The following is a 139576-nucleotide window of genomic DNA, read 5'->3' as shown; positions in this document are numbered from 1 at the left end:
TCGTTTCAAACCAGTCAGAGTCATGAGCATATAAGCTGACCGCCACAAGTTTGTTTACATGTTTGAAACCAATAAGAAAAAATAAACCGCGGGTCAGAGAGTAGAGTCTTCCAGTCCTGTGTCATCAGCTTCATGTGAGTCTGGGGGCCAGCTCGATGCCGTTGATCCTTAGCACCGTCTGCGGCTGGATAATGATCCTTTTGCGCTGGAACCGGTGTCTCTTCCAGAAACGCATGTGGACTTTGGGCCAGGACTCGGTCTTTTCGATTACGGTGGCCTCGACTCTGACCAGCTCCTTCCCCAGAAGAGGCCTACCAATTAGGGTGAAGTCCTCAGCTCCAACCAAAAGCACCTTCTCCATGCGGATACGCTCCCCGCACTCCGCCTCGATGTGGTTCTCGATCAGGATCAAGTCTTCACCGGTGACCTTCCACTGGCGTCCGGCGAAGTGCACCACCGCGAAGAGCCGGCCGAAGTCCCGAAGGTTGATCCGCTGGTTTACGGTGCTCACCACAGCAGCGTGTCGGCTCTGCTCTTCTTCCGCCGAGTACGGGCTCGGCTGCTCCGGCCACGGAGGCCTGGAGAGCGAGGTCCAGGGCATCAAGTCTCCACTAGCAGAGCTCTGTGTTCGGATGGCAGCGGGGGACAGGACATGGTGTCTGGGTAGTAACATTCTGCATGTCCTCCACAATCCGGCGTACGCCATGCTCGCCGACATCTTGACAGGAAGTCGTCTGGTTCCAACTGCGCAAGCGTCACGTTACAGTCACCTGACACTTCTGCCTTCAAAAGCATCCTTTAAAAACTGGAAAAAGCAAACTTTTCTGGCCCAGAGTCAAACATAGCTTAACGCTATATTTTTCATATTATTAATTTAATTTGATAATCACTTTAAACAATTTTCAGATGGACGCTAATTAATTCTATTATAGAAAGATTTGGTTTCCGCGTACCTCGTATTTTACCAAACAGACCCCTCAAGACAGTTAATTCATTGTCTTGCCCTTTTATGCATCATGTTTTAGAAAGATTACACGTTTATTTGTTTCTCTGTTCTCACCTTTCCCACATATTTCATAATAAGAAAATAAGAATAAGAAATAAGAAAAAAAAGACTCCACATCACCGTTTATAATTTTTAACTGCTGTTAACTGCTTAGACTAGAGGGAAACTCTAAATATATGAAAAAGTAACCGTTTACCTCAACTTCTAGCACCAAAGGAACCATAACAATTATTTCATACAGTGAAAGAAAATTTTCATCAAACACGAAATGTATCCAATGCTCTACATCTTACGAAATATGAAAATTAGATCAACTGAACTGAAAATGTAAATCGTGACATTGACGTAGTCTAAACATTACACGTCCCATTAAATCAAACACGTTTCAGGACTGAGTTTTGTTAGTACACATATGACCTTGTTAAAGCTGGAATTTACGGCAGCGCTTTAATGCACCGCTGTTGTGCTCCATTTTGTGTCGCTCTGCTTGTTTCCGGGTTTCCGAGAAGAGAGCGATAAAACGGTGTCAGCAGGGAGTATGGCTCTGCTGGCAGGTCAGGAGGGCAGGTAAAGTTTTCTATAGCTACCCAAAACTGATAAAAAGTGGTTCTCAGACGCGCCCAGCACTTTGTTTAATGCACTATTTATCTCAAAGACCTCTTGCGGACAGAGTTTGCAGGCAGCCGGACTGCGCTGACATTGACAGCTGGAAAGTAAACAGCTCGGTGCAAAGCAGCTAACTGCGGCTAGCTCCAGTGAACCCGCCGCTAGCCGATCTGTTGAAACCATCGACAGCTAGCTAGCTAACCTGCTAGTGTCGCTGGTAACTTACGCCAGCACAGCTCACCAGCACCCTCCCATCATTTTTTTGGAAGGGGGGTTAGACTCTCCCCTACGAAGGATTTCTACATCGACACTTCCCATTCATGTTGTTTAGGAGGACGAGACTAGCAAACATCCGCTTGTTCGAGCCAGGGTGAGTAAATTCGTAATGCTAACCAAGTTTAAGTTAGCCTCTGCCAGGTATGTATGCTCACTCTCCCTTTACCTGGGAGCGGCTACACAACCTGCCTAGGCCTTTGGATCATGTGTGTGACGAACGTTTATGTCACTGTTTTCATGTTTCTCTTAGCTGGAGGTCTGTCCAACAAAAACTATGTTCATGCAGTGGTGTGCAGAGGTATAAGGAATTATGTACATATGCGAAGGCATCAAATGTCACACTATAAAAAAAATCATCACTATATCGGTATTTAAATAGACGACTTTTGTCATTTCATACCCAAGTAGGGTAAACATCTCTCAAACACTGTAAGTAATGGAACTATCCGGTACACGGAAATATAAATGGTTATTTGCAAACCAAAATAGATGCCAGTTTTCGACTAATCGATTATTAGTTTCTGCCTCGTGTATTCATTAAGCTCAACGCAATAAAAATTTAAATTTCTACATAGTGTACAAATGTGTCTTCCATCCCTGGTTTCATGGTAGTTATCTGGTCTCTACATGTTGAAAAAAGCTGACAGTAGAAAATGTTGTTTTTTATTCTAAAGAATGTCTTGAGCACACAATTGAGGTTCTGTTTTAGTTATATGGGGCCATCTCCACCCCCCTAAAGCCTAGAAACACACACAGTGTTACAGGCCTGTAAGCTCAGCGTACTTCCTTAACCACAAAAGCATCCTACTTCCTCATACAGCCCTCCCTCTCTGGCTCTGTTTCTCTGTACATCGCCAGACTGTTGATGTGGGGAAACTTCTTGCCATCAAATGGCTGTTTACCAACTGTTTGGGTGAACAGTTTAATGGTGAGCAAATCTCAGCCTCATGACCTACTTAAGAGCTCATTTTTACTTGGATCTTGAATGGACAGGATTAGTTAGATTATGGGGTCAAAGGTCAGGACCTGTTGCTTTTGCCAGGGCATGACTGCCAACCATATGAGCATTTTTACTGCCTGGGTAATATTTGATTATCATATCTTATTTAAACCACAGCCTTTTTAGTATTTCTGAAGTCTTATACCAACAATCTGAGGTCTTCTTGGCTCTATACAGTGGGTTGTCACTTAAAGAACTGCAAAGAATTGTTAAAAGCATAAACAACAGTTACTAGTTCCAGTTTCTTAAATCAGAGATTTAAGATATAAAGATTAAATCAGAGATTTTGTGATATCTCATAATAAAGTAAATATGATGTGACGATGGATCCTTGAGTTGTGTAATAGCCATTTGCACACCTTTCTTGCTGGTTTAATTAAATCACTGTCACTGAAATAGGTCTATTTGAGACTACAGTTACTCTACACACCAGACAGGTCTTGAAATATTTGCTGACCCCCTACTCTCAGTTTTCGTAAATCTGCTGCTGTGCGGTTCGCTTTAACCCACGTCACTGCCTGACTAGCGAGCTTGCTAGGTAAGATTCCTTTGGTTTCCCTCGGTGAAAACCTGTCTCAGCTCTAAACCATGCTGCCCAAGGACTGGAGCATAAAAGAGGTGAGGGCGGGGCGAGGAGCCAACTGCCTGCATGAGGCAACAATGAGCCCAGACAGCTAACTGGTTTGGGGAGATCCAATGACCTCAGACACTCTTTGTGTGAAAAGCTTTGACATTTAGAGCAGTTTCAGTACAGGTGTATTATATGCAGGATGGACACAGTTTAATATAATATAATTAGCTATAATGTAAATTCAGTACAAATATTTTGGTAGTCTTTTCAAATCAAAACTTTCCAATACTGGAAAATGATGTCCATCATATAAATTCATGTGTGATTACAGGATTTAAAAAAAAAAAATTATATAAATGAACAGGGGTCAAACAGAGCTGTACTTATCTCGCTAAACTGACTGTATAACAAGTTTTATATTTAGTGCACCTTCTCGCAAAGATGGGCAAAGTGCTATTCTAATTTCATAGTGGATGAAAACGCACTGTCCTGTATTTCTTCAGGTCATTATTGATCAATAATGCCTTGAATAACCTCGAAACGGCTAAATTATTAAGTAATCAACCTTTTTACTCTAAAACGGCCCCAGATTACAAGACTTGTGTCAGGAGTCAGTCTAATTCAAACAAATGTCAAGTGACCAATGTGATTTAAGTTAGTGGCCAGAGCTTATTGTATAGATAAAAACTCCAGTGTATTCCATTGTGTTACAGACTTGCGTCACCCTGTATTTACACCAACTAGTTCCTAGTTGGATTTCAGTGCCACTGTATTGGGAGATGAGACTGAACAGATGTTGAAGTTGGAGCCACTAAACATTGAACAACTTTTATTTCAGCTGAAATTACTGCAATAGAAAATAGAGGGAAGACTTTGAAACCAACTGAGTCTGTGCACTAACGGGAAGTGGCAGTGGTTAAACTGGCTATTTCATTAGCATTTGAGACACCTAGATACACTTATTACTTGTTAGATTTTGTTTCACAGGGGTATTGTCTATGACCAAATCAATAACTTAGTCATTGTCTGCATTATAGCTACCTGAAGCCATGTTTCTGGAGACGGACAAGTCCAAGAAAAAAATATGTGAAATTTATCAGTCATCTGTCATGGCTGATCAGCTAAAAACCCAAACGGGCCTATTCCAGTCAGCCGTTGACATCTCTAGTTCCCTCTGCAGGAAATCTGTGCAGGGAACAGGACGTTTTGATTAACTTGATTCTCTTACCCTTTTTCCACCAAAGGGACATAGTTCCAAATTAAGTTCAGGGGAGATCATTAGATTTCACAAAAGTACCCAAGTCATGCTGAGGTTGCAACGCAGCCATTTGGTTCATGTTACAGAGCTCATGACTGAATAAACATGGTGCAATGAAAGTTATTTTAGAAGTACATATTTCCAAACATTTACCTTTACTTGCATTACTTGCACTTATTCTCATGTATATATCTCATGTATATCTCATGCACATATCTTTCCACGTAGCACTTTTAATTCTTATCCCTACTTTTATTTTTTTCCATGTCTATTTAAGTGCTATTTATGACAGCATGTTTGCACTGAAGCACCGCAGCAATTTCCTAATGTTGTAAACCTGCTCAACATTTGGCAATAAACCCCTTTCTGATTCTGATTCTGATCTGATTTATTTAAAATTACTTGAGTAGGGTTGGGGGTTGCCACCTCAGCATGCAGTCAAGTTCTATAGAGTCTTGCTAATGACCTACTAATTTTATACAGGTGTGTTGCAGCAGGGACACATTTGAGTTTTAGGACACCAGCCCTCGAGGTCTGGAGTTTGACACCCCTACTTTAGACCCACAGCTGAAAACCTTTTTGGTCTGTGGGTGGAGTAAGCCCTGAGATGAGATTTTTTTTGTTTTTGTTTTTTAGGGTAATATTCAGAGTAAAGTTGAGGCGTTGGATTCTTTCTGTAGAGACGCGTCTAAAGCGAGTCTACCTACCGAGTTCGAGGGACCCTCTTAGGAAACTGCCTACTGAGCATCATCCCTAAGAGCAACTAGCTTCAGGGGCTTTTATCTATTCGCAGTAACACAACACAATCACCAGCTGCTTGTTGGCATAACATCAACTACAGTCATGACAACAAGACGGAAGATGCTTTGTTCAGTGATGCCGTTTGCTGTGTCTTGGCTTTCTTCATCCTAACTATAGAATTGGAAACGCAGAAATTGTCCAGTCTACACTAATAGAAAGTTGTGTATTACCAACATGAGAAGTTCTGTTTCGTTACAATTAGGGGTGTGTGTGTGTGTGTGTGTGTGTGTGTGTGTGTGTGTGTGTGTGTGTGTGTGTGTGTGTGTGTGTGTGTGTGTGTGTGTGTGTCATATAATCAGAAAAATCCTACAACTGGTTCAGTTCTGTCCTACAAATAGGTGGAGTCAGTTTCATCACCTTAAGCCTTATAAAACTGATGACGCTTTAAAATGAGTAATCATCATGTTGTGACACTTCATATTGGATTTACCCGAGGGCACCCTCCATTGTTGCACAGTTAAGGATTTACAAAAGATTGCAAGTGAAATTTGAAAGACAGAACAACTCTTGTCATTTCATCCTTTATCTCAAGCATCATGCTTCATAACAGTCTCGTCAACTGTACTGTGCAAACTGTCCCAATTCCCATGGGAGTAATCCAGGTCGCAGTTGCATTTAACAGTGACACAGGCACAAAGTGTACAACATTGAAAGAAAACCATATGAAAACACTCAGCTCTTCACATTAAAATGAACATTCTCCTGTTGTTAGCTCTGCCTGGATGCTGGTTAAATGCATTGTTCTTATTTTGGATGTGAAACAAGTAGCTGATCAGTAGAAGGAAAAACAAAAACACAGGATTGATTAAATGTTTAATTATTCTTTGGATTAAAGATTGTTCTGAGGATCTGGTGCTTGCGCTTCTCTCCTTTTTGATATTTGATTAGCTTTCAGTTTTGAACTGAAAGAAACACATTCAGCACCACTTAGCCAAACCCGTTAAGAGTTGCTGCAGCTATTGAGAGGATTTTAGTGAAACTTTGGGGTTTACAAACTGTAAACTTGTTTTAAAGTCTGGTTCATTGTTCAGATAGAGGAACCAAAATGCCTGGAAGGGTTGTGGGTTGGCAGGCTGTCGTTGTTTAGCAGAGCTTTTCATACAGACATCTACATAATGTAGTTGTTTAGTGTCATCGGGAGCAGTGTCGAAATGTAACAGCCAGTAATGTGGGCTGCTCTTGTTTGTGTTTGTGCTGTTCTTGGTCCACTAGCATAGCTCCTGCTGTGCTAAGAACATAGGATGTTTAACATACAACGAACTAAAATGCAGTGGTGTTCAAAACAGGTAAAATTATCCACTGCAATCATGGTGAGTGTTCCTTGTGGCTTTTTTTATTTTATTTTATTAAGCACATATTCTTTGATTTAAAAGTTGGTTTGAGTTAAAGTCTGTGGGATCATTACACCCGCTGTGCAGTGCCTCATGAACGGCATAACATTAACATTACACCTGCTGTTGCTAGCCGCCATTTCTGCCGGTTACGCACCTCTAGATTTTTGTAGCCTACAACATGTGCCGGATCTGCTACAGGTGGGTTGAAGATATTTGTATATGATTGCATTGGTTTTAGAGCCATTTAATGATATATCAGTAAAGTAATGAACAGATTATACAGAGGGAAATGTTGCAACAGTTTGTGGAAGAAACTTTTGGGGGAAAAGTTATAATTTCTTTGCTTCGGCTGTTTCTCCTCCCCTAACAGCGCTGATATACCAACAAATTTACATTTTCATCATTTGTCTCCTCCTCATCTACATCTGCCTCCTATGCCATTAGACATGCAAGCCTCTTGTCTCCAGACAGCTCACAGTCACTTACTTCAAAAAACAAAATTCACTAGCACTGAACAAAACCGGCAGTTTTTACTCACAGGCAAGTTCGGGGTATCCTCAACAACTCGTCTCATAAGTGAGCTTTGCTGGCCCATATTGGACTTTATTTGAAAAGACAAGCAGACAAGGACACTTCATACACAATGAAGTTTTAACATTTTATAAAATATTAGACATATTTTTAATTCCTAATTTATTTTTAAGTGTTAATATTAATTAAATGCATAAAAATACAATGTATATACAACAATATCTTATATACACGGACAGCAGTAGAAGGTTTCCAGTAATCCATGGCTGTTATGGGGAAATACGGCATATCCAGCTGTTGCTGTTAAAGGGTACAGAAGGTTAAAAGGTTCTTGGTCCATGGGAAAGCTCCTGTGTGTGTGTGTGTGTGTCTGTGTGTGTGTGTGCGCTCTTAATTTCTTGAAACTAGGGTTACATCATATTCTAGACTGGACCTTTTTTTTTTTCTTTTTTTTTACTACTACTACACTGGTACAACAGTATGTGCAGTTTTACCCTTACTGCTAGTAAACCTTTGCTTCATCAGACAAAACTACACAGCTGTGGCTAGTATAATGTGAACACAGTGAAGCTGGAGGATGAACGCAAATTTTTCCACTCAATAAAAGTTAATGTAAGGGTTCCTGACAGTTAGGGTCAAAGGATGCTGTAAATGGACCAAATTTCAGTCAGGAGAACAACTGAGATAATCCATCCACCATACCAAGTTAGTCTGCTGGGCTGGGCTGCAGTTACACCGTGAGCTTTAAAACGTTGTGCTGATGAGTAGTGGTAATAAAAACCGAGAGAGACCGACAGTGATCACTGACTTTTTTTAGGGGCGTGTTCAGATTAAATAGAACAAGATACAAAACGTGTGTTTTAAAACAGAAAAGCCTTAATAAATGCAGAGTAGAAGCAGGGCTCATACATCATCACTTAACAACCGAATTTGGCTTTCAGTTTTATCAGTTGAGATATTCTGTCATTTTCAGGAGCCAGCGTATTGTTCCAGAGACGGTGAAGTCACCGGCCTTTACCCCACACAGAACGGTGCCAACGCAGAGTCAGGATGCCTATTCCTCCCCCTCCTCCTCCTCCAGGACCCCCACCCCCTCCAACCTTCCATGAGGTCAGTGACCCGATCAAATATTCATCACAACACACTGCACTGAAAACTGACAAGTTATACACTTCCTTGTAGCAGATCTCTAATTTGACCTGAGATGTTTATATGTGCTGTGAGAAATTTGTTTATATTAAAACATGGTGCAAATGTGCACAAGACGTGCTTGTCCCTGAAACGTTTTTGAATTGTTAAGCCATGGGCAAAGTCAGATATAGAAGCTAAATTACCAAAAGCTGCTACTAAACTATATCTTTGTTTTAAGTCTGCATTGCGAGCTCAAACTTTTTTGTTCTAACTAAAGGAGCCGGAAGTTTGCTTGTAAAGTTTTTAACTGTCTCCACAGGCAAACACAGCTCCTCCCAAACTGAGCTCATCTGAGGCAAAAGGCAGAGGAGCACTGCTGTCAGACATCCACAAAGGCGCCAAGCTAAAGAAGGTCGGCCAGGTCAATGACCGGAGTGCTCCTGTTATAGAGAGTAAGTTTGTTTTATACACAAACTCAAATCCCAACTGATGTACTCCCTGTGAGTTGATTCAAAATCCTGACACCAGGGTGGATGTCCTACAATAGTCACCTCGGGGTGCTTAATATTGTACCAAACACTCGCTGACAGTGGGCAGAAAAAACTCAGTGACAGGAAGAAAACTCTGCCATCTGCTACAATAAGGTGGGGTGGTGGGGGTGGGGGGCACAGGACAAAAGACACATTGTGGAAATGCAAAGTAGGGTATAAACAAATAGATGTTGGGGGGAAAAGGTGAATGACAGCGCATGTTTGTTTTCAATAAGTCGTCTTGCTGTATGTCAGTAATGATGTGTGGTTTAAGAGTTCCCTTTAATTTTTTCCATTGTTGAGCGGTATATGTTTCAGAAATTTATGTAAAATATGTTTAAGTGGAAAAAGGAAACTGAACTTGACCTTTAAAATGTTAAATTAAAGAACAGTTTTTTTTCTTACTCTGCAGTGGAACAGCTTATTCCCATCAGTTTTCCATGATAAAGTCCCAGGTTCTCTAAATATTTGAATATTAAAATGTATTTCTGTTTGCCCCCCCAGAATCTGGAGGAGGTGGAGGAGGTGGTGGAGGTGGCGGTTTTGGAGGTGGAGCCCCAAAGGGAATGGGCGGCCTTTTCCAAGGAGGTGTGCCAAAGTTACGACCAATTGGAGGTAAAACATTTATGCTATTTAGCACATACGTGTTTGCCCCAGTTTACTGTATTTGGATCATTTTGTCAAAGAGCCGTTATCATTAGTGTGAGTAAATAACAAGGAGAAGAGAGGACACCTGAAGTCAGTCCTCTCGTACACATAACATCTGTCAGCAGATGATTCCAGAATAAGAAACGGCACATAAAGAGAGAGAATAAAGCTCCTTTGGCCTTTCTCCCGAGCTTGTACTTTTTATTTTTCTGTCCATCATTTTGTGGTTATAGAAATAAATAATTTACACTGCTACAAATTCACAATGCTTGGACCATTAATAATGAATGAAAGTCTAAAACGTACTATTTTAGTTGAATGTTAAATTATTGAACTGTTACACTTCATATGCAGCAAATAGCTTCAACCTTTAACTTCTCCTGCTGCTTGTTTGATATTTTTATAATGGAAGATCTTAGCAGTCAAAGGTGTAGCTCCGTGGAGAAACGAAAGTTTCCAACTAGTGTTAATGTAACCATAAGCTGGTCAAACTTGGTTACACACCCCTTCACTAATTAAGCAATAATATACAGCAACAACACCACAAGACTGTACTGTACAGTTTAGCAAGAGGTTGGTATATAAAGAATATTATCGACGAATCAGTCAGCAACAGGTCTGACATGTGACTGATTTGTGCAAAAATCATCTGATTGTAGTATTTAACTCGTCCACTTAGGGCTCGGCGATATATCAAATATATTCAATGTATCGTGAGATTTTCCCACGCATGTTGGTTAAAATGGCTTTATTGTAACCATCAAGTATAAGTTACCATGGAAATATTAAGCTGTCTGCGTGTAATTCACTCAGTTATTTTTTTCCCACATGCTGCGAATGCATCATTAATCCCCAACCAGGAAAAATTTCTAGCTGGCACACTGCATGGAGCGTGCGTGTTTATATATTACCTGATAGAGAAAAATATGGTGACAGCGCGAGTTTCAGAGCGAGAGTATGAGACTCACTGGGAGTGTTAAGTCATTCCCAATTCCTTATTATTTTGCTTCCAAAACAATAATACTTGCTTCCAAGAAACCAGAGTTGGTTTTTGTTGTATTTTTTTCCCAGTGCACTTAAACACTGCCTCTCTGTCTTCCACACAGACGGTCATGCTGGTGGTTCACTGGGCAGATCTGCGCTACGGCCCCCGGGGTCCCGGTCAGCGGCTCCTCGTCCTCCCACAGGCCGGTCCACCTCACCGTCACCCCCCAACAAGCCCTCTCCACCAGAACATTCACGCTCACACCGCCCCTCGCTGCCTGACATATCCCACTCCTCCAGCGGTAGCAGTGGGATGAAGCACAGCACCTCTGCACCACCGCCTCCACCACCCTTTAACAGAGGTGGCCGTGGAAATGCCCCACCTACCCCAAGCCAGAAAGCATCTCTTGCACCTTCCTCATCCTCTTACAGCAGAGAGAAACCCCTTCCACCAACACCTGGAAGAGGCCCAGCCCCGCCCAGCAACGTAAAACCTCTGTCCTCCAGCAGACCACCTACTGGAGGCTCTTCTGCTCCTCCTCCTCCCCCGCCATACAGACCACACACATCTGGTGGTGTCTCTAATGGGCCATCCCACGGCGATGGAGGTGGAGCTCCAGAGCTTCCCCAGAGGAATAACTCCCTTCATAAAAAACACACATCAGGAGGCAGCAACCAAGGACGCAGCCATGCCCCACCACCACCTCCATCATTATCATCGTCATCCTCCTCTCAGCAGTCTAACAGACCACCTCCACCTGTCAGAGATCCACCTGGACGCAGAACAGGTACGTCCCAGAAATCTGTCAGTGCAATATTGCCACTCACCACAATTTTTTCTTTATTTTTATCCTGTGATTGAAATTCTCTCGTTCATTCTCAATCATCTCTAATTTGACCTTCATGAAACCTAACCTCCATTGTTAACCTAATCCCTTAATCAGCTCATCGTTTGAATGCCCAGATTTACTTCATATATACAATAAAGATATGGCTGAGTGCAAACTCCTGATTGTGAACGTTGAAGAAGACCTCATTATTCTTTATTTTGAGGAGAAATGTTTATAATGAAGGCAAAGCAAGCCTTGGCTCATTATCTCTGAACCTTTAAGGTACAATCCAGGATAACGCTGCAACGTTTTCTACACATGACGGGCTTCTATCCTCTGAATCTGAGAGTAGTGCAGAACGATACAAAAAATGTGCTTCGTCTTGTTCTGTGTGATGTATAAATCTTTCTTTTGGCTGCAGCATTTCATCAAGTTCCTGCATCGATTCTTGACAGTAGTATAATATTTCTTATAATTACAGCTGCTTTTGCATTTGGGAGAATGACCTTTTTTCCCCCCTTATTTTGTCAACAAGTGACGACATGAGGATATTTTAATATGCGGAGCAGATTTGCTGTTTTTTGGTATTTGTAAGTATGCTAAGTTGGGTGGATGCCATGTGGATGACACATCTTAGATGCTTCTGATGTTTAAAAAACAAAACTTAAAAAAACTGGGGGATTTAGGACAGCCACACCTACAAAGTGCCCTAGTTACAGATGAAGTTCTCCACGTCTGACGTGTCAAATGATGATTTTGTTTCCGCTTCAGAAAAGATTTATGGCACACTGGGAACAGTCATAATTTGAATTCAAAGCAAATACACGAAACAGGAAGGCACTTGTTAGCTTGAGTTCTGTCTTGTGATTGAACGGTGAAACGATTTGCTACAAGGTCTCCTGGTTTCTCTGCATTCCTGTAGCCCTGTGGAATATTCCAGCATTCCTGCTCACCTTGTTTTCCCCCACACACACTCTTAATATTAAGTTGCACAGACTTGTTTCAATCTCACTGTTCGCTGGTACTGAAGTCTCTATATTTTAAAAGTCAGTATGAGAACAGATGTTTGGGGGTTTTTTTTCCACTGATGCAGTGACAGGAACTCGAAATGTGTCATGTGGCATATTCTAAGTTGCTTTGTTACAAACAGTAGCATTTTTAAGAAACTATATCATATCTGGTTTCATGATTGGTTATGAAACCAGCTGGAAGAAAGATGCTTGTAACGTGATGTTTCGCTCTGTTCTGCACAACATGCATGCACGTTTTTACTGACTGCTGAGTAACACTTGACTATATAAGTCTGTACTAAATGTAAAACAGTCATGGTCAGTACTTTCATTTCATATTTCTGTTTTAGCCCGTGTGTACAAACTTTGTACCCTTACAAGTTTTATCATGGTGGGGGGACCCCGGCAACTGATACATTAGACACACACAGACTTGACCAGATTCATTAAGATCACTGCCGTTCATCTGACCCTCAGTATGAATTCGTGATCACTTGTTTGTGTGTGTATGTTGTCCATGCAGCTCCCCAGGCGCCCACCCCTGGGTCTCGTAATGGCAATCGGGATGCCCCTCCTCCCCCACCCCCTTACCGTGGCCATAGCTCAGACTCCAGAGGCAATAAACCACCACCTCCTCCTTCCTCTTCCTCCATCTCATCTTCCTCCTCACGAACCCCAGCTGGACCCCCTCCTCCACCCCCGCCAGTCCGGAATGGTTACTCCTCCAGCTCCTCCTCCAAGTCCATCATAGGTGAGTGCGAAAAGACTGCTTCGGCAACATCTCCTTCATATTCCACTGTTGACAACTGCTAAATAACATCAGTTTTTAAAATCCTACTGAATCTAGTTCAATTAGATCAAATGGTGCCACAGTTCACAGCAGGCAGAAACAAAGGGATACAGGATTTCACCATTTATCAAGTTAAAATATTTATAATGAACTTAGCAAAATGATAAGAAAAGGATAACATCCCTAAAATTGTGACTTCAAAACTGTTATGTATAAATGTCTCTCTCCAGACATTGTTTAAATCCTAAAAAGATGAGCTATAACCATCGTAGTGTTACGTGTGAGATCTTATTTACATGACTTTGCTCACAGGTTAGACCTAAAATGGCTTAAATGTAGCTCATTACCTTTTTGCCTGGTTTTGTATGTGTGGAGGTATTCAAATTGGACCCTGACACCTCCATCCACACCCACCCTCTCTCTTTGAATTTTCTGCTACAGTCTCTTTGCATAGCAGCACTGGTGCACACAGACAATGTGTGTGTTCTGTTAGGCAGGAGTGGAAAACCCAGTGCTCCATTTGTAAATCAGCTAAGAACACAGAGAGGGTGCTGTACATGCTTCAGAAAATCAACCATAACTGGAGCACAGTGGACAACAGCCCACTGCTGTTTAAACCAAACTGTGATCACAAAGAAAGAGTTTACATGAATCCACACTTGCCACTACTGCAGACCCACACAAACACAGGAAATGGCCAATGAAGGCTAGTGCAACAAAATGCACTGTGAGATAAGCAGAAATGAAGATGGATGAACAGGAGGCTGAACCAGATTATCATACTGCTGATAATCTAGTACTAATCTTGGATAAACAAGCCCAACCTGTTATAAGTAAATTGGTTATCCATGGTGTTACGACAATGTTGGTAGGAATACATTGTGATTAAGAGAGCATAACTACAAAGCCAGTTTATGTTTATCTCACGGTCTTACGTGGCTGCCGCAACACAAAATGTGGCCTTGTAAGGGATTGTGAAGTTGGTTTTTCCAATAAAAACTTAAGGCTGGAAGTCTGAAACTCACCAGAGTCACTAGAAGAAAAGATTTTGTGAGGCCTAGTAAAATAAAAGTGTTCATATCCTTATGGGGTTGGAAGGACAGTTTTGCCACATGCACTCAAAAACTCATTTATAATCAACAGTATGGTTGAAATGTTGAACACCTGGTGACGGGGTTGGTAGGGTTAGTAACCTGCTAACTAGATCTTACTTCCAGGGGATTTGTGCCAAAGACTCTTTTTGCCAGGAGGACGAATGGCAGCCGCTAGTGTTTTATGCCTGTGTAAATGTGTCTGGCCTACTGCTATAGTGTTGAACTAGGACGGTGGTTTCTGTTAAAGTTAAGTATAAAGTGAATGATAACTTTTTGGTAATTAAATTTAAATGATACTTAATTACAGTAACTGTGTAACTCCCATTTCATCCCCATTCTGTTTTAATGGAACGGTTGATAGTGAGGCAGATGAGGACCAAAGTTCCTTATCTGAGGCACTGTATGGTTTTTGTCGAGGGAGCTGCCGATGATTTCTCTTGAGATGGTGTCCTTATGCAGGCAGTCGGAGAGGAAGAGGAGAGAATGTTAAATTGTCTTATTGCTCCATAAATGGCTTTTAAGTGGACTTTGGATGTTTACCCTTTCCTTTGATCCCTGAAAAGCTCGGATAATGTTTGAAAAAACATCTCTCTTAATTTCAGTAACTTTGGGCACCACCAGTACAACTTGAGCTATATCTCTGAGTGTCAACACTACATCCCCAAGTGTAGGTACCTATCTGAATGTGGGGTTCGATCTGACTGCTCTTTTAAACAGGAGATGAAATGCTGAGGCTTATATAAATAGCTACCACTTTTTCTGCTGCTTAACTACTCAAATTTGTTTATGATCTTGATGCGATGGAGGTGACGGTGACGAATCGCCGTTGATAGTCAAATCTCCACTGACACTATGCAAACTACCTTTTTGGGTTCCTGATTTGTCCACACATCAGGAAACCAAAAAGGTAGTTATGGGTGGTTCCTAGATTACTACTGAGGCTTTGTGTACTTACTGTGTCAAACTTAAGAATTAAAAATGATGATAAAACCAAATCACTATTTATGTGGTTTGTATAAAGGGAGACTTGAGGCTGCAGACCATGGGATTTATAGCCTAAGATAGTTTGTCATCCTGTCCCTCAGCAACTCTTTCAAACTGAGTAATAAATGTCATAAGAGAGCATAAACAGTCATTGCTTGCATGTCAGGTGATTAGGGAATAAATGTAAATTCTCGACATGCCAACCACTACAAGAAGTAAATCATCAACCTGTAGGAAAGACTTTTTTTTTTGTGCACAGGTTGACAGAACTGGGGGCTGAGACAAAGTAAGCAACCTGTACGACTTATTTTATTATTTGACAAACCAAAGAATACCATTTATTTTTGTTGTCTAGGCTTGATGGTTGGAGTTTGTGGCTGTAGGGAAGGCAAAGATGTTGTACGGGTGATCTGTAGTGGCTGGAATCTAAAAACTGAGCTGTGACTGAGCTCTGTTCATAATACAAAGGCAGGGACCAGTGACTACAGACTGAGAAGAAGGAATAGGGTAAAAACTTTCATGCTCATCAGCTAATTGTTTGAAAGAGGGGTTGAAAGATTTTTTTGGTTTTGTTTTTATTTATTTTTTGATATTAAAAAAACAAAAGCAAACTTCTGCCTGGTGGTTTAAAGTACTCCCTCTGTCAATGTATGTAGTGGTAATCTGTTCCTTAGCAGAGCTTAATATGATGTGAATATAACCTCAAAGGTTACATAATGTCATTATTTATGTAACAAAAACTAAGCCATATTGCAGAAGCAGTGTTTTGTTTTTTTTTTGTCTGTTTTTTTTAAACTAAGTGTACCCCTAATAATTCTGTAGGAATGAAAAGGGTAAGGCTTATCAAATGTACTTCATTAACTGATCACCAGCCAGTGTGAGCTCACCAGTAGAAGCAAATGTTTTGCAGCTTGCTTGCCTGCAGCATTCAGGTATGTGGTGACACAAGGCCAAGGAGGAAAGACGTAAATAATGATTGAGGAACAAATGTTGCTGCCTCGAAATGTCTGGCAATGGTTATAAATCATTTGAAGTCCATAATTCTACAGTGAACAAGGTTGGGATACATTCAACACCAGTACCAGTCTTCCCAGGAGTGGACATGAGTGGACAAAATTGCAACAAATCCGAGAGCGACACGTCAGACGCTACAAGCCTCAGAGCTACAAAATGTTAAAGTTCATGAACATGCAGTTAGAAAAAGACAACAAGTGTGAGTGGTCTAGAAGGCATAATAAAGCCCCTTCTTTAAAATAACATGGCATGGGTTTTTCTAGGAGAAACATAACAATAATTTCAATAGTTTAGACACAAATTATTGTATTATCCTGTTAAATGAACACTGTATATTAACAGTAAAAACAAGCAGGACTGATGATCTTTGCTGCCTAGTGCCAGCATTAATGATAGAGTTAGTGGCTTTGGCTAATTAATGTTAACTTTTAAAAGAGAGAAAAGACGGTACATAGATTTAGAAACGCTCTTATATAGGCAAGGCAAGGCAAGTTTATTTGTATAGCACAATTCAACAACAAGGTGATTCAAAGTGCTTTACAGAGACATTAGAAACAAGAACAAATAAAAAGCATGATTTAAAATTGATTAAAACAAGCAAATAAACTAACTAATTAACAAACAAACAAACAAACAAACAAACAAACAACAGTATATAAAATCAAAACAGATAAAATCAGAACAGTAGATAAAATCAGTAGTTAAATGTAAGTTTTGAAATTTAAGCTTAAAGTGTGGATTTGGTGCTTTATTCAAATGCAGCTGAGAACAGGTGAGTCTTCAACCTGGATTTAAATAAACTGAGTGTTTCAGCTGATCTGAGGCTTTCTGGGAGTTTGTTCCAGATATAAGGAGCATAAAAGCTGAATGCAGCTTCTCCGTGTCTGGTTCTGACTCTGGGAACTGATAAAAGACCGGATCCAGATGACCTGAGGGATCTGGAAGGTTCATACTGGGTCAGGAGGTCATTGATGTATTTTGGTCCTAAACCATTCAGAGCTTTATAGGCCAGCATCAGAACTTTAAAGTCTATCCTCTGACGGACAGGCAGCCAGTGTAAAGACCTCAGAGCTGGACTGATGTGGTCCACTTTTTTGGTCTTAGTGAGGACTCGAGCAGCAGAGTTCTGAATGAGCTGTAGTTGTCTGACTGATTTTTTAGGTAGACCTGTAAAGATGCTGTTACAGTAATCAAGCCTACTAAAGATGAATGCATGGACTAGTTTTTCCAGGTCCTGTTGAGACATCAGATCTTTTATCCTTGATATATTCTTGAGGTGATAGTAAGCTGACTTTGTTATTGTCTTAATGTGTTTTTCTAAGTTTAGGTCTGCATCCATCACTACACCCAAATTTCTCGCCTGGTTTGTGGTTTTTAGATGTATAGATTGAAGTTCTCTGGTGACCTGTAATCGTTTTTCTTTGGCGCCAAAGACTATTACCTCAGTTTTGTTTTTGTTTAGCTGGAGAAAATTGTGGCACAACCAGTCATTGATTTCCTCAATGCATTTACCAAGAGCCTGTACAGGGCCTCGGTCTCCTGGTGACATTGTGATATATATTTGTGTGTCATCTGCATAGCTGTGATAGTTTATTTTGTTGTTGTTTATAATCTGTGCCAGTGGGAGCATGTAGATGTTAAACAGAAGGGGTCCCAAGATGGAACCTTGGGGAACTCCACATGTGATACTTGTCTGCTCAGATGTGAAGTTACCTATTGATACAAAGTATTTCCTGTTTTCTACGTATGTTTTGAACCAGTTTAGTACAGTTCCTGAAAGACCTGTCCAGTTCTCCAGTCGTTTGAGTAATATGTTGTGGTCAACTGTATCAAATGCTGCACTGAGATCCAGTAAAACTAAGACTGACATTTTTCCACTGTCTGTATTCAGACATATGTCATTAAACACTTTGGTCAGAGCGGTTTCAGTGCTGTGGTTCTGTCTAAAACCTGACTGGAAGGCATCGTAGCAATTATTCTGTTTTAAGAAGTAACTGAGCTGTTGAGAAACTGCTTTTTCAATGATCTTACTTAAAAACGGGAGATTTGAGATCGGCCTGTAGTTTTTCATTTGTGTCTTGTCAAGATTGTCCTTTTTCAGTATAGGTTTGATTACAGCAGTTTTTAGTGATTCTGGAAACACACCTGATAATAAAGAAAAGTTGACGATCTGTAACAGGTCTGACTCTAAAGTCTTTGAGACCTTTTTGAAAAAACTTGTTGGCAGGACATCTAAACAGCAGGAGGAGGAGTTCAGTTGACCTAAGATGTCCTCCAGGTCTTTGCTGTTAATAGGTTGAAACTGTTTCATGGTGTTTAAACAGTTTTTTGGTGGACACAGTACATATCCTGGATCTGCTGTTGATGTACCAATTGCTTGTCTAATTTTTTGGATTTTTTCAGTGAAGAATTTGGCAAAGTCATTGCAGGCCATGGTCGAATGAAGTTCAGCTGCCACTGACACAGGAGGGTTTGTTAGCCTGTCAACTGTAGAAAATAAGACCCGAGCATTATGGCTGTTTTTAGTGATGATGTCAGAGAAGTAGGACCTCCTTGCATTCCTCAGTTGTAAATTATAATTGTGAAGTTTCTCTTTATAGATGTCATAATGAACCTGGAGGTTTGTTTTTCTCCATCTGCGCTCAGCTTTCCTACACTCTCTTTTTTCATTTTTCACCAGTGTGGAGTTTCTCCATGGAGACTTTTTCCTTCCAGAGATAACCTTCACCTTAATGGGAGCAATAGTGTCCATTACATTTAACATGTTAGCATTGAAGCTATTGACGAGCTCATTGACTGACCCTCTGGACAGGTCAGGTGTTAATGGGAAGACCTGGTTAAAGATCTCACTACTGTGTTCAGTTATACACCGTTTTGTGATCACTGTTGTTGATATATTTGTGTGGGCTGAGATTTTACTTTCAAAGAAAACACAGTAATGATCAGACAGGCCCACATCAGACACAGTAACCTTTGAAATGCTCAGGCCTTTGGAGATCAGTAGGTCAAGAGTGTGTCCTCTATTATGTGTGGCCTCTGTTACATGCCGAGTCAGCCCAAAGTTGCCCAGAGTGTTACTCAGGTCTTTAGTCCCTTTGTCCTGAGGGTTGTCCACATGAATGTTAAAATCCCCAGCAATAATTACACAGTCAAAATCAACACAGATCACAGACAGCAGTTCACTGAGGTCATTAAAAAAGTCTGTGCAGTATTTGGGAGGCCTGTAAACATTAAGAAACACAACTTTGGATGGGGCCTTCAGCTGTAAAGCCACATATTCAAAAGACTGAAAACTTCCAGGAGATAGCTGCTTACATTGAAATGATTCATTAAATAAGACAGCAACAACATATAGATGAAACTCACGTGAAAAACATGCTTGTCTTTTATTCTTTTGCACTGTGCTTATCTCTGTTTCAGTGCTATGTTTTGCTGTTTCACATGTTTAAAGGTTTAAAAAACATAGCTGCCGTCTGTGGGTAATTGCTAAGAATGAAATAATCTTAATTCATTAACAATAACGTTTATGATGATCAGGTTAAAATTTCATGATGATGGCTGTTTAATACCTCAGTATTTTTAATATAAGAGCTTTACTGACCTCGCAAAAGTTCTCATAAACACCGGGGTGTCAGCCTTTAACATGTTCACTAAGTCTGTTATGCTGTTATTCACATCTGTTATGTTGTGTGTCAGCTGAAGGAGAAGATGATGTTACTCTGGGTGTATCAGTACTGTTGCAAATGAGTATGCAAGCAGTAAAAAAATCCATTAAAGCATTTGTTACTACACTTTGGTTAGGACATGATCTCTTAGCCACAGAAGTTTGAGATTTAACTTTTTCATTTTGCGTTTGTAGTAGTCATAAGTTATTAAGCAATTTAAACTGTCCACTGCCTTTTCTTTGTAAAACAAATGCAATTAATATTTAAAACTTGTGACTTGATGTGTCTGCACATTTTAAAACGTTTATGTTTATTCTCCTTCCTCCTACAGATGATTTTGAATCCAAGTTCAACTTCCACCCTATTGAAGACCTTCCACCTCCAGAGGAGTACAGGCCTATCAACAAGGTCTACCCCAGCAAGACCAACACGGGTATGAGTAACACTATGAAGCACATTGCTCTCTCCCTCCACTTGACTTGTTTTGTCAGGAATAATAAGACACTGCATTCTCATGGAGAATATAGTGTTATTGTCAGACACGGTCACTTTATTTACCCAGATCTCATGTGCTAAACACTTAGAACAGCAGTAAAACAACAAGGAATAAACAAGAAGAAAAGGTTATGATCTGTGTGGTATGACTGAAGCATGACCCACAGTGTAAATGTAACACAATGCCAGCTCCCCTTAAGATTCAGTTAAGTCGTGGACAATTGTTTTATTGCCATATAAACTGCTCTGTTTGTGTTATGTGTCAGGATGCAGCCATAGGGGAAGCTGGGTTTCATGAAAAATTACCCTGAGCTGCTGTGTGTGTGTTGTTTAGACACTATCCTAACAGTTTGGTTTACATGCGTCTTTTAGAGCTGTTGGCACGTGCTCCACATGCTATGGAGTTGCTCTGGAAAGTGTCTTCCCTATAAATTCAGTGTTATTATAGCAGCATTAACATAATTAATAATTACTAGAAACTAGTTCTTCTTCTCTGCCTATAAAATAAGTATATATTATGCACACACCTAAGTGTAAAAGCACTAATTAACAGGCAATGGTAATTTGCAGTGTAGGAAACAAATTGTCTTCTTAAAATATTGATGTGATATCTTTATGATGGTAGTATCCTGCCACAAATAGAAATGCTAACATTATATTATACACATATTCAGTGACTCACACAAGCTGCAAACATATTCTTCTGTTTTTTTTACAACATGCCAAAAGAGAAAGGTATAACACAACGTTGACCTTTGTTTCACAGTAAAGGTTTACCACCAACTTAATCACAGCTTACCTACTTCCTTATAATGACTACTTGAGTTTTGTGAAACTAAATATTAACCTGTTGAGTTGGTGAGGGGGGAGTTTAAGTCTTAGGAGCCATGATGTTTCCAGGTTGAATCAAACGCAGGATTATCATCTCAGCTAAGAGATTTATTGGAGACAGTCTTTGCATTTCTAAAGTTATCAACGCTGAATTCACAAATCAATTTCATGAAAATGGAAACGAGGGCAACAGTTTTAGCTTCTTCAGTGACCTACCAGTGTATAATAAACATTAGCAAACTGCTGTTGATAACGCCATGCAGTTCAGTTAGTAACACAAGGATGTCATTTGTAAAACCATGTCAAAAGTACAGCTGTAGATGATGCCTTCCACCTTTGGCTTCTGGGTAACAAGGAAAAGAAGTACCTTCACAGAGCTCCCTGGTTGACAGCGCTAACTTAAGATTTTGATCTCGAAAATTACAGCTTATTAACTCAAAATTTTGAAATTTCTAGTCTACTGTGGTTGAAAATGGTTCTCTGTGAGTTGTAAAATAATAGCGGACCTTCTGTCAGGGCTTAAGGTTTTAAAGATTTATTCATTGAACTGTTTTTTGGTTTTGAACTTCTGTCACTTTTCCAGCTTTCTTCTCAAAATGTACAATTTATGCCCTTTAGACCAGTGTGAGGACTGAGCTGTAGTTAACTTTGTCTCTCCACCTTCTTTCCTCAGCCGTAAGAGGAGCTCCTCCAGCGCCGCCAGTGGGCAGGTGAACAGACCTCAGTTCGGGACTTGAACTGTGTCGTTGAGGAGGAAGCGGTGAAGCACTCGAATCATAAACACACTACATCACAAACATACACTAACATTGAGCCACCAGCTGGAAGCATCAAGGTGAACACAAAGGAAACACTACTACACCACGCAGGTTTGACACTACTCAGCGGTCACTTTCAGTCTTTGCACGAGAGAACAAAAACCACTGCCTGGGACCACTTTGATGACGACTCTGCTGACTGAATGCAGAGGCTTCTGTTTGACATATCGGGACCAAACTCCGAACACTTCCAAATCTCTGCATTCCATCTTTTTTTATGCTTATTCAGAATAATAATAAGAATAGTTGTGATTTTTCAGAATAACATATTTTCTTTTTTCTGTTATGTTATTGCTTTTTGGTGTCAGCATTAATTTGTAGGGAATATGAGCAGATAAACTCAGGTTTTTCCCTAAAAATTTGTACTGCCACACATGTGGGGCTTATTGTCGGTTTGTTAATTAGTATTTGTCTTGAATAGCCATTCCATCAGTGCCAGGTAAAGGTGTGCTTGAGTCGGTGTGCCAAATGCAGGTGGAGTCTCACGAACGGTTCACCATGACAGCAGTCGCCACACACTTGTTCTGACATTTAGAATTCTTTGATTGTAGTCTTGCCTGTTTTTGTAACTCTATCCTGTATCTGGGGTTGTTCATATGTGCATCTTCAGATGATGTTGCACAGCAGCTAAACTGCTTAACCGAGACACTGTGCATGACCCTGACATACGCACCTTCAACATCAGGACTACATCATGTTGATGCAACATAAAACTGATTTGCCCCTGATGGTTCTGACAGGTTTCCTTCACATAGCCAGCATATTTCTTCAGGCTCACTGTGGGTTCTGTGTGGGCCACATTTTAGTCCAACACTAATTATTTGTTTACTGGACCAAGGTTTGCAGACCATTTTTGGAGGAGTTTACAAGGGATCATCTCTGTTTTCGCAGGAATCTTCTTCAAGGGAAGTTGGTCTGAAAGCTCAGCTCTGCTCTGATTCATGATTTGCTGCTGGTGGCCCTTTCGAAGAAGGACCTCATAGCCAGAGAAAGATAATGTGTTGTTGAATTGCTATGCAAGCAGCAGTTTGTAGAGATTGTAGATGGTAGCAGCTAACCAAAAACAAAAATCTTAAAAAAAAAAAAATGCAGGAACACTTAAGTGCCAGAGAATTGTTGGAATATATATGGAGGTCCTCTCTTTTCTCCCTTTGAAAGCATCAAGCTTCACTTAAAACACTAATGACATCATTTTCTACAGTGCACAGCACAAAAAGTGAACAAAAAGATCCTGGCTCAGGTCAGACTGTCCATTCTCAGTGATGCAGCGCCTCCTGCTGGTATTTGCCTTACACAAATCTGTTGTCACTCATCGGTACCAGTGATTAGTTTTTTGATGATGATGACGACGACATATATTGGGGGAAGATGATGACAACGGAGTAAATAAGAAACAAGTCTATTTGAAAATGCAATAAATATTGTATATTTACTTTAAGGAATATGGTAATCATAGTTATTGATCTATTTTTATGTTGTAAAAAGCTTGTACTATAGGAAAAGACATGATTAAGAGTTCTAACAATGTTCCAGTGGGTGAGCTTTGGTCTGACAGACTGGATTCTTGTTGCACTTCTCTGGACATTTGGCCATAAAGGTGAATGAGCTGAATTGATGTATGCGAGGTTTTACCAATGAGCCAACATTTTTGGGGTCTGGTTTTCAAAAAATCAGATCGGCAGGTAATTTAGTGAAGGTGATAAGTGATGCACCTCTGCTTCTTTTTCTGGATCATGTTCACCTTGATACACAGATGACCCCTCTACTTATCTCATGTTCTCACCTTGTCCACTCTGAAAAGCAAAAACCCTGTGGTCATTCACGTTATCAGCCATGTTTTTATCATTTGAAATAATTTCAAATAAATATATTCCTGTTGGGAAAGGGTACCTGATTCATTGTCTGTTTCTTTATGCTCAGTTTCTGTATTTGTAGCTTTTCTTCCACTTGCACAATGTTTTACTAAATTAGCTGTCAGTACCGAGTTCTGCCATTTCATGTAGTGGATGCTTGGCTGGTATCGTTTCTCTAAACATTAACACAGCTTAAATCTCATTTAGATAGATTTCTAGATTTCAAGAGCAATATTTAGCTGTGCAGTTATTAAGCGTATGGTTTTGTGAAGAGTAACTTTGCCACCACGAACCTACTAAGGCTTATGAAGAACGTGTAACATTAAACTGTTTGAGACTTGAAAGTGGAATATTTGTTGTGAACATAGTTGTAGTTAGTCCTTGACGTTACACTGCCACCTTCTGAGGTCCTCCAATGTCTATGAGACTTTGTCCTAAAGTCCTGTTGTTCTCCAGAGTATTTATGTGTTCTTAGAGCCTGTCAAAATCTGAGTATACTCCGCTTGCACTTGCTTCCACTCTAACTCAGACCTAATGTGACGCCCGCGTCCTCGCAATGGCGGGAAACCTGGTATAACGTGATCTGTTAGTCCCACCCACTTTAGCGAACGGCGCGAAGGTAAGACGTGCAGAGGCAGCTAAGAGGATGAATATGAGGACTGTTTTAAGCTGACATTTTCATTCCAGGTAAGTCTTTATTGTCAGTGATTTGTTTTCGTTAAAAACAAATTTGGGTTGAATCTTATGAGTAAACCTTGAGGTGTCTGGGATACTTTAATGTGCCTTTCTATTCATATCTAGATCTTAACTGTCAGTGCAGCTGGGCTCGACCTACCAAAGCCTGAATGTGCAGATATTTTGTAGCGTGTCATACAACAGCTCAAGTTTCTTGTAGTGCAGCTATCCCATCTGTTGGGTAAACTGTGGCTTCAAGAAACAAAATCAGTCAGGTGAAGGTTTGAAGATATTTTTTTCTTATTATCAAAATATCCCACATAATAGAGCTGTGTGAGGAAATATAAAATACCTTAAACTTTTACCTTAAATTCTTTAATGAGACTTCACTTGCAACTAACATGGACAGTATACTGTGTGGGAATCATGTCATACAAACGATTAAAGAGAGTAGCTGCTAATGGCGTTTGTAATGTGGACTGTATGGAACCGCCTTTCGCAGAGGAACAGGCTACTCTAATAACATTGGACCAGTAATTCTTACGGATTGCGTTACAATTATACCAATATTCACGGCAACAGTGACACGTGATGATTGTTTCCCGAGAGGACGAACCGCCACCCAAAAAAGTATAAACATGTGTCCTAGCACTTCAAAGCGACTGCAGAAAGGACTTCCTACTAGAAGGTGTTTGATATCATAAACCAGAATGTGCTCAAGACACAGTGGCACTCACTCTGTATATTCGCAACGAAGATATACACATGAAACGTCACTGCGTTCTTACGCATGCGTAGCAAACACACACTTCCCTGTCAACCATTGCCGCCCATTGGTCCTCTCAACTAACCCGCCTCCATTAGATGTAAATGTTTAGCGGGAATATTGGAAGACGTGAAATAACCTAATCTGTTCTCGTGAGAAGGTTCTGGATATCACTCCAACTGAGCCCGTATTGAAGTAAAGTTTTCGTATCCTGGTTGAACAAATTTAACTATGTTCGAAAAAACGCTCTTTTTGGCTTTAACTTTCGCGTTGCTTCACACCGGTAAGTGCATTTAAGAGTACGCCACTTTGGAAGCTACACGGACACGGTTATTTTTCTGCTTTGAGCCCAATGTGGCAACACTACTTTGGGTTTCACGAACCCTTTAAAAGAGGTTACTGCGTTTTAATTGATCTGTGTGCTATTCAAACTCTCCCACCTCACTCGACTCGTTGAAAGCTAAGGCTAACAGAGCAACAGGTACCTGTGCTCTGTTTAGCTAACTGCTTTTACAGTTTTGAACTTAGTTTTTCTTTTGAACTGAGACCTGATGTGTATATACAGTGTAGTAAACCCAGCATAACGCCACAAATGTCAATTTTAAGGCGCTAAGCAATTGTTTAGCAAACGCTAAACGATTGTTGTTATTGTGTTGTGGCTACCTAGGTTGCTTGTATTAGCAGTTTAGGATTTAGAAACTCTTCTTTCCAAATTTGGTGAAATCTTTATGTCTAGCTTCTTAACTTGGAAGATTTTATACTAATTGTATATTTGATGTGGTACACAGTGCAATAAATACCCAAGTAAGCAAGTTCTTGATTGTTTTGCATTCCTCACATTTCATGAGTGAACTGCCGCAGGTTTGTCATTTGTATGGTTTACTCACAAGTGTGTGAAATAATCGTGATATAAAGAGTCTGGCACAAAACAAACAAAAGTCTCTGAAAAGATCCTCGTTTAGAAAAGAAAAAGATTATGAGGAACGTGCTGTGTACAATGATAGAAAACTGTTAGGAAGTTTGTAAACTCTGTCAACAAAAAAGCTATTTGAGGTCTTGGGCTGTGATTCAAAATATTGCTTTTGACAACTTGTATAATCAAATAACACACAGGTGTCAAACTCGGGCCCACGCGCCAATTTAGCCCGCAGCCTAATAGACCCTCTGCACGAGAAAATGCTGACTTCCTGGTTTGAGATGGGATGTGGGGTTGTACATTTTCGGTAGCTTTACTTTGCGGTCAATCACTACTGCGAAGATATATCCTCCAAAATCATGTCCAGAACTCGAAAACTTAAAGATGGCGTTAAGTTACAAAGAGCAGAAGGTGGGAACACTCACCACTGTTGTGTCATAAAAAATCTAATGATCAACTTTGACGTTTAAAGAGTTTAGATCGATCAGTTGTTTACATCACTCAACACAAGCAGAACTGCATCACTGCAGAAGACGCATCGTCCACATTCAGAAGCACATCTCTGTGTAGTGACTGGTCTCATGATTTAAACAGGCAAATGTTCAGCATTCAAACTACAGGTGAAGAATAGTCAAACCAGATGTTTCCCCCGTTATGTCGTTATCAGCTAGTCAAGTACACACCTACACAGCATGTTAACAAACCCTGAAAAAAAGCCACAAAAAAAATAGTCTATTACATTTGGCCCGCGAAGCCATACCAAATTCCTATCAGAGCTGGCCTACTGGTATTATACAGCTAATATATATATTGTTTAGTATTAAGCTTTGCTTGTTCCATATTCAGTTTTTCAGCCAAACTTGTTTGAGTCCATAAGAAAAGATTCATTCTTATATCTGGAGGAAGATTTTTTTTTTTTTTTTTTTAAATAATAATTATTAACATTAGCCCGCGACTTTGTTCCAGTTTTGAATTTTGGCCCACTGTGTATTTGAGTTTGACACCCCTGCAATAATGCAATAATCAAATGAACTAATGGTGAAAGCTGTCACAATGTGCAGCCCTGACTTCGGTTAGCTTACTGAAAATGCCAGAATCTCTTTTTCCCCCCTTTTTTTAAAAGGGAAAAGTTACATTTTTACAGTCCCTATTCTTATAGTTTGCATGACTTCCTGAACGAATCCAATAGTGTGTTTAAATGAAATGCTTGGTATGTACAACTTGCACTGTCTGGGTAAACAGATTAACAGATAGCTGTATATTTCTTGTTTAGCTTGGTGACCCCCGCTTTAACCATATGTACCTGCATGAACTTGAAAGTGGAGACAATGTATGTGCAGTCTTTGTTCATGTTAAAACTGTTTGTTTCTCCAGGAAAACTTCAAACTTCGAGCTCTACTCAGAAAATCGAAGTATCAAACGGTGATGATCTCACTTTTCCGTGTGGAATCCCCCCGAGAACCAACTTGAAGTGCCCCTCTCTGGTTCTGAAACGAGTCGATGGAAATACAAGTGTCATCTACACCTGTCGAAATGGAAAGGAAGATCTTGATTCACAGCCGGAACAATACAGAAACCGGGTGAAGTTCATCAATGAGGACATGAGGAGAGGATTGATGACTGTACGGATCCGATCAGTCCAGCAGTCTGATAGCGGAAAGTACAAATGGTTTATCCCAAATTCAAAATACGCCTGTTTTTTTGATGTTGTTGGTAAGTTGGTTCATGAGCTTGTTCATTATTTGATATTACTGGCATTACTTAATAAATGTTGGAATTGTATATGGTTAGGTAAGTAAGAAACAGAATTAAAACAACTTGATGGTTTTTACCTCATTTGAAACAGTGACAGAGAAGCAAAACCTTACTAAGGAGAATGACACCAGCACAACAGCAACAGAGGAAATGCCAGATACAGGTAAGACTGGCACAATGAGGTCATCGGTTTGTTTGAAAAAAAACAGAAAATCAAGACGTATACCTTACAAACACTTTGCTTTTCCCTTTAGATCCTGCACCAGAGAACCGTCATCATTATTATGTCCTCATTCCCATCTTTGCTCTTCTCATAGCTCCTGTTTTCCTGATGCTCTTCAAGAACAGTGAGTTAAACAGCATTACATTTTTAATTTAGCCATCACCGACTTTTGCATTCAGGCTTTTGAATTGGTACGCTCAGTCAAGTTGATTCATAGATCTGGTTTCTCAGCTGAAGTCCATTGATCAAACGAGGACCACAGGAGGATTCATTATTTGTTTTTCAGCACAGGCTGTACAGGCTGAGCTCCGTTATGGTGCAAAGCTATTTTAAACAACCAGCACTCGTTTGTTTCCGCTAATAAATGCACCCCTAACAAACAGCTACTGAACGACAAGTCACAAAAAGTGATGTAAAGGTGTGGAATGATATTTACGTCATAACAAATGCACAAGCGCATTTAAATTCCACGCATGTAAATTCAACAAACCGTGCAGACAGTCTGCATTGCACACACTGCTATAGTTTCACACTCAGCCAGTAGCTCCCTGCACTCAGAGGCAAATCCTGCTCAAACGAATAAATGTACTTTTACCGTCTGGAGGCGGAGACCAATGTAGCACACAGTGCTAATGTGATTGGTCACTTTGATGCACACTTCAGGTTACTGTGTTAAACTGAGGTACGCTGTGGCAGCGACAGAAACGCTGTTTTAAACCGTACTTGTTAACATTTTGAAAACATAGCAGTGGCAAAACTGTCACTGTATTACTTTAATGCTGAAGAAAGCAGAGGATTCAAAAGTAAGTTCTCTTGTACAGTATTACATAGCTTAAAACTTATAACGAGGACCAGGAAAGAAAGTGTGCATCAGAATGTGGCAACTATAAGTTTGGCTAAAATAAAGATGTTTAAACCAATCAACATAAAGTTGCTCAGTCTGCAGGAAACACATGTAACGGCACGTTTCAAAACGTGCCCTTGAAGTCTTTAATAAGTCTTTAAGATGAGTTTCAGCATTAAAGTGAAGCCCGTCATAAATCAGTACAACAGAAGTAACTGCTGTAGCTAAACTAGCAAACTGCGCTTTCAAAACATCAACACATCCTCACAACTGATATGTAGCACAGATCAACTCTTTGCTTTATTCAAAAAATATAACTATAAAAATTCAAATACTTCTCTAATCATATGTCGCAGAATTAGATTCATATAAAATATACATCAACTAATTAATTGTGGTGTGATTTTTAGCTTCAGTGAATTAGTCCCATCAGTGGTGTACACTTTAATGACTGAACACTTATATGGAGTTTGAAGTATATTTTAATGCAGAATATTTGTACTTCAGTAAAAATGTATTTTTACAGACTACACATGTACTGTAGTATTACTTTTTCATATAAGTATAGGATTTAGGATGGGTACTTCTTCCACAGCTGTAAACAGCAGATAACACCTGGCATGCAGCAGCTGCAAGCATAGTGTGTTATAGTTATATGACCTTTTAGATTCATACAGCATGATGGCAACAACCTGAACTGTTCATCAGACACTAGTTCAGCCCAATGAGCTACTTACCAAAGACAGTGTGTCACATCCTGCTCTGCTGTCCACCCCACAGACTGTCTGTGGTCACGGTGTGTGGAGCTCTGGAGCCAGATGTGTACAGCTGTTTCACTGAGTGAAGTACACTCACTGGCAGCAACATAAACACATTTTATAAAATTCGTTTACTCGACTTTTTCCTGTTGTTGTTGTTTTTTTTAATAGCAATGATGTGCTTCTCATTGTGATTTTTAAAAGCTGTGTAATACTGTACAACAGATTAATGGGGCAGCAGTGCAGAGGCTTCAGAACTAACCTTAGAATTAAATTAACATTAAATAATCCAGTGACAGTTGTCAGTGTTTCCACTGATGTACAACAAACAGTAACTGCTGATGATTAATTCAGCAGCCTTTATTTTTCAACTTCTAAACAAATGCAGTTTAAAACAGCTTTTCTGTCCCTGTCACAGTGTAACTCAGTTTAACGCAGTAACCTCAAGTGTCGATCAAAGTGACCAATCACATTAGAACCCCGTCTACCTTTGTCTGCCTCCAGACAGCAAAAGTAAGTTTAAAAGCATAAGCAGGATTTCTCTCCGAGCGCAGGAAGCTCTCTGCGCTGTGAAACTGTAGCAGCACATTCAAACCAGACGCTCTTGCGTGTACGATGGCTTCTTTGTGAGTTCTGCGCATGATGAGATAAATATCATTCATATTAAGGTTGTACCCCCTCACTGATACCATTTCTAATTTCCATCTCTTATAAAATTATAGTATGCTAAATTGTGCTCATTTTCTGAGTGCTCATAGTTTACTTTCATTTTGTTTAAAATTAATTAGATTTTTTTAATCTCTTTGAAGTTCCAAATTTCGCACTGTACCTTTAATCAAACACTATTGCTATCCATAATAAGCATATACTGTTAAACATTAGACGACATGGATATAAAACAGATGGGAGCTAGTGTTTTCTAAATTGCACATTCAGTTCAACACATAAATGGCACTTTGGCCATCAGCCGGGCTTTCTGAAAATCCACCCATGTGAAGTGTTGTTGGTCTCCAGGTGGGTGCGTCTGGTTAACTTTCCAGATGGTTCGGCTGGTTATGTTGCAGCTTCCGTTTAAAGTGACTCTACAAAGTCTTGAATCACTCATATTTATTTGTACGTTAGTTCCAATGAGACAGACTTTCTTGCCTTCTTACTTATGTGTTTAGTTAATTTTATTATCTTTTTTTTTATTTATTTTTTTTGTGGTCTTGAGCACCAGTTCTTTACTTTTTTGTCTGATCATTGGCTGCTTTTTCACTCATTTTTCAGGCCTGTCCCTATACCTGACCATCTTCAGATAAACTGTTTGTTTGTTTTTTGGTTAAATATAATATACCACGTTCTGACTGAGAGATTTCTGAAAAATTCAAACGTGCACCTCTGCTGTCACTTCCCACACAAATAAAGATAAAAAGCTAAACAGCAGTGTGACGTTTGTAGGGTTACTGAAGTTGAGCTAGCTGGTATGTAATGATGTGCTTGGTGGTGCCAGCTACACAGCTATGGTTAGTATAATATAAACATTAGCACAGTAAAGGTGAAGGATGAACACTAACTTCTCCAATCGATTAGATTAGATAAAACTTTATTAATCCCTCGGGTTGGTTCCTCCGGGAAATTCGGTTTCCAATAGCACAGCACCGACAGAAGTTACAGAATGTGAGCAGAAATATACCATATATATAAATACAGAGTATACACAAGGGATAAATAGAATAAATAGGAATAAGAATACAAGGGATTTGCACATTTCAAGTATTGTGAGTCTATTGCTCCGTTGGATATTAAGTATTGCACAGTGAAGAGGCACTACAGCTGTTCCCTCCTCCTTTGTCCTCCTGTTTCCCCTCCCTCTCCCCTCCAGAGAGGAGTTAAACAGTTTGATGGCGTGTGGAACAAGGAGTTTTTTAAGTCTGTTGGTCTTTGGGAGAAGCAACCTGTCACTGAACAGGCTCCTCTGGTTGTTTATGGCCGTGTGCAGAGGATGCCCAGCATTGTCCATAATGTCCAGCAGTTTCTTTAATGTCCTTTTCTCTGCCACTGTCACCAGAGTGTCCAGTTTCATGCCGACCACAGAGCTAGCCTTCCTGATCAGTTCTTCCAGCCTGGATGTGTCCTTCTTTGCTGTGCTGCTCCCCCAGCACACCACAGCTTAGAACAGTATTCCAGCAACCACCGAACATTAGCATTCACATTGTAGGATCCTGTAAACTAGGGGTGGGGAACTGCAGGCCTCAAGGGCCAGTGTCCTGCAGATTTAAGATATCACCCTGGGTCAACACCTGAATCAAATGATTAGTTGATTCCCAGGCCTCCAGAGAACTTGAAGACATGTTGAGGAGGCAATTTAGCCATTTGAATGAGCTGTGTTGGATCAAGGATGCATCTAAAACCTGCAGGACACCGGCTCTCGAGGCCTGGAGTTTCTCCCAGTGACCTTGACTTGACCTTGAAGTCAGAGGTCAAGTTTTCTGCACGTACAGTTTGGATGTTTTAGAACCACATGTTTTAGAACCACATGTTTTAGAACCACATGTTAATGCTTGTAGAACAATGAAATTATTTGCTGCCGACTGAAATGGTGAAGCTATTTTTTACCTGGATAAGACGAAACCTTGCTTTTTAATTCAGCCCTCGGTTTAGTGCCTTTTGGATAGTACAGCATTATTTCAGTTTCTAACTGGTTTTCTTGTTCTCACAGGGATTTGGAAGACTGAAGAGAACGACTCTGAGCTGGAAACCCAAGGTAACAGAGCAAAGAAAGGAGATGAAGAGGAACAGCTCAAGAAACCATCAGCAAGAGGAACTGACGGACTGAAAGGATAATCTCATCATCACGGCCAGAGAAAAGAAGCTTTTTTGAATATCCACCATTTGGGCCATTCATCTGATCCTTCTGTCAGTTGCTCAGGTGCAGCTAAATATTTCCTGGAAACGTAGAAAAAAGTAAGATTGTTTTATGAATTATTTGGAAAATCAAATTACTTAATAGTAGGGCTGCCACGATCAGTCGACTAGTCACGATTACGTCGACTATCAAAATCATCGACGGCTGATTTAATAGTCGACACGTCGTTTGAAGCTTTGTAAGATTCCAAAATACGCAGGAATAAGTTGCAGGATTTAAAAGTGTAATAACGGACTGAAACAGAAGATGGCAGCACTGCATGTACAAGGATGCCAGCTGCCATTAAACCCCGAAGAAGAAGCTGTTTCCAAATTCAGGAACTGCATCCTCCTGTGCCCGCATTTGTAGGCCGATTACGTTACAGCCACACGACGAAGACTGTCCAAACTCGAACACTCCGACAAATGCGGCCCAGAAATGCGTCCTTCATTTCCCCAGATTTGAAGGATGGGTCGGGATGGGTCGTGGCCCAACCTATCCCAGAATTCATAGCGCGGCCCTGCTCAGTTTCCAACAATGGCGGCAGCTAGTTAGTTTTAATGTTACTCTTATTATTCTTTCTGGGTCACAAAATAAACGTTTAACATATTTTCAGGTGAGAATGTAGCTGTGCAAACCTCAAATATCTGCTCAGTTTATCAAGACACCACATATTTTCAAAAGCACTCCGACCAGCTCGATAGCTAGCCGGGGTTCAAGGCTCAGTAGAGCCGTGAGAACACCGGACTCCCGGCAAATCGTTTTCAAACCCACCGCAGTCTTTCGCTACTCAGGTTAAACATGATATATGAGTCACTTAAAAATGTTATTGTTTGGCTTTTTTTTAGTATTTTATTTGTTCCTGAGTAAATCGGTTTGGCTGAGATTAAAGTTATAGTTTTTACACAGCTGAATAAACGTCAAGCAGACAGCTGATTATCAGAAGTGTGAGAATTTACTCCGGTGTCCTGTTATATCTTAGATAGCAAGGAGTTTATTAAACTTCACCAAAACAATCTGCAAACTTCATTAACATTTAATAAACTATCATCTTGTCTTTATTGTTAGTTAGCACAAAGCTTAAACACTTAAAGCTGTAAGCTAATGATAGTTATAGCATTAGCTGGTGCAATAAGCTGGATCCATGATCTGATTAGTCGACTAATCGCAAAGATAATCGGTGACTAGTCGACTATCAGAATAATCATTTGTGGCAGCCCTACTTAATAGCAATTTGTAGCAGGGATTTAAAAGCCTTCTAAGCCCATGAAAGTGTTCACGATCCCATTAACTATTTTAAAATCCTGGTGGAAGTGCAACCAAATAAGCTAGAGCAATAATTTTTTGCATATTAAAACAGAGGAGTTGTACTTCCATATCAGTATTTAACTTGTCCCAGGTTGCAGTTTCCTTCCACTAATGGCTTTGCAAAAAGTGCAAGAAACAACAAAAAATGTATTATTATCCAGACAAATTTTGCTGATCTGATCAGCTGTTCACAGCACTTCCTGCGTTTGAATAAACTTTATCATGTTGTCAGCAGGAACTATCACCTCATTTTGTGGGAAATGTAGTTTTTTGTTTTGTTTTGTTTTTTTTTCAGAAAGTTCATCTTTGACTTTCTGTATAGTCTCTGTGACACAGTTGGAAATAGTTTATTTTTGAGGCACATGCTGTTGCAGATTGTGCACAAGATCGATTTTTGTTTTTGCAGCAGTTTATAAAAATTAGTGTTTGTTAGAAATGAAATTCTGAGGATACAAAATAAATTTCCTGTGGTTCGGAACTATTTTGCAACAGTTTTCACCTCTGAAATCTCTTTTATTAGAAAAATGTGTTAAAAAAATATAATTTTTAATTTATTTGTAGTTTTTTGCACCTTTTTAGCAATTTAAGTCGTTACTATGGACTTAATGCATACAGATTATTAAAATTTGCGATACAGTGATTGTAATGTATGTATTGTATGTTTAGCAACTTGAAATCCTCCAAAAACTGACACTATAGCATCGAAAAATGTAAAGACTTGTTCTATGATGGGCTTACAAGGTTAAGCAAAACTTACCTTTCACTAATTTTGTCATTCTAGCTAGCAAACAATCCCCAAGTGGCTAATTTTGCAGTTGCATTTGAAACCCCTGTCACGTGTTTGCACATTAAACGATTTTATCTTACCATAATTTATTTATATAGCACTTTAAAAACAACACATGGCCGACCAAAGGCGAGTAAATAAAAATGAGTTTTTAATCTGGATTTAAAAACCAGCACTGATGTAGAGTTCCTGATGTGAAGAGGAAGATCGTTCCAAAGCTTTGGGGCCACAATATAGAACGCTCCGTCTCCTCCAACTTTCATCCATCATTTAGGGACTCTGAGCAACACCTGCTCAGCTGACCGGAGTGAATGAGGGGCAGCATATATATTCAGGTACCAGACCATTTAAGGATTTAAAAACCAGTAAAAGGATTTTAAAATTGATCCTAAATTTAATTGGAAGCCAGTGTAAGGAGGCCAGAACCGGAGTAATATGCTTAAATGTTCTTTTACCAGTTAAAAACCGTGCCGCAACATTCTGCACCAGTTCCAGACGTGCTCTGGCCAAACCCTATTACTCCAAGCATGAGGTTATGATCGTCTCAAAGAGTATACTTATACACTTATACTGACACTCATTAAGCTTTCACAAGCTCTGAATCACGAGGCTCCTGCCCACATCTCTGATCTTTTACAGCCGCACGCTCCCTCTCGCAGCCTGAGATCCTCTAATCAAAAGCTGTTGGTCGTTTTAAGACCAGAGGAGATGTTTTAGAGCGGTGGCCCCCAGGTTGTGGAGTGCTTTGCCTCCATCTTTACATTGCCTTGATTGCATTCATTCTTTTAAACAGCAGCTTAAGACTCTTTCATTTAGATTGGCTTTTAACTAGAATTGTGCAGTTTGTTCGATTGTGCTGTTTTATGTATGTTTTATATTATTGTGAAGCACTTTGTGGTTCTTATTCTGTTAAGAGTGCTATATAAATAAAGTATCTACAATTAATTGTGTTGAATGTTTGCTCCGTTGTGTTGAAATGTTATTTTGCTACAATTGTGCTACGTGTGCTCTCTAAATTGTTTCTTTCTTTCTAAATTTATTACATTTTTAAGGAGAAAAACGTAATTTTCTGTGTGTGTGTGTGTGTGTGTGTGTGTGTGTGTGTGTGTGTGTGTGTGTGTGTTAAGTATTATGTGAGACCCTCCCAGTTTGACCTACCTTACCTTAATTTCAAGTCAGTCTGACTGGATTTCAAAGTAAAAGCCCTTGGAAATGTCTTTGGTGCTCCAAAATCTCATCAGGTTTGTTTAATTATTTTATTTATCTTTCTTAATTCTGAATGACGACATAGGGAAACATGGAGGCACTATCAACTTCAGCTTCATAGTATCTCACCCTACAGTTACTCGGCCACTCTAAATTAACTCTTGCATTGTGAAATATAAAATCAGCCTTTCGAAATGCACAGTGGGAGAAGTGATCTACTTCTGAATAAGAACAAGACCAGAGAAAGTGAGTTCAGTTTGAGGACGATGCCTATAAGACGGTCCATCCTGGGACAGCATGTTGAGCTGGTGGAGCACAGGTACCTGGATGTGCACACTGACAATTAGCTGAAGCAGAAGACCAACAAAGAGCCTCTACACACAAAAGGGGCTGAGCAGCCTCTATTTTGTGGAAAAAGTGGAGACCCTGTAATGTGCAGCAAAATTATAGAGATGTTCTTTCCCTCAGTTCAAATGAGTACGGTGCTGAGGTCTGCTGGTGACACCAGAAACGATGAATAATCCAACCAGGACGGCTCCTCTGTGGAGGATTCTGAAGCTGGATTGGTGAGAACACACTGAACATGGTTTGTTTGTTTTTTTCAACTTTACTACTAGAAGAATATAATCTATCATATGAGTAATCATTCTAGCTGAGATTTGTACCTTTAGCTAAAAGCTTTTGAGTAGGATTTCCGGATGGTAAGTCTGCTATGAGCCGTCCAGCCTAGTGTACTACTAGTAGTATACTACTTTTCCAGAATCGCTCTGACACAGGATATTGCGAGTTTTGAGAGTACTGTGTTTCTAGAGATTTGTTGGATGCTGAAGAACTCCGATAGAAAAATGCCCACAACATTCCAGACAGTGATATTAGGGGCCAATGTAATGCTCTCCAGAGGACTTATCCGGTCAGACACCCTGTTTCTGACGTCTTATTCCAGGAACTTCATTTAGTTTCAATTTAGAAGCAGACTGTATGTTATAGTGACTCTTGCAGTTTAACTGAACTTTGTTGGACTGTTGCCTAATAGTAAGAAGGTTATTGGATACCCTCCCCTGACCCGCTATCACTATTTAGACAGATATCAGAGTTGATATTGACAGAGTGCCACTGTGAGGGTGTATACTGTACCTAGACCATGGAAATATGAAGTATCCTTTTATACCATTAGGAAAATTATTTGAATCGTGGTTCTTATGCTTGGCAATACTTGATATCCACACACGACGTAAAACCATGTGGGAGTTTGCACAGTGAGTCAGAGTTGGAAGAAAACCGTGTGCGATCAGCGTCTAAATGCGGCAGTGCAACTGTACATTTTGGCTGCTTTATCCTGAGGTTTGTAGCTGATATAAAAAGGAGAATTTCAGAGCATTTAAAACAATTTCTTTTGAGCAGTGCAATCAGGGAATTTCTGATGATTCATTACATTCCCTATAAACGGACATTCTTCCTATAAAGAACATGTAATCTGAAAAAACAAAAACGTGCCTAAACTTGTGCTAACAGCGGCATTTAGTGACATTTACAGTGTAGACGGGTAAACGATGTCTGCGGACGGGAGGAGGTGGTTCGTCGTTAAAGCGCCAGCTCGTTTACAGCTAGCTTAAACGAACCTGCGCTTAACTGGCCGCGTAAATGTTTTGGCTCCCCTGATGGACACACCCGCTCCGATCATCGCGCTGTGCTTTCTTGGGGTTTTTTCTTCAGCAGGTAACTCGAACTTATTTAAATGGCACGTTTGTACTTTTACATCACCAGGAGAACTACAGGCTGTTCGTGTATTTGTAAGCCTGTATGATTTTACCGGTGTTAAAAACCTAATGGCTTCTGTTGTGTGATGCAATTCTGTGGCTTCTCAACTCTTGAAGTTTACAGCGGAAACACTAAATCAATTTTTGGCGCAACACTGATAAGAAAGCAGGGAGAGGAAGATTTCCAAAGCCGTTAATGGCATGATGATACTTTTAATCAGTCAACGAACAGGTTATCGGCAGTAGAGCATTTGTAGTGCTCTGCCGCCAGAGTCGGCACCGGCTTTTTCTTTGGCTGCGAACAGTAATCGTGATCATCAGCTTATTTTGTCGGAGTGGTTTTTGTTTGCATCATTGTTGGCTTTATGGCGAACCGATGCGGTTAATAAGAGTGCAGTTATGGTTACACTTTAGATGGAAGGTGGTATTTCCATCTGAGCAGATGGTCTATAAACTTCCTGCTCTGGGTCCTTTGGAATTTCTTAGGGTAAAAAATATCTGACTGTGGGCTCAGAATGCTTGAAGTCCTGCTACTGAACAATAAACTAACACATTTCGTTGAGAATTCAAATGTAATTTGGAGACTGTCAAATTATATAAATGTTGCTTTTTTTCCCTCCCCAGAAACTCCTCAAAGCTATTGCCCATCCCCACTGATTCAGGCAGAAGAAGGTCGTAATGTCTCATTACCATGTTATGTGGATCCCTCAGTTGACCTGTCTGCTTATACCGTGGACTGGAAACACACTGACTTGAATGATGTAGTCTTCTCGTGGCGACACGGGCAGGAAAATCATGGTGCACAGGCGGCGAGCTATAGAAGCAGAGCACGTATCGACTCTGGAGACCTTAGCAGAGGAAATCTAACCCTGCAGATCTTCTCAGCACGCCTGTCTGATAGCGGGCGTTACAGGTGTTTTGTGCCAAAACTGAAAGCCTTTTGCATCGTTCATCTTAATGGTAAACACTCTAAATAACCAAGTTTAGTTTGATACTAAGTTTTGTCAAACGTACCTTTATATTTGGTTTTGGAATTTGGTTAAAGAAAGAGCAGAAAAGTGACTTTCCCTTTAAATGTAAACCGTCCCAAATAATATGCAAAAGATGTGAGGGCTTTATTTCATGTTAACAGTTATAGCTTTGATAACACCGAGTGAACCATTGTGTCCTTGTATATTTTGATTTTGTCACAAAGGAAGCTTGAACGGCATGAATGTGACTGAATCTGGCTGATGTTGTGCTGTGTTGTTTAGTACTTTTCTGTGTTGATGTTCAGTTTCACAGCAATCTAGCTTTCCACTTATCATTATAACTTTCCCACAGGTGTGAATGTGAGTGTGGTCTTTATTTGTTAGTCCTGTGTCAGACTGGGCACCTGCCCACGGTGCACCTGCCCACGGTGCACCTGCCCACGGTGCACCATGTCCAGGGTGCGCCCTGCCGGTTGCCCTATGGTAGCTGGGATAGGTTCCAGCTCCTCCTTGTAACCCTAACAAGGATAAGCGGAAGAGAAGTGGAACACAATAAAATTAAAATAGCACTTTATTCTGTTTTGTTTTATCCAAAGTAATTTAACATGGACTTGGAGGACACTATCAGACATGCTATCTTTTAAAAAAAATAAAAATTTTCTTTTGTTTAGACAGTCTCATATATTTCAAATTCTGAGAATTTATTTATTTTTACAGTAACCAAAGAGATTAATGTCAGGTCCAGCACAACCACATCTCCAAATCTCCACAGCACAACCACAACACTGAAGCCAAATGATCCAGGCAAGTGACTTTGAACTTTTCTTCTTTTCGCTTAATTAAGTTCAATTTAGTTTTATTTATAGTGTGAAATCACAACAGCATTCAGCTCAGGCTGCTTTGTATTACCAGTAGAGACCTTAATGTGGACCTCACCACAACACAGAGAAAAGATGTTGAATGACCTATTTTTTTTCTTCACAGCAGACATTTTGAGCTGATGACGAATCGTTTCTTTTTAAGTGTCCCATTAAGTCATGAAAGTGACGCATCAAGCGTAATAGCAGAGTCCACTGCAGCCATCCCCAGTGTTTTACTAGGAATCAGCTTTCTGCAATGATAAACATCTTTAAAAATAAAAGAACTCTTCATTCATACTGCAAACTTGTGGTTTGATTTTTATATTCTGAAAAATGACTCACTTTTGCATTGTTGGCTGCACGCAGTTCCTGTGAAAACTCGTGTATGAGCTAGAGAAGTGGGTTACACGTGAAGTCATGTAGAGGGCTAGCTTCCTCTTTGTGAAGTCAAGGTTTGAAAGTACCTAAGTTTTAAAGGTTGCGTTAAAATTCACAAAAACTGCTGTTGTCAGCATGCCACCAGTCACCAGACTGCACAACTCATCTTCTGTCAGTCACATTGTTGCAATACTTTTTCCATTACTTATCAGAGTTCAACACAATGAAAGTGAAAGGAACTGGCTTCAACACTGATACATGATATTTGAAAAATTCCTCACCAGCAGATTTTTTGGTGTCCTGTTCCAACTGCTTTACTTATTTATTTTATTTATTTTTAATTTCTTTGCATATCTGTTAGTTCTGTTAGTGTGCAGGCAGTAATATTGGGAAGAGAAGTCTCAGATCCTGACACAGCCGTCTGTGCTTGACCCATTTCAGCTTCCCTCCAGCCAACAATGTGCTAAATTTGTAATTACAAGGTTTTATAAAATAAATTTGAATTAAAAATGATCTAAATGTAATAATAATTCATGAATGGCATCACATTAATTTGCCTTTTAATTTCTGATTCTTTCAGATAAACTTCTTGCCGTTCTCCTTCCTGTTGGTATCGTCTTTCTCCTGGCTGTCGTTGGATTTTGTCTGAAGAAACGCGTAAAGATCCGTAAGTTGATCAACTTTAGTGCAAGAATGTGTGCTTTAATAGTTAAACCTTTGATTAGAGATTACTGGCAAGTCTGGTGTTTGATTAGGATGAAAATCTGTCATGGATACCAGAGGAAAACGCACTGAAACAGGAAGCAGAGAATAACAGCAAAATTATACATTACACTGGTATTAAATGTAAATAAAACACATAAGCCAAACGCATAAACTTTTATTGTTCAACTTGAAATGTCTGAAGACAACTTAAGTTTCTTTTATGCTTTTTTTTTTCCTCATTTTTACTCCATTTTGCATAAATTATTACAAGTGCGTCTTTCCAGAAGAGTCTGTTCAGTGACAGGTTGCTTCTCCCAAAGACAAGAACTAACAGACTTAAAAACTCCTTTGTCCCACACGCCATCAGACTGTTTAACTCCTCTCTGGAGGGGGAGGGGAGACAGGGGGACAAAGGAGGGGGGAACAACTAAGCTGTAGTGCCTCTTCACCTCACTGTGCAATACCTTTTGTGCAATACTTTTGTAAATAGTCAACAGTGCAATAGACTCAATACTTGAAATGTGCAATTCACTTGTATTTTTATTTTTTATTCCTATTTATTCTATTTATCCCCTTTGTATATTTTATTTATATTTGTCTCTGTATTTATATATGTGTGTGTGTGTGTGTGTGTGTGTGTGTGTGTGTGTGTGTGTATATATATATATATATATATATATATATATATATATATATATATATATATATATATATATAACAGTTCTGTAACTGTAACTTCGGTCGTTGCTGTGCTTTTTTTGGAAGTCGAATTTCCCAGAGGAACCCACCCGAGGGATTAATAAAGTTCTATCTTATCTTATCTTATCTGTCTCTATCTTTCCATGTTTGCGTGTTTATCAAGGGCAATGCGTGGGGAAGCTGACAGGGCAGAAACGAGGAGTGGACCGTTCAAGCCACGTTGAACTTCAGTCTTTGGAGAATTCAACAACGAAATACGACAAGAACAAGGCTTCTTGAGAAATGAGTGAAGTACAATGTTGTGCTTGTCTTTGATTGGCTGAGTGATCAAAATGATTTTAGATTCTCAAGCTGCTCTCATTACGTTACAGCTGATTTAAGTACAACTTAATTCAAATTAATTACGTTGGATCGTTTTAAGCGTTTCTAAAAGCTCATCCTTGTTCCCATTTAGAGACTCGTATTTGATCTGTGTTATTGTATTTCATATTGGAATAGTGTGTGCTTTTGTTTAGTGTATGTAGCACTTTGCAGTGTGTGTGTGTCTGTCTGTCTGTTGCACATATATGCTTGTATAGCCATTTATGTATATAAGTATATGCATAAACTGTGCCCCCCCCCCCCCCTTCCTTCTACATGTTTGCACTGAGTAGATGCTCTGTATCTCATTGTACATCTGTATAGTGACAACAAAGGCATTCTATTCTATATAAGCGTATGCTTACTTTATATATGGATGTCTTGTAACATTTTAACTCATTTTATTCCTTCTTTTGTTTTAACTACATTGTCTCTCTGTTCAACAATTTGGCCTTGATGTCTTTTAAGTAAATTAATGGTCACAGATCTGGGAACAATCACTGAGTGACTTACTGGTTATGTTTTAAATTCCAAAAATGAATTGGGACTCTGAGAGGCAGAACAAACAATCTGCTAAAAATCCTGATGTGCTGGTTGAATATACAGCGTCCTCCATAATGTTTTTAAGATTGTATTTTTTCTCTGTACACGAGCACGGTGGATTTACGTAATGTTTTTTTTCCGTGAACGGGAAACTTCTTAAAGAAGCAGTTTGTCCAATCGTGTTTTAAATAAAGTTCTTTGAAAAAAAATTCCGCCAAAAAGTACGTCCACGACGTAAGTACGCGCCACAGTCAGCCAATAAGCGTTCGGAGTCTTTCTAAAAGGCGCGAAATTCAGCTAGGACGAGGAAGTCGGGGGAGGAGCGTTGTCATGTGTTCGTGTAACATGGAGGGAGAGTTGTTCTTCTGCGTGCACTGGGTAACGTGTTTTAAATTGTTTTCCACCTAAATGTGTGAGTTATCTTTGTAAATGTAAGTCTGCAATGTTCCTGCATGCTTGTGTTTAATTGGTTGCATGTATTGCTTGAATTTTTTTGTTCAAAACATATTTTGATGGCGAGGAGACAAATAAATATTTGCGAGGAAATCAGAGTTTCTTAATTTGTGAACTTTTGCGGTCAACATTTGAAACTGTTATCAAAGCCTCGTGTGGTAGCTTCCCAGTAATGATGACAGTGAAGACTCCAGGTTATTCAGTAAGTATTCTCTAAAGGTTTGGGATATCGAGTGGATCGGGTCAGAAGATAATATTGGTCTTTTGAATATACTTTACTCAGCTGAGAACAGATTGTTTGGTTTTTGCACTGTTGTATAGCATTGTGCAGAAAGTCACGAACCACTCCACAAGTTTTGGATTCTTTTGCCCCTAAGTATCTGGATGTTGTTGTAAATGTATTAAGTCATCTTGAGCAATAGTTTTATTTTAAGGTCTTTCAAAAAACATTTTGGACGCTGGATTCTTTACCAGGCGTGATTGTACCGACGAGGCCATTCTCAGAGACTTATTAGACCAAGACCAGTGCCATCATCTCATCATGCTGTGCAGTGTGTCCTTGCAACTGGACAAATGAAGAACAAAAGAAGTGGCAGAAAGGCGCTGACTGATTGGGATCCATCTGACTTCAGCATGGCAGTGATCCCAGACACACGAGCAGTGCAGGACAACCACACGATCGGCAGCTGACGTTCAAAACAGAAATGATCGGTGGCTCGAGACTTTTGTACAGTAGGGTGTGTACTTTCTGAAAGACTCCTACACACCGGACCAAAAGCGGGGTGTTGGAAGTAAGCGGCTGAGGCGGGGGTCAGTTATTGGTCCGGTTATCTTTTAGGAGAGGGCTGATGGGTCAGTGTGAAAACGGCACGTCGTGGAAGACTGACGTAGGTTTCGCCGGCTGCTGGCGTAACTTCCCTTTCAGGCTGCGCGATCTTGAATGAAGTCGCGCGCGCTAAACCGGTTTGTGAAACAAGATGAGATCGTCTGTTCGTCTTTGTGCCCCACGCGACCTCCTACTCATGTCATGCATAGCTGTGTGTTTTCCGTCATCTGATGGAGCTCTGAAGGGTAACTTGACTTGCACTTTGCTGGCTGTTTAGCTCGTGGGTACCAATACGGCATTAGCAGGGCGGGCTCTTCACTTGTTGTTTTTAGGAAAAGCCGTTTGGCGTGTGTGACCTGAGCAAACTCGCTGATTATTCTCGGGGGACAGCACATAACTTCTATGTTCAAGTATAAAACGGGTCCAGGAGCAGTGTTCAGCTGAAACAGCTGCTGTTTTAAGGTATGAGATCGTGACCTTAATTCAAAGGTACTCAAGTTGTTGTTCCTCTCCAGAAGAACCTCGAGCCATTTGCCCGGTTACGGAAATTGAAGCAAAGGAAGGTGATGATGTCATCCTCCCGTTTTATGTGGTTCCCCCTGTCAACCTGTCTGCGTTCACCGTGGACTGGTCAAGAACCAACCCGAGTGTGGTCGTCTACTCCTATCGACACCAACAGGAGTCGCATGATGCAGAGATGGATGCAACAGTCAGACGTGAAGACCTGAACAGAGGAAGTCTGACACTGTGGATCCCCTCAGTGCAGATGTCCCACAGTGGAGAATACACAGGCTTCGTTATGGACCTCGGGATCAAGTGTAGTGTTCAACTTAATGGTAAGGACCTGAGTAATAGTTTGTTGTCTGATGTACTTGATATGAATGTAATGAAGAAATCTACTTAATGATATAAAATGATCTTCCACTTGGGGAAACGCAAACATAGAATAACATGATTTAAAACTGAAAATGATTTGTATCCTGTGTGTGTGTGTGTGTGTGTGTGTGTGTGTAAAAATGAAAGTAGTCTAATTGTGGATTTGTCTGTAATGCAAACCTGTTGAGGCTAGCCTGAGGCTAGAGTACATGTTAGTAATGGGATGCATCCAAATCTCACAAAAGGGGTGCATGTCTAAAATGGGACAGCAGGCAGTGAGTGACCATGCAGGTCATAGACAGGCCTGAACAAGTTGTTTCATGCCCGACCCCAACATATAAGACTTGAACCTGGACACAGCACAGCACCAGATGTGTGACTGTGGTTATTTCTTAGTGGTGTGAATCCTAATGACCAGCGGTCAACAATCACAGACCAGTACTCGTCCGTGACTCGTTTGGTCTGTGAGAGTTGAGGCTTGGTGTGGGTGGGTTTTTTGTTTTTTAACTTAACTGGGTCTTTTCCCGTGTGTTATGAATAAATCGTCCTTTTTTTGGTACTGGTTTTATTTTTGTTGTATTTCTCTGCAACACCTTAAAGGCCGGACATAAACCGGTCCATGACGCACAAAAGGTTGGAGACCACTGCTAACGAGAACGTCTCTCTCTCTCTTTTTTTATTTATTTATTTATTTATTTATTTATTTATTTTAAACAGTAACCAAAGACAAACTGAAAAAGCAAAAGGGGCAGGATGGTTTCAGCACAACTGGAGCTCCTCTCAACACGACGGTGGAGAAAGTCGGTCCACGTAAGTTACTCTGAGCTCTTCTCCAGAGGATTTTGGTTGAGACACAACCTTCAAAACCTTTGAATGACTGCTCACTTCTTTTAAGTATCCATTAAATCATGACAGTGAAACAGTATGCATAATAGCAGGCTCTGCATCCACACATCAGTGATGAAGCTGTTCTTTTTCCTCATGTGATTTCACAAAATGTGAGCTTGCTTGAGTGCATTAAGGAAATCAATGACTGGTTGTGCCACAATTTTCTCCAGCTAAACAAAAACAAAACTGAGGTAATAGTCTTTGGCGCCAAAGAAAAACGATTACAGGTCACCAGAGAACTTCAATCTATACATCTAAAAACCACAAACCAGGCGAGAAATTTGGGTGTAGTGATGGATGCAGACCTAAACTTAGAAAAACACATTAAGACAATAACAAAGTCAGCTTACTATCACCTCAAGAATATATCAAGGATAAAAGATCTGATGTCTCAACAGGACCTGGAAAAACTAGTCCATGCATTCATCTTTAGTAGGCTTGATTACTGTAACAGCATCTTTACAGGTCTACCTAAAAAATCAGTCAGACAACTACAGCTCATTCAGAACTCTGCTGCTCGAGTCCTCACTAAGACCAAAAAAGTGGACCACATCAGTCCAGCTCTGAGGTCCTTACACTGGCTGCCTGTCCGTCAGAGGATAGACTTTAAAGTCCTGATGCTGGTCTATAAAGCTCTGAATGGTTTAGGACCAAAATACATCAATGACCTCCTGACCCAGTATGAACCATCCAGATCCCTCAGGTCATCTGGATCCGGTCTTTTATCAGTTCCCAGAGTCAGAACCAGACACGGAGAAGCTGCATTCAGCTTTTATGCTCCTTATATCTGGAACAAACTCCCAGAAAGCCTCAGATCAGCTGAAACACTCAGTTTATTTAAATCCAGGTTGAAGACTCACCTGTTCTCAGCTGCATTTGAATAAAGCACCAAATCCACACTTTAAGCTTAAATTTCAAAACTTACACTAACTACTGATTTTATCTTCTGTTTTTCATTTTAAATCGTGCTTTTTATTTGTTTTTGTTTTTTAACGTCTTTATAAAGCACTTTGGATCACCTTGCTGTTGAATTGTGCTATATAAATAAACTTGCCTTGCTTAGTGTGAATATTTGTGTTACTGATATTTTTGCCCAGCAAGGCCATGAAGTTCAGGTTCATTCACGCCTGATCTGTGGGGTATCCTTAAAATGACCTGTTCTGTTTAGATTTTAGGCTGCTGTGCATTATGTCAGTTTGTAACTTATCTGGACTGCCTGAGGTTTGAAAACAAGTATTCACTTAGATTTCTGTGGTCTAGGCAATCCAGTACTGGGTGAAAATGAACAACGCTCTTAGGTTTTCTCACTTTTTGCTCTAAACCAGGGGTGGGGACCTTCTGGCCTCATGCAGGTTTGAGATCACCCTGGGTCAACACACCTGAATCAAACGATTAGTTCATTCCCAGGCCTCTAGAGAACGTGAAGACATGTTGAGGAGGCATTTTGGCCATTTGAATCCACTGTGATGGATCAAGGACGCATCTAAAACCTGCAGGACAGGCCTGGAGTTCCCACCCTTGCTGTAAACACAAGCATTATAACTTGTGGCTGATTTTTCAGATGGTTAGAAAAATACCGAAGCCCAGGATCAGTACATGAAATTCGTGTGGTTGATTAAACCAGGTCCAAAATGCAGCATAATTGAGTTAAGTGCATAAAAAAAACTGCTGCGTTAGTTGCTGCATTTGATAGTCGGTTAAAAATGACCTCATTTAAATTGAGGTGTCCACATCCCGCGTGGTAATCTGAACTCTTAGAGTCAAGGCAGAAGTGACAGAAATCTCAAATCCTGACCAATGAGAGCATCTGTGGTTTGACCTTCCCTTCACCGCAGGACTTGTGTGACTTGTGTGTCATGTGGATATATTAAAGAATGATGTTGGAATAAACTGACCCTTGTTTTCAATCTCTGACTTCTAGGTGGTGACATGATGCTTATCATTGGGATTGCTCTTTCTTGCGGCGTCGCTCTTCTCTTTGTTCTGGGATTGCTTGGAAAGCTCGGTAAGTTGGTGGTCAGTCTAACGGTTAACCTCTCAGTTAGGCATTGCTTTTGTCAGCAAGCTGGATGATGATGAAACTTGATGCATCTCTTAAATCAAAGGTCATATAAATGTTCCTGCTTGCTTGTTTTTGGATCCAGACTTTATCTCTGCCGTCTTTTTCAGTGTAGGATCCTCACATCCTACATTCTCATCAATGTAAAAATGTAGACTGTGTTATAATCATTACTGTATATTTACATTTTCACCATGAAAGTAATTGATGTAGTGTTTTGTTTTTCTGTCTAGTAAAACTTTTGTTTAGGTTTCTTAATTCATACAAACAAACAAACTTTGTCTTGATGCATTCTCAATATTCCAGGAAAGTAAATCTCCAAAAGTTGATTGTGTTCATCTGGACGTAGCGTTTTCAGTGGGAGAAACGGTCTCAGCTGACTGCAGGTTTCCCCAATCTCATAAACAGTACGTGGAAAGACCATCTCTGAATCGAGGAGGGTTTATCTGTCACCATCTCACAATGCTGTGATTGCAGCCATTCCCCAACTCTCTGTGATGGTACCCATGGCCATTGATCAGTGGGTTCTGGTCAGTGGTTGTTGATCAGTGGTCATGAGAATTTGCATAATTAAGATTAAGGACCTGACCTCCCAGCCCATTGTTCCCTCAGTGGGCTGGTTTCAGTCATTATGCAAATGTGCTGTTGATAAGATTTGTGGAAACCTGCAGTCAGCTGAGACTGAAGACGTCACTCGCATGAGTGACGAAACGTTTCTCCCACAAAACACTACGTCCAGATGAACAGAATCAAGTTTTGGAGAAAAAAACCCTCAATCAGCTTCATATTCTACCATAAAAAGTATTTGTTTTTTGCAGAGGGCTTTGTGAGACGGTGCAGAGGATGGATCCAGCCACCAAATGATGATCGCACTGAAAATTAAACCATCTTATGAAATTTAGCAGAATGCAGTGATTAACAAATCTCATGTGCTGTCCATAAGATGTGGGTTTATTATAGAATGTGTGTCAAATGTTTAAACTTTAAAAAATTGTTTTATATGTGTAAAGAAAACACAAGCTCTTAGCTGTAAATGAGGTTTTACATGTGAACACAATGAGTCTAGAACACGACGACAAAGTGATGCCAGAGGTGCCTCTCAGATGAGTTTGAATCTCTGACCTTGTCCTTAACCTCCTAAGACCCAAACTCTCATTTCATGAATTTGTAATTTGTCTTTATTATTTGGACTGAGACCTGGTGAATGTAAAAACAAACCTGATGTAGTTTCTGAGAATCTGATATCAGGCTTTGTACAGCAAAATTGAGGAACTGTAGCCTAGACGACCCAAAATAATCATGTTCACATATGTGGGAGGTTAAGGTCAGAGTTCAAATTTTCTGAAAACTTGAACTCGCATGTCACCTATGATTTTCATATTGCTATCACATCTATCTGTCCTACATTTTGCTGCTTCCATCAAAGTCAAAATGAGCTAACGTTGTTCTGAAAATGACACTTTCTCAGTTTAAACTCATGTTTGTGTTCTGCTGTGAATGTAATGTGGGTTCATTGGATTTGCACATATATTTTGTACATTGAAACTTTGCGAGGCTGGCCGTGTGTGTGTGTGTGTGTGTGTGTGTGTGTGTGTGTGTGTGTGTGTGTGTGTGTGTGTAATGACCTTTCCTAGAGCAATAATGTGAATAAATAAGTTTGTATTTATGAATGTTTTATAAATGTTACCTTTCATCGCTCTGTAAAACATTAACACAGAAACATATGGATGATAGTTTGTGTGTGAGTGAGAGAGAGAGAGGTGACTGTGATGATTAAATCAATAAACATGATACTGAATGTGACACAACTTGACTTGCTGATGAAATCTCCTGAACGTCACTTCACTCGCTCAAGATTGGGGAAAATCAATGAAGCTACTCACACATTTATGTCTGGTTATTTTCAGTATAGGCACTGCTCGCTGCATTTACATGTATGACTTTTTATTGAATGAGGGGCCCCGAGTCTTTTGATGAGTAAGCATGCTAAATGTTTGGCATGGGTGCAGTTATCTTTTGTTGACAAGACTGAAAGCAAAACAGTTCTGTTGCCCAATTACTGGAGTTGTTCACTGATGGCTAAAAGCTGCGGTAAAACCAGGCAGTTTCCATCAGTCCTACAGTCTGTAGTGTAGCTCTTATAGAGCTGTTTGTAGCTTCATGTTGTATTCATTTTATCGGGCTTTTCTATTTGGTGGTTTTTTTGTTTTTAATTTCACAACAAAAGCTGCTTTGGGGTTTGTTTTACTGTGAGGTAAAGAGTCCAGTTGAGGGAAAATGACAATCGGAAGTTATTTGGCATCCAGCAAAACCAGACTCGGGGATGATTTTATCTGCCATAACCAGTTAAGAGTGAAGGCAAAGACATAAAAAAGGGGCGAGCAGGGATGATAAAGTAGCAATGGGAGAGAGAAGACAAAATCGAACAACATATTCCAGAGGTATATAAACACACGGGCAGTAAAAAGAGGTGAGTGTATTTAAAAAAACACAAAAAACCTGCAGACACAGGGACAACATGCCAACTCCACAAAGAAAGGCCCCTGCTTGGATTCAAACCCAACCTTGTAAGAAAATAGTGCTAACCACCATTCCCCACTTTAACGAAAGGATATAAGATAATCAACACTTATCTTCAGTTCTGAATAAGGCAACAATAAAATGCCCATGGCAAATCGGGAGCAAAATGTGTCTTTGTAGTAATGTCCCAAAAATATTTTATGTATTAAATATATATATTTATATGCTTTATATATTATTAATGCTTTGTGTCATTGTTTTAGTGCAGTGACATGGTAGTTAAAATAGTTTACTCTGATTATTTCCATAACGGAAATTATTTTGGAGAAACAGGTAAATATGCCAGCATTTGGACACGTATAAGTTCCCGGGAACTTTGCGCCAAAAAAGTACTCTGTGTTCAAACTCCCGCCACCGACTGGGGCACGTAACATTGACGTAACATTCTCCGTAACGCTTTAGCCAATGAGCTTCACTCAGCTAAGCCAATCAGAGGGCAGCGGCGGGAAAGACAGCTGATCTAGAAAGAGTTGCGGGAGATTCGGCGCAACTTTGGTTTCGGGCGGCCAGAGAGAAAAGAAAACACGTTTTGCGTTGTACCGAGAGGACTTCTATCAACTTAATTTAAGAGGTACGTTTGTTACCAACACGCTCATTTAACTCGTAAAAGAAAAATACATTTGATACTGGACGGGCGGAAGAGAGCTGACTTACTGTAGTCTACTCTTCAGCGTAGGTTTGCCACTACTCTTAAAAATATCTGTTAACTTGACACGCTTGCTTGTATTTGCAAACAAATGCATTCGGAGTCATTTTTAGTCTTCCAGATATATTTTAGATTAAAAAACCTGTCCGGTCAAAGTGGAAACTCGGCTATTTAAAGGCCGAGGCCTTTGTTTGGCGCCAATAGTGGAGCACACTGTATTATTTCCTGTTTATAGGTAACTGTTAGCTCAGGAATCACGCGATATAACAAATGTAATTTGCGCTGTTAGTGTAGTACTAGGCGCAGTGCTACGATTTTATTTGCGATTTTGAATTTTAACATGAAGTTACGCGATTAATGGCTCGTGTTTGAGTAGCATGTTGGAGCAACTGAGCTAAACGACTTTGATAGGACAGCAGATCGTGGAGGGATGCGAAAAGATTTGTACAACCAATGAACGCAAGGTTTATTTGGGGGCACGATTGTTTCTGAAATGCCTTTGCCCGTTTTTCAAGACCCACAGCAGACATTTCCACTCAAAAACTACAGTCGTGAAATTTGGGCTTAGTAATAATTTGCCTGTGAATCAGTCGAAAGTCTTCTTGTTTTTTAGTGGTCCTTACACAAAAGTGCATGTTTATGTATTTCCAAATAGGAACACGCACTTCATCGTAAATCCCATCAGTGTTTAATCTTCACATATATTTCTGATCATATTATTCTGGCTACGGCTCTGTTCATACATATATAAATATATAAAAAAGCCAAACAAAACATTGGTTCTTATTATTTTTTAATAATTAAATGATGTCTGAATCATGTGTCATATTTAGGTGCTTAAACATGTTGTCTTCGTTTAGGTTAATCCAAAATGCCCAGCACACGCTCCCAGGGACGAGCTCAGCCCACACTTCAGTTCCCTCGACGTAAATCCTGCAGAGTTTCCTCCCGCTCCAAGAAGCCGGAGCCCCAGAAGTCCCCAGCTGTGTCACCAATCAAGCCTGAACCTCAGGCCCCGGGGCTGATGCGGATCGGACCCCTCTCCCCGAGACGTCCCATTAACTTGTCCACCCCACTGTCCCCCAGACGCTACACAGACCAGCCCACTCCTCTCTCCCCAACGCGGCCAGTCGCCCTCTCGTCCCCTCTTTCACCCAGACGCACATCAGCCCAGCCGCCAGCACCTTCCTCCCCTCGTCTCCAAAGCCGGATCCCCCTCAGCCCTCGAAAGCGCACAGGTATTGAACGGTGAATTCAAAAGCTTCAGTTGTTCCACTACTTCATGCAGCTCTGTGTACTAATAACCTTCAGTGCCTCTAGACTAAAAAAAAAGTGAATTGAATTTAAATGGCGAATCTTCAGGATTAAAATTTCAGCTCCTAAAAAGCCAGCCTCGAGTCATAACAAATAACAGCACTTCTCATTTTTCTCCATCAAGGTGATGACAATGTCTGCAACCTTGGCACCTCCCTGCAGTGCTCACCTACAAAACAGAGGAAGCTGAGCCTGGCCTCACCACGAAAACTCGGCTTTGATGAGAACTCACCGGTGCAGGCTCGTCGTCAGCTGATCCCATCCTCGGGGCAACAGACGCCCCCTTCCACCGCCAAATCATCTCCGAAACGAGAAGAAACGCCTACAGGGAGCCCCATCCATAAAAATCTGAACAAGAAGCCACCCGTTGCTCGACTGTTTGGAGAAAGTAAGAACTCTAGTTTTTTTTCTTCTTCTTTTTTTGTTCCCCACTTACATTATATTACATTATCTTATATTACACTACATTATATTATATTACACTACATTATATTATATTATATTACACTACATTATATTATATTACACTACATTATCACCATTTCTTCTCCAGAGATGAGGCTTCAGAGTGTGAAGCAGGCGCTCCACACTGCCATCCCCGAGCGCCTTATGTCCAGAGAGGCCGAGCGGGCGTCCATCCGGTCCTTCCTGGAGGACAAAGTGCTTCAGCATGTTCCCGGCAGCCTCTACATCTCTGGAGCTCCGGGAACAGGCAAGACAGCCTGCCTCAACTGTGTGCTGCAGGAGATGAAGGTGAGCGAAGGAGTCTGTAGCCTGTCATGTTTAGTGCTTTGGGACACCTGCTGGCGACTTTCAGTTACTGCAGTAAGATTCGAGTTTGAGCAGCACCCCACAGGCTTCATTTCCAGAGTTTGAGGGTCTTAAAGTGCAAGTTTAAAGTCTGAGTGCAGGCTAATAACCTGTTCCCTGATTGTCTATGTAACAGCCAGGGTTGAAGTTTTGTCAGTAACTGGTTGCGTTTTGTGTGCCTTCAGGCTGAGCTGTCGTCAGTACAGACGGTGATGGTGAACTGCATGAGTCTGAGGAGCTCCCATGCAGTCTTCCCACTGCTGGCTGACAAACTGAAGGCATCTGGTGGCCAGAACGGACTGCAGAGGTTCCTGACAGCCCCGGGGCCCACTGTGTGAGTCAACAAATCCTCAATCCTTTGGGGCGATCATGGCTCAGTTGGCAGCTTGTCTTGTAACTGGAAGGTTGCCGGTTCGAGCCCCGGCTCGGACAGTCTCGGTCGTTGTGTCCTTGGGCAAGACACTTCACCTGCCACCTACTGGTGACGGCCAGAGGGGCCGATATGGCAGCCTCGCCTCTGTCAGTCTGCCCCAGGGCAGCTGTGGCTACAACTGTAGCTGCTTCCACCAGTGTGTGACTGTACAGTGGAATTGTAAAGCGCTTTGAGGGCCCTGAAAAGCGCTATATAGATGAAATCAATTATCATTATCTTATCACACATTTACTTGAAAAAGGAAGTATATGATAGATGACTAAAGGGTGTGGCTTTTTAGAACTTTCGAGCAAACTATCCACTAAAGGTATTCTTTTAAAAAAGTTGCTGGTTGAAAGTCCTTTTTGGGATGTTTTGAAAGTATAGCTGTGATTACTGCCTGCTGAGATACTGATTGGGTCTGTTTGTTTGTTTTTCCCCTTTAAGGCTTCTTGTTCTGGATGAGATGGATCAGCTGGACAGCAAAGCCCAGGATGTCCTCTACACAATCTTTGAATGGCCGTACCTGCCAAAGTCTCGCCTCTGTCTCATCGGTAAGTACTCGACTCAACAAATATCCCAAATTCACCAGATCTCACATCTTTGTGTCCTGTAGACAGAAAGCAGAGTGTTCTGACAAAAATAATATCTGTTCTACATGCTGACCACTGATGTCTTTGCAGGTATTGCAAACGCTCTGGATCTGACTGACCGGATCCTGCCCAGACTGCAGGCTCGTCCCCAGTGTCGCCCTCTGCTGCTGCACTTCCCTCCCTACAGCCGGGAGGAGCTCACGGCCATTGTACAGGACAGGCTTGTACAGGTAAATGTGGTCTGTGTGACTCAGAGCTTAAGCTGGAACCTTACAGATCACTTTTATTTAATCAGTGCCGCGTCTTCTTCTCCTCAGGCCTCGGCTGAAGGGCTCCTCGACGCTTCTGCAGTTCAGTTCTGTGCCAGGAAAGTTTCAGCTGTGTCGGGAGACGCCAGGAAAGCTTTGGACATCTGCAGGTGAATGCTTGGACTTGTTTTTTCTTTAACCTTTTAGGGAATCATGTCTCTGTGTTTGCATTTAGATTCTGCACTCGTTTAGGCATTTTAGTTGTTTCTGCTCTCGGGAGACCTCGTGCAGATTCTTTGAGTTGATGTTTCTGTGAAATGTCATTCAAACGATTTTCTGGTTGCTGATTTCAGGAGAGCAGTTGAGATTGTAGAGTCTGATGAGAGGAAAAAAGCAAGTGATCCAAAGGGTGAAAGTAAAGGTGAGTTGTGAAATGTTTTCTTGAGTTAAAACTGATGATGGTGGAAGTCACACGGCAGCTGATTGGTGGAAACTTCCTGTACTGTGTGTTCTGCAGCGTCCCGGGTCAGCCTGCCGCAGGTTGCGAGAGTGCTGTCGGAGGTCTACGGCGACCGCATGGCGTCTCAGAGCAGCGGTTCAGAGGGAGAGAGTTTCCCCCTGCAGCAGAAGCTGCTGGTGTGCTGCCTGCTGCTGCTCATCCGCAATGGGAAGAGCAAAGAGATCGGCTTGGGAAAGGTGAGGTGCTGATATTAGTTTGCTAAAGGATTTTAGCGGCGTGTTGTCGTGGCAAATCAGGAAACTTGTTGCATGAATGCGTAATTATTCCGTGTTTCAGCTCCATGAGGTTTACAGCCGCCTGTGCGCTCAGAGGCAGGTGTCTGGAGTGGGTCAGGGCGAGTGTTTGTCGCTCTGCAGTCTGCTGGAGAGTCGAGGGATCGTTGCCCTGAAGAAGGCCAAAGAGGCTCGTCTCACTAAGGTACCCGACGCTTCACGAGGAAATGCTCTGCAGTGCAGTGTTCGACCTCTGTTGCTTAAAAATGAAACTCGAGGGGTTATCAGGGAACAAGACACCGAGTGGAACGTGGCTGATTAAAGCGTCTGTTTCTGCAGGTGTTCCTGAAGATCGAGGAGAAAGATGTTGAAAACGCTCTGAAGGATCGAACGCTGCTGGGCAGCATCCTCGCTGCAGGACTCCCCTCGTGATCTTGTGATCGTTCCTCTTTTAAAGACTCATTTTTAAGGTTGCACAATGAGCCAATGTTCTGTGGGGGTTTTTTGTTTTGTTTTTTCTTCAAAGACATTTTTTGGTTCTCATTTTTGCTGGGAATTTGTAGTTTTAATGACGCTCAGTTGAGTTCAGAATGTTGAGCTTGCATCAAATGAATCGTTTCAGTTTTGAAACCTCTTTAAGCTTTGAATAAAAGTGAAGCTGTTTTAGCTGCTGTTGCTTGTGTCACCGGTGCATTGAAATGCTCGCGCTATATTCGAGCTGATAACTGAGGACAAATGTTCATTCACTGAAATCAGCTGAGTCTGTAGATGTTGTTCCAAAGGCACTTTGAAAGGTTTTAGGTAAAGTTACTCAGCTCGGGTGTAAGAAGTTAAATAATGTGATGTGTAGAATCTGCAGAACAAGATTTTATTGATTTCATACTTCCATTTATATCGTGGAATATTGCATATACTTCCAGCGTAAACATGAAGAACGGGATTCTGATTCTGTCTGCACAGATTTCCTTAACGATGCTGTTAGTTTTCACTGAGACTTTACATCTTTGTCCACCAATCAGCAGAATAAAGCTCAAAGCTGTGGAGCCCCTGAAACACCGATGCTTAAAAGATATGTGTAATTTTACTCAGCGAATATTAAGTTGTAAAACAAGTGAAATCAAAGATAAGCAGCGTTTTCAGCCGTGCGACCTGGAGAAATGCAGGTGAAATTACAAGACATGGTTAACAAAGCACGAAGGCTCAAAGATCAACTCTTCAAATCAGGTTTTGTTCAAATAATTTATTCACAGCAATGCATTAAAGTGAATGAAAATATAGCCTGTGCATGTTTTTAAGTACAAATACAGTGGGCGAAATATGTCGACAGCATTAAATACTCAGACATGTGATGCACATTCCTTCTCATCTGTTGCTGGTAAACCAGACAAAGCAACATTTTCTCCACCCACGTCCACTCTGTTCCACAGCTTATCTTAAGTGTTACATATTTCGTTTTTTCCACTTTCAAATCATTTCTAGTGATTGTCTCGACATTCATACGTTTAAAATGCGTTATGAAGATAAATAACCAAAGCAGGACCTTTGCATCCACAGCAGCTCTACAGGTACGTTTACCCACTCTCACTCCGAGGTCTTTAACAGCTGTGTTTGCACTCACTCGGTTTCTGAGGGCCCTCAGTTATAACAACATCACGTTATGCCTCGGGTTATACTTGATAGCTGCTGTTGTCAGTGATGTTGACTGTTCACGCTGACCGACAGTGAGAACACATTCAGGTTGAAGCAACGCAGAAACAAACGCTCGTGCACTTTAGATACAACATGTTTTGAGCACATGGATGAAGCTTTACAACTTTCTGAACCCTGAGCACTCACAGCTCTAACAGAGTTAGTCAATAGGCAAACATATTAATTGCGAAACCATACTTGCTACTCTTACACAACAAAACATTTGGTCACGACTGAGTCTTTTTTTTAACCATTAGTGCTTTTACTTCAGTAAAGCGTGCGGACATCTCCGTCGCCACCTACAGCACAAACACTGGTTTTTAAAGTTCCTGTGGTGTCAGGACAAACACGAAGGGCTGTGAACATTCAGAGTGAAGAGGTTCGGTTGGTGTGTAAACGACAAACATTCTTTGAGTGCAAAGCTGTAAACTTGGTACATAATGACGATTAGCCCTCAGTTTGAGTCACGAGACGCAGCCATGACCTCACAGTGTGTTTACAATCTTCAGTTAAAATCAACAAATAACAGACGCCACAAACTCAGAACGCTTTAACACGTGTGCTTTTCTTCACGCTGATGGAAACATGTAGGTCTGTTTCAGGCCTGGTGGACCAGGACGCTGCAGAAACTTTAAACTGGAATTCTGATACGTTCTGGCTGTCTTTAAAAAAATAAGAGCGACAGCAGTACGGCGATGATGGCTGCTCCTCATTTCACGTAAAAGTTTTAGAAGCATCTAGTTTTGCGTAATTACCCTAAAAGCTTTTTTCCTGTGGAGCATTCACTACACTCACTACACTCAGGTTATTTCTGATTAAAAATCAATTTAAAAAAAAGAAGCTGCCCCAGGTGAAAACACACCAACTACACTCTGCAATAAATATACTGTATGCTTAACAGTTACCTGATCTAAATAATTACAATGATTACAATTTAATAAACTAACCTTTTCTGTAAAAATACCTTCGATTTGAGCTTTATTTGACATATCATGTGTTTCTAACTTCTTTTAATCTAAGCGCGAGTCCTCATATCCAAAATACACAGATATCAAAAGTTCCAGTTTGGGCCTTTCTCCGATCAAACTCTGAGGTGTAAACACACAGCTGGCTTCATGAGAGAGAGCTGAAAACAGAATGTGTGTTTAACATGAGCTCTAAATGAAAGAAGAGCAGAAACTAAATACATTCAAAAGAGACGTGGGTGTGTTTTTTTGTAGATACATGTATAGAAAATCTAAGAACGAGTCATTTTATTGTTCATTCTCATACAAAAAACAACACCAGAGAAACACAGTTCAGCCAATTTCATCTGAAAGTGTTCAGAAAGAGAAATCTGAACTGTTCCTGCAGAGCCGATCGTTACTGTCGTAGGGAAAACAACAACAAAAGGTGATGGTTAACAACTTTTGCATGAATGGTCTTTAGTCTGAACTCTAAGGACAGTATTTTTCTTTCTCTCTCGACAGCAGCGATTCGCTCTGACAGGATGCTGCAGCAAAACAACACTGTTCCTGTTGTCTCGTTAGTTCGTCATAAATAATCCCGTGTAATGTGGCATCAAGTGAAGACGTGGGAAAGGCTATAGCATACCATCACAAGTCATAATAAATGTTCTGTACACCTATTGCATAGATGAAATTAACTACAAAGAGCATCGGTGGACCTGCCCTGGCAAACTTTTGGGAGGTTTTCTGCACTTTGAACAAGGCTGCCGGCCTGAAACTAGCTCTCAACCCCTACTTGCTCTCTGTGGTAAAGCGGGAGAGGATGATAAGTATATTCCCAGAGCAAAGCGCAGGGTGCTGTCCTTTGGTTCCCTCTTGGCTAGGCGTGCTATTTTGATGTGTGCTGATCTCATGTCGTGTCTCAGTCTGGAAAAGATCCACTGCTCCACCCAGAACCAAAAGGGCACATTTGATCAAATTTGGGGTCTCTTTCTGGAAAACTTCTCTAAACTTCAACTTAAGGATGTTCCAGCTGACTAACGGATTTGCTTCTCCAGAGTGGTCGGATGTCTTAACGGGAACGTGAAGCTCATAATCCCTCCCGGGTTGTGGCTTTTGTTATTTTGTTATTTTTTATTTTTCTGTTTCTGGTTTTTTTTTTGCTTGTTTGGTAAATAATAAGAGAGGAAAACAATGTTCCAACATGTCTGTTTTGTATTCATTGTAAACAGTTTGTGTTTTCCGCCTTCTTTGTTTTCTTTGTAAACTATATCCACAAATACTCAATAAAAATATCTTGAATTAAAAAAAGAGCGTTGGAGCATTTTAGCGCTTAAAGCTGCAGCTTCTGACCACTTGGGGGCGCCATAAACAGCTGCGAGCTGTGTCCGTCCTCTGCTACAGCTGCTTTTAAGAGCTTTTTGTCTCCATCAGGAAGCCAAAGCAGCAAGGTCGTGAATGCAGATAAACGCTGATGTAAGGGCACATCTTACATCAAACATCTTCCAAAGGACGCTGCAGTCTAGCTGATAACTCCGCTGCTCAGTGATCAGACACACTCGTGTAACACTGTCCCTTTCTCATATGAGCAGTGACACCCTCCTGGCTCAAGCGCTAATTCACCCAGTAACTGAGAGAAGTTATCTAAGATCCCAGAGAGAAGCGAATTAAATGAATTTTAAGTTAATTCGATTTGTTTCGTGTCATTTCGTTACTGAAATCCCAAAGATATACGTAAAATAGTCCCAAATCTGTTAAAAGAATCTAATCTCTGATCTTTATTATAAAAAAGGTACTTTTTGTAACGACCCATGTACAGAAAGGTAAAATTGTAAACTTGATGTTCATAAACTATTTAGAACTTTATCAACTGGATCGAAAACAGTAGCTCGTCCCACTTCTTCACTTTATTTCTTATTTCTTTGTCAACTAAGGAGACAACGCAGCGAGCGGTGTTGTCTTGTGGCAACACGGTTCTCTCTCTGGATTGTTAATTAAAATGAGAAATGATTTCCTCCTGATATTTGCACGTAAGGAAACTTGGTATTTAGGGATTCTAGGTGGATCCCATCTCTACCTAAGCCGGGCGGAGAAACAGCGCATGTACTCTGTCATCCAGCGGTCGTCCACCACCATCAGCTGCGAGCGTCTTATCTTCTCCAGGTCAGCCGATCGAGCCCGCCGGCGGTCCAGCCTGGAGCTCCGCTTGTCAGACTCCCTGCGGGTCTGAACGCAGGCATCAGAAGTGTGACTCTGTGAGGAGAAACCAGAGAGAGGAGTCATTTCCCAAAGCTACACCGGTGTTTTATTATTCATGTTTGCTGCGTGTTCGGTGACACGTTTCACTTCTCTGCTGTCCTGTGAATGAGGTCGAGCTGCAGGACCCCTGCACTACCAAGGACGGGCCGAGAAAGAAAAAGGCTGGTAATGTGCTACGTGTTTTTTTCTAGTTAGCAAGTCTGTCTCTTGAGATATAATGGTGTTTAAAATCTGAACGTATAACTTAAAAACAGTCAAATTATTGATTGTAATTCTGAAAAGTTGCTAGTGGTCATAAGAGTAAAGTATATTTGTTGTTGCCATGAGCCCTGAGCTTTAAAGGCTCTAAAAGTGCTGCAGTATCCCAACTGAGATCAGCGCTCACATCATTGGTTGTCCTCTTGACCTCCATTTGTCTCTCGCTCCAGTCCAGCCGGCTGGACGGTCTGTGGTTCTCCTTCTCCTTGGTGCTGATCACCGGCGTGCTCTTTGCTCTCGGCGGTTTACGGATCACGGCTGGTTTGTCATCCTGGGAACTGTCTCGGTGCGGCTGCTCAGAGCGTGGCATGTGGCGGCGGCGTTGCCGTCGGGATACTGGCTTTACTGGCTCCGCATCAGAAGACGCCGAGTCGGCTGGCCCGTTGTCTGTCGGTGTGTCGTCTGAGGGTGCGCTGTTTGTTGGAGCCACCGCCACAGAACTGCCACCGGCCTCATTCACACCATTTTCTACAACTGCTGCTTCACAAGAACACAGGAAACAGTGAAATCGTTTAAATATCCACTGAGCTCTGCTGACTGAACAAACAGATTAACTAACTAAACCAATACACCAATCAACCACTCGATGGAGCTGGATGGCTCCACAGTGACCCTGCAGAGCGCTGCTGTGTCTCAATCTATATGAAATTATTTGTGACTGTGAAATTCAGAGATAAGCAGGCTTCCTGGCACTCTCCTGTCTGAAATGCAGACATCACAAATGTCAAAGGCACACAATGGATCCTTTATCTTTAAGCTCAGTGTCTCAGCAACAACAGTCCCATCTGACTGCTGAACTTTCAGTCCAAACGTTTATAGCACTGCTGTCTCCTGAGGTAAACCAGCCTCTGTGCCTCGTACTGTCAGAGTGACGCTTACAAAGGGTTCACAAAAAACACCATCTGTTAGATCTTTACAAACTGTTTCTGAAGACTAAAAAAGAAAAGGTGAAATTGAAGCACAAATGCAAACATGGTCACTTTCTTCTCCTACAGTTAGTTTTGTACATTTCAGGACAAAATACACTGCATTTGAGTTAATGTAGTATCATCATCATCGTCAACTGTCAGAAGAGTAAAACAAGGTTAGCTCTGTGAGGCTGCACTGAGCAGGGCTTTGACCCACATGTCAACATCCTTGCAACAACGAAGCTAAGCAGCTCATGTTTAGCAGGTCTAATGTGCACCATAAGCATCATGCTGCTTGCTGACAAGCTAACACAAAGAACAGCCGAGGATCAAACAATGTTGAGCCCTGACGGTAGAGCAGTACCTGAGAGGGACGTGGGTGATGCCACCTGATGGGTTTGGATTTCTTATTTTGAGAAGAGACCATGTTTGTATGAGAGACTGGGAATGCTGTTATGTGTTAATGCTAGAAGGCTTGATTAGGAAACTGAGCCTAACTTGTACAGTTATGATGCAGAGACAAGACATGTAACTGAAACTTCCATGGCAAGGTCAAATGGCCACGCCTACATTTCAGCCATTGTTCAAAAGAATTATCTATCTAAAAAAACGTTTCCCTACTGTGTAGTTGAAAAAAACTGATCAATGGACCATGGAGTAAAAAATCATTTGAGAGCTGTGAAGTTTTAACATTTTAACACAAGTATAGACACTAACTCACTTTTGGAGCCAGCCTCAAGTGGCCACTTCTGGAACTGCAGTTTTTGCCACATCATGATTGACATGGTTATTATCAGAGCTACTTCTAGTTTATTTGGTTAGTTAATTGAAAGAATATTAATCAGAAACTGCAGTTCTCTGGAAAATGTACCCTTGCTATGACACAAAGTCTCGGAAACCAAATTGATGTCTTGTCCAAAGCAGAAATTTTTACGATATGTTTAAAACATTTACCAGGGAGAGAAGCGGCGCCTAATCACATTTAAGAAACTTAATCAAGCATATGTTTAGAACTTCTGCTTGGTGACCCGTTCTCTTACCTGTGGTTTGTGCCGCATCTACAACCGCAGCGTCCCGGTCCCCCACGTCAGTCTCTCCATCCTCGCACGCTGGCTTTTGCACAGGACTGGTCTTTGACTCCAACAACCTCTGCTTGACCTCCAAGGATGTGGGCGGCAGCGGGAGAGACAGAGGAACCACTTTGTTCCTGGTCAGCCTTGGTGTTGACCAGCCGCTGGAGTCAGAGCCGCTGTCCCAGCCCTCCCAGAACCAGGGCTTGTGGGAGTGTTCTATCACCCGGCGAGTCAGACGGTACTTCACAGAGTCCTCATAGCATTTAGAAAACGTCTCCCATTTGGGGTCCCTGAACTTCTTCATATATTCTGTCCTCACTTTCTTGGTCACCATGGTTCTTGTTATTGCCTGGTGCCAATCACTGCAAGGAGACAAAATACAGTTTGAAACAAATTTGCAATCTTTTCTTTGGTCGTCTTCTTCTTGTTGCTCCCATTAGAAGTCACCACTGAGAGTCTCTTCCTATCAGTAGCCTCCTCTGCTTTCACACTAATCCTCTGCATGTTCTTCGCTACATCTATGAATCTTTTCTTTGGTTTTCCTCTTTTCCTGCCTGGCAGCTTCATATTCAACATTTGTTGTTGTTGTTAATAAGCCTAAAAATCCACTAAACATTATGAAGAGGCAGTTAACTATGGCAACCACGAGTAAACAAACAGGGTATATTCTCTATCAGAGGAAGTAAAACACTTTCCCTTTACTTGTTTACTGATGCTGTGACGTGTAATCCTGACATTCATGCGATTTATATCATCATCTTGTCAACAACCTCTCACATTATACTGGACGAGAGCTGAAGCCCTACAAAATTTTGGTATTTACCTGATTTTTATTATATTTTGATATTGACTCGGCCTGAATATTATCCCTTACACTGTCAGCGAGTCGACGTCAGTGATACTGAGGTGAGCTGCGATTTTCTGTCAATAAGCACTGCTGTTTTTGTCTCTGTTAGCTGCTGTTAGCTCCTGTTCACCACTATTCACGGGCTGTTAGTGAAACTTTGTTTCAAGTGGACCTAACGTGGACAGACTCACACTGAGCAAATAAACTCCTGCGACGTGAGAATGAAATCAAACTGCTGAAGGAGGAAGAGGAAGGGATGGAGAGAGATGACCAGGAGAGATTAGTGGTGGAGGAGGCAGATGAAGAAGATGAGAAAGAAAAATCAAAAAAGAGAACATGAATCCTGGTCACTCCTGAATAAATATGTCATAAAATTATTTAAAGCATAATAAATGATGATTTTACACACTACAAAAAAAATAAAAATAAAAAGCAACTCTGCTGCAAAGCATTCTTTAACTTTTGCAGTGTTCATACTAATGTTAAAAGTCTGCTGTTTGTTGTTCTTCTACGTGGCTGCACTTTCAAAGAAACAGTTACTGACAAGAATTTAACCAATGAGCATCAAGAGCCATGCCCCAGTTTTCAGAAGCAGCTACACTGAGTTTTTTCTCTCCCCTCAAACAGACATCCTGTCGGGAAAGTTCCTTTCCTGGGGAACATACAGAAATATCTGGGCTGCTCTACAAAGTCCTGCTAGTTTCTAGGTGGTGTAATAGTAAATGGACCTTTATATAACATACCTCATTCACTTCATAGAAGCACTTCTATGCTGAAAGTGCTTTCTAACATTCACACAAATTCATACTCCGATGGATGTATCGGAGATTAACTTGGGGTTAGTATCTTCCCAAAGGATATTTGGAATGCCGACCGGACCAACCTGGCGATTAGTAGATGATCTGCTCCACCTCCTGAGCTACAGCCACCGCAGATGGTTAGTGGTGACTGAATGGTAAACAGAACAAAACCTGGGTGAAGATGAAGTGGAATGAGAAGTGCTGTTGAGAGTGGGAGGCTTTATCTTGAAACTTTTAAGGCTCGATACAAAAAACATGATTGCAAAATAACTAGTTTTAAACCATCGACTGTATTTACCCCTCTTTAGACTCACCCGTGTTTGCTGCAGGTATGCTTCCATGTAAAATGTGATGGCAGGCTTTGTAATACCAGTCTCATACCAGACTGGTTAAATTATAAGTAAACAGTTCATCTGCGTATTGTAGTACGATCCACATTAAAACACTCACGTTTACATTGTTTAACACATTTTAACACATCTGTGCACTACAGAGCCAGGCACTGAACGAAGCATCAAAGCAAAACATTTATGCAAACTATTCGAATTACTCGATGAATCATTGCAGCCCTGCAGCCAACAACAGACTGTAAAGATGCAAAAACACTAACTTTATATCCCAAATGTGCATTATTTGCTTTCTAAACAATATCAAATGTGTAGCAGAAGAGGCTGATTAGAGTAAAGGGAACCTCTGTTTACCAGGCAAGTAACCCTGAACACATTTTTATTTACAAGCATGTGGACAGTAGGAACACCAACAAGCATCCAAAAACATTGAGTTGAATTTTGCAGAAGGCAATTACAAAAAGTACCTTTAAGGATTATTCCACTGTTAATGGGATAATAATGTTTTAATCCACTTCACTAAAAGGTAAATTAAAAGCTGCATCCCAATTATCTATTTGCCATTTTTTTCTTTTACTTTCCACGTCAGCTCAGAGCTCTGGTGGATATTAACCCTGTGCTGCATCCAGCACAACACACAGTGTCGCATTTCACTGTGGTTCAGATTTCCATTGAGAGGGTTTGATCAGTCTGTTCTTCTGCTGCTACATTAACAAAGCTGTCACTGTGTTTTCTGAATACTGCCCATTAGCAGAAGGACAGAGGGACGACTATAAACATTTGCTTTAATGACAAAGAGACTTAAATTTACAACAGCCATTATACATGGATATACAATGTGTGATACCATGTACGTAATACATTCAGAATTGAATTCAAGTAGCGATGCCAAACAGTCAGCACCAGATACTTGATGCTCAGTTCAACCCAGGTGGAATGAACCTCGGAGAGCCTCCTGTGGGACTGGTAATGACTCAGGACAGGCAGCAGTTTGGCTTGAATGCATTAACACATAAAATAATTGAGTCCAACAAAATGAACGTACAATAATAATATTGTCTTTCATGCATCAAAGCATTTTTTTCCTGTCAAAAACTGCAAAACAGCCATGATACCATCATCCAGCCATCCACGTCTGCAGCTGCTGTTAGCCACAGATCAGGGAAAACCATTGGAGGTTATTAGCACTAAATCTGACTGGACCTTTAATAATCATGAATGCAAACACTGACATTCTTCCTGGGACTTCTTTTTAATGCATCATATGCAAACAAAACATTTATAACAAGCTTTACCGCTTGATTTCATCTAAAGCTCTGGCCATATTCAGTAAAAATATATCGATAACGTAACATAACATAAAACCTATTAAATGTTTACATTTTCTGTTTTGTTTTTTTTCGAGATTCACCTGCAAAACCTGGTGACGTACCTCTGCCAGGTGTAGTCTACCTGTAAGCCCCGCCCACCTCCCGCCACATCAGATTACCCTGAGAGCAGGGAGGATTGAGGCTTACTACAGCCATTACTCACTCACACCACACGACCAGTAACATCCAGTCTATTTCAGTCTACACGCCTACATGCACTTTCCTTTTCTTTCTATACATTAACACTTGTTGTTACTCAAAGTAAAAATAAGCCAGTATTTGATTTTTTAAGCCTGTATCCGATCTGAGGACAAAACCTGTTCAGTGTATATTATCCTGTCACTGTCTGATTACTGCATTTCTCCCGATGTGTTTTTCTGTAACTGAAACACACTGTCTTGTTATAAAGCCTTTCACTCTGTCAGTCACACCCCAGCTCGCAGCATTTTTAAAGATTTTAGTCTGTAAACACACAGCAGAGCAAAACGTTGCAGCTCCGACGTATTTTGAAGTTAATAAATGAAGTGTGTAAACCTGAGGTTTGAAATGCCAAACCGAGTGAAAGCAGGCTACAGCCATGTTCACAGCCGTTCGCCTCACCTGCCCGCTGCGGTCAGCTTCGTTTGTAAACACGGGGTCATTTCAATGCTCAGGCTGACGACTAAAGTCTGATTGGGCATTAAAGTCAGGAATATATGTACTCACCAAGTCTGTGTACCAGGGGGACTCCGATTGATTTAAACCCCGTCTCTCAGCAGGCGAGCATCGCTCTGCTTACTGGCACCAAACGCCCAGCTCAGTTAGAAAGCTAGCAGCAATAGCACATACAACTTCCGGCTTTGGTTTTCAAACAAGTGCTTTAAAACATCCCAGGGACGTGATTAATCAAGAGGATATTCAAGATAAAATCTTCTACTTTGCTCATGTTATAGCTTTCAGGCTGATTTCAGGCAAAAACCATTCAGTTTAGATGGTCGGAAGCTTTATTTTGAAATATATATCCTGGACATCCGGAGCTCGTCTATTATTTATCCCTGTCTGGATTAAAGTATAACAGTACTAGACTGATATGAAATGAAATGTGGTTTTACATTAAGACGCTTCCACCAGACCGCGCATGCGTGTTCTGTCTCCATCAGAGCAGTCAAGATATGAGGAGAAAACAATAACAACAACAAACCCCTAAATAAATTAAATAAAAGGTTATTTACAAATGGTCTCTTGTAGGGCCAGGACCACAGCCTAACCAGTGATGTTTGGGTTTTCGCTTTTACAAATAGGAACTTGGGAATGTAATTCTATTTTACCACCTTGTAGAAACTACAATATGTCACTCAGTATCCAAGACAATATTTATTCTCTTTGTTTTGGGGTGAGAAGAAAGTCAGCGTATTGTTTAGCCTGGTTAACTACTGGATTTATTTCAGCTCTTGAACTTGAACTCTGTGTTTGTCTCAAGGCTTTAAACACCTCATAAAGACTACTATCAGTGATGTTTCACTGCTGTGTTTGGAGCTGGATGACTTAAATTTATTTAATTGTTTTTGGTATGCTGCCGCATACATGTATGTAAATTGTAGACTAGGTTAGGGTTGATACATGTGGTAATAAATTATTGTTTACAGATTTTATTCAAACAAAGTTTATGTGCAGTCTCTTGTGTGAGAGTCATAATGTTCAGAATATAATGGAAAAATCCAAAAGACCAGTAAAATAAAATGAACAAACATCCACAAATGTTCTGAATCAGAATGAGCAGACAACACAGTCACACTTGGAAAAAATCTTTGGCTTTTATTTGCTTTGATGGGTTGTTTCTTTTTTGGTCTTTTTGTTCTTGTTTCTTTGATTTTTTTAAATGTAGTTGGTCCGAGCTGGTGTGTGTCATACCTCGAAGCCAACTCTCATATATGCACACCAATCTTCATTTACATTTGAAACAGGACATACATAAAAGAAAAAATAAATAACTTATGTACAGGTTAGATGTGACATGATCCTCGCTGGTGGAAGTCAAAGGTCTCTCTATGAGAGGATGAAGTTTCACAGTTCTAGGACAGCAGCATCTTACTGCTCTGGATCCTGAACCTGATGCTTTGGACGCATCATGTTTAGAAGCACTTGCGGTGGACGATGCTGGGGCCGGCCTCATCGTATTCCTGCTTGCTGATCCACATCTGCTGGAAGGTGGATAGAGAGGCCAGGATGGAGCCGCCGATCCAGACTGAGTATTTACGCTCAGGAGGAGCAATGATCTGCACAAGTAGAAGAAAATGAGACAAATTTTATTGCCTGCTGCACCTCAGATATCATTGTCATATTATGTAAGGTGAGTGATCTTGTGCCAGTCAGTGTTGCTTTTGTACCTTAATCTTCATGGTGCTGGGAGCCAGAGCTGTGATCTCCTTCTGCATGCGGTCAGCGATACCAGGGTACATGGTGGTCCCGCCAGACAGCACGTTGTTGGCATAGAGGTCCTTACGAATGTCAATGTCGCACTTCATAATACTGTTGTAAGCTGTCTCATGGATACCAGCAGACTCCATACCTGTGTAGATGTACAGCAGAGAGGTTCAGGTTAAACACAATGAAATCACAATGTGATCTTTCAAAGGAAAGTTGTTACACTGTCTCAGATGAATAGTGTTGATGCTACGCACCGATAAAGGAGGGCTGGAAGAGGGTCTCGGGGCAGCGGAAACGCTCATTGCCAATGGTGATGACCTGACCGTCAGGCAGTTCATAGCTTTTCTCCAAAGAGGAGGAGGAGGCTGCGGTTGCCATCTCATTCTCAAAGTCCAGAGCAACGTAACAAAGTTTCTCCTTGATGTCACGCACGATCTCACGTTCAGCTACAAACAGAGGGCAAAGGTCATAATTCAAGCTGCTGCAGAGTAGAATAATAAATAAATGAAAGATGAATAAAATAATTTTATCCAAGTGAGCGAAAGGACGTAATGTCCTGAGTTTTAACCATTTTGGTTTTATTTTGCGCTATTTTACCAGTTGTGACAAAGGAGTAGCCGCGCTCAGTCAGGATCTTCATAAGGTAGTCTGTGAGATCCCGACCAGCCAGATCCAGACGCATGATGGCATGAGGCAGAGCGTAACCCTCATAGATGGGTACATTGTGGGTCACACCGTCACCAGAGTCCAGTACGATACCTGAGAGCAGAAACAGAAGAGTTATGGAGAAGCTGACAGGTTTCTACCTGACGCATGTGATGAGTCACATGAAAAGGCGCAGAGTGCTAACAGTCACTGCTTCTTTCTAATGTCCACATTTGTTTTTTTCACTGGAAGGCTTAAAAGACAGTTTTTTTATGTATCTTTTTTGTCCCAAAAATCAACCCGAAACTAAACAAAATGAAAAAAAGCAGCGTAGTAATCATTTATTTGTTTCAACAATACAGTGCATTCCACAATGTTTGGGACAAACATTCTGCAATTCATTTGGGACTGAAGTGCAGACATTCAGCTTTAGTTCAAGGGGTTTTACAAAGATTTTCTGTGAACTGTTGAAGTATTACTGCCATTTTATACACAGTCTCCAATTTTCAGAGATGCAGATTTAATAGGAAATTTGACTGACAAGCAGCTTCATGGCAAGTTGAGGCCTGCTCCCTTGGCACAAATGAAGAATTCATAACATCGGAAGCTATTTCAAAGTGTTGAATTTGTATTTTATAGCTTTTCAGTGTAATTTTAATCTAATTTTAAATATGATCCTCATATAAGTGAGTAAAGCCATTATACCACTGAAATATACCTGTCATAGAGACAGCATGATAGGAGGGAAACTAATGATGATCCCAAGCATGGTGGAGGCAGCGTTGTGGCATGGATATGTATGGCTGCCAGTGGAACCGGGCCACTAGTGTTTATTGATGATATGACTGCTGATAGAAGAAGCAGAATAAATGATGGAGTTTACAAGGCTATAATCGCTGCTCATATTCAGCTAAATGCTGGTCAGACAGACACAGAGCAAATGGATAATGACTCAAAGCACGCTGCAAAAGCAAGCCAACAGTTACTTAAGCTAAAGAAATTAGATATTCTTCAATGGCCAACTCAGTCACCTGATTTCAACAGAGCAGGCTTTTCTGTTATAAAATACAAAACTGAATGCAGAGAAACCCAAACAGGGAGCAACTGAAAGCATCTGCAGTAAAGGTCTAGCAGAGGAACTCAAGGGAGGAAGCACAACATTTGGTGATGTCCGTAGGTTCTGGACTTCAGGTAGATAGTTGTTGCAATATTAAGTAATAAAAAGTGTCTTTATACTTAAATTAATGTTAGTTTGTGTCATTAATGTTGAACCTCTGAAAATGGGGCACTGTGCATAAACAGTGTTCATGTCAAACTTTGGAAAACTTCTTGAATTAAAGCTAAAAGTGTGCACTGCAATGACATATTGATTGTTTTATTTACAATGCACTGTGGCGATGTAGCGATGCAAAACTACAAAAAACTGTGGCTTTGTTCCAAAACATTGTAGACCTTAAGTTTTTTTTTAAATGAGAAAGAAATACTGTCTTGAAGACAAGGAAACTTGTATTTCTGTGAAGCTCAGACTCACCAGTGGTACGGCCGGAAGCATAAAGGGACAGCACAGCCTGGATGGCCACATACATGGCAGGGACATTGAAGGTCTCAAACATGATCTGGGTCATCTTCTCCCTGTTGGCTTTGGGGTTCAGGGGGGCCTCAGTCAGCAGGGTGGGGTGTTCCTCAGGAGCTACGCGCAGCTCGTTGTAGAAGGTGTGGTGCCAGATCTTCTCCATGTCGTCCCAGTTGGTGATGATGCCGTGCTCAATGGGATATTTCAGAGTCAGGATGCCCCTCTTGCTCTGGGCCTCATCACCCACATAGGAGTCCTTCTGACCCATACCGACCATCACACCCTGAGGAGGGGAGGAAAGCAAGTTAGGTCTGAAATGTATATTTATTGATGTCTGTATTTAATTTGTTGTAATATGAGTCCAAGAGTTTCAAACAGCAATTACTCTGTAAAGAACTAGGTCTAAGATACACTGCAAGGCACGTAAGAAAAAGAAAGGCAAGAATGAGTTTCCTTTTTTTGTGAAATTTATTGCCCTTGCATACCTGGTGACGGGGGCGACCAACAATAGAGGGGAACACAGCCCTGGGAGCATCATCTCCAGCAAAGCCAGCCTTCACCAGGCCGGAGCCATTGTCGCACACAAGGGCGGTGGTCTCATCGTCGTCACACATGTCTGCGGATTCTGGAGGAGGAAAGTCAAATGTGATGAATTTCTGTACAGCAGGATTACTCAGCAGCACTTAACACACTGAACAAAGCACCAGTTGCATGTTAGATATTCATTTAATTTTCTCTTAATAGACAAATTATTTTAACGCTAATACTAGTGTCACTTTGTTGAGTATGTTTTGTTGCCTTTTTAAATTTTGACTAAAAACTCAACAGCCTGCTGTTTTTAATCTGAAAGTTTTAGGTTGATGTTATTTCCAAGCAGTTTTTTAATTGTAATAACGTTTTGGTTTCTTTCTTTCGTTATATAATAAACATAAATTATTACACTACAATAAACTAAATGACCAAAAAAGTGTATGACACTGTGCTTTACTACCACTGACTCCCCTGTTCTGTTTCATAAATAATCACATGCTAATAACTATAACTTCTCCTCGTCTCCTCTCTCAGGCCTCCAGTGTTTAGATTGTGTCATAACAATTTACACAACCTGCCAGGACACAAAGTCACTAAGCTGCAAACAGAAACGCTATTAAATCCCCATTAGTTTAATGATGCCTTCAAATGTTCCCCATAAACTTCAAAATGTGGTTTTGTCTTTTCTTGATATGCATTATAGTGCCCTTGTAAAGGAATCATCCTTCAAAAGCTGCTTTAAAAAGTATATGTATTGTTGCTGGATTCAGTGTTTTCTATTCACTAGTAAACACTGAAACTAAAGCAAAAAGCACTGATGTGCTGATAAGTGTCAACTAACGTACTTGTAACTAATTATGATAAATATTAGTAAACGAATAGACATGTCAGTTTCATTACAGCATTTGTTATTATCACTTTTCATCATAAAATGTTAAAATACACATTGTATTCCAAGCTAAAGTTACAAGGGTTACAAATCTCTAACAGCATTTGAACACAACCCAGTCTTTCCATTAACTACCTGTCGCAACAAAAGCTGAGCTTAAGCAGACTGTGGTTCACTGCCAGCTCCCTTCACTTAACCATTAAATCCAGATTATTCTCCATCTGTCTCATTCACTTAACCTAGCAAGAAGGCAGTCTCCATTAACAGTAACTCCACCTAACTACTGCTACAATTATTAACCCTCTCTCCACCAGGGAACCTCTCTCCTCCAAGCCGCTTACCTCTGCGTGTCTCAGGCTGTCACTGAGGGAACCTTGTTGGCTGCTTGCTCCAGCTGGTGTTGGGGTGACAGGCTACGACCACCACGGTCCTTATATACGCCTTCTGCTCCATACCACCCGGAGAGCTTTTTTCCTCCTCAGCAGACAGTAGTTTGGAATGTCCGAGTATTCGATAGGAATTCAACTGGCCCTTCGTCCATATTTGGTCGCGCGCGAGGGTCGTCGCATGCATGCATGTAGAGCCTCGCGGGCCAGCTGGGCCATATATGGAGAGGAAGTCCCCGCGAGGCTGCCGCGGAGCGCACGAGCCCGTGTATGGAGCTAGACCAGAGCGACGCACCGACCGTCACCTGTAGAATAACTGCTGCTACTTACACAAACGCACAGTACACGCACACAAACCATTCAGTACTTCAAAGCCTTTTCATTTTTTAGTGTTTCATGTCTCATTAGTATTTTAACCGAGGAATGACTTTTTTTTAAGTGAAGGCATAACGAAAGTGACAGTTAAAAAAAACAGAAAACAAACAGCACATTAAATGAGAAGTGTAATACTTTCTACTTTTACTGAGCACTCACAGCACTTTTACACTTACATAATGCTCTGATACCCATTCACACGCCACTCTAAGCACTTAAAGCACTTTTTAGCTATCATGCACACACTGATGAGCGCATCAGGGGCAATATGGGGTTCAGTATGTCATCTGAGGACACTTCACAGATTGCAGAAGCTGGGGATTAGCAGGTGACCCATTCTACCTCTGGAGATGCTCCCAAATGAAAGTTTAACAGGACAACTCAGGACAATTCATATTAGAAAAAAAAACTTTATCATTGTCATTACGATTAGAGATTTATTTTCAGCTTTTGCCTGAGATTTGTCCGAGTTTGTTCTGAGGTGTGTTTTTCAGTTTGAACTTCTATGTACAAGCAGCAGACATTCATGCTCTGCTTTTTAAAACAAGAAAGGCCGGGACCTCCAACTCTCTGGACAGCTGCAAACTGAGACAAAAATCCTCAGAGGGACAAAAACTGAGCCAATAGTCCCGGCTGTGTTTATCCAACTGTTAAGTGAGCTCCGCTGAGGTGTCAAGATTCATGGGAGTGAGGCCAGTTTTTAAATCGACGATGACTTGACACAAGACTGTAATCATGAGTCCAAATGTGAAGACGACGTCACTCAAACATTTGGTGTTAAAATGCCTTCACTCTTACAGACAATATTCAGACAGACATGCCTCTCTTTAATACGGTTAATATTGTTCTATTCTTTGAGAAAGTTATTTTCTGACTTGCCTCAGCAGCAGGCAAAAGGTCAAAACCAGCCTCTTGACACTTTATGAGAAACCTTCACTCCTCTATAGGAGATGCTATCAAAATATGGAGCAATGGTTTTGCCTTTAATAAATATAATATGGTTAATACAACCACAGAGCTGATAGCAACTGCCTGCTTTCTACTTCTTAAAAAGAGCCCGATGATAAACTGAACAAGTTAATAAGACCGGAAAGTAGAACACCTAAAGACCAAAAAATTCATTTCACTAGCTGGGCCCACGTCCTCATTTTAGGATTGACAGCATTTTAGTAGGTAAAGGTGATGCTTGGACATGAATTGAGCTGCGGTTCGGGGAAGGCCTCGAAGGGGACTGGCGACGGCTCCCGGGCCGGGCAGATCCCCATGTACTAAATAGAAGTGAAGAAGTTAAAGAATTGAGAACAAGGAGGGAGGGAGGGTGGGGCACGTAAACGAGAATGAACAGTTGCAGAACTGGGGGGAACCTGTATAGATGATAACTGGAAGGAGCGTGTTTGGAGGCGTGGTCCCGCTCCTGAAATTCAGATACATAATCTCCAAAAAACTGCTTGGATTTGTGGAAAAGTCCTTTAAAATCATTTGAAGTGTTACTTTAGTCGTTTACTGAAATTAAGGGAATCACATTAGCGCTTAAATGAGAATATGAGTGCTGACCCCATACTGTAGGGGATAAATAAGAATATATAGTAATCATAAAAAATAAAGTAATTTTGATGAAGCATATTGTAAATGTCTTTATTTTCAAATACTACTGCTATTACAGTAATGGCTGACATTAAAAATGAGGACACAAAGATGCACCAAATGGCTTGAAAGCAGCTGAAGCGAACAGTTGCAACTGAAATGTTTAAGTTGGTACATCAAATCAGAAACAGCAGGTAAATAACATGCATAGAAGGAAGTCATCTGAAAAAATGAAAGGAGCTGAAGTACAAACACTTAATGCTGGGAGCTGAAAACTCAGGAGAAATTATTCCATAGACGTACATTCCCAGAAAACAGCAGTCAGATTGAATGTTATATGACATAACACTGATTATTTAAAAATATTAAGGCTGATAGTGTCCAGTGATGGGACAAACATTGACCCTTAAAAGCAAAGTCCAAAACATATTTAGGGCACATCCTTCAGTTTTTACATGTATGTAGGGGAACAATGTAGAAAAGGCATCATTAAGGTGAACAGATTATTGTTAATGACGCATCAGCATGTGTGCAAGACAGCAGCTGGTGGTGAGGGAATAGTTCACCCTGTTTCATACTACATACAGTTTGAACCTTTTATATTCAAATATGCAAATGTCCAATGGAACCAGTATCTACAGCAGTTGAAAGTAGAATACAATGTAACTACATTGTTCTTTCAGTTTTCTTATACTATTTTTTCCCATTTCTCTTTCTGGAGGTTTCTTCCTTCCCACTGTCGCCAAAATACTTGCTCATCGGGAGTCATATGATTGTATGTAGGATGTACCTTACAGTATGAAGCACCTGGAGGTGACTGTTGTTGTGATTTGGCGCTGTATAAATAAAACTGAATTGAATTTACCATCTTCCTTTTTTAAGCCTTAAACATATAGTGTCTGTTTTCTTCTCTTACAATAATAAATACATTTTTCTTTTATCAACCATTTGAAATCCATAATAAAATGAAGTCATTTGTAAATTATTCTGGGATTATCATTCTCCATTTGAAAATATAAAAAGTAAATTACCTATAACATTGGAAAGATTAGAGTCATACAAACTAAATTGACAGTTATGTACAGCTCTAGCGCCAATCTAATCTACTGTGACTATATTTAGCAGCGCTGGATCCTGAAAGCTGCCTGTAGCCTGTGTAGCCGTGAAAGTGGATCACTGCGGAGGATCTCTGTCAGCGTGGCAGTCAACCAGCTAGAGGAGCTCAGATCTATTTATAACAAACATCTGCTCTTTGTCGCCCAACAGGAGGAAGCCCTGATGAGTACAGGGCAGCTTCTCGAGCCAGTATCTCAGAGGCTCAGGTCTGTGTCACTTTTTAAGTAAAAAAACAAACAAAAACAAAAAGAGGCAGGAAGTGAAAGCTTTACTTTTGTGGAACTGTTGTCATATTGTTTTCTTACTTGGAAGGTTATTTAAGTTGTTTGTGGTAGGTTGTCCTACCCTGATCTTACTTGGTATGTCACACTAAACATGGCTGCATTCAGGAGGATCTCTCTGTACTCTGCACGAGTGTCCTTATAAATGACGGCTTCCTTAGAAAAAGGAGGTGCAAACTTACAGCATGCAAACGTGTCTTTTGTATGTATCCACTAAGAATCAAAACACACACATTAGAGCAAATTTGATTCATTGTCATAAGACAAATGTGTTCTAAACGTGGTGAATGTTAATAAAGCCGTCATACATTCTCTCTAAAAGCAAAACAACTTTGATGCAAAGAACTGAAATCATGTCTTGCTTCACGATATGGATTTCTTGTCTCTCCTGTTAACAAACAACTATTTTCTTTACAACAGCACTTCTTTTTCCAAATATGTACAGAAGCCAGTGAAATGTGTCACAGCTGTGCGTCTTTGAGGAATAGTAGGAGAGTGAAACCATACAGAAAAGTACACAAAATCAACACATTTATTTAGAAAAGAGCACAATTTAAAGAAAAGTGAGTAGAATGCAAAGAAAAGCTGAATCGCACAATGTTTCACTGGTGGGTTTGGTGGTTGTTACATCTGGGCTTGAAGGTAATGTTCATAATTAGCTCGAAGGACAAATTCAAAATATGGCTTTGATTTCAAACTGCTGAGCTCATCCAGCTCCAGGAGGTCTTTGATGTCGGGCAGATAGGTCTGCAGAGAGACGCCTGGAAAATACAGAAGAAAGAGTTCATCTGTTTAGTAATTACAAGTGTATTTTTCATATAAGGATACATATGATTTGATGACCATACAGATAAAGAAAACTGAATTCTTTCGGCTCATGACTGTTCATAATATACTCAAAAAAAAGGGAGGGCTTGAGTGGTCCACTGTTTAGAAGAGCCGTCAACAGAACGTGTAGAAGAGTAAAAACTAAGCCGGCTGGGATTACTGGCTGAGCCCGACTCCCTCCAGCCAGAACCAAATGTTTGCTAACTTTGACAATCACATGTACAGAAGTGTTCAGTTGTATTGTGCACAGTTTTTGATAAACTAGTTCTATGTGGTATTAGCCTACGCAGCTATTTAAGTTGAACAAGGGGCTCTCATGACATAATAGGGATAACTTGCGTGTCATTTAAACCCATTTTTCCCATCAATACGCTTGAACCCCCTCCCCATATTTCTTTAATCCACCAAGCCTTCATCAATGTTTCTCACCTTCCTGAATGAGTTTGAGGAGGATCTTGACAAAGATGCTGTCTTTTGTTGCTTCCAGAGGGTCGTCGTTCCCATCTGCAGAAGACCAGCTGGAGGTGGAAAAACAAACAAACAAACAAACAAACAAAAAAAACAATAAAGATACCCACAGCATTTAAATCAACCATTACAAATCCAACACACACAGAAGTACTGACTTCTGTTTTTTTTCCAGATTCCTTTACTGATCCAAACTAACTGTAATCTTTCCTGGCATATCAATAAAACACTTATATCCTTTACAGCTGGTATATAATTCCAAAGATTGTATTTTTTGATTATTCTACTAACTACTAATGGTATTTCACATGAACATCGTGTTTGTAACAGCAGGCGGTGGAGGAATCAAGCTGTAAACAATATTATCAGTTGTGAAATAACAGAATAGCTTTTTATCATTTAGAGTCGTGTTTCTGATCATCTGGGAGAGTCCAATATTAATTAATTTTTTGCTCTGTTTTTGGCCCCTACCAGCTTCAGGGGGAAATGTCTGGCTCTTTATGTGCACACGGTCTTATTGCTGAAAACTAGAAAACTGAGAATGAATCCAAACACTCGATTTGTGGCTTTAAAGCTAAACAGTGACCTGAAACTGGCTGAAAGGCTCTAAAAAACAAAACAACGTATATTCAGCTAATCATAGGTTACTCACTACTAGAAAACTATTTGCATGTTATTAGAGAAATACCAGGCGAAAAAGTTTTAATTTAAGCAAAGTCCCAGTTGAATGTATACAAAAAACCATGACGGATCTTACTCGTCTCTCCTAAGCGCTTTGCCGAAAATCTCACATTTGAGTGCGTCGATGTCCACAGCATCGTCCTACAACAGAAAAGCAAGAAAACCGCTAAAGTTGCTAAAGTTGAGAGACCGACTAACTGAGCCTCAAACGCACCAGTGCTGTAAACAAACGCTAGCGGCTACCTCATCGATGTACTCCAGCAGATCCAGAGCCTTTTTGAAATCGTACTCGTTGGCTCGCCTGTTGTCATCACAGATGTACAGCTGGAGAGGACGAGAGTTAAAAAGGAAATGCACCGAAGCTGTTCAGTCTCAGTGTTTGAATCATTTTCTTCTGACCCTCTCTAAATGTGATCTGATCTTTTCTGCATACCTATGATTATCACTTTGTTTTAAGGTGAGGTCCTTCTATACTACTTTTATCTACTTTCATTAATCCATCCAATAACAGGTTCTTTATTTGGAACCGCAGACACCAATACAGTTATCATAAAAAACATTTAAGCAACTGAAATGATCTTGTTTAAATATTGTACCTAAGTTAACAAGCAGTTTTCGTTCACTCGGGAAAATTCTCCACAAACAAGCAGCACGTGTTTTCACCTGTATGAGGTTGTGAGCACTGAGCAGAGGCATGGTGTCGGGGTTCTGCTGCTTCTCCTCCAGCAGCTGTCGAGGCAGAGTCTCCTGATGCAGCAGGAAGCGCTCCTGCTCCACAATGTCTGATTGGCAGATGAATGACAGTGTCAAGTCTACTTACAAGACATATTACAAAGCACCTGCCATTCCACAAATACATGTACCTTTATATGTCTATTTTATCATGCCCTTTCATTAGTAAGAAAAAGATGAATGAGTTTACACTCTGAACTTTTCTCTGAATTACTATGAGATCAAGGCAACCACTGTTGTAGCAGCTAAGTAACTTTTATTCACTGACAATCTAAGAATCTGTGTCAATAAAATGATCTAAAATGCTGGTTCGATTCAGTAAAATTCCACGGATAACGAAGTTTATGAGGTGCAGGGAGGTCTGCATGCATACAGCAATGTGTGCGCTTTTTTACCATCAATTTGTTTGGAGAGCTGGTCCTCCGGCAGGTCAGACGCTAGTGCAGTCAGCTTACTGAGAGCCAGCAGTGTCTTCTTTTTCACAAAGTAACGTGTTTCCATGTTGGCTTGGCTGTAGAGAGTTCTGTGGGCCTGCAGACGTGAAATACCACGTTAGCCACGACATCGTCGCACCAAAAATATATCGATCTGTGTAACTAAGACTTTGATACAGCTTGATTCAAATAAACAGAGTAATGTCACTTTTCATTATTATACATAATTTATGGACATCTATGCATTGATTTCTTTGCGTGGGTTGTTACTGACATGTGGTGAGAATTTCACGTCACCAGCACCTTTAGAATTATATTTACTTAAACAATTGGGTGACGTGATCAATACTTTGTTGACTAAAAAAAGGGAGGAGCTAAAACTGCTCATCTCAGTCAGAGGATGAACGGAGAAGCTGCATGAAGGCCCAGCATGAGATACATAAGAACTGTGAACCATGAAAAGCTGTTCTAAAAGAATTCAATAATAAAACTGAGTTGAAATGAGAATAACAGATCCCTGTCTGCTAAATACCTTACCAGGCACATTCATTATCACAGTTCAAATGGAAAAGAGGAACCAAAACAGTATCAACCAGGATAACACAGTGAAGTTTACAGCCTCGAACGCGTCTTTGTCAAAGTGGATTTCTACTGACAAGTGAGGCCAAAAGAGGAAGTCTTCTTCAGTTTAGATATATGTGTGCCCGTGGTTTCACTTTGTGTTTGTTAACTGCAAACAGGAAGGAAACTTTAGAAAGTGTGAGTGTGTAACATATGTTACAGGATGCTTTCTTCTGTGCTTTGTCTTCTATGAGCAACGGTTTCAAATGAAAACGGAAGGAAACTGAATTTGTGTTTCCATCGTAGATCACACTGTAACAGCCACACACTGTGTGTTTAACAGGAAAGACAGCAGGACGGTTAGGAAAGGAAGGAAGGAAGGAAGGAAGGAAGGAAGGAAGGAAACAATGACCCTATATTTTTGTTCGTTGCAAAACTGCAGTATTTTTGAAAAATGCTATTTCCAGAGGTAGTGAAAAGACTGAAGTGCACAAGCGATGAACGAACAGCAGAAGAAAAAATATGAAAAGGTTAAAAGTACAAAAAAAAAAAAAAAAAAAAAAAAAAAACAGGAAGGAAAGAGGAAAGGAGGTAAGGACACTAGGAAGCCGTGTGGTTACATGAGCTTGAATAGAGCAAGGCGGATGTGTTTATTAATGTGTGACAGAGTTAGACTGAGAAAATCATGTTGCTACAATGTTGGCCAGATTTTGACTGGTCCTGATAGGTTTGAAATGGTTACCCCCCCTCCCCCCCCTCCAAAAAACGTTTGGGTTCAGATTAGGATTTAGTTGGGATATTAAAAATTCATAGAAAATTGTATTGTGCTGGTTTTGTGAAGCAGAATTGTAAATGTGTGTGTGCGTTTTTATTTTTAAACATACACTTTGGTAGTCGTGGATGTGGATGTGATGCAGCCAGCTGAGATGCTGATGAGCCTGCAGGAAGCTGGCGAGTTGCTGGTGCTGAGCGGCCGGCTGGGACAGCAGCTTCCCTCTCTTGCCTTTCTCCATGTACCAACGAAACAGGAAGTCGGAAAAGTTCTGCAAAAGTAAAGGTACAAAGAGAACGTTAAAGTGTTTACTGATATACTCTGGTCTGAGTTCTCGATAGACTCCGGTATTTGTGCAGACACCTGCTCCTTCCAGGTATGTGCGTCACCTTTCTTTAAGTGCTGATGAAAGGTGATGTATCTGTAAATGTACCCAAAGTTATCCAGGTTAAAAGAAAGCCCGAGAGATTGTTATTATTCTTTTGGGATGATGTTAATAACATTTCTTAAATTTGCAGTTCATGATAACCAGACAGAATTTGATAACATGCCAATTTAGTCAATCATCATATGTGTGGCAGGGGCGTGGTCTCTGGCCCGCTGCAGTGGAGGGGCGGTACAGTGAGCTCTCAGGGTGCCGAGGTGGCAGAGGAGACACCTCGAGAGACATGACTCTCTCCCCTTTTATATGTAGACAGACGGGAGAGGAGTGTGTGTGAAGCTGGAGAAGGAGCTGCTGGAGTCACCTGCGCTGAACTGAAAAGAATAAGCCAAATAAAAGCATTTCCTAAGCCTGACAAGCCTGTGTGTATCTGGTCCTTTGCTACACTAGGACTGTAGCCCTTGTCAGTACGTCACAACACACTAAAGGAGCCATTAGTTCTCCAATATAGAAAAAATAAACATAAAATTAAACATAGTACTGGTTATACATCCTTTGTTAGGGGTTTTTCTCTTTTTTGGAGCATTCTCTGGAGAGGATTGTGTGACAGGTCTGGTGCCAACAACTAGGCTACATTCATAGTCAATGAAATCAACTTAAAAACAAACAAACTAGCAGATGGCTGCATATTTTTAAGCCTAAATAAAAGATACAGTCAACTACTACTGCTGCCCGTCACCCCTTCCAGGGTAGGGGCCGGGCTAAATACCGTCCTGAGCCATTCTTTCTAGTTGGCTCCAGGTGTAGCCCGTCTTTGTCACTTCTGCCTCGAGGTGTCGTCGCCGGGTGCTTGTTGGGCGGCGCCTCCTTCGCTTGCCTTGAGGGTTCCACCTGAACCTGCCTGGTGATGTAGGTTGGTGGTTTGCGTAGAGTGTACCCTATCCAGCACCATCTTTTCTTCGTCTACTGGGAGTTGACAGGTTCTTTCCCATAGGTTGATGTTACTGATGGTGTCTGGCCAGCGAATGTGGAGAATCCTTCTCAGACAGCTGTTTAGGAATGTCTGGGTTTTTCTGTTTGAGGTTTTGTTTGTGCTCCAGGTTTCAGCCCTGTACAGCAGTACTGACTTCATGTTGGAGTCGGACAGTTGGACCTTGGGAGTCAGGGTTAGCTTTTTGGATGCCCAGATGTCAGAGGAGCCTAGTTTTTATTGGGTTAAAATGTAAAATGGCCTCAAAGTGCCTTTACAATCCTGTACAACGTAAAACACTGTGTCCTTACATCCTAAATAAAAAAATAAAAAAGGTAAATAACATGTAGGGAAACTCGTGCAGAGCAGCTGAGGAATCTTTGAGTTTTTGTGTACCTGATCTGCAAACTTGGCCATGTAGTGCTGCAGGCGGCTCTGGTTGTCTGTCTGCTCACACATCTGAACCAGGATGTCAAAGTCACAGTACTTCTCAGCCAACGCTGCCACCCACTGGTACTGACCGAGCTCCACTGCAACGCAAAAAAATAAAAATAAATAAACAGAAAGGAAAAACCTACAGAAGAAACATAAACATTGAGACATGGACGTTACACTTCAGTTTGCAGTGTCCACGTGTCTGATTACAACATGCCTGTGTGTGAGCTCTGCGTGATGGATAGTTTGTTTACTGCAACAACCTGTAATTGGACAGCTAATAATATACCAGCTTTCTACTCAGTTTGAGCACTCAAAGCTTTTTTTCTGTAATAAAGAAAATTTATTTCTTCATACAAAAGAGGAATTACCAAAGGAATACTTTATTACAGCATTTTTACTCATCTAACAAAACTCTTAACAAAAAAATCTAAATTTCTAAATGTCACAACAATCCCCTTTAATGTTAAAGATTTAAATCTTACTCTGTGAATCTATAAGACTCGATCATTCACAGCCATCACATTTTAATCCTCCACTTACAGAGCGGTGCGAGCAGCTCGGAGCGCCGCTGGCTGTACTCCATCTCCAAGCTGTTGTAGCGCTCCTGTTGGGTCCTCTGCTGCTGCAGGGAGTTTAGCTGGGCCACAAAACTGCCCAAGTAGATATCCAACAGCGCCACCAGCTGCTCACAAAGGGCATTGCGCAGCTCTGAGTCAGCATGTGGGTACACTGTGCGCAGTATGATCTCGTGCTGGCGCGAGAGGACTGTTCGAACGCCGCCAACGCCACCTGATGCTGCATAAGCAAGGTCAGGTGGAAAGAAAACAGGGTTAATAATCAGTTCTGCTCCAACACACAGTGCAGACACGGAGCCATTCAAACATTCAGTTTCTTACAAACTTCTTCAGTTTAAGAGGGGATTTTAAGTCACGATGTTTACATAAGCATAAATGCATATTTGGATGAAGTGCTAAAGTGATTTAGTTACAAACACTGAACAACAACATACACTAATAGGGTCCTATGTAGAATAATTACATTTCACTGTGAATACATAAGGACATTTATCATATTCGGCTCTTGTTTTTTTCTTAGTTTGTAGCTGGTAAATTTAAACAGCAAAGTTTTTTTTCCCAACAGAAAACTTTCAGAACTGAGCTTTCCTGTCCACACCCACTCTGTAAACTTTGTGGTATTAGTGCCCAAATTTACTGCCATGAGTTTGTATGGCAGGTTTTGCAGTATTTCGATGACATTAGACTAAAGCATGGTGTCATATTACATCCACTTTGATCTTAAGTGGGTCGGACCAGTGAAACTCCCTCTGTGCTTTTCTGTCATTTAACTGTTTAGTAAGAAAAGCTGTAAAACTTACAAAAATACAAAAACAAATAAATAATAAAATACAAAATTTATGCTGGTGGTTGTTTGAGCAGCAGATCAAACAAGTTTAAAATTATAAATGACCTTAAGCGCACATTCAGGCCTGTGAGAGCCACGGTTCTGTGCTCAGTCTGCTTTTGCACGTGACTGGAGTGTCCATCAAAATACATTTGACACCAAGTGAATGTAAGAAGCTTCATGTTGTCACCTGTCCATGGGATGTACTCAGGCTCTGCAGCAGCATTTTCAGACGCTCTGTACATGGAGGCCTTCATGTCTCTGTACTGACCAGCAGCTTGAAGCATGTCCTACACACACACACACACACACACACACACACACTTAAAAATGAAGCCTAAGTTTTAACGTGACCGCAGTAAATAAAAAAGAAAACAGCACACATTTACCTTGATGATGTTGTTGACTGTGAGGACCACTTCGGCCCACTGCACCGAGTCCACTGGACTCTCCTTCAGACTCCGCTCCTCCTCCTCCAGCAGACAGTCGAACACCAAGGAGATCTGAGAGACCTGTGAGAGCACAACAGTCCAATGACCATCTATTACACAAACAAACTGTGATACCTTCTCACTGCCAGAGACTCAAACCTCTCTGAAGAAGACGTCAGCAGCGGTGAGGCTTTGCGGCACGGCGGTGTTGTTCCTCTGCAGCGCCGTGCTGATGGCCCGGTTCACTAGTTCAGAGTGTTTGGTGTGGTGATTTTTCAGCACCATGGCTGCTTGCAACTTCTCCGCATGTTCACACAGCAGCAGGCGTGTTGCCATGGGAGATGAACGTACAGTCACCTGAGTGAGTCGGTCCAGCAGTCCAACCTGGCAACAGAGGATGATGGCGGCTTTTGAGAGGCAACTGGACTGATGCATTTCTAAATTCAGCCTTTGAGTTTTGATTTGTATCACATTTTTATTTTCAGCCCTGTTTGTATGTTAGTAAAAGTACCTTTGCAATCTAATGTACAAGTTGATCTTAATCTAGTTTAATTTAATAATTTTCCACCAACAAGCTTAAAGTGTGCCTTATAAAGTGAACTCTGAGTGTGTGCACACATGCAAAAGTGCAGGTTTCTTTACCTGCAGCAAAAACTCCATGAAGCAGCCATGGGCCTTCATCTTATCCTCCAGTTGGTGAAGGATGATGAGGGAAGTGAGAGGAAAACCAGCGCTCTCTTCAAATCCCAGAGAGAGAAGGAAAAAAACAAAACAGTTCAAGTCTTTTTCCAACACACACATTAAATGCAAAGTCCGATCAGCTACGTGAGAACTGTACAGTGACTGCAGAGAGGACGAAACCTTACAAGCACTAGTTTCATACAATACAGCTTTTCATTGGTTGGTTAATAACTTTTTGTGTTTTGTTTTCTCTCGTCTCAGCTCACCATCGGGGACAGACTCGGCCCAGCGAGGGTCAGAGGCCGGGTAATCGTCCACCAAATCAAGGTTGATTTGAGTCACCATGGTGTCCAGCTCAGCTCCCTCCTCCCCATCGCCGTCAGCTGGGAACAGCTCATCTATGACTGTCTGAGCCCCGACCAGGTCATTACTGACAGAGGAGAGAAGAAGAGTTTGGGACGTTACAGGAATATAGACTTGTCCTCTCAGTGCTTTTTAAGGGCTCAGAGAGAAATGAGGAAGCACAGACAATCCCATCACAGAGTCTGGAAACACAGCTCCTGCCCCCAAACAGCCAGCAAATAGCAACAGACAGACCAGGTTATACACACACAGAAACAAACTATAAAGAAAAGCAAATGTGTTGTTTTTCTCTTACTCACTTACAGATGACCGGTCATTATGGCTAGAAAGTGTGAATGATAACTCCTTTTGCCCATATTAAAGACCCTGAGCTTCAATATAAGACTTCAACATTCATCAGAAGCTTACAACAGCCAAGTCACTCAACACAACATGATGCAGAGAAACGCAGCTTTGATGTTTTTACTTGATAAACAACAAAAATGAACAAACATGTTCAGAATCAGAATCAGAATCAGAAAGGGGTTTATTGCCAAATGTTGAGCAGGTTTACAACATTAGGAAATTGCTGCGGTGCTTCAGTGCAAACATAGTGTCATAAAAATATAAAAATAAGAATAAGAATTAAAAGTGCTAAGTAGATAGATATATACATGAGTGCAGGTGGTGATCAGTGCCAAACATGGAATGATGCAGTGAACACAGCGTTTATTGTTCATGTGTCCGACAGCAGAGGGGAAGAAACTGTTCTTGTGGCGAGAGGTTCTGGTGCGAATGGACCGGAGCCTCCTGCCTGAGGGGAGCAGGTCAAACAGACTGTGTCCAGGGTGAGAAGGGTCAGCTGAGATCCGAGCTGCACGCCGCAGTGTCCTGGAGGTGTACAGGTCCTGCAAAGATGGGAGTCTGCAGCCAATCACCTTCTCAGCAGAGCGCACAACACGCTGCAGTCTCTGTTTGTCCCTGATAGTGGCTCCAGCGTACCACACGGTGATGGAGGAGGTGAGGATGGACTCGATGATTGCAGTGTAGAACTGCATCATCGTCCGTGTTGGCAGGTTGAATTTCTTCAGCTGCCTCAGGAAGTACATCCTCTGCTGGGCTTTCTTAATGACGGAGGTGATGGTGGGCTCCCACTTCAGGTCCTGGGTGATGGTGGTACCCAGGAAGCGGAATGAGTCCACAGAGGTGATGAGGGTGTCAGTCAGGATGATGGGGGGGAGTGGGGCTGTGTGCTTCCTGAAGTCCACAATAATCTCCACTGTCTTCTGGGCATTCAGCACCAGGTTGTTGTGGCTGCACCAGGACACCAGACGTTCAACCTCCCTCCTGTAGGCAGACTCATCCCCGTCTGAGATGAGTCCAATAACGGTGGTGTCACCTGCAAACTTGATTAGCTTGACAGACTGGTGGGTGGAGGTGCAGCAGTTGGTGTACAGGGAGAAGAGCAGGGGAGAAAGAACACAGCCCTGAGGGGAGCCGGTGCTGATGGTCCGGGAGTCCGAGATTCACAGATGTTGGCCAGAGATTCACAAAAACAATATTCTCAAAAAGTAGAGTGATTTAGTCACTTCTGTATTTACCTGATACAGAATATATAAGTGAACTTGGTGCTGGCTCTTCCTGTTCCAGCACACAGTGGTGATTATGTGGAGTTTATCTGTGTCATTATCTGTAAGTCTGTACTTACAGATAATGCTGTATGCCACGGTGGAATCGTCACGTTTTATCTAAAGCACACTCTCTGTTGATTCACACGCTGATTATTTTTTCAGTATTCACTCACTGCTTTAGGCATTCGCAAGCTTAAATGAACTCGCAGCCGACCTGCTAGCAGCATGGCCTCTTCGCCTCTCCCTCCTGCACTTTCCTGCTCACTCTGATGTTTGAGTGTATGTTAGTTAAAGCGCTGACAAAGCTGCTTGTGTGTATGGGTGAATGTGGCGTGTTGTATAGAGCGCTTTGAGGACTCCAGGAGCGTAGAAAAGCTATGCAGATGATGCCCAACTTCATTTATCCATGAAGTCAGATAACACACACCAATTAGTTGCCTCAATACCTAATTTTCTGCTTCTAAATTCAGAAAAGAGCTTATTGTACTCAGCACTCAGCAAGAGTACTGACAGGGTATATTTATTTAGAATCCTGCTCCTCATGTGCAGGTTTTGAATGATCAGGCCTCATCTTATCTTAGTTATCTTAGTACCGTATCACACCAATAAAAATCTTTGCTCTTGGTCTGCGTGCTTCCTTGTTGTTCCTAGAGTATTTAAAAGTAGAATAGGAGACAGAGCCTTCAGCCTTTAGACTCCTGCTCTGTGGAACCACCTGTCAGTTTGGATCTGGCAGACAGACACTGTTTCTACCTTTAAGATTTGGCCTAAAAACGCCCTTTTTGATAAAGCATATAGTTTGGGTTGAATCAGGTGACCTCTAATCTTTCCTTAGTTGTGCTGCAATAGGTCCAGGCTGCTGGGGGATTCTGTTTATACACCTCTCTGCATTTAATTATTTGTTATTATTAATCCCTGGCTCTCTTCCACAGCTTGTTTTTTTCTAATATTATGAAGGCACTTTATTATTTTTATTCTTTAAAATATTTCTCAAAGGAGATGTGAGCTGTATTTAAGACGTACCGACAGAATTGCAGGAAGGCCGCCTTCAGGAGTTTGGTTTTGTCCTCCTGAGCTACAGGCTCGGCTCGGGTTGGCGTCTCCATGGCCGACACCTTTGATGCAAATTCAACATTAGAAATGCATGACTGCAACACCCACAATCACGATAATCACGTTAGTTTAGTTATAATTTTCCTTCTCAGGATTTCTTGTGTCAATAATTATGAGACGCAGAAGTCATGAGAAAGATCGAAGTCTCACAAACTGGCATAAAAAGAAAGTTCTTAGTCTCATCGCTCAGACGGCTCTCTTTGAAACTTACTTCCGGGGCCGCAGCCAGCGAGGAGCACAGCGAGTCCTCCATGGTCTCTGGCAGGATGGAGGCACTCTCTCTGGCCACCACCGCCACCAGACCGCTGTTTTGCGAGAAAAAGACCGGCAGGTTGGCACAGCAGCCTGCTCCACGTACACCATCACCTGCACAGACAGAGGCCACCAACATAAACAGATCACTCACCTGGATTTGATCTAAACTGAAAGCATTTATTGGCCTATTGAACAAGTCGAGTGAATTATTTATTCCTTTACAAATACTTTATTATATGTTTTTCTTAATTCATCCCTGACCAAAACATTCTCGAACAATTTTATCTTTTAAGAATATCTGAGTCTTCGAAGCAACGTACAGTTTAATCCTCTTACACCAACACAGTGGACAAAAACCTGTTAAATATATAAGTTAACTTATTCAAGCAACATGAATTTGATCAGTTATAGATTTTTGGGAGGCAATGAGATGCAGGTGAAATTTGTTTGTATTATGAAAAAGAACTTTGTTCAGTGATGTTACAGATTTTAATTAATTTTTTGAAACACATTCAATACTTCTGTGTAACTGAATTTCAAACCAACGCCAAAAGACGTTTATCCCACAGAATCAGGAATTTCATTAACTTAATTGAAAAACAAACTATTCACTGACCACAGTATTAATTTCGTTGACTATTACATGCAGCAATAGTGACAAAATGAAGGCATTCTTGCTCTAACGCTCCAACTTTCCCACCTGGTGAGTTAAAGCTGATTTTCTCATCAGGAACTGCGACCCTGTTGGTTCCTGTTGAGCAGGCGAACACTACGTCCTCAGTGTACAGAAAGGCTGTGGAGCCAGGGGAACGAGGCAACACCAGCCGAGTGGCCTGCAGCGTCTCCTTGTTCTGAGGAAATAACAGAATAACTGAAGACTTTCAAAATAAAAGCATAAATATCTTCACTCTTATAATAGGAACTGTAAATGCTGGACTTTATTTTACAATGTCCTGTAGTTTCACTGTCACTTGTTTGGACAGTTCCACTCTTCTGCGTTGCTCAAAGTGGTTAATGTTTTAATAATTATAATCGAGGATTGTAATTATCAGGCTCTTCTTGATGAGCAGGCTTTTACACAAGAAGAGAATGACCAGACTGATCCTCTAATAGATCAAATCACAAAAACACCACTGCTGCAGTAGCAGCTTCAGGTCTGACCTGGAAGGGAGAGCTGTACTTTGTGACCTCCACGGTGAACTGGTCAGAGATGGTGGCTCCGTTGTCCTGCAGGGTGACCAGGCAGAAGTAGGCCAGGCAGGGAGTGTCGGACGGGTGCCAGGCTGCAGCCAAAACCACCAACCCGGCTCTGAAAGCACACAGAGTGTAGCTCAGTGCAGCCAGGGGTGCAGTAAGTTCAAGAGGAATAGCGAATAATAGAGGAACATGGAGGCAACAAATAAACACAAGATAACCTGTCGACTAAGACAGTGGTCCCCAACCTTTTTTACACCACAGACCGGTTTAACGTCAGACAATATTGTCACAGACCGGCCTCTAAGGTGTCGCGGATAAATACAACAAAATAAAATCATACGACCAAGACAAAAATGGTGGCATTTTGTAAATAACATAATAAACGCGAATTCACTGTGTAATTGTGTAACTTTATTAGCAGCGTCCTCCTCTCCGCCCCTTAACCTCCGAGGACCTGGCGTCCACATATGTTGACATCAAATTTTGGGTTATTTAGACCAAAATACTAAATCTCTACAAGGGCCTGATGTCCACTTACGAGGACATTATACTGCTACTCTTCTATCAAAATTTTAAACGAATATTCTCATATGTGGCTCTCATTTTCCTTGGGAACAAAAATCCGTTAAATTTTTTATTTTTTAAATCTGGTAATTCTTTGTTTTTGCATTCATCAGGTCAAGTGTAAAACAAGTCTTTTTATTGACTGAATGGATAAAATCCATCTTTCATTTAATATTTATATATTGAATATAATTTTTTAAATTCTGAGATTAATCTTTGAAGTGCAGAGCGACACAGGGTGGCTAGCTCAGTTTGGCCGTAGTATGCTAACGCTAGAGTGACCATATTTTGGTTTCCAAAAAAAGAGGACACTCGGTCCAGTCATGAAGAACTTTAATAATACTGTTTGCTTCAAGAAAACGTTAACACATTCAAACGATGGCTTCTCTGTGTGGTTAATGAATCGTGAAATAAAAAATGTCATATAGACTTTTACAAGTCAACAAGTGCAAAAGAAGAGGCCGGTTGGTCACTCTAACACTTTACCATGCTTTAGCACATGCAATCCTACATGCGGCATGTTTTAGTGAAGAAGAAGAAGAAGAAGAAGAAGAAGAAGAAGGAAACAAAAATGATTCAGGTTTTTGTGAATCCAAAGACAAGCTGCTTTTAATCACACACTCACTGGCTGAGCTTCATGTCCAGGTATGCCACATTTGCTCCCTCCTTCATCTCCTCATAGTTGCTCTCTGACCCCTGGAGGAAAGGAAATCTTTTTCATTTGGATCTTATTTATTTAGTTTTCTTTGCTACAGTGCAGAACAGGAAAAAACCCTTCATCTGTAATAAATAAGGTCACATGTTTGCTTATACTGACCCATATAGCGTCTGTGATGCTCTCGTTCAGAACTCTGCGCGCGTCCCAGTTGAGGATCTGGTGCTCCGAGCTGTCGTCGACCTCCCATTTACTCAGACTGGAATCAGTGAGTGTGTACAGGGAGCTGCTTTCCCCCACCCACAGCACACTGCAGAGCTGCAGCAGTAATAGAGTCAGAACTCTGAACACTGAAGATAACTAAACTGACACTGGAGAAGAACTGCCCTCACTATTCAGCCTGATAGACTTAAAACATAAAGGGTGTTTAAGAAATTTGTGAATCGGAATCAAAAGCAATCACTCATTTCTCTCTGTGGCTAAAATTGATTAAAAAAACTTGATTAATATAAAACACAAACAAATAACACATGGAGGAAGTAATTAGCAGGTTATAATCAGATTATCTATGAGTGACAGTAAAAAAATGGGGAAAGAGTCAAGCTCAGAGCAACACTATTCGATGTATTTAAAGGTCATCACCAATAGATGAAAAATAATAACACTGTACACAGACTAGTCTTAATTATTAAAAATGCATAAGATAGAAAAGAGTTGTACAGATAGAATAAATGAAACTCTGCAGTGGACTCTCCTAACAGGACTCACCGTGTCATTGGCTGGTGTCGAGAGGATGCCAAACAGGCTGGAGACACGACGTCCGATGCCAGAGAGCATGCCCTGACCCTGCTGCAGAGCTCGGCACTGCAGCTTCCCAGAAGAATCTGCACTTGCTCTCAAGAGCTGATTCTTTACTGAGGACAAGACAAAGCTTCCATCCTGAGAAAGGAGAAGGAAGTGAGAAACAAAGAGGTCAAATTATATGTTGTTGATTTAATCCTGTTCCTTACAAATCTACACAAAATAAAGTGCAATGCCAGCTTTATTACGTGTGTTTAAATGTTTCAAGATATCTCAAGGTATGCAGTGAATAAACCGTGGACAGCAGCATTACTCCTCAGTGATTTCTGGAGCGATACTGTTTGATGTGATTGTACTTTGGGACCCTTTTCAAAAATATTTGAGTATTTTGGATTTGGCAGAGTCAGTGGTGAGATTTTTTTGGAACAAATTCGTTAGCAAAACCGTCTATTTTCAACTGAAGAACCCTACTTACTCTGACAGCAACAACAAAGTTGCACAGATCTCCCAGGTCCACATCGGTCTCTGTGTAGTTGCCCTCCTGGGAGAGGCTGGGCCAGTAGCGAACCGCTCCTTCTGCAGCCACCGCCAAGACAGAGATGGACTGAACAGCAGCCATCTCCAGGGGAGCAGTGGAAGTCACAGCCACAAGGTCAGCAGTGTAGTTGTACTCACTGCTGGGCAGTTGCAACTCCTTACAAACTGAGACCTGCAGGAAAACACAGTTTAGTTTGTGAATTTAAAGCTGCCAGCTTAGCACGTTGTGAACTTTCAGTCTGTTTTGATTCATCGTTTACTCCATCTAATATCGGAATAAGAAAGCAGGTTTTGTGAGAGAAGAAAAAGTCCATCTTTCTATCGCTGAAACATTTACCACATGTTACTGTACCCAGTCTCTTTAAACAAAACTAAGACACATGAAATAAATGATCAGTGAATAATTATTTGCTTTGTCGATCCTACAGATGGAAAAAAGGCCTCACGCCGCTTGCATTATTTTGGAGAACATGTTAAAATAACTCTTTAATGATTTTTAGATTGTAATTTTAGTCTAAATGTAGTTTTAAAGTGAATTTTAAACTCAGGCAGAATGTCTGCCCTGATCATACCTTAGCTACAGCAGTTTGGCAGATCTTCCAGATGATCAGACTCTCTCCACAAACCATCCAGGCCCAGCCGCTCTCACACACCTTCACTGAGATCTGATCATCAGCTAGAGTAACCAATAAGAACATGAAAAACAAATGTTTAGTGGAAACTACTAACTCTCCCACAACCAGAAACATAAAGAGAAGAGAGAGCAACTATATAAGAAAATTGAAAATGAATATGTTAGTTTGAAGCTCATAAAATTACACACGCACACCTTTCATTCTCAGAAAGAAGACAAGGTTTCTCTTACCGTCAGCCATCGTCAGTGCCTCCATAACTTTGACGGGGAGGGATGAGCCAAAGGTCTGCACATCATAGTTAACAGTTTCTGCCCCTGCATGGCTCTGCACTCGGGTAGGTGTTGATCTGGGGATGACACAAACTCAGAACAATCAGCTGTAGCTACAGTCTGATGGGCCCAGTTAACCCAAGACTGCACTGACGACTCAGCACGAAAGAACATCATCTATAAATCTGTAAAATTGTCTTTATTTGCCATATATATGGAGCCTTCCGATTGAGTAAATCTGATCCGACAACACTCACCTCGCCGACAACGGCGTCCTGCGCGGGGAGAACAGGAGGCCAGGGACCGCACCGGAGACACTCTTCCTCCCGGGGGTCCTGGCCGGCTGCCTACGGCCGGAGCCCGGGGCGGTTCGAGGGCTAAACATGCCTGCGGTGGTACCCCGAACTGTTCAACAGTGATAACTACAACCCTGCCTGAAAAGCGCGCTCACACGAAAGATCCACCAAATACAACTCTCCAAACAGCGCGCGGTGCAGTCGCTGGATTAAAACGTCATCCGCCTATTTTGTAAAACTTTATTTACAACTCGAAAACGAGATTTTACAACTGCAACACTTTCACAGAGGAAAGTCTTATTGTGTGGGTAAGCCAGTCAGACTATATGAAAAAAACCCCCACACACACTTTTTCATGTAGGCCACATTCATCCAATTAAAATTAAAATTTTAAATTACTCCGCTCTGCTGATTCTACGTTTTTAAGGGGCTTAAAAAGTGAGTTAAGTACGCTAAATACTTAACTCACAGTTAATTTAGTGACTTAATAGTGCACTTTCACACAGATTTCTGTACAGCAAGGATTGGCAGAGACAATTCTGCCTCTGGGTCAGTAAATTTAAGCTTACATATAAATTTATAAAATAAAACAAACACAAATTTATGTCATCAAGATGACATCAGATCTTTAGGAGACTCCAAACTATTCAGTGCATCTCGTCATAGTAGCTGACTTTTATCAACTACAAAAATTATATCAACCTAATAACTGTGTTCTAAGATTTTTTTTCTTCTCAGGAAATCTGTTATCTATAGATTTAGCCTTGAGCTTGAAACGGGAGCCAGGCGAAAGCAGTAGATTAACGACACCTAGAATTGCTGATTAAAGATGAGAGCGGCCAGCTAGCTTAGCTGCTTTAGCTAGCATGATTTGATGGAGTCTGACAGGGTTGGATAACCACGATGGAGCGGCAGCGAACGACGTTGATATAGTAGTTATAGCCAGATACAGTGATGCGTTAAAAGCGGTCGTTTTGGACACAGTAACTGAAGGCGGACAGCAACACGTTATGCAGTAAGTAGCAATGTCCAAATAATGATGGTAAGGCATTAATCCCGCTAAAAGTTTAGCGGCCAGGCCCACTTCTAGCATTAGGAAGTTAGCTAGTTAGCTTGGTGTAAGCATCCTCCTCTACTATCGAAACTTGACAGCTTTACACTGCATGCCTAGTTCTTTGCTGACTTTCACGTTAGTTGGCACGTATCTTTATTGTGCTAGCTGGGCCCTTTGTAATGCTTGTAACGTAAACACGCCAGCGTTGCTTTGCTATGTAATTAGCTACTAGGTGATGCTGTGCTCAAGAAGTTTAATTTGACCACGGAGATGATGAATGAGAATTTTTAGTAGTCACAGACATGTATCGTATTTTGTAGTCCGTTGTGAGCACGAAAACAGTTACTATATGCTTCCGACTTGTTGGGTGGATGAGCGAGAGAAGGTGCTGTGAAAAGTGCCAGGTGTCTGACACTGTAGCTTGTGCTCGTAAGGTCATGAAGCGGATTCGCACTGAGCAGATCCAGTATGCCGTGGCTCAGTACCTGAAGAGGAGGCAGTATGTGGACACTGACGGCTCCCTGAAAGGAGCCAAGCTCTACCAGTCCCCCGAAGAAATGGCTGCAAGTCTCACGGGTAAGATGATGATGATGATGATTCCAGCCTAATTAATAGATCGCACAGCCACATAGTTATGAGAAAAGACTGATCACACGAAAACACCACACATACACCACAGGATTGGCTTCACTGCAAAAATTAGCACTGCCGCCTCAGTGCAACATGGATTTGGTTTTGGGCTTGAACCTTGTAGAGCCTAGAGCTGTCTATATGGAGTTTCCATGCTCTCCATGGGCCTGCTTGGGTTTAATTCCACAGTGCAGAGACATGTGTTAGGTAACTGGTGATTCTAAGTGATTGTGAGACTGTGTTTTTTGTCTTGGTTTGTTTGTTTTGTTTTAACCTTTGTTAAACTCGTGACCTTTCTAAGGTGTACCATAAGACAGCTGGGATAGGTTCCAGCTCACCTGTGTCCCTAGGATAATTGGTTAAGATAAATAATCTATTTTCATAATGCAGTGTAATGTATTTGACCCTTTGACTGGCAATATTCTCTGTAATTAACAGTTTTCCTGGTTTCTTCTTTATCTTCTTTCTCTATGTCTGAGCAGTGCAGACGGAGTCAGGATGTTCCAATGTCGTTTCTGCTGCACCATGCCAGTATGACCCACAGCAGTATGAGATTCAGTATTCCAAGCTCCGTGCCTTCCTGTCAGGTATGAGCTCTACATCACTGAGTCTAGACTTGCACATCTATAATTGTATTTGTTCCCAAAGTTTATGCCTCGGCTCCACGTTTTTTAGGTAGTGGTAAAGCTGCATCCTAAACAGCAGAAAGAGACAAAGGTTGTGGACGACTGGGGCTTCTTTCTGAAAGATGACATATTGCTGCAGTTTTAAATATTTTTATTTTCTCTGACAATTGTGCTTTTGTATTATTGACCATCCAGGGCTGATATTTTTTCATTTTGTCAACATTTCTTAAGCTGTTTTTGTGCGAGTCCACATTGTTTTGTCCTGACTGTTAAGAGAGAAACATGGATTACAAACTGGGTTTAACATTTGTCTTTCATACATTTATGTTCGTATTTATTTTTTGAAAGGGCATGAATAACAAAATGGATTATTATTGGCTTATACAAACAGCTCCACATGGATATCGAGAATGAGATGATGGAACTGTTACGATATTGTTAACCTTTGTTGTTATTGATTACAAAAGCCTAAAAAATATACATTTTTTTTTCTACTAAATAGAAGCAGACATATCCTGGGCTAAAGAGGTGAGCAGTGTCCTCTATCCACTCTTCGTCTACCTCCACCTGGACATGGTGCGCTTTGGACTGAAAGGGGCTGTGGATGGTTTTTACAGTCGTTTTCATGGCGCCTTTCTTCAGGACAGTGAGCAGCGTACCATCATAGAGCAGCTCCGCCATGTCCTCAGTGCACAAGACATTGTGACCAACCCCAAGCTGAATGCTTTCTTAGAGCACAAATATGTGGTTCACCTGACGGAGCCAGCCTACGGCTACCTGCTGCGTTACCTGCAGAGTGAGGACAACAGCGCCCTCTGTAGGATCCTCAGTACACACCTGCAGCTGGAGGTCAGTGCCTTGAGGCGGACAGATTACCAGCTCTATGGAGCTGCTGGCGGGTCGACAGCTGCTCCAAACTCCACCTCCTCCTGGGCCGGAGTGGATGGAACAGAGAGTGGTGACGGGGTGGAGGTCCCAGCAGGGATCCCACAGAATGAGGCAGCCCTTGAGGCTCTGCAGGACTGCGTCAAGAAAGTCCGCGAGGGACCACCGTCACTCACCACTGTCTGTTTTTACGCCTTCCACCACACGGAGCAGATGCTGAACACTGCTGAGGTCTCGGCTGACAGTCGGTTGCTGGCCGGTGGATTTGACACCTCCACGGTAAAGCTGTGGAGCCTCCGTGCCAGAAAACTCAAGGCCAGACCCCATCAGGCTGATGTGTCACACATCCACCTGGCATGTGACGTACTGGAGGAGGAAGTAAGTAGACATTGTTATGAGAAGTCTTCACCTTAATTGTTTCCATATCTTCTTTTTCTTTTTTTAAAATTTGCATGTGTTTCTTTTGGTGTACAAAATCTGAGAAAATAATCCTGAGGACAAGACAAAGGTTGTCATGAGAACAGAGACACGGTGGTGAAGTCTTGTTTATAGTGGTGATGGACAGGCTATGATGTTTGCAGATGACATTATGATCTGTAGTGAGAGTAGGGTGCAGATGGAAGAGTTGCAAATAAAATTACATGTATGTGAATGAGAGGAAGATGTTGGAAAGCACAAGGAGTGGATGTTGACATGAGTACATGAGTTTAAATATCTGAGGGCAACCTTCCAAAGCAACAGACACGAGAGGTGAAGAAAAGAGGCAGGGTGGAGCAGGTATGTCAAAGGTGTGTAAGGGAAGATGTAGTGAGCAGAGCTGAACCAATTGCAATTTGCTAAGTTAAAATGTGTAACCTGCTGTTATTGATTTTCTTTCTATGAACCATAAATCACAGCAGATACAAACAATTTAGTTTGTCTTCAATGCAAATGCTTGACAAATATTATATCAGAAGAAATTATTGTCCCAAATATTATTCTCCAAAGCTGGAGTTAGTTAGATCTTCTTTCACTGAAACATCTGAAACCAAGTGCTTTGCTACTGGAAGGAGGTAGAAATGCTAAAATGAGTTTTACCTTGCCAAACAAAAGGAGGAGCAACAGCTTTATATAGTTTATTTTTCAGTATATTTATAAATTCATTAGACAACAGGGACCTTTTGTTTTTCTTTCTTTTTAACTGAACTCATAACTGCTTTGAATTTGTTTGTTTTTTTCCTTTGCTGGCACATACAAAGGTTGCTAGCCTATGGCGGCCTCTACGCACTGGATAGCTTTAACTTTAGCCACTTCAGCTCCTTTTAAAATGTCCACGTTTATCTGGGCGACGGTGATGTCACTGTCTGATTAGGTTTGTTTTTAGAAACATTGTTGTGGTGGGGTGCACTGAAAATGATCCAATTCCGATCTCTAGCAATGAGATGGGTCTCATTTGTAGATGGTGGCTCTGATTTAAAAAGACCTGCAGAGTTAAAGATTAAATTGTTTAGCAAATTTAGATTTTTAATGTAAAAATAAATGCTGTATGTTCTTTTTAGATTAAGCTGCAGAGGAACAAAATCAGGTATAATCATGTAATCTTTCATCATTTCTTCCAAGGTAGATGAAGAGGACAGCTCAGGCAGTGAGATAAAGACGCTGCGAGGTCACAGTGGCCCAGTATTTCGTACCGCCTTCCTCACAGACAGCTCCGGCTTGCTCTCGTGCTCTGAAGACACAACCATCCGCTACTGGGACCTGGGCAGCTTCACCAACACGGTGCTCTACCAGGGGCACGTCTACCCAGTATGGGATGTGGACGTCAGCCCCTGCAGCCTTTACTTTGCCAGTTGCTCTCACGATCGCACCGCCCGTCTCTGGACATTCTCCCGGACATACCCACTGAGGCTCTATGCAGGGCATCTTTCTGATGTTGACTGTGTGAAATTCCACCCGAACTCCAACTATTTAGCCACCGGTTCCACAGACAAGACTGTGCGACTCTGGAGCACCCAGCAGGGGGCGTCTGTTCGCCTTTTCACGGGCCACCGTGGCCCTGTGCTGTCACTCGCTTTCTCACCGAATGGCAAGTACTTGGCGTCGGCTGGTGAAGACCAGCGGGTGAAGCTGTGGGATTTGGCATCTGGGACTTTGTTCAAAGACCTAAGGGGACACACAGATAGTGTCACCAGCCTGTCCTTCAGTCCGGACAGCAGCCTAGTGGCATCTTCATCTATGGACAACTCAGTGCGGGTGTGGGACATCCGCAACTCACACGGTGGGACGTCAGCTGACAGCTCGTCCAGCGAATTGGTGGGAATGTACACTGGAAACACCAGCAACGTGCTCAATGTCCAGTTTATGGCCTGCAACTTGCTGCTGGTGACGGGAACCGCACAAGAGAAAGCAGAGCAGTAGATGTAGCCGTCACATCTGGAGCTCTTTTGGGCGAGAGCTGAATGTTTCCCTGTGTCTGAAACTCAGGAGCCAAATCCTGAGATACATGTTTTTGTTCTCTTTCCTTCAAATTTCATTCTTCATGAACTGGCTTTTTTTTTTTTTTTTGGAAATAAAGAAATAAATTACCAAAGTGAATTCACGGTATGTCAATATTGAAGAATCTCCCAGTTTCTTGTTTAACTGATGATCTAAAAATTGTTAAGTTCTGTTTTTCTGTTGTGATGTAAATTCAGGAAATATTGTTACTGTTGGAATAACTGACACTATCAGGCAGCTTTATCCCAAAAGGAAACTTTAATATTTCAAACCTGAGACGTGTACAATAAAGTGCGTTCAACATTGCCCGGCTTTCTTTGGGTTAGGCAGCGAGACGAAGCCTAAACCCAAACCCCATCTGTCACAATTCTTTATCAGCTTTCGCTGCTAATTCAAGCTCTGCTTCTGGTGTTTGACGTGTATTTTGACTCTTCACACAATGAACCAAATGCTACCTTCTTTAGTCAAAAGGAATAGGGCAGATATTATTTATTTGTAAAGAATATACAAAGCAAAATGCTGTTACTGCAAATAAGAAGAAGAAAACCACTCTGTGTGGTCTCAGTGCAGCTGTGCATTTGTTACATTTTAAACCAAATTAATTACATTTTTTAAGAAGAGCATTCAGGTCTGAAGATCTTTGACAAAATTAAATGCAGTGACTGAATACTCTGACAACCAGAAATGAAAATGAATGATGTGTAAAATTTAGTGAAGATGAGGACCAAACAAAAGTGTATATATATCCACATTTTCTTTATCACTAATTGAATCCATGTTACTTCACATGGCCATTTGGCACAGATTCTTTACACTCATCATAGCGTACCTTTGTTCAGTAAAATGGATTTCAGTTCAGTCGAATCCACGTTGTAATTCAAGTAAATGGTCATCAGAAGAGCATTGAATAGAACCACCTCCTGCCAAGTTTGTCGTCAGTGCAGTAACTGTATCAGTGTCTTTGAAGGTATTAAAGCTTTTTTTACACAGGCATGCACTTAGTATATAGAGTCTGGTATACTGAGGTGCATACATGGGACCAAAATAAGTTGGGGTAGCTGGCTATAAAGCGCCTTGCACCATAGGTGACAGTGAAATTTATTTGCACATGCTCACAGAGTGTAGTTCTTTTCAGATGGTAGTTTTGTTCTGCATTTTTGTCTTAATTCAGAAAGTTTAATGTCCACAGTAATTGTAGTATTTGTTTTTTTTTTAAAGGAAACTAACCTGTGTTCATGTCCTCTCACAACTGTCTCATTACCTGATTTAGGAAGATGAGAAGTCTGCTGATTTATTTGTGCTGATGTGCTCAATATTGACAAAATGAACGTTACAAAGATAATGTTGCTCGGTGTGTTTTAACATGTAGGTAGATGCTTCCAGTAAATAACTATCAGGCCTCCTGCTAATAACTTTCCTAACTAATCTAGGTCTATCTACACTGAGGGCAACTATTGCTTCTAAGATGTATTAGGTTAAAGAGATTTGATGTCACCATCCTGAAGCCACTCAACATAATCACCTAATATTGCTCCTTGTTGGCAGCAGAGACTGGACTGATTGTGGACTGTTAAAGGTCGTCTCCAGCACATCGTTCAGTGTTCTGTTTGGCTCACACGTCCATCACTGGTTGGTAACTATGTTGCTGGAATAACTGTTATATTTGTTTTTGTTTCCACTGTTCAGTTGTGAAATGAGATATGGAACTGATATCGTGTTTGGCTTTTGGACTGCTGGTAGACATTTATAAATCCTATCAAGTTTAAAAGTTGTTACGTTTTAAAGGTTCTTCAGGGAGAAGCAAGTTATTGTGAATTAACAGCAGAAAAACTTCTTTCTTGTTCTACAGCAGCAGGTCGTGTCTGAGTGCCCGCTGTAGCTGTGGGTGTAAAAACTCATTTCTAAGCATTGAAGGCTGTTTTTTTGGTTTGTTTATTTTTGGAAAAAAAAAAAAAATTTCTAACTGTGCAATTCATAAAAATTATAAATAGACATTATTTTTGTAAGTTTTGGGGGGCCTTCCTGGTAATACACACATGCCTGTGTTATTTCATATAAAGTCTGGTTAGGGTTTGATGTGTTATTCATAAATCCAGCCTGGAACTTTTCTTTTGGTGGTCACCAAGCTTTCTGTTTCCCTTTGTAGTCCAAAACAAGAAATAACAATTTCTTTTTAACAATGTCAGATTTCATTCCTTTTTTGTTGTATCATGTTGATGAACAATGAAGGACACTGAAAAGTAATACGTCATATAAGAATCCAACCATAATCCTTAGCTTTCTGAGTACTTAAGCACATATTATACTTTATTATAAAAACCTCAGAATTCCAGTTCAATTAGCATCATCCCAGTCATCCTTGATCACCTGACAACTGAAATTTATAAAGTGCTGATCCTTTCTATTTTACTGGCTGCGTTAATAGCTGTATTTAAACATTTCACATGTTTCTGTATTGGTGCGAAGGCTGCACACTACGATAGAAATGCTAATTTGATTTGTATAGCACATTTTAAAATGCACCGTGCTTCATTTAGGAGAAATCCACATAACAAAAACAAGCGAAGGCACATATCTCACACATATCCACATGCACATACAAACGTGCATCTACACCAGGGGTGGCCAACTCCAGGCCTCGAGAGCTGCTGTCCTGCAGGTTTTAGATAACACCCTGGTTCACCACACCTGAATCAAATGATTAGTTCGTTACCAGGCCTCTGGAGAACTTCAAGAAATGTTGAGGAGGTCATTTAGCCATTTAAATCAGCTGTGATGGATCAAGGACACATCTAAAACCTGCAGGGACACCGGCCCTCGAGGCCTGGAGTTGGCCACCCCTGATCTACACATATGTATGTGTAGATGCACATGAAACCTACACTGGCTCGCTTATATTTATCATAGCTACTGTGATAAAAGGTGAATTAACTTGTGCACCAAAACTGAGTAAACGGCAGGTGGACTGGTTCTTATAGAGCACTTTTCTACAGTCTAGCAGTCAAAGCATGCTAATGTGTCTCATCCACACAACCACAATTTTTTATGCTTCATTGCTTTACACACATTCGCACTCCAATACACTGGAGAGCAACTTGGGGTCAGTATCTTGCCCAAGGCCCATGCAGACTGGAGCAGCCAGTGATCAAACTGCCAACCTTCTGACTAGCAGCTGACCTGCTCTGCCGCCTGAGCTACAGGTGAATGTAAGGATGACAGCAGAGGGCAGAGCAAGTCCTGAAATATTCTGACATTAAATTCACATTATTCAGAGAAGAGGAGTCAGACCCCACTAAAAGATATTAACAATGACCAATATTCTACTTTTTCTTACTACGGTTTACTACATATGTTTGATGCTTCTGTTCTTGTAAATCTTGGCCTAAATAGCAACTGTACCTCTTACTGCTACTTTTTTGAAGTAATACAACCAAGTACAGCTGATGGAGTTAGACAAAGAGAAGGTAGAGGATGCTGCAAAACTACATCACCCATAATTTTATTTGTGTAATTAAGGTCACAAGTACATTGATTAAATAGTAACCCAAAAGAGTACAGCTCAGTGCAAGTTCTTCTTCAGCTATGAGAGGAATCCTGTGACTGTGGGACAGGAATGTGGATGTCATACCTGACAGTGTGAAGTGTCACTGCTGTGGGTCAGGGTGGTGCAGATACTATGCTGGCACACCCTAAATCTGTCTGCACTGCTCAGAGAAAAAGGGAGGGACAGATAGATCCTTGATCTCTAAACCTGTTACAGTGGCCAGAGACACGAAATGACAAGACACTGAGGCTGATACCGACTGTCGATCACTCAGTGGTTGCTCCGCATTATTTAATTATTTCTTTTGCTTTACTTGGAATCTGTGGTGTGACATTCGAGCATTATCAACAATTTAGTTGAATTGTAGTTATTTTTTTCAGTTGAGAACCCATAAAAAGCTTGTTAGGCGTAAATAAATGATAGGGGTGACCATTTGTCCTTCAATGATTTGTCACAGAAAAAAAAAACACCACAGGCATCAGTTGTGCTCTCAGCCCTGCCCACTTAAAAAAATATTTCTCTCTCTGTTTCCACGTGAAAGCCATGTTGCACTAGTACATCCAGGCCAAGTAATTTCCTTATAAAAGTCCCAGCAGACACAAATTTGATTTAAGTTGATTGATTTTTCAACACTGTGAAAGTTTAATGGCAAAATAAGCAGTTTCCCTCTGTTTGGTTCTACAAGTCTAACAGATCCCAGTTAGATGCTAGGCAAAGATCATTGCTATCAGTTCCAGCAAAATAGTCAAGAATAACTTCTCCCAGTGTTTGGCAGGCCAATTCTTAAAAAAGAGAAATAGATAAAGAGAACAGACGGCACAGTGTGAGCCACGAGGGGTGAGGTTCACTGCCGCAGGAGGACAAACCAGTTTCCGTCTGGAGGGTGTGGACCTTCCAGCCCTACCCACCTGTCAGACTTGTCTCTGCATCAAACACTCAGCAGCACTCCATCACGCGTCACCTCACCTGCTTCTCCTCCACTCGCCGAGATTCTTCCCAAAAGAGAAGATGTCCACAAGCCAGGCGGAGAACACGCAGTCAGATGGGAAATCCTTTGAGCAGCTGAGACATGAATGTCTCATGAAGGGAGTCCTGTTTGAGGATCCAGATTTCCCTGCCAAGGACTCCTCTCTCTTCTTCAGCGAGAAAGTTCCTGTCCACATTGAATGGAAGAGGCCCACGGTATGTGAGCACTGAGCATTCTTATACTCAAAAGAGCTCTTGAAATCTGTTAGATGCACATGTGCTGTTCATGAATTTCAAATACTGAGTGACTTCAGTATGTTTCATCTAACGATTATCTGGTGATTTTTTCATACCCTTAAAAAGTGCATGTTTACTATTCAAATACATCTACATTAACTACACGAACTGCATGTCCACAGCCGTCCATGTGACTGCAAAGGCACTGAAGACATTAGACGACAAATTACTGAAATGATTCCATTCAAAAAGTGAAAGTTGATCAAAACTCTGTTTTTATTACTCTGAACCTAAACCAAGTCATGAAATACTTGTAGTTATAGCAGCAAAACCAGTTCTGCAGGTGAGCTGTGTAAATATAGCTGAGTGCAGCAGGCGTTTGTACCACTCTGAGCCAACTTTTCTGAAGTAAAAGTGGAGTGGGCTGCTTTGCAGCTGCTCCAACGGCGTGTGAGAGGTTTGCTTTTGCTGATAAACTTAATGTTGAGACATTTATGTACAATTTCATGAGTTTTTGGCTTCAAACTATGTCATGTTCTCGTTCATTTTTTGGGGTACTGTTTCTTATCGTACACTTCAGCTCCAAAATCTTTACCTGTTAACACGCCTACAGAGCTGACCCGATTTAAGCAACCTGTCGAAGCTCATGCTCGTTACAGTTACTACACATTTCTGTCCTGGGTGTGTGCTTTGTGTGCTGTGTATTTTGTGCGCACTGACTGGGATACCAGCCGATTAATATGTTTGGAATGTGAACACGCCTATCAAACACACCGGTCTCCCCTGTCATTTAAAAAATAAACCGACCAGTTTGTTTTCCTGTTTTGTGACCCTTCAACAGGAGATATGCAAAAACCCAAAGTTCATCTTAGATGGCGCAGACAGAACAGACATTTGCCAAGGACAGCTCGGTTGGTATTCAAGTTACTTAACTACTTTTAAATCTTGAATATTCACATATGTCACGGTTTTATTAATGTGGCACTTGTTTATTTCCACAGGGGACTGCTGGCTCCTGGCAGCCGTTGCTTCGTTGACTATGAAAAAAGAAGCCCTGGCCCGAGTTGTCCCACCTGACCAGGAATTTAATCAGAGATATGCTGGTATCTTTCACTTCCAGGTAGGATTCTCTGATCATAATAACAGACTGTACAAAGATGTTTACACACTGCAGTATTTCCTGGAATAAGCAAACACATAAGGGATAAAAAGAACCAGGATGACAGCACATTTAAAGAAGCGTCATGCATTTGAATGTTCTTTTAAAAATTGTTGTTTCAGCGACTCCAGAACTTGCAACAAAAGGCCGATGACATTAAAAGAACGCCAGAAAACATAAAGTTAAACACTTTTTGACTGGTTGATCATTTGGCAAAATGTTCAGTCAATAATGTGTTAAAACACAGCCTGTAGTGTGTTTGCAGTACATTTTAAGCAGGCGGGTGTATTGGAAAAAAGATGCAGTGCCCAACCCGTTCAAAAGAATGGGTTCCACCATGTTCCTCCAGATGTCTTTTTTCAGTACCGTTACTCTTCAAGCCTTTTGTTGCCTCAGTCCCAACCCCAACAGTCAGATGCAAAACGAGCTCATATTATTCATGAAAGAGTAAAATGTTTATGTCAAAAAACACATTTCAGTCAAACAGAAACAGATTTACAAGTGAGATTATTTTAAGTAATCACACATTGTCTTCACTTTGTGTGAAGTCGGTGTAGGCAGTAAACTCACCGGTTCCTCTGTTAGTTACACTGTAACATGTTCTCTGATGGTCCCTCAGTTCTGGAACCACAACAAATGGCTCGATGTGGTTGTGGACGACAGACTGCCAACAGTGAGAAATCAACTCATCATGCTCCACTCGGCCTCCAGCAACGAGTTCTGGAGTGCGCTGCTGGAGAAAGCCTACGCCAAGTAACATCACTTGCTTCCTCTTAATATTTTATCTTTCCATTCGTCTTGTCACATGCATGTTAAACATGTGACAAGAGGTTATTTAAAGAAACATTGTATAAATACAATTATATATAATTATATGCACTGAAACACTAGGACATTTTTTTCTCTCGTTTATTTTAGATTGAACGGCAGCTATGAATCCCTGAAGGGTGGCAGCACAATGGAGGCCATGGAGGATTTTACTGGTGGCGTGGGTGAAATGTATGAGACCAAGGCTGCTCCAGGAGACCTGTTCAATATCATGAAGAAAGCCCTGGACCGAGGCTCAATGATGGGATGCTCTATTGATGTAAAATAAACAATCTAATTTTAAATTTTTGCCCACGAGGTTTACTCAACATATCAGCTCAGTTGCTGTGTTTTAACTCTCTCTGCATGCTTTGGTTTTCTTCAGATCACTAGCTCTGCAGAGTCAGAGGCCAAGACTTCCACAGGCCTGGTGAAAGGACATGCATACTCCATCACAGGTGTAGAAGAGGTAAAAGTCTCAGTAACAGTCTCAGCAGCAGATGTAAGAATAATGAGGGGAAGCCACTTGTTGCTGAATAATCGTAATTAGAAGTTTACAGACTCAGGTAATTGTAATACTTGTTAAAAGATGCAACTGTACATCTGTAAATATGAAACTTCGATCTTTAAAAAATTACCTTTACCTTAAACATAATGGCTTTAAAAAATAAAAACAACAACTAAAATCCTACAAAGACACATTAATTACATTTAAGTTTAAATCTAAATAAAAAGCCAGACTTAAAAACGGTAGAACATATACTTTTCAACAATGTAGTCACAGAATATTGTTTTTGGATTTTTAGGTGAATGCCAGAGGTCAGAAGGTGAAGTTGGTCCGGATTAGAAACCCCTGGGGACAGGTTGAGTGGAACGGTGCCTGGAGTGATAAGTAAGAATAAAGAAAACTTTATTTTGACCTTGAAACTACACATATTGTCTAAAGTTCATTCTTCCACGTGAAAAGCAGGTCTCCTTGAAGAGTCTGTGCGTGAGAGTCGTCCTCGTAGTTTATCTCTAGTCTATAGTCAAACCATATATTTGTTACTTTGAATACGGTTCACAGTCCGACCGCTGCAGCCTATTATTGAACAGTAAAAAAAAGTTGTGTCTATATGCAGATGTTTTACATGTTTGGTTTCTGTTTTCATATTCATTCAGTCCTTCTGTGTTCCAAGTTATGCAATCATCATTGACTTGGCCACCAAAAAGCGGTAATTACCCCTGAGACGCTCAGGTGCCAAAGGGCCATTGGAAGCTCTTAAGACTAGTTGTAGCAGGAAGAGAACAGACATAATAATATTATTCAAATATCTGAAACTTTCCCAGATTTCACATTTAGACAATTTCAGTAACTCCACGTTTGATCTTCAACAGATTTAGGGGAAAATAATTGTCCAAAGAAAATTGAATAGTTTTCATTTTGATTGTGGGACTTTTTCTCTGATTAACGTTGTAACAGATCCTCTGTTTTTTTTTCAGTTCCAGAGAGTGGAATTATATCGACAGTGCAGAAAAAAATCGCATAATGCAGAATTCAGCAGATGATGGTGAATTCTGGTGAGTCCACATAATAAATTTCAAACTACAGATTAAGATGTGTAGTATGCTTAGCAGTCTCCAAATTGTTCTTCACATTGTCGTGTAATATTTTTGCATATGTAGTATATGAATGTAGCAGTGGAATGAAACAAAATGGCAAAAATGAACTGCCATAGATTTTCATGTTTCTCTGACTTGGACAAAATAGTAAATTAACGTAAATGAGTTTCAGGCATTGTTGACAAACTTTTTAAACTATAAAATTTCACACTCTTGTGCAATAGTTAGCACTATTACTTCACAGCAAGAATGTTTTTGGCTCAAATCCCGGTTGCCGCCTCGCTGTATCAAGTTTACCTGTTCTTAGGCTGAGCCAGCTAATCTCTGCCGATTCCAGCTATCAGCTACAGACTTTGTTGTCGCCCAGTTAAAGAGTCCGTGGTCCTAACTTTAAGCCTTGCTAATGATTAGATGGATGAATTTTTCCAAAATTCACACACAGTACAGCTGTGCTAGTTTAGGAGTGACAATGTTGTTGCTGTTTGCAACTCCAGGATGGAATTTGAGGACTTCAAGAGGAACTATGACAAAGTGGAGATTTGCAACATGAGTCCTGACTCCCTGACTGAGGACACAAAACATCAGTGGGCAGTCAATGTGTTTGAGGGAAACTGGATTCGGGGTTCCACTGCTGGAGGCTGCAGGAACTACATTGGTGAGATCAATACATCTACAAATCAAAAATTTTCAGACAAACAAATTCAGCAAAGCGTCAGGCATACTTAGAGATTTCATTGGATTTTCCTTTTTTGGTATTTATATTTTGACATGAACTGGTTTAAATGCAGGATTCAGTTGGCATTTCTATCTCAAACTGCTCTCTCAAAAAGTTCTACATTTCTAATCTGCAGACACATTTTGGACCAACCCTCAGTTCAAGCTTTTGCTGAACGATGCTGATGGTGATAATACTTGCAGTGTGGTCATCGCGCTGATGCAAAAGAACAGACGAAAACTGCGAAAAGAAGGCCTGGACCTGGAGACCATTGGCTTTGCTGTGTATGAGGTCTGGAAAAACACTGTAGACTGTGCACTTTAACCATTTTTTATGTTATCATAAATAGCATGGGGCGTAGTGCTGGTCCTTGCAGAACACATTTACTAGCCCCTTTCTGAAAGACTGAGTCTTGGCATTAGTTTAAAGGAGCCATAAACTGAGTCAAAGAAACAGATATTTGTAGATGAGCAATAATATTAGCAAAAACTTCAGACTTTTTTCAGCACATGTTAAATATTACAGTAATGTATTTCTTCTGTCCAATATAAATGTGTTTAAGCATTTCATATCTCTTCACAAGAAGATAGAGTTACGAGACAATGAAGAGAAGGCACAGCCTTAAAAATGCACCAGAAATGACCATTCGGACACAAACTCACTGGATGAGCACCATCTGCTAAAGAAGTTCTTAGTGATAAAAAGTTTGGGGACATTGGTAAAACGGATGTGTCTTTTTTATTAGTGATATAGTTTCTTTGCATTTCAAAATATGTTATATTTTTAAAAGGTCAGCCTTGCACTTCTGTCTCGCTCCTTCGTATTTACTTACTTTCTTCTTTTGTTACAAATTTACTTACAAATTTAATTTAATGTCTTTTCTCCCGATTTGTTCAGGCTCCAGAGGGCGAGGACCATGTGGGGAAAGACTTCTTCCGTTACAATGGATCCAAGGCACGCAGCAGAACCTACATCAACATGCGGGAGGTGGCAGAACGCTTCACGCTGCCTCCTGGAAACTACCTGCTGGTTCCCACCACTTTCCAGCCCCACCACGAGGCTGACTTTCTTATTCGTGTCTTCTCTGAGACAAAGGCTGAAGCTTTGTGAGTGTGCAGCTCTGGTTCTGGAGCGAAACTAAAAGAGCAAACAAAAAGTTAAAGCAATATCAAACCTAAAGAAAACGTTTGGGTATCAAGGAATAGTTATTTAATAACCTGATTAAACAAAATTTGGGGGGTTTCATTTCATTTCAACCCTTACACTAACTGTTACACTATGCCTTTTCTTCACAGAGAGATGGGAAGCAAAGTTGATGCCGACCTGCCAGACGTAAGTAGATAACCAGAAGCCCAATTACCTGTTCAGTCAATCAAGCAGCTGAATGTGTTTATACTGAGCCTGTGTTGTTTCCATCAGCCACCCATGCCCAGCCCTCCAGAGGAGGAGACAAAGGAGGAGAAAGGCCTCAGAAGGCTGTTTGAACAGCTGGCTGGCTCGGTAAGAAAAGCATCTTCGGCTTTGGTGTAACAGTGTTTACAGCATCCTTCATTTGTACAGATGAGTAGTGCTTTTGTAAGAGCAAGTTTGTCTAGTTTGTACATTTTCAAATCAAGTTTCACCTTTTTACAATGAAAACTAATTAAATAATTAAAGTGCTTCAAGTTGTTATGATTCCACAAATATTTTTACCATTTCTGGAATTTTGAAATGAAATTTTGAGCCTTCGTTGTTTTAGTTTTACAGTACACTAAGTGCACAGCTGTTGTGAAAAAATACCCACAATAAACAATATGCGTAGCTCCAAACCACAATTAAAGGCCAGCTGCTTAAAAAGAAAGAAGAATAATGATGATTTTTCTGCAGTATGAATGTTGCAGAAAAACAACAAAAAAATTAAATTATAACAATTTTATGAGCTTTACTTGATTTATTTATCAACATCTATTTTTAATGAAAAAATTACATATTACATAAAAGAGCTGGTTATATTTGTGGCAAGAAGCTCAGATCTGCAAATGATGATTATTTCTGTTTCTGCATCCATCATGGTATTTATTCATTCATTTATTTATTTATTTTTTGCAATTTTCTTTAGTCAGAATTCACTGATCTCTTCCACTTTGTAATTTTTACAGGATCAGGCCATTTCTGTCAGAGAGCTTCAGGAGATGCTGAATGGTGTTCTCAGCAGAAGTAAGTGAATGAAAGTTTCTGCTTTTTGTTTACTTTTCAGTCCATTTTCTGCATTTCATGCAGTCATCATATCTCCTGCAATTAAGTTCTACATGTGTGATGTTTGCAGCTTAACTTCTTCGCCTGATATTTGTTAAAAGTCAGACGTACAGGTAATTTCTCCTAGAATGTGTGTCACAGTCCGCGGATGCAGACTGTATGGAGATGAGGTGTGGACCCAAAAGCAGACGCGTGGAACAGAACTTCATTTTAACAGATAGTCATTTAATAGGGCCGGTAGAAAAACACAAAACAAAGGGCAAAGAAAGTTAACATTAAACATGAAAACACACTGAACTTGAAACCTAGACTTGAGATGCATCGATTCCTGGAACACAAGACATAAAAAACCAACACATGGGGAACACAGCTGATACAAATGAACATGATGCCACAGGGGAAGCAAAACTAAACACACTGAACATGGAACATGAGACTATCAAAATAAAACAGGAAACATAGAGACTAAGCGTGTGGACTTGACATGGGGACAGAGAAGTAGAAGCAGGAGGCGAGACACAGACATAAGTGAGGAGCAAATCCAGAGCATATGACAACTATGGACAACACACATGAACGCACCTGGCAGACAGGGAGACATGTAACGAAACACAAGGAGGGAAACATGTAAACAGGAAGGGGAGACAAAGACATAACCAAGGAAACATCCGTAGAGAACATGACAGGAGACACAGGGATGAGACAGTGACGGGAAAAGAGAAATATTACATAAATATTAAACAGAGCAGACCAGGACTTATTCAATACTAAATAGGAAACTAAAGCATTATAATACAAAGAAATCACAAAACACCATAAACTCAAAAGGCTGTGTCAAATGACCCAGAACCATGACCATGTGAAGCTAATACTAAGAGTTTTTTATTTAAGAAAAGCAAGCAGAAAAAGCCAATTTCCTTCCTACAGATTGTTTTAGGGCGATATCTAAAGGAGAGGTTGATCAGCCTACATTTGATTTTTCCAACACAAGAATCAAAGTGTCACAAGTAAGATTACATACTGTGGCAAAAATAAATAACTTTTATGTTGTTGTTAGGTTTTAGTGGCTTAATAGCAACTAAAAAACTTTCAAAAACAAGCCACACTGTTGTAAATATGTTAAACATCATTTGAAGACTGAACTAAATACATTTAAAACACCTGAGGTCAGTATCACATAGCAAAATACTTTATCTTTTGTGTAGTGTATACATTTTCTCCTCACATCTTGATGCCTTATATTAATGGTCAGAGATGATTCATAAACTTCGGATTTTGTGTTGCATTATTACATGTAGCCATGCTTTTTGCATCACTACCACTTTAATCCTTTATCTTCAGGAAAAGAGATCAAATTTGATGGCCTGAGTCTCAGCACCTGTCACAGTATCATCAATCTTATGGATGTATCCTTTCAAGTTACTGACTCATTCTATGCTTGTCATTGTGTTACATAAGTTGTCGCATTAAGCCATGCGTACTTTGTTTGCCCTAATGGGTGCTTTACTAAAATAGTGATACTTATGCCAGCATGTCCATATTCCATCACAAGACAAAGTTATCGAATATTTTTTGTTGATATTTTGTGTGTGTTTGTTTATATGTGATAGAAAGAAGGTTTTGTTGGTAAGCTATTTTCCACAATGCTTCTTAGGTTTTTTCTTGACACAGTAAACCAGGTGGACAACACGGGAAAGATAGAGTTCCAAGAGTTTAAGGTCTTCTGGGAAAAATTGAAGAAGTGGATTGTAGGTGTTGATTTATCTTGAAAAACTGTAAATGAAATGTTGGAGGAGCACTTTTCTTTGTTGCTCAGACTATTAACCACAAACGTCCGTTGCTACAGATGCTCTTTCTATCCTTTGACACGGACCGGTCAGGAAAGATGTCATCTTATGAGCTTCGTGGCGCTCTCAAAGCCGCAGGTGAGAGTTCCCAAGCCCGTCTTTCTCTCTCTCTCTCACCTGATGGACCTGTAGTGTTTACCAGAGGGAAGGGAAAAAACGAGTGTCGAGGGTGTGAGTGGTCCTTATTGATGATACTGGCTTTCTGCTGAAATCTGCCAGTGTAAATATCTCTGAGGGGGATTAGTGACGTGCCAGTTAAATGTGTTCAGCTTTTCAAGACGATTCAAGACACATTAATCGTGTGTATACATGTATGTATAAAACTCTGTTTGACGAATTCAGTTTTCACCTGTTAGTTTCTGTGACTGAACAAACCTTTGTCCTATTTTAATACTCATTGAATTTGCACTTCAAATAAAGTTGTTTCATAAGATGTACATGTAATATCACCAGCTACATTTCCTGTAACTATCATTTATAATAATATTATTAAAAATGTTAGTAGATATAGTATAGCAGTATATTTTTAGTGTGTTCTTAATCAAAGCAGTAATTATAACACTGCAAACATTACAATAATGATTTTAATGAATATTAACACTACATCTAATAAGAATGCCTGTCCTGAGTCTCTGGTAAGTTGAGTCTAAATCTTTTTTATCTGAACATCAAAGTTTCATAGATAACTGCTGCTTTTCCGCCAATGCAGGCATGCAACTGAACAACCCGCTCCTGCAGCTGGTGGGGCTGAGGTTTGCTGACGAGAACTACGAAATTGACTTTGATGACTACCTCACCTGCATTGTCCGTCTGGAGAACATGTTCAGTATGTACAAAACACTATGTTAAAAGATCGCTTTACATTTTGGGAAACAAGGATCACAATAAGTACAAAAATACATAAAGATCAGAGAGAAGACTTCTTGCTGTGTTTTTTTATCCAGGAGTTTTCCAGGCTCTGGACAAATTCAACAGGGGACGAGTGCAAATGAACATCATGCAGGTAAACACAAACACGCCAAACGTGAACCCTGAGTTCTTTTCTACTGTATCTTCTACTGTACTGTACCTCACATACCTGATGCGTCTGTTTATCCAGGTCCGTGACAGTCAGGCTGTCAGACATTTTATGCTTCCTTTATCTCCCAATAACTAACCAGATTTAGGATGCAGCATTCACAGCCTTCATGCTTTTGCCGGTCGTGTGAACATTGACTACAATTTTTCCTCTTTGCCTCACAGTTCCTGATGTTGTCGATGAACGTATGAGGAGGAACTGAAACGGATACCAGCGGAGGAACAAAACGCAGCAGATCATCTTTAAGAGCAATGTTGTGAATATTAAACTTCGCCATGATTCAGATTCTGTGCTATTATTATTATTTGAAATGTAATGTGAAAACACTGTCGGAGCTCAAATGTTTTTGAATGGGAGTGGTTTATAATTTTGGTCATGGGTCCATCTGTAGGTATTCACTGCCTCTGACATGGTACGAGTCTGTGAGCTCAAATGTAGGACTTTAACAGCTGGGTCTGTAAAGCAGCCAAGTGCACGAGAGTGTTTGCCTGGCAAGTCTGCATCAATCTCACACTCGTCTAGTCGAATTCTGCTTGTGCAAATCAGTCTGACTTTTAGTAGTTTTGAGAAAACTAAAAAATTAAAGGAGCAACTGATCCTCTTACACTCACTTTCAAGGCAATCACGTGAAGTTGTCTTGACTAACAACTTCACTTCACTGTGGCAGCAACATGAGTGCCTTTATACATGCGTCCTGTTTTTGTTTACATAAAAAAACTCAAATTTACTGTCAATTCCCTTTTGCTGTGACACCGAAGAAATCTTAAAAATTTGAGGATTTTTTAAGGCCCTTTTTCTGTTAGCTGATTGCATCTTATCTTAATTATGATAAAAAGTGAAAAAGGCTAACTGCAGCTATTAATGAATGAACCTGTCTGTGCCTAAACTTGAAAATTAGCTGTTACAGGAAGGCCATCACTGGGTTCCACCTCTGAAAAAATGTAATGAATCAGATCGGTTCACATCAGCAGAATGTAATTTGCACATGAATGACTTCACGGATAGCAAAAGCAGAAACTTGCATTTGCAGCATGCTTTGTCATAGTGCTTGAACTAAATTTTGTTGACTTAAGCTTTTGGACAAAGTATTGGTTTATTTTCTGTTGGTTTATTGCTCCCTGCTTGAGTGGGAATCATTTTAAAATAAAACTTGGTTTTTGTGTTTTCTCTTTCATGAATTTCTTTGAAGGACTACTCAAGCCAGATTTTGGGCCTACTTGTTTTTGTGGACTTTAGCATTGTTGCATTAGTAATTTGATAAAATAGATTTATACAAATAGCTGTTGATATTTAGTGCAGGATTACGTGGCAAGCTTGTTCTATGACGTCACATGGAAAACTACAATTAAACATACACACTGATCATTTAGTTTTCAAATTAAAACATTCCAACATTTTATTCAGGACACAAAATGTGCTTGTTTTTTACTTTAACACTGAAGAGAGAACCACCAAACTGATCAATATAATAAAGACTTAATACAAGAAAATCACTGTAAAAAATGCCTGGAGTGTAAATTGGGTAGAGATAAGTTTTGAAAGACAAAAATTGCTGATTGACAACCAGTAATGTTTAACATAAGACATGGAAAAATATCAGAGTGATCTAAAACAAAAATGTTTGCACTGCGATTCTTGTATCAAAACAATTTCCGGGGAAGTGGAATATCACCTCCTGGTGCACAGAGACTGGATCTAGCCAAGGTTTCTCTGTCTTTTCTTAAAGACACCAAACAAAAAAGAAAACTGCAAAACACTCCGTGCTCTGTGATGTTAAGTGCTTACATGAGACATTTTCTTTTTTTTCTACTAAAAAGTAGACATTACTTCTTTTGTGTGAGATATTGTGACAGTGGAGTGACAGCTTTCAGTTCTTGTGTTGTTTGGATTCTTTCGCAACGACTCAAACTGTACGTGTAGAACTGAATGAAGGTGTGGTCACACCAACCAAACAGTCACTGAAATATGACTCAGCTGAAACACACACACACACACACATACAATAAAAAATATTACTTTATAGTATTAACTACAGTGGAGCTGTGGAGAATGCATACAATGTGTCTCATTCATGTTTCCTCAATAATTTTATACACAAGAAAGAAATAAAGAAATTTAAAGACATACTGAGGGCATATCTGTGCCTTCATTTGAAAATCAGCTGCTTTAGGAAGTCAGCAGTGTCATGAGGATGTATGGAAGTATGTGAGGATGGTGCAAGACATGTATGATGACAGCGAGACAGTAGAAGTGACCGCTAGGTTGGTAAGGGGATCTGTGCTGTGAGCTACTTCTTGTTTGCAGTGGTGATGAACAGGCTGACAGACGAGGTCAGGCAGCTTGACAACGATGTTTGACGGCTTTGTGATCTGTAGTGGAAAAGATGGAAGCATACCTGCGTATGTGAAAGTATGCGAGACAGAGTCGCAACCACACAAAGCAACAGACACTGAAGAAGAGAGTACAGGTAGAAAATAATGCCAAGGCTGACTGGTTACAGAAGGACAGCAGCAAGAGTGAAAAAGCAGGTTTACTTAACGGTAGTGAAACCTAATGTATGGTTTGGAGCCGAGGCAAGGTGGAGATTATTCAAATACTGAACAAAGGATGGAGCACAGCTCAGCCTCAAAACAGCTGAAAACCTGTTCATCAATAGATATAGCCATCTTTTTTTAAAAAAAGTTCTTTATAAATTGGTTTGTCCTGCGTTGCACTGAATTATTTAGTACATGAAAAAGCCTTTTGTATTTTAACATGAGAATTTAATAGTATTTGCTGAAACGAATTGTTCAACGATAACAGCATTTTTCTTTTCTTTTCTGTCTTTCTTTCTTTTTTTGCTTGTACGGTGGTTTCTCCAGAACAAGTGTTAATCATAATTGTTGATGTAAGTGCACTTAGAACGCCTGTCTGCACATTGTGTCCAGCAGATGTCACTGTGGAGACACGTGAAACTGTTTTGAAACCTTGAACGTTTCAGTGTATCATAAAAACTTCCTTTGCCCATCACTAACACATAATACGGTGTGGCGACCCCTAAAGGACCGAAAAATATTTTTGTTTTTCGGCACTATATAAATAAAGTTGCATGGGGAAAAAATTGTTGGAATATACTAACTCCATAATGTCGTGGAATTAAATTACACATACATGACACGCAGGAATCACGAATAATATTATAAATATAAACATAGTTTTAAATATTTTACAACATTATTTATTTTTTGTGGGAAAGAAAACCTCATCGTAGCATATCAATGCTTTCATATCGATGCCTATAACCCCCTTAGTCTTGCTAATGGTTCTTTCCAGTAATGGTAGCATCAGCGTGGTGAAGGTGAAGGCAGCGTGTATAAACAACGGAGAAGGAGTGAGCACTTAAACGGTTACATGTTGTAACAGCTACCCGTGAATCGAGATTTGAAGACCTTTTCGCTTGACCCGTCGGAAAACAGGAGAGACTCTATAACACAATGGTAAGATATTGCCAGGCTACGGCAGCTAATGTTGTTAGCTAACAGTGGCTAACGTGCCAATTCCCCAAGAAACTGGTAAAAATTGGTGAGCGAGAGGTTGTGATAGCTTTATAATTAGAAGTAGACATTGAAAACTTAAAAGTAAGTTAAATGAAAAGTGTCTTGTTAATCCTATTCATGTGAGCTAGAGAGTTTACCCATGAACTCAAATGATCTCAAAGAGTCTCTAAAATCATTGTCAGCGTTTGTTGTGCCCTGCTCAAACAGTTGGACGTAAGTAGTAAAGTGGCATCTCACACAGCATTAGCAACTACATTACAAAACGAAGTTGTTATAGGTGTTTACTACAGCAGGATTAAAAACTTAACGTAGGTAGGTAGGTGGGGGGAAAACATATTAGTTGACTGAAGTAAAAACTATTCTTTAAAACAAACAAACAAAGGAAATGGCTTAAGTTTTGATTTTTGACAATTTAACCAAGTTTGCCATGGCGTCAGCCATAAGGAATCCGTGTTACGTTTGCTTATTGAGAACACTATTGCGCGACGATCCCCACGGTGTTGTATTTGTATTGTAATACAGTACTGAGCATTGAATCAGCTCTAGTTTATTTATATTTTGTTTCCAATCAGCCAGACTTTGTTGTATTGTTGAAAGTGGTCTTGAGTAATGCGCATTTAGGCTTTCAGAAGTCTTTCAAAGTTTCTCTCTGGCTTATTTTCTGTTTCTTTCAGCCCCATCGAAAGAAGAAGGCATTTATTGACAAGAAGAAGGCTGTGACCTTTCACCTCGTCCACAGGAGTCAAAAGGACCCTCTGGCTGCAGATGAGAAAGCGCCACAGCATGTCCTCTTGCCTGCCACAAAGGTACAACCTTGCTGTTCTGATCATAAGTCTTTTTACTCATGTTCACAGGATGTGTGTTTAATGATTTTATAGCTGATTTTAGCTTTTGTTGGTTTTTAAGAACCCTAAAGGGGGTTAAACTGTTCAGGACTTCACAATGAAAAAGGAATCAGCAAAGTCATTTGTCATAATTAGAGTTGTTATTTCTTCTTCTGTATTTGTCCAATCACGTTCTTCTGCTCTCATTTCCTTTGGTCAAACTAAAGGGGCTACAACCCGGTGGCTAATATTTCACTTCATTTCAGAAATGCCGCGTTAATGTGATGCTGTGATCATGTGTTTGTTGTTGCTTAGGTGGAAACGGAGAAGAGGCGTGAGGAGCAGCGGAAATTTGGCGTATTCTTTGATGATGATTATAACTACCTTCAGCACCTGAAGGAGGCGTCGGGCCCATCTGAGCTGGTGTACTCTGACAGACAGCCTCTTTCCCTCCAAGGTGAAGAGGAGGAGAATGAGGGGGAAAAAACCGTGCACAAGGACAATCCTGTGAGTTGCTGTGAAACATTTTTAACAGACTTGTGCACCATCTAGTTACTCTGAGGAATTGATCTAAAATGATCCCTGTGTTGTTCAACGAGCAGGCCGCCTCCATCAACCTGCCTTCTTCAGTGTTCGCCTCAGAGTTTGAAGAGAAGGTGGGACTTTTGAACAAAGCTGCTCCCATTTCAGGTAAACAGCCCATCACTTAAATGTGTTTTAGGACCTTTATCAAGCTTCTAAAATAATAGTTATCTTAATAACTTGGATATAAATCATCATTAAATACTGTCTGAATGTTGTCGCTCAAGATTTGCCACACTAATTACTGTGTGACCCGATTTAGAAGATTTTTCTAAAACCAAACAAAACTGAAATTTTGCGTCTCATCAGCAGATTTGGGTCGTGCAGCAGAACAGCAGGTTTTAGAGCCGTGCTTGTCAAACATGCAAATTACAACACAATATACAAAAATGAGTCATGTGGTGGGAGTCAGTTTGTGGTGTCATATCTAGAGACGGGAATTGATAAGAATTTAGCGATTCCGATTCCATTATCGATATCTCTTATCGATTCTCGTTGGCTCCACTTTGAGAGTCGCCGCCATCTCTAAGCAACATATGAAAGACATTACATTCATGCAAATTAATTACATGTTGTCTGCTGTTTCCCCTCTTTGTTCTGGTCATTGATAAAAATAAAGTTCTAACACATGATACATGGAATACTTTAAGGTAATGCAGTATGTTACTTAATTACTCCCTGGAGAAAGACGGTCGTTATACTACTCGTTACTTTACTTTTATTTTACTCTGTAAACTGATCTGAAACACACAGTCTCATAACTTCAGTTAACAGTAGAAACCTACAGGCTGCAGCTCCCACACACCAACACAAACCCCTCTCCGTGACCCGTTTCTGCAGTAAAGTGAGCACAGCGTAGAGCTCAATACATCGATATTTTGTTTCACTATAATAATATAAACATTTACATAAATATACTTTGTTTCATATTAAAGATAATGTGTTAATTCTAACATGTGATGCAACCTAAAGCCAACCTTCGGCTCCTGACGTCACAGTGAAACTGTCTTATACACTTTCCTCCAGGACCCCGGCTCGACATGGATCCGGACATTGTAGCTGCGCTCGACGATGACTTTGATTTTGAGAACCCCAACAACATCCTGGATGATGATTTCATCATCAGAGCAAACAGTGGGACTGGAGCTGTGGAGTAAGAATTTCAATAGTCAAAATTTTCTTTTTATTCCTCAAAGGTTATTTTTGTATCTTTTAAAAAACGAGATTATTCCAGATTTGTGATTCTAGACATTTAGAGACTTTTGTAAAGCCCGAATGAAACTGTAACTGCAAGGCTGATTTCTATGCCTAAAAATTCATTTTCGCTACAGCAACATTGTTTAAATGTGACTTTTGGTGCCTTAACTTTTATAACACAATCAGAAAAGTATTTTCTGATCATCAAAACACCTCTAAAACTTGAGCTGTATCTCAATTCATTTTGAATAAAACAGGAAGACAGAGACTCACTGTTCCTTACTGCTAAAACGCATTTTGTTCCAGGGCTCGCAAAATCGCTAGCCCAACGTCCCGGTGCTAGCGATATCTCCGGTCGGGCGACCAAAATCTATCTCAGCCCCGGGGCTGCAAAAATTCTGTCATATCCTGTTGTAATTGTTTGTATTTGTGTAACCTGTGATAGAGGAGACGGTCACGATGATGATGACGAGTGGGAGGACACAGATGAGGAAGGCGACTTTGACTCTGAAGGCGGTTTTTCCAGCAACGAGGACGCGGAAGGGGACGGCCGAGGTCGAGAGTTTCTGTTCATGGACGAGGAGACGAAGAGTCGCTTCACTGAGTACTCGCTGACTTCGTCTGTGATGAGGAGGAACGAGCAGCTCACCCTGCTGGACGACCGCTTTGAAAAGGTGAACATTTTTGCATTCGTATGGAGTCTTTTCTCTGTCAGGAACTCTCCCCATCTTCATGTAAAAGTACAGTGACAAATGAAGCACCTGAGATAAAACATGAAAGCTCACACTTCCTGTATGGTGCCGTTTCAGTTTTATGAACAATTTGATGATGTTGAGATCGGTCCGCTGGACAACGCTGAGCTGGAAGGGTTCATCGAACCAGACAGTGTTCGTCTGGATGAAGTCCTCAAAGACTACTTCAAACAGAAAGAGAAGGAGTGAGTGATATTTCATTCTTTTAGTGGTGTGGCTTTAAATGATCTATTTGATTACAGGGAGTGCAGAATTATTAGGCAAGTTGTATTTTTGAGGAATAATTTTATTATTGAACAACAACCATGTTCTCAATGAACCCAAAAAACTCATTAATATCAAAGCTGAATGTTTTTGGAAGTAGTTTTTAGTTTGTTTTTAGTTTTAGCTATTTTAGGGGGATATCTGTGTGTGCAGGTGACTATTACTGTGCAGAATTATTAGGCAAAAAACAAATATATACCCATTTCAATGATTTATTTTTACCAGTGAAACCAATATAACATCTCCACATTCACAAATATACATTTCTGACATTCAAAAACAAAACAAAAACAAATCAGCGACCAATATAGCCACCTTTCTTTGCAAGGACACTCAAAAGCCTGCCATCCATGGATTCTGTCAGTGTTTTGATCTGTTCACCATCAACATTGCGTGCAGCAGCAACCACAGCCTCCCAGACACTGTTCAGAGAGGTGTACTGTTTTCCCTCCTTGTAAATCTCACATTTGATGATGGACCACAGGTTCTCAATGGGGTTCAGATCAGGTGAACAAGGAGGCCATGTCATTAGTTTTTCTTCTTTTATACCCTTTCTTGCCAGCCACGCTGTGGAGTACTTGGACGCGTGTGATGGAGCATTGTCCTGCATGAAAATCATGTTTTTCTTGAAGGATGCAGACTTCTTCCTGTACCACTGCTTGAAGAAGGTGTCTTCCAGAAACTGGCAGTAGGACTGGGAGTTGAGCTTGACTCCATCCTCAACCCGAAAAGGCCCCACAAGCTCATCTTTGATGATACCAGCCCAAACCAGTACTGCACCTCCACCTTGCTGGCGTCTGAGTCGGACTGGAGCTCTCTGCCCTTTACCAATCCAACCACGGGCCCATCCATCTGGCCCATCAAGACTCACTCTCATTTCATCAGTCCATAAAACCTTAGAAAAACCAGTCTTGAGATATTTCTTGGCCCAGTCTTGACGTTTCAGCTTGTGTGTCTTGTTCAGTGGTGGTCGTCTTTCAGCCTTTCTTACCTTGGCCATGTCTCTGAGTATTGCACACCTTGTGCTTTTGGGCACTCCAGTGATGTTGCAGCTCTGAAATATGGCCAAACTGGTGGCAAGTGGCATCTTGGCAGCTGCACGCTTGACTTTTCTCAGTTCATGGGCAGTTATTTTGCGCCTTGGTTTTTCCACACGCTTCTTGCGACCCTGTTGACTATTTTGAATGAAACGCTTGATTGTTCGATGATCACGCTTCAGAAGCTTTGCAATTTTGAGACTGCTGCATCCCTCTGCAAGATATCTCACTATTTTTGACTTTTCTGAGCCTGTCAAGTCCTTCTTTTGACCCATTTTGCCAAAGGAAAGGACGTTGCCTAATAATTATGCACACCTGATATAGGGTGTTGATGTCATTAGACCACACCCCTTCTCATTACAGAGATGCACATCACCTAATATGCTTAATTGGTAGTAGGCTTTCCAGCCTATACAGCTTGGCGTAAGACAACATGCATGAAGAGGATGATGTGAACAAAATACTCATTTGCCTAATAATTCTGCACTCCCTGTATTGTGTGTGGGGTTTTTCCCCTCTGTTTTGTGGAGCAGGTTTCTGAGGCCGGAAGATTTAGGTCCCAAAGAGCTTCCTGTTGTGAGGGAGGAGGAGGAAGATGAGGATGAAGAAGAAGAGATGGAAACCGTTGTTGTTGAAGCTCCAGAAGAGAAGTGGGACTGTGAAACAATCATCAGTGAGTTAAGTTCTATTTTTATCTCATCACTGAGTTTTATTCTGAGCTCTTTTATTCATCCAAGTTTTTGACATTGTAAACAGATTTCTTGATCTGTGACATCGTTCGGGAGAACAAACAAACACATTCATCTTTCCAGAGATATTTAAATGCAGAATGTTACTGCGTAAAAGTCTTGAGCCCTCATTTCTTTGTATTTCACGTCCACTTTTTTAATGTAATTTTTCAAGTTCTCCTGATTCTCTGATGGTTTTTTCAAAGTGTTTCTTTAGTTTTTCATACATGAGCATTTTCATAGGAATGTCTTTTTTGTGTTTAGCCTCTGAACCCTTTATCACCCAGGTGATGCAATCCACCTGGAAGTTTGGCTGTAAAGTGACAAAATCAATCTGTCTTCAGACAGCACTACCTTGTGAATGCTTTGTGCTACCATGACAAACCAAATATCCCTGTAAAGCTCAGCTTCTGTTCTTACTGACACGTTTCAATGTTGCCTGTAACAGAGTTACACTCATTTAAAAGGAGCTGTGAAATGGCCCTGCTGATGTGCCGGTGGTTTAAAAAAAAGAAAATTTAACACTGACCTGTGAAGCATTGAAGGCTATAAAATCCCTCTAACTGAAGGAATGAAATGACAAAACTGCTTCAGATGATCTCTTTAGGCATGTTGCCTCTTGCCTAAAGATATAATCACTACAAGCCTTTTCAAAGAAACAACTTCCCATTTCTTTAGCTGCATTTACAAAAATGCCATAGATAAGTTTGACAGGCATAAAATAATATTTATTGTACCGGCAGCGTGATTTTCAAAGCATTATCAGCCAAAACTTGGTATGACACAGTGTGGTGAGCAGTGCCTTTAATATGTTAAGGGAAAAGGACATGTGGACAACAAAGGCCTGAATGATGCATCTGGCTCCTATGTTGAAGCATCTAGTTTTTAGCCTCATTAGAACTGGATTCAGTGGAAGGATGGCTGTCAAAAAATGTGAAGAAAAGCCAAAGTACACAAGAACTGGACTGAAAATCAGTGGCAGGTCTTAATATGAGACCTTTGGCTCAGATCACTGGCAGGAGGTCTGAGATGGTACAACAGTGAGAATCTACAGACTTGTGCAAAATAGTATAAAACAATTATTTTGGAAGTCTTGCTGTATCCTTTATGGATGAGTGCAGCTCCAACAAACTGAGACTGTTGAGATTACTTTATGGTGTTGGTTTAATTTATTGTTCAGTAGTGGTGGGAAGTGTAAAATATCTTTATTCTACAGATGATCCATTTCTTTTCTCCTCCAGGTACATACTCCAACATGTATAACAGACCCAAAGTCATCGAAGAACCTCAAAAGGTAAAAAACAAAGACTGGATTTTGTTTTTACAAATGTTAAAGAATATAGCCATGCATACTCGATCTTCCTGATTATTAAGTGGATTCGGTTCATCTGGACGTAGCGAGAAACGTTTAGTGGTCTCTCCACTGAAAACGCTTCGTCCAGAATCAGAGTCAGACCTTCAAAATTCTGAAAAACTCTTGAATCTATTTCATTTTAATCCTGTTGTTGTTGTCAGTAATGTGACTTATGAATCCATCCATTTGCTTCTGCTTATCCTTTTCAGGGTCGTAGGGGGTGCTGGAGCCTATCCCAGCTGTCTCGCTCTAAGACAGCTGGGATAGGCTCTTATAAAACGCTTAGAAAATGTGTCATTTTTTAAGGTTTATTATTCATGTTTATTCACGTGTGGTCTGAATTGAATTGTCTCTCTCTTTAGCCAAAGCCGATCCGTGTTTCCAGTAAGACGGGCATCCCTCTAGATGTGCTCCCAGCCAGAGGCCTCACAGCCAAGCAGGCAGAGCGCATGACGAGAATTAACGACACAGACCTGCCTCGTGTCTCCGCTCAGCCTCGAAGCAAAGAGGAGAGCAAAGGAGAGAGGAAGGCCAGGAAACAGGCTATCAAGGAAGAACGTAAGGTGAGGAAGTCTGTCCCGGCCTCTGTTTAGAACCAAATGATGAAGTCACAGCACCTGTGACCTGACACGAGCAGGTCAGCGAGCTGTATCTGAAGTCACTGCTGTGACAGTGGATCAGAGACGACTCCTCTCAGCACCATCTAAAATCAGCTGTCTGTCTCCATCATCAGCACGAGTTAATTTTGACCTAGTCTCTCTGTACTGCTGAGCCCCAAATGTGGATTAGTACACTGCTGAAAATATTCTCCTTTTAACAGAATAAAATGACACTGACCAGCTGTTTTTTAGACCAAGTGTTTATGAAGTGTTTGTAAAAATTGAGAGCGAGGAGCCTGTTTGGGGAGACAGATCATTGAGGACCAAGTCAATGTTGGTTTTGTTCTTTTCTTGGAATTTGTTGACAGTCAGAATGACAAAGGTCTAATTCTTTAACCCAGCCTAAGATTAACGAGCTGAAGAAGTCATTGAAAGGAGTCTAATCCAAGTGCAAACTGGGGTACATACTTTGGTATCCTGTGCTGACTAGGCTCAGTTATTTATTTTAATGATGAAATATGTGATGTTACAAAGCCTTCCCACAGAAAGGAAGCTGTGATTATGCCATGAAGAGATTTGTAGAATATCAGTTTTACATTTTGATTCCTGATATTTTTGATTTTATTGTATTTTTTTTTTTCTTTAGGAAAGAAGAGTTGAAAAGAAAGCCAATAAAATGGCATTCAAGGAGGAAAAAGCCCGACAGGAGAAGCAGATGTTGAACCTGAGGACAAATGTTCAAGGCCTGAAGCTTTAGCAGCTGCCTGCCAGGCCTGTGCCGACACTGACTTTTCAACTGGTCACATGTTGCTCTTCACCTCAGTGGAGCTGCCAGAACAGGAAATCATGGCAAATGAGAGGTCTGAGGGGATGTTGGGAAGTATTGGTTTCCCCAAATCATCCAATTCATTCAGGAAAGAGCAAAAATGTAAATTTCATCTCCAGTAATCCGGCTCAGGATATCGTGCTGTCGAAGGAATACTGAAGGACAGGCTGTCACGCTTCAGTCATGCCTGTCAAATATGAATTTTGCGCCTTTATTAAAAGTACTTTAATCCAGGTTTCTGAGATTCTTTCTGTAAGTCTTGTCATGCTGTACTTTTACCACAGGTGATAAGGTGGATGACTCAGTGGCTGATTCTGTGTTAATCATATCTAAGCAGCAATATTAATTTTATTATGGTTATTATCATCAATTTAAAAAAAACTCACTGTATATAATGTTTAACAGGTCTGCATTTTAGTTGTACACTTACTTTCTTATGGGCCTGTTTGTCTCATAGTGAATGAGATGCGTCCGGTCTGAAGAGCCGAGTTTGTACGAGTAGTTTGAGCATTTTTATGATTATAATTGTAGTAATTTGGTCACTATATGATGTTATGAAATAAGCTTACATTGATAAAGCTTATGTGTCTGTGCACAAACTTAAGATACACATTTAATAACATCTCTAAACTATTACTGTAAATACAAGATGTTTATCTTTTGTGCATTTCATAAACTTTACATTTTGTACTAATTCATTGGTGTTCACTGAAGGGCTGAGATATCAACACATTTAGCATAATTAAAAGAAAAAACAACATCAATACAATTGAATTAAACTGATTGCTACACAAGACTTAAGTCCTTCTGTGCTGTTGTAGATCCAACTAATCACCAGCAGGGGCTGATGAAGCTCTGTAGTTGAAACAGGAGAAAGTGCTGTCCTCCTCTTCAAACAGAGATGAGCTCTGACGCAGGCAGCTGGAGGCGGCCTGCCCATCAAGCAAAACAGGGATCAGCTCCAGCACAAATTTTACTAACATTGCTATGGCAACTTGTTTGCTAGCCACGTGTCTAAACTGAGCTGTGAGCAACAAATAAGGATAACGAGGTGGAGTACAAACAAGAACAATTTAGAGGGTCACTTTAAACACCTAACCTGCAACAATAAAGGAAACGCGCTTCTCTCCACGCTACGTTGATTTCACATCTTTACTGGTGGAATGTGAGATTGAGCCTGAAGTAAAGTTTTGTGAAGCACAAGCAGAGAAAAACAGGAAATTAAAAAAAGGCTCTTTGTAGATGTGTGTCTCTGCCTTCATACTTAAACAGAAAAATGACTAAAGTCAGGAGTTAAAGTGGGTATGGGGAAGAAAACAATCACTTAATTTAAGTTGCAGTAATTTCTATTGATTCTATTTCTACAGGGCCAGTGCAGGCTGTGATCAGCTGAGCTGTGCTGCTCTGACATCCAGATTTAATTGACTTCAACAGGATTAGAGCAGATCATGTATCATGCTGTCTTTATACATAAAGGCGACTGAATAATCAGTTAAAATTTACATGTTCCCTGTTACACTGATAGTGAACACCACGCAGCACTGTTACTGTAAACGTCACCACTGAACTGCAAACCAGTTTAACCTGCTCTGAACTACCACATCACTTTTACATGAGTTCATCTGCTGATCTGCAGATAAGCTTTTCAGGCCTGCTACTGAGAAAAACTTGTTCAGTTTTCTCAAAAGGAGCGGGTATTTTTTTTTTTCCAAGAACACATCATGCTGAAATATGGCAAAAAAAAAAAAAAAAAAAAAAAAGACATAACAAAACCATGTATGCACACGTACAAAGGAAAAATAGTGAATAAATGACAGGAAAACAAAAAAAAAAAAAAAAAAAAAAAATATGGCAAGTTATTGGCTCTTAGGAAATCACCTGAGTGGTGCAAAAAAAGTATCTTACTAGTGCCTAGACAACGTTTCAAATGGTTTCTTTGCCAAGTTGTTTGAATAGTGTTGCCTTTTTAAGGCTTTAATGAACCATGATCTAAAATACATGAGTCTGAAGAATTTTAAACATATAAAGAAATGATTGCTTGCTGTTCAAGACATTTTTGCTTCAGTTTGGAGTAGTAGTTCAATTTTTTTATTAGTCTATTAATTAGCAGGATTATGTGTTTTCTACCATCTTTGATTGTACCCTGCAATTTATGCCTGTAACTTAGTGAGCAAGTAAGAACCTTGTTGTTTTTATCCAAATATATGATTTGAGGTAAAATAAAACATGACAGCAACCAAAAGCCTAATACTGATGTATCTACACGTTGCCTTTAACACCAGTATTTCTTACTTTTGTTGGTTGGATCATAATCGAAGAAGTTATCTTGGCAAGTTTCAATGTGATATTACATAAACTTAAATAATGCTTCACAAAAACTAAAAAATACAAAAACACATTTTCTGGCCAGTTCAAATGTCCACTTCAGCAACACTTCACTCAATTTATTAAAAAGCATGGCAACTGTTGACGACAGCATTTACACTAAAATATGAGCAAAATGAAAAAAGCACTGTATTTGGTCAGGATCGTGTCGTGGAAGAAATATGTATGATAATGCAAAATCATTACATTTCAGAAAATAGATATTACAAATATTCTTACTTTAAGTAATCCACAATGGAAGATTAATAGTTATATTAGAAAATTCTTTCCTTCTTTTCACCTGTAATGCATCCCCTTACATTTGATTTGTATTGGAACACTTCAAGTCACACCCAGCCATAAACAGTCGTCACTGCTGGCGATAAAATCATAAAAGTTCTGAATAAATGATCAAAACAAGACAGAAGCAATTTTCCGGGTTCCTGCCGGTTTTAACGTGCCGTCTAATCCCCACAGGACAAAATGTGTTTACATTCCTTCTTGTTATGCAATAAAGGACCGCGTGCTGAGAGCAGGCCTAAATGTTTCAGTCAGAGGAAAAACTCATGTTTGATACGTTTTCATGTTTCATGTTTCAAGCTGTACAAAAATACAACAATATTTTACATTCCCACATCATAGAAAAAAACAAAACATCAACCCTGAAGTAAACAACAAACCTGCGTGCTTCTGAGGCAAGCAGAACAAAGGCACTAACCCATGGCCTACAGAGCAGGTTTTGCCGGCTGCATAGGTGTGGCACCGTCAGCAACATTGAAAGGTAGTTGTGACACCTGCAGATCTGCTGTCAGGTGTGGAAAATTGCTGGTTTATCTCTGACTATTCATGCAAAACCCTTACAATGGCTCTAAGGCATTTTAAGAGTGTTTAAGGGTCAATACAACAAAAAGACAGAAAAACAATCATGTTTATTTACCCTGTTATAGATAGTTGGGTTTTATTTGAGCCACTGGCCTGGTGATAGACTTTCCCCCAGGGTGAGTCTCAGACAGGCTCCATTGTCTTAGATATAAAGTTAAGAGAACAGATGGACGGACGCCCCTGTCCCAAATGTCTCACACACACCGTCGGCTGGTATAGGCTCCAGCCACGCTATGACGCTGCTTTGATAAGCCCCAACACAAATTTAGAAAATGAATGGAAGCAATTGTTGTAGAGCACAATACAAAAAGATGCAAATACATTATATTTGTTTAGATTAGTTAATATGGTTGCCCCTGACAATCAGTAGATATTTGCACCTTTCACTGCAACTGCTTTCAATAGATCAAAGTAGTAGTTAATATTCCAACAACCTCCTTTGGATTAATCTACATCAGTCAGTCACCTCACTACACTGAAAAACGTCCAAACTGATCACTTCTCTGCAGCATGTAGCGAAAAAAGCACAATGCAGAGAAGCTCCACTCCACAGTGAAAGGAAACACTGTCACATAGCACTGCTGAGCCCGAAACAATAATAGGCAGGTGATTTTAATATTGTGGCGGATCACTTTATATATAGACATATATGTTAAGCAGAGATTAAAAGACGGTATATAAAAGTTGCCTATTATTCTTGTATCTGATGCAGGGGCAGAAACCAGCAGAGATCCAGCTAGCTGCCTCTGTAACCCGACAGAAAACAGCTGGAAGACAAAGATGTCCAGCTTGCTTCCCTGAGACAGCCAAGTCTGTCAGTGCAGTGTTAACCACTGGCCGAATATGTTCAAAAGGCAAAAATATAGTGAAGATTTCATATTGTTATAAACTCACATTCCAAAGGTGGGCTTAGACTGTAACCTTTGATGACCTGAGTTTAAACAAAAAAACAGCTTCAGTCCTCTGAGTCATGACTTACTTCCCAGTGTAACCTGTAACCATGTCTCCACCACCCATGTCCATCATCACATGTGGGCAGTCATAAGCAGACCTTTCTTCAATTGAAACACACTCCGTCTTTACCGAGTCATCTCCAGAGTCATCATCCGTCCCGCTTCTGTCAGAATCGCTGCTGTCCAAATGCGGTCTCTCTGCGTAGCAGGAGTTGCTAGGGTTGTAGTCAGAGCCAGCACTGCTGTTGTCTGCAGACTGACCGGTGTCCTTGAGAAGAACAGTTTCCTCGGGGTCGTCCTGACTGCTGCCTAAGCTTTCGACAGAGATTCGACTAATGTGTGGTCTGGTTGGGTTGGTTGGATGCTTGCTCTGATTCCCTGCACTGTCCTTCTGCAAGGTACAGGAACAGAAAAAGCATTTGGCACAAGGTTAAAAAAAACAAAAAACAGCTAAAGCAACATCATGATCTGCTTATTTTAGTTTAGTTTTTTATTTGACACCTTACCAGAGATGATGGTAGAGTATCTGAGGGGTTAAATGTCCATGCCTTTAGCTTACAGATGCAAGCTGTTACCACAATGAGAACAAATAAAAGCAAGGCTGACAGCACAGCTGCGAGTATCACCTCATTGGAACCTGCTAAAAAAACAAAACATACAAAAGGTTAATTCAGGCACAAAGTAAAGCTAAAACCAAACTAAACAAAAACGACATCAGTTGGTTCTAATTTACAAATCCAACCCATAAACTCATACAGGGCTGCATTTTTAAACATCTTCAGCCTGCAGTTACTATAGATCTACCACCCCAATGAGATGCTTGCTGTGCGATCACATGCAACAGATGCTCAGGACATGTGCTCACAAATTAGAGACGTGTTCTGCCAGGACATTCTGCACCCCTAACTCTAGTACTCAGCGGATATTTTCAAGCTTCTATGTTGATTTTTGTGGTGTTTCTCTTCTGAATGCCCTCCCATCAAGTTAATCATGTAGAAACCATGGCCTTATGATGACTGAACGCAGAGCATGAGAACCTTCACAGACGCAGAGCATTCAAATATCTCGGACACTACTTGAAAGAATGTTTTATCTACAAATTTACTGTCCTTTGGAAATCTATTTAACATGTAGTCACGCTAGCAAATTCTGACCATTTTTCACACCAGTATAGCACCAAAAACAAAATACTGAACTACTTCCTGTTGACAGATGTGCCTGTGCCTTTAGTTTCTCAACTTTGTTGATCCTAAAACCACTCGTCTCTGTCCCACACCGCCAATAAAAAACAAAAAATAAAAACACTTACGTTGGGGAGGTGAGATCGTGCATGTCTCTGTCTCCTTGAACTCCACCTGCTGAGCACCGACCCCGACAAACAACGTTCCACTCACATTGACGCACTTCTTCACACCCTCTTTGAATGACACATTATCACATTGGCAGATTTTTTCATCTGTGCATGACGTTGTAAATTCTCCCTGAAAGTCACAGAGGAATTTATTAATGTCTTGATTATTCAAGTTAATTAACAGAAATAATGCAGATCATGGTGGTTGTGACACGTAGCGCATTGGTGCGTTATTACCAACAGGTGGACTGCTCATGCTCATATCTGGCTCCAGGTATTAAATAAGTACTATATAATATACAACATCTTTATTCTTGATTTCCAGGAGGCAGTTAATATTGTCACTTCTAAATTTTTCAGATGTAGTTTACAACCAGCAAACTTTTGTCTGCAATAAAAAACACGAAAATATTTTTTGCGTCCCAAAAAGCTTCCTGAAAATGATCTTACAGACTCATAACTGCTTCCCAGAGCACAAGGATGTGAATTTGATCAAAATCTTCACTATCAAGACTCATTTTGGTCAGGAATAAGAAAAAGAAACATCTGTACAGACCCAGAGAAACATTTGAGCCTTATCATGGTCTTGATGCATCTCAATCATCCAGGAAAGTAAATCTCCAAAAAGTTGATTCTGTTCATCTGGACGTAGCGTTTTGTGGGGGAAACGTTTCGTCACTCATCCAAGTGACTTCTTCACTTCACTTCACTCCCTGTACAGCTGCTATACTGACATACACTTCACTTGGAGAGCAGATAGCCTGCATTTATCGCACATTTATCAAATGATTGAACTAAAATTCTGTATTCTGTTATAGCCAATAAACACGTGCAGCATGCAGCTTTCATGTTTATTAATGTGTTGATTAATTTTCTTCCTCATAAAGAATATGCAAGGTTTAAAATGAAATCACTACATCTTATAAGTATCATCACGGTTTCATTTGTCAAAACACATAAAAACACACAACAATTTTCAGCAGTATATGCCAGCCACCCCTTACCTGTTCATTTTTAACTGTAAAGTCGATTTGGTATTCACGCGTGTCCTTCTGTGCCATCTCTTTGTAGAACTTGAGGGGATTCTGGAAACTTACTGTGGACATCTTCTCCTTCAGTTTTATTTCTACAGGAGGGAACTCTAAAGAACCTAAGAAGAAGAGAAGAGATATCCAAGCTTAATCTCCATCTCTCTCACTTAAACCAGGCTCTGAAAAATGTTTACTAGCAGCATTGCTTACATTTTGTGTCGACTGTGACGAAACTGTTAAAGGAGAAAGTATTTGACTTCTCAGCTTCAGACTTGATGCCTCCCTGTACAGCTGCTACACTGACATACATGAACTTGAGATATCTCTCATCCCCAGATTTCCAGATACAGTTGCTCAGGTCATACTCGTGATCTGTGGTTTCAAATGTACAATTCCTAAATAAAAAACAAAAGAACAAAGACAGATTAATCCCATGAATAATACTTTAAATATAGTGGAGGAAAGTTTAAGTTTCTCAAAAATAAAAGTCTTTCCAGAGTCTAATGCTGACAAACGGGAGCGCACAAAGCAACAGAACGAGCACAGCAGTGCATTTAGGCACCTGTATCACACAAAGTAAAATCCAAATAAGTTTGAACATAATGTATTATAAAAGCTCATTCTTACCATGGATGAAGGGTTCCTCTAAATATTTGTGGTTGGGTTCTGTAATCCCAGCGGACAGAGACCTTTACATTTTGGCAGCTCACTCTTACATTTGTTGGAGGTAAAACTGCAAATAAGAAAAAGAGGAAAGAGACATTTATTTCATATATCCTGTTCAGAGCATTTTCCACCAGAAGTCAGACTTTATTTTTCTTTGGGAACTTTTCAGAAATTCGAAGAAATGAAGGAGAGAAATATTCAGCTTACCATCATTACTATAAATGGGGTGGACACAATAATAGAAACACCTGACTGCATCAGTGGCCCTCCCACATGGTTGAATCATGTAATCGAGCCTTATTATAGGGTTGCCTGGTTACACCCTCAGAGCTGAGGGGACATAAGAAAAAAAAAAATCTGCCACCTACAATGTTGTTTTGTTTTGTTTGGGAAATTCTTCTGGGAAATTTGCACACAGGAACTGAAGTTTCATCATATCCACACCTCTGCTTGCTGCGTGTTGTTAGCGGGGTGGATGTTGTTAGCGGGGTGGATGTTGTTAGCGGGGTGGATGTTGTTAGCGGGGTGGATGTAGTTGGGTTTTTTTGTTAGTTTTACACCAAAGAAAACATTTGTTAAAATTTCAACTTTCATACGTGCTGTCAGAGCTGGATAAACACATTTATCATTGGAGCCAATCAGATCTGTACAGACACGAACAGTCTATGCAGTTACCGTGCCGCTGCTCCTGTGTCGGATTTCACAAGAAAGGGAGTGTTAACGCATACTCTGTCTCAAGGTAAACTTACAGTGGCAGATGTAGCTGTTGTTTTTCTGGTTTCTCTCCAGCCTGTTTTGAGTCTTAAAGGGCGTGAACATCAACATTTAAGCAAAACAAGGATCCAAAGGTAATTGTCAAAAACGTTTGGTGTGGGCGGAAAAGCTACATTAAAGCCTTTACTGATCCATGCAAAATGAAAACCAAACTCAGAAAGCAAAGATAACTTTAAAGCAGAAATAGTGAAAGTTAATTACACCAGGAACATGATGCTGTCCATAACTACCAACCAAAACAATGACACTGTGTGGACCACAGAAAGTAGGCACTACAGAAACTTTTACATTTTTTTTTTTTGGGCTTTCTAATTATATTCAAGAAAAGATCATCTCTATGCGTTTTTATACAAATTTCACACAACAGTAATTTAGTTAGATAAACGGCACTACAGTCCAGAGGAAACACACACTGCAGAAAGTGTTTAGCGACTGGAGAACTACAGCCAGTATCAAACACTTCCACATCAGGTTCCAACCAAAATGTATAAACTGCTAAATCTTTAGAGCTTATTGTGTTCACTGCTGGTATTAACAACTTATCAGTCTTTGAACGTTTTGCAAAATCATATAATCTTTGCTGAAAGATATCGCGAGTGTGTGCTTCTCAGGACAACAGCTCAGGTTCAAGCTCCTTGACTCCATCTGCAGTAGATGAGCCATCCATCTTCAAATGCTCATTTTCAAAACAGCCACAGACAACAATCAAAGGTGTCAGGCGCCGTAAAAAAGAATAAATACACACACGGCTGCAGCGTTTGCTTCAAAGTTAAGTGTGCAGTTGACCTTCAGTTAACTTGACCTGTTGTGTAGATTTTCTAAATTTAACGGCATCTTTTGTCATGAATATGTTTACCTGAACGTACAACTCATCACACCATTCACAAAGCCATCACGGACTCTGCAGCAGCTGATCGCTTTGTCCTAGAGTCAGCTAACAACAGGGTCATCTGCATACTTTTAACATGATCCTGTTGCCATACCTGCTGTGGCACATAGCTATGTACAGGATAAATAATAGCAATAGCACACATCCCTGTGGGAAACCAGTTGATTGAAACGAGTTCTATTAATCTGGACTCAGATTCCTGTTAGTTAGAAAGTCAAGAATCCAGGCCTTGAGATTGTTATTCTAAATGTTTAAATGTTGTGAGAGACGTCTGAGGTGAAACTGTGTAGAAGGCTAAAGAACAATCCAAAAGTAATAGAGCTTTACTACTTCTCTCCAAGGATTGAACTGTTAGTTAGATCATAGTTAGAGTTCTTGTTGGGGGCTGTCTTATTTCCTATTAAAAGTAGTAGAACTCTGTCATGCTATTATGGGAAATTACTGTACATCTAGGAATATGAGTTGTTACAGCTAAAGTTAAATGAATGAATCATTCCAAAAGGGCAAGAATTAACCTGCCACTTCCGATCCCATTAGATGTTATTTAATAATCCTGCACAGAGTTCATGTGTCTGACGGATGGTGGAAACATGAGACGGTCCCGTGTTTAAGAAAGTTGGACGACTATAGAAATGATCAGTTTTAAAGATTGTCTGCTGTCTGTTGCTTGATTCATACTACTGCCCTAAAGTGCAGCTGTAAACCTTACATCTAAACCTTTTAAAAGCTAAAAAACACAACACAAACAAACATATTCTGATACCATAGGGTCAGAGGGTTAGGGGGTATTTTTTGCGGTCATCATTGATGATGACTTGGCCCAACACAAGGTTAAATCAAAGAATTTGCCACATTGCTGTTTGTCATTTCAGGTGATATTTGAGACCTCTTTGAAAAAGAAAAACAATAAAGTGATGTTGATGTGAACACACTGAAAGTTAATGACTGCAGTTCACAGCCAAACAACCTCATCTCAAATGTGTAGGATGTGGTGGAGGTCAGATTGTTTGTGCAGGTCAACTTTCAGAGAAAACATTTTTCTTGATGGACCTGGGTTGGTCATATAATAGTTATAATGTTTGAAATTCCAATGAACGCCACCAAACCAACCACAAACAAACATACACGTATTTGATTTGATGAATTAAAGTGTGAGGACAAGGACATCAGAGTGTCATCAACTGACTTGTTCAGTTCTGTGGAATACGCACTGTAGCTGGTACCGTCCTTTATCAGACAGGTTTATCAAGACCTCACCCTCTTTCACAGTACAGTTTGCAAACACTCACAGTGCCCATAGTTGACCTTTGTTTTATAAGGGAAGTTTAGTGTTGCAGTTGATCAAAATTAGCTGATATGTGGTTCAGCATTGAAGAATGTCAGCGCGCCACAACAGGACCGGTTAGCTGTGTTCCTATAAATAGAACGACAAAGCATCTGAGAGGGAAATGACAACTTAAGCAAAAGGTTTTCCACTAAATGAAACTGTTCTTAAAAGTTTCTGTGAAAAGATTCGAAGCAAGCAGGGACAGAGCTACCTGATTACTAATTAAACTGATTGTAAAATGGCCACAATTATATGAACATCACCTCAGCAGCAGCCTGGACCTTGATCACATTTATAACTTTATATTTTCATAGTATCACAAAGTCTAAAAACACATAACATTCCCAAACACACCCACACCCACACCCACCTTTTCCTTAAATCATTAACAAATCGCTATCAACTTAGCTTCTGCTATCAAAATTAGCAGGTCTGGAGATGAGTTCCCAGAAACAGTGATTTGAAATAATAATAACGACATCTCACGGACACTGTACTGCCTATAGATAATGGCTGGAGCAGTCTTCCAGAGAAAGGGTGCGTGGCAACAACAACAACGACAAAAAAAGACGTCCAGTCTGAACAGCATTGCTTGCTCAAGCAAACTCATCAGAACAGCAGATGCTTGAAGGAAATGGAAATCTTTAAGAGCTTCAAATGTCAGCAAGACATCTACAGGTAGCTCTGTAACTGTTAGAGTAATAGTACACACAGAAAAAAGGGGCATGAATCCAACCTTCACTAGAAAAATTTGCTATTCAAAAAGAACTCTGAGGAAAACTACAGCGTTCCAGCAACCATACAGGAAAAGACCAGGTGTGGTGACAGAATGTGCTATGGACAGACGAGTCAAAGGTAGGGCTGTAAATGCTCTGTTTTAGGAACAGGACAGCTTGCAGTCCTTCCCTTAACCATGAATACATCATGTCAGAAAGTGTTTGAGGATAATGAGAGATCACCTGTCAAATAGATGAGGTGCTCTCAAGAACAGCACAAAATTCCCATTTTAATTTCCCAACAACAACAAAAAAATACATTCAGGGTTATGGAATGGCCTGGTCAACACAAGTCCCACTGTTGGGGAAATTTGGAAAGGAGAACACACGTAAGAAAACCCTCAAACATCTTAGAAATCAAGGGGGAGAGGTCCAAAACTCCAACAGGTGACATTAAAGACCAGTGTAACATTTTGTTCAATTAAATTGAATTCATTTAATAAAAGATTTTCCTTTAGATTTTTGGTCAAATGTCTCACCTCAAAGAGGATAAAGTGTTTGATTATTCAAATGTATTAGAAAAGTGACAGCACACTGCATAAACACGTTACCTATGCTTTTAGCATGCCAATTTCATTAACCTTCACGTCGTTTGGGTGTTGTGATAACTTTTAAGTCATAGTCTTTACATATTTGTAGCAGTTTGATTGTTACTTTTATCACCATGTTTTTGTCACGTGCAACAATGTCCACATTTTACCAGTTTTTTCTCCTTTTGTGCTCAGCTCGTTAGACACATGCCAGGAACTTTAAATTACATGGTGACATAAATAAAACTTTATTAAGTGAACGTATGATTAATGATTGCCCTTAAAACAGCGCAAAACAGATCAACTTTGTATGTACTCTTCGGTGTATAAACTTGTCAATTTTATTGAACCCAAGGTTTGAAGAAACAGTGATTCTAAGATAAGTACTTAAAAGGGTCTACATACCAATCACAGCAGAAACCCCGCTGATCAGAAGGAACAGAACAGTCAACTCATCGCTCAGAGACATCGCTCCGACCTCGAGGCTGTGATAGCGACTATTCAAATTAAACTTCCTCTTCAGAGCCCAGGAGGCAAATAAAACGAATAAAACGTCAACTTGCCCTCATCGAGAAACAGACTTGTCACAACAACACGTGTAATTTCTCATCTGCGAGCTTATAAAAATATTTTATATTTCACCACAAATCTGCTGATATCAGCGGACTCACATCATTAACAACTCCTACTCCGGCATGTGTCTAAGCGCGTACAACCGACCAAATTTACCTGGAAAACACCTAGGCGACGTCAACGGAAGACGCACTTGTATTTTCAAAACAAAAGCTTTAGACAGCGCACACATTTTCTCGATCACTTGACACGTTTTTCTCAAAACAGTTTTCATAACTCAGGTATTTTTCACAACATAGACTCACCCTTTTCACATCAGCTCTCCGATCAATGAATGAAAACATTTTAACACCAACAACGTTTTAAGACTTGGGCACCATTTTTTTTAAAATGCCTATTGTGGAGAAAAAAAAAGTTAAGAAAAAAGTTCAGACATAGAAGTGAAATGTAGCGGATTTATTTGAAACTTTAGAGAATTCCTGAAATCAAAACAGCAAATGTGCATGTGCAAAAACAGGCAAAAAGTCCACAGAAGTATATGCAGCTCGTTGATGCAAAATATGAATCAGACAATTACATGTCAGCAACACAAAGCGGACTGAGAAAGACACACACACACACACACACACACACACACACACACACACACACACACACACACACACATATATATATATATATATATATATATATATATATATATATATACAATAAAAGACAGTAAAAGCAATAAAAGCAACTTGACTTGACATGCACTCATCGACCACTTTAGTAGGTAAATTAAATCCCTTTTTGCCCTCAGAGCTGCTCACAGTTTGTCTTTTTTTTCTTTTTTTTTGCCTGTCCCGTTTGGCTCTTTTGCCATCAGAATTGTTGTCTAAAGGCAAAGAAAGATGCCCAACGGATTTACTTTACCAAATTGACCATCCCAGCCTTGCCGTAATGGTCCATTTGATTCACCTTTTATTGTTTATTTTATTTTCACTTACTGAATACGGGACAGACTTGACTGGAGGAAAGAAGGGGAGAAAGAAAGAGGGAAAGAGAAACAGCTGAGAAGAGGGACGGGGGAGAAGGGCAAAAGACAAAAACCAACAGAACGGGCAGAGAAAAAAAATGCATATATCAATCACCTGGATCACCTGCTGAGAAAGAAAAAAGAAAACAAGCAGAAGAGAACAAGAGTAATAGAATAAACAACATCACAATGATATATGGGAATATGACAGTAAATACTAAATATTAAACATTATTGTGCAGCACATAAGATCAACAGAACAGTGTGCTTTGAGGTAGGAGCCACAAAGGGTGTAGTTTGTGGGTGTGATCACCCGTGTGTACACCTGTGAGCATGGACGCGCTTGTTTTTAAAAGGTTCCTTCATGTAATAATCTGCTAGAGGGTGTGGGGGGGCCACAGCCCCGTCCTCCAGGGCATGAAGCAGGTATGGAGGAGATCAAAACTCCAGACATCCAGAGGCCCCCAGAACACAAGAGACCAAGGAAGACCAACAGAGGGGCAGCTGCGCCACTGTCCCAGAAAGAGCTGAGGAGAGTCCCAGATGAGGGCTCACTCAGCAGCCGCGGAGCAGAAGCCAGGGGGAGTTGCAGTGACGCGCCCGTGAGCTCCGCCGGCAGCCAGCCGTGCCTGAGTGACCGAGCCCCAGGCCGAGAGGCCGGGGGCACCCCACCTCTGAAGTGGCCCGAGCGAGCCCCAGGCTCCAGGCCCCGATAAGCGGCCGCCAAGGAGTGAGCATCAGCAGCAACTCAAAGCCTTTTAAGCATGTAGACATGGTCAAGACAGCTTGCTGCATTTCATACTGAGCATCAGAATAAGGAAGAAAGAGGATTGAATCATTAATCAGAATCAGAATCAGAATCAGAATACTTTATTGATCCCTGGGGGAAATTATTTTTTGTTACAGTGCTCCATTTTAAACCAATATTAAGACAAGACAGACAATACGCTAACTAAGAATAGTACAATATATACATATATATACATACATACATACATAAGTCACTTATAAATAAATAGTTGGAAAAGAAACATGTGTAGTTGTAGCAGTAACCAGTGTGTTAAGTGGATGCGTTGTACAGGGAGATGGCCACAGGCAGGAATGATTTCCTGTGTCGTTCAGTGGTGCTTTTCGGTAATCTCAGTCTCTCACTGAACGAGCTCCTGTGACTGACCAGCATGTCATGGAGTGGGTGGGAGGTGTTATCCAACATTGTCTTTATCTTGGACAGCATCCGCCTCTCCGACACCACCTTGAGGGAGTCCAGCTCCATCCCCACAACATTGCTGGCCTTACGGATCAGTTTATTAAGTCTGTTGGCATCTGCGACCCTCAGCCTGCTCCCCCAGCATGCAACAGCATAGAGGATCGCACTGGCCACCACAGACTCATAGAAGATCCTGAGCATTTTCTGGCAGATGTTGAAGGACCTCAGTCGCCTCAAAAAATAGAGACGACTCTGGCCCTTCCTGTAAAGTGCTGTGGTGTTTTTAGCCCAGTCCAGTTTATTGTCAATGTGTACTCCAAGGTATTTATAGTCCTCCACAATGTCAACACTGACCCCCTGGATTGAAACAGGGGTCAAGTGTTTCCTGGTCTTCCTGAAGTCCACGATCAGTTCCTTGGTCTTTGCCACGTTGAGCTGCAGATGATTCTGCTCACACCACGTGACAAAGGAGTCGACCACAGCCCGGTACTCTGTCTCATCATCCCTGCTGATGCATCCAACCACCGCAGAGTCATCAGAAAACTTCTGAAGATGGCAGGTCTCTGTGCAGTGGCTGAAGTCTGTGGTGTAGAGGGTGAAGAGGAAGGGGGAGAGGACAGTCCCCTGTGGTGCCCCTGTGTTGCTAATCACCTTGTCAGACACACACTGTGGGAGACGTACATATTGTGGTCTTCCTGTCAGGTAATCAACAATCCAGGACACCAGAGAGGAGGAGGAGATCCGTGACAAGATGGCGCCTGTGATCGGCAATGCCGCTGTCAGACTCTGTGTTCTTCTTCTGTTTTATGTTGCATTACCCATTTTGCTGCTGTCTGTGGATAAGATTACAGCTACCTATGTTTACGATCGCCACACTCTACTTCGGATTAAATCAACTATGAAATCTATGGATGAAACCTGGAAATATTTTCGAGGCTTCTCTCCACCTCTCGGGCGATCAGCTGTTGCCCATTACGTCCCTTGCTTGCCTGGGCCAGGGAAAAACCGGAGCCGCCGTTCCCGGACAAATCACCGTCAGAGAAGACGAGGAAGGAGAGCGGGCATCCAAGTGAGACTACGGAAATATAAGAGTACCGCTGATTTAACGGCCTGCTTGGAGTTCTCAACAGTGGATGTTTTTGCTAAGGCGGACCTCCAGCTCAATGCACAGTCTCCTCGCATGGGCTTCATCAGGACGCCGTGTCTGAAAACAGTTTTTCCAGACCATGTGAGTGACCGTCCTATTGTCCCACGGATTATACTAAACGGTAAAAAACCCCGAGGAGTATGCAGTGCGAACCTACACCAAGCCCCGCAGGGTGTAAACAGTGACACTCCAGCACCGCCGATTAACATGGCTCTATTAAACTGCCGCTCGATCTCAAATAAGGCATTTGTTCTCAACGACCTTTTCATTAGGAAT

At 40.7% G+C, this 139576-nt stretch overlaps 12 protein-coding genes and 2 long non-coding RNA genes across 21 annotated transcripts in view; 8 read left to right on the top strand and 6 right to left on the bottom strand.

Moving 5' to 3' along the window:
- The window catches only part of mrpl21 (mitochondrial ribosomal protein L21), an 874-nt gene extending 112 nt beyond the window's left edge, over positions 1-762 (bottom strand). The window contains exon 1 of the mRNA XM_082536096.1: positions 1-762. This exon is cut by the window's left edge and continues 112 nt beyond it. Within this exon, the coding sequence (XP_082392222.1) occupies positions 131-718 (588 nt within the window). The 5' untranslated portion in view covers positions 719-762 and the 3' untranslated portion in view covers positions 1-130.
- A 706-nt stretch (positions 763-1468) lies between these two features.
- On the top strand, positions 1469-24094 carry wipf2a (WAS/WASL interacting protein family, member 2a). Its single transcript, XM_082536086.1, has 8 exons — positions 1469-1982; positions 8357-8493; positions 8834-8966; positions 9549-9659; positions 10799-11464; positions 13040-13267; positions 20395-20496; positions 22063-24094. The coding sequence occupies exons 2-8, from the start codon at positions 8434-8436 to the stop codon at positions 22101-22103; spliced, it is 1341 nt and encodes a 446-aa protein (XP_082392212.1). The 5' UTR covers positions 1469-1982; positions 8357-8433; the 3' UTR covers positions 22104-24094.
- Positions 24095-24662: 568 nt separating this feature from the next.
- Positions 24663-35929, top strand: LOC309708224 (myelin-oligodendrocyte glycoprotein-like). 2 transcript variants are annotated; one of them, XM_082536040.1, is made up of 5 exons: positions 25557-25784; positions 27792-28130; positions 28264-28335; positions 28427-28519; positions 32048-35929. In XM_082536040.1, the coding sequence occupies exons 1-5, from the start codon at positions 25733-25735 to the stop codon at positions 32077-32079; spliced, it is 588 nt and encodes a 195-aa protein (XP_082392166.1). In that variant the 5' UTR covers positions 25557-25732; the 3' UTR covers positions 32080-35929. The 2 variants fall into 2 exon arrangements, 1 of the variants encoding a protein (XP_082392166.1); XR_014277212.1 differs by lacking the exon at positions 25557-25784 and adding an exon at positions 24663-24747 and having other exon boundaries at positions 28427-35929.
- A 1656-nt stretch (positions 35930-37585) lies between these two features.
- On the top strand, positions 37586-40095 carry LOC309709039. The gene is made up of 3 exons (XR_014277406.1): positions 37586-37901; positions 38567-38902; positions 39631-40095. It is a non-coding gene; the product is annotated as an uncharacterized lncRNA (long non-coding RNA).
- Positions 40096-40728: 633 nt separating this feature from the next.
- Positions 40729-49607, top strand: LOC309708252 (uncharacterized protein). Of its 2 annotated transcripts, none has more exons than XR_014277222.1 (5): positions 40729-40818; positions 41719-42836; positions 45331-45423; positions 47423-47506; positions 48379-49607. XR_014277222.1 is itself a non-coding variant. In XM_082536095.1 (5 exons), the coding sequence occupies exons 1-5, from the start codon at positions 43889-43891 to the stop codon at positions 48441-48443; spliced, it is 657 nt and encodes a 218-aa protein (XP_082392221.1). In that variant the 5' UTR covers positions 43547-43888; the 3' UTR covers positions 48444-49598. The 2 variants fall into 2 exon arrangements, 1 of the variants encoding a protein (XP_082392221.1); XM_082536095.1 differs by lacking the exons at positions 40729-40818; positions 41719-42836 and adding exons at positions 43547-43982; positions 44253-44573 and having other exon boundaries at positions 48379-49598.
- On the bottom strand, positions 47776-48382 carry LOC309708256. The gene is made up of 2 exons (XR_014277224.1): positions 48294-48382; positions 47776-47876 (listed from the first exon to the last, which is right to left on the bottom strand). It is a non-coding gene; the product is annotated as an uncharacterized lncRNA (long non-coding RNA).
- Positions 49608-50557: 950 nt separating the features above from the next.
- cdc6 (cell division cycle 6 homolog) lies at positions 50558-55561 on the top strand. Its single transcript, XM_082536231.1, has 12 exons — positions 50558-50711; positions 51647-52024; positions 52225-52488; positions 52654-52853; positions 53096-53244; positions 53770-53876; positions 54006-54145; positions 54233-54333; positions 54517-54584; positions 54681-54859; positions 54960-55100; positions 55235-55561. Exons 2-12 carry the CDS (start codon positions 51658-51660, stop codon positions 55325-55327), a joined length of 1809 nt encoding a protein of 602 aa, XP_082392357.1. The 5' UTR covers positions 50558-50711; positions 51647-51657; the 3' UTR covers positions 55328-55561.
- A 554-nt stretch (positions 55562-56115) lies between these two features.
- Positions 56116-66212, bottom strand: ccsapa (centriole, cilia and spindle-associated protein a). 4 transcript variants are annotated; one of them, XM_082536233.1, is made up of 5 exons: positions 66099-66211; positions 63760-63824; positions 61997-62391; positions 60176-60528; positions 56116-59784 (listed from the first exon to the last, which is right to left on the bottom strand). In XM_082536233.1, the coding sequence occupies exons 3-5, from the start codon at positions 62361-62363 to the stop codon at positions 59605-59607; spliced, it is 900 nt and encodes a 299-aa protein (XP_082392359.1). In that variant the 5' UTR covers positions 62364-62391; positions 63760-63824; positions 66099-66211; the 3' UTR covers positions 56116-59604. The 4 variants fall into 4 exon arrangements, with proteins under 4 accessions (XP_082392359.1, XP_082392358.1, XP_082392361.1 ...); XM_082536232.1 differs by having other exon boundaries at positions 63760-63847; positions 66099-66210; XM_082536235.1 differs by having other exon boundaries at positions 60176-60525; positions 63760-63847; positions 66099-66209.
- Positions 66213-67167: 955 nt separating this feature from the next.
- On the bottom strand, positions 67168-72108 carry acta1a (actin alpha 1, skeletal muscle a). Its single transcript, XM_082536837.1, has 7 exons — positions 71779-72108; positions 70503-70642; positions 69976-70300; positions 68397-68558; positions 68054-68245; positions 67760-67941; positions 67168-67648 (listed from the first exon to the last, which is right to left on the bottom strand). Exons 2-7 carry the CDS (start codon positions 70629-70631, stop codon positions 67505-67507), a joined length of 1134 nt encoding a protein of 377 aa, XP_082392963.1. The 5' UTR covers positions 70632-70642; positions 71779-72108; the 3' UTR covers positions 67168-67504.
- Positions 72109-75693: 3585 nt separating this feature from the next.
- nup133 (nucleoporin 133) lies at positions 75694-92347 on the bottom strand. Its single transcript, XM_082537489.1, has 25 exons — positions 92215-92347; positions 91919-92034; positions 91626-91729; positions 90992-91225; positions 90484-90654; positions 89878-90033; positions 89686-89756; positions 88461-88608; positions 88000-88150; positions 87256-87410; positions 86955-87046; positions 84225-84388; positions 83920-84014; positions 83437-83661; positions 83236-83358; positions 83037-83136; positions 81986-82240; positions 81404-81537; positions 79768-79926; positions 78284-78419; positions 77820-77938; positions 77400-77480; positions 77233-77297; positions 76437-76525; positions 75694-75940 (listed from the first exon to the last, which is right to left on the bottom strand). The coding sequence occupies exons 1-25, from the start codon at positions 92340-92342 to the stop codon at positions 75804-75806; spliced, it is 3408 nt and encodes a 1135-aa protein (XP_082393615.1). The 5' UTR covers positions 92343-92347; the 3' UTR covers positions 75694-75803.
- Positions 92348-93155: 808 nt separating this feature from the next.
- On the top strand, positions 93156-98228 carry taf5l (TAF5-like RNA polymerase II, p300/CBP-associated factor (PCAF)-associated factor). The gene is made up of 5 exons (XM_082537490.1): positions 93156-93268; positions 93742-93883; positions 94420-94524; positions 95066-95826; positions 97048-98228. The coding sequence occupies exons 2-5, from the start codon at positions 93745-93747 to the stop codon at positions 97843-97845; spliced, it is 1803 nt and encodes a 600-aa protein (XP_082393616.1). The 5' UTR covers positions 93156-93268; positions 93742-93744; the 3' UTR covers positions 97846-98228.
- A 4149-nt stretch (positions 98229-102377) lies between these two features.
- Positions 102378-113280, top strand: capn9 (calpain 9). Its single transcript, XM_082537036.1, has 20 exons — positions 102378-102649; positions 103512-103581; positions 103672-103790; positions 104449-104582; positions 104748-104916; positions 105022-105105; positions 105443-105528; positions 106119-106196; positions 106733-106893; positions 107090-107244; positions 107851-108059; positions 108249-108285; positions 108373-108453; positions 109092-109149; positions 110530-110594; positions 110868-110936; positions 111035-111113; positions 111745-111861; positions 111980-112038; positions 112278-113280. The coding sequence occupies exons 1-20, from the start codon at positions 102476-102478 to the stop codon at positions 112302-112304; spliced, it is 2031 nt and encodes a 676-aa protein (XP_082393162.1). The 5' UTR covers positions 102378-102475; the 3' UTR covers positions 112305-113280.
- A 2122-nt stretch (positions 113281-115402) lies between these two features.
- ltv1 (LTV1 ribosome biogenesis factor) lies at positions 115403-124046 on the top strand. Its single transcript, XM_082537198.1, has 11 exons — positions 115403-115589; positions 116324-116455; positions 116789-116980; positions 117076-117163; positions 118082-118208; positions 118698-118926; positions 119062-119189; positions 120839-120978; positions 122275-122327; positions 122750-122950; positions 123633-124046. The coding sequence occupies exons 1-11, from the start codon at positions 115587-115589 to the stop codon at positions 123741-123743; spliced, it is 1404 nt and encodes a 467-aa protein (XP_082393324.1). The 5' UTR covers positions 115403-115586; the 3' UTR covers positions 123744-124046.
- Positions 124047-126856: 2810 nt separating this feature from the next.
- Positions 126857-136088, bottom strand: ifngr1 (interferon gamma receptor 1). Of its 3 annotated transcripts, none has more exons than XM_082537197.1 (7): positions 135761-136088; positions 131021-131126; positions 130604-130788; positions 130367-130512; positions 129321-129492; positions 128518-128651; positions 126857-128402 (listed from the first exon to the last, which is right to left on the bottom strand). In XM_082537197.1, the coding sequence occupies exons 1-7, from the start codon at positions 135822-135824 to the stop codon at positions 128034-128036; spliced, it is 1176 nt and encodes a 391-aa protein (XP_082393323.1). In that variant the 5' UTR covers positions 135825-136088; the 3' UTR covers positions 126857-128033. The 3 variants fall into 3 exon arrangements, with proteins under 3 accessions (XP_082393323.1, XP_082393322.1, XP_082393321.1); XM_082537196.1 differs by lacking the exon at positions 135761-136088 and adding an exon at positions 131267-131377 and having other exon boundaries at positions 128518-128648; XM_082537195.1 differs by lacking the exon at positions 135761-136088 and adding an exon at positions 131267-131375.
- Between the last annotated feature and the right edge of the window lie 3488 nt (positions 136089-139576).

This window comes from Aulonocara stuartgranti (assembly GCF_965226115.1).
Source record: "Aulonocara stuartgranti genome assembly, chromosome: 6".
NCBI classification, from domain to species: Eukaryota; Metazoa; Chordata; class Actinopteri; order Cichliformes; family Cichlidae; genus Aulonocara; species Aulonocara stuartgranti.
This window is presented reverse-complemented; position numbering and strand designations above follow the sequence as displayed.

Coding starts and splice junctions, on each gene's coding strand:
- wipf2a (XM_082536086.1), top strand. CDS start 8,434: ATGCCTATTCCTCCCCCTCCTCCTCCTCCAGGACCCCCACCCCCTCCA. Junction 11,465..13,039: donor TCCACCTGGACGCAGAACAG/GTACGTCCCAGA, acceptor TTGTCCATGCAG/CTCCCCAGGCGCCCACCCCT. Junction 20,497..22,062: donor CCCCAGCAAGACCAACACGG/GTATGAGTAACA, acceptor TTCTTTCCTCAG/CCGTAAGAGGAGCTCCTCCA.
- LOC309708224 (XM_082536040.1), top strand. CDS start 25,733: ATGTTCGAAAAAACGCTCTTTTTGGCTTTAACTTTCGCGTTGCTTCAC. Junction 28,131..28,263: donor CTGTTTTTTTGATGTTGTTG/GTAAGTTGGTTC, acceptor CATTTGAAACAG/TGACAGAGAAGCAAAACCTT. Junction 28,336..28,426: donor AGAGGAAATGCCAGATACAG/GTAAGACTGGCA, acceptor TTTTCCCTTTAG/ATCCTGCACCAGAGAACCGT.
- LOC309708252 (XM_082536095.1), top strand. CDS start 43,889: ATGAGATCGTCTGTTCGTCTTTGTGCCCCACGCGACCTCCTACTCATG. Junction 45,424..47,422: donor GGTGGAGAAAGTCGGTCCAC/GTAAGTTACTCT, acceptor TCTGACTTCTAG/GTGGTGACATGATGCTTATC. Junction 47,507..48,378: donor GGGATTGCTTGGAAAGCTCG/GTAAGTTGGTGG, acceptor TGTTTTTTGCAG/AGGGCTTTGTGAGACGGTGC.
- cdc6 (XM_082536231.1), top strand. CDS start 51,658: ATGCCCAGCACACGCTCCCAGGGACGAGCTCAGCCCACACTTCAGTTC. Junction 52,025..52,224: donor CAGCCCTCGAAAGCGCACAG/GTATTGAACGGT, acceptor TTCTCCATCAAG/GTGATGACAATGTCTGCAAC. Junction 54,146..54,232: donor TACAGGACAGGCTTGTACAG/GTAAATGTGGTC, acceptor TCTTCTCCTCAG/GCCTCGGCTGAAGGGCTCCT.
- ccsapa (XM_082536234.1), bottom strand. CDS start 62,363: ATGGTGACCAAGAAAGTGAGGACAGAATATATGAAGAAGTTCAGGGAC. Junction 60,529..61,996: donor AGATGCGGCACAAACCACAG/GTAAGAGAACGG, acceptor GTTCTTGTGAAG/CAGCAGTTGTAGAAAATGGT. Junction 59,785..60,175: donor TCAAGAGGACAACCAATGAT/GTGAGCGCTGAT, acceptor TTCTCCTCACAG/AGTCACACTTCTGATGCCTG.
- acta1a (XM_082536837.1), bottom strand. CDS start 70,631: ATGTGTGACGACGATGAGACCACCGCCCTTGTGTGCGACAATGGCTCC. Junction 68,559..69,975: donor TGCTTCCGGCCGTACCACTG/GTGAGTCTGAGC, acceptor TTCTGCTCTCAG/GTATCGTACTGGACTCTGGT. Junction 67,942..68,053: donor CTTCCAGCCCTCCTTTATCG/GTGCGTAGCATC, acceptor ACATCTACACAG/GTATGGAGTCTGCTGGTATC.
- nup133 (XM_082537489.1), bottom strand. CDS start 92,342: ATGTTTAGCCCTCGAACCGCCCCGGGCTCCGGCCGTAGGCAGCCGGCC. Junction 90,655..90,991: donor ACTTTGTTGTTGCTGTCAGA/GTAAGTAGGGTT, acceptor CTCCTTTCTCAG/GATGGAAGCTTTGTCTTGTC. Junction 89,757..89,877: donor GCATCACAGACGCTATATGG/GTCAGTATAAGC, acceptor CCTTTCCTCCAG/GGGTCAGAGAGCAACTATGA.
- taf5l (XM_082537490.1), top strand. CDS start 93,745: ATGAAGCGGATTCGCACTGAGCAGATCCAGTATGCCGTGGCTCAGTAC. Junction 94,525..95,065: donor GCTCCGTGCCTTCCTGTCAG/GTATGAGCTCTA, acceptor TCTACTAAATAG/AAGCAGACATATCCTGGGCT. Junction 95,827..97,047: donor GTGACGTACTGGAGGAGGAA/GTAAGTAGACAT, acceptor ATTTCTTCCAAG/GTAGATGAAGAGGACAGCTC.
- capn9 (XM_082537036.1), top strand. CDS start 102,476: ATGTCCACAAGCCAGGCGGAGAACACGCAGTCAGATGGGAAATCCTTT. Junction 105,106..105,442: donor CCATCACAGGTGTAGAAGAG/GTAAAAGTCTCA, acceptor TTGGATTTTTAG/GTGAATGCCAGAGGTCAGAA. Junction 111,114..111,744: donor TGGCGCTCTCAAAGCCGCAG/GTGAGAGTTCCC, acceptor CCGCCAATGCAG/GCATGCAACTGAACAACCCG.
- ltv1 (XM_082537198.1), top strand. Junction 116,456..116,788: donor TCCTCTTGCCTGCCACAAAG/GTACAACCTTGC, acceptor GTTGTTGCTTAG/GTGGAAACGGAGAAGAGGCG. Junction 117,164..118,081: donor CAAAGCTGCTCCCATTTCAG/GTAAACAGCCCA, acceptor ACTTTCCTCCAG/GACCCCGGCTCGACATGGAT.
- ifngr1 (XM_082537195.1), bottom strand. CDS start 131,345: ATGATTCAACCATGTGGGAGGGCCACTGATGCAGTCAGGTGTTTCTAT. Junction 130,789..131,020: donor AGAGGAACCCTTCATCCATG/GTAAGAATGAGC, acceptor TTTTTTATTTAG/GAATTGTACATTTGAAACCA. Junction 128,403..128,517: donor ATACTCTACCATCATCTCTG/GTAAGGTGTCAA, acceptor TGTACCTTGCAG/AAGGACAGTGCAGGGAATCA.